The sequence below is a fragment of the Phragmites australis genome, chromosome 4 (genome assembly GCF_958298935.1).
Source record: "Phragmites australis chromosome 4, lpPhrAust1.1, whole genome shotgun sequence".
NCBI classification, from domain to species: domain Eukaryota; kingdom Viridiplantae; phylum Streptophyta; class Magnoliopsida; order Poales; family Poaceae; genus Phragmites; species Phragmites australis.
This window is the reverse complement of record NC_084924.1, coordinates 1749299-1878158: the sequence shown is the minus strand read 5'-3', so window position 1 is coordinate 1878158 and position 128860 is coordinate 1749299. Positions and strand designations below refer to the sequence as shown.

At 43.5% G+C, this 128860-nt stretch overlaps 13 protein-coding genes and 2 pseudogenes across 18 annotated transcripts; 8 read left to right on the top strand and 7 right to left on the bottom strand.

The window, feature by feature from the left end:
* Positions 1 to 3038: 3038 nt before the first annotated feature.
* On the bottom strand, positions 3039 to 5215 carry LOC133915103 (protein GRAVITROPIC IN THE LIGHT 1-like). Its single transcript, XM_062358121.1, has one exon. The coding sequence runs from the start codon at positions 5017 to 5019 to the stop codon at positions 3610 to 3612; it is 1410 nt and encodes a 469-aa protein (XP_062214105.1). The 5' UTR covers positions 5020 to 5215; the 3' UTR covers positions 3039 to 3609.
* Positions 5216 to 11951: 6736 nt separating this feature from the next.
* LOC133915102 (protein DEFECTIVE IN EXINE FORMATION 1-like) lies at positions 11952 to 19777 on the top strand. Its single transcript, XM_062358118.1, has 13 exons — positions 11952 to 12261; positions 13683 to 13793; positions 14160 to 14242; positions 14483 to 14600; positions 14673 to 14884; positions 15119 to 15591; positions 15679 to 15749; positions 16519 to 16775; positions 17327 to 17508; positions 17861 to 18144; positions 18611 to 18728; positions 18909 to 19091; positions 19169 to 19777. The coding sequence occupies exons 1-13, from the start codon at positions 12122 to 12124 to the stop codon at positions 19481 to 19483; spliced, it is 2547 nt and encodes an 848-aa protein (XP_062214102.1). The 5' UTR covers positions 11952 to 12121; the 3' UTR covers positions 19484 to 19777.
* Positions 19778 to 26120: 6343 nt separating this feature from the next.
* Positions 26121 to 29216, bottom strand: LOC133913995 (uncharacterized). Its single transcript, XM_062357165.1, has 2 exons — positions 28878 to 29216; positions 26121 to 26825 (listed from the first exon to the last, which is right to left on the bottom strand). The coding sequence occupies exons 1-2, from the start codon at positions 29214 to 29216 to the stop codon at positions 26121 to 26123; spliced, it is 1044 nt and encodes a 347-aa protein (XP_062213149.1).
* Positions 29217 to 42842: 13626 nt separating this feature from the next.
* On the top strand, positions 42843 to 43540 carry LOC133915101 (uncharacterized). Its single transcript, XM_062358117.1, has one exon. The coding sequence runs from the start codon at positions 42977 to 42979 to the stop codon at positions 43343 to 43345; it is 369 nt and encodes a 122-aa protein (XP_062214101.1). The 5' UTR covers positions 42843 to 42976; the 3' UTR covers positions 43346 to 43540.
* LOC133915100 (GDP-mannose transporter GONST1-like) lies at positions 43296 to 47271 on the bottom strand. 6 transcript variants are annotated; one of them, XM_062358116.1, is made up of 9 exons: positions 46600 to 46844; positions 46311 to 46500; positions 46023 to 46162; positions 45678 to 45807; positions 45425 to 45523; positions 44938 to 45092; positions 44406 to 44522; positions 44234 to 44331; positions 43296 to 44159 (listed from the first exon to the last, which is right to left on the bottom strand). In XM_062358116.1, the coding sequence occupies exons 1-9, from the start codon at positions 46824 to 46826 to the stop codon at positions 44116 to 44118; spliced, it is 1200 nt and encodes a 399-aa protein (XP_062214100.1). In that variant the 5' UTR covers positions 46827 to 46844; the 3' UTR covers positions 43296 to 44115. The 6 variants fall into 6 exon arrangements, with proteins under 6 accessions (XP_062214100.1, XP_062214096.1, XP_062214095.1 ...); XM_062358112.1 differs by adding an exon at positions 46893 to 47271 and having other exon boundaries at positions 43296 to 44331; positions 46311 to 46804; XM_062358111.1 differs by having other exon boundaries at positions 46311 to 46844.
* Positions 47272 to 50852: 3581 nt separating this feature from the next.
* LOC133915098 (zinc finger CCCH domain-containing protein 25-like) lies at positions 50853 to 53529 on the top strand (annotated as a pseudogene).
* Positions 53530 to 54032: 503 nt separating this feature from the next.
* On the bottom strand, positions 54033 to 59817 carry LOC133915096 (anthranilate synthase alpha subunit 1, chloroplastic). Its single transcript, XM_062358108.1, has 11 exons — positions 59451 to 59817; positions 59186 to 59379; positions 58902 to 59091; positions 58254 to 58405; positions 57568 to 57683; positions 57221 to 57467; positions 57066 to 57122; positions 56475 to 56627; positions 55376 to 55456; positions 55067 to 55153; positions 54033 to 54592 (listed from the first exon to the last, which is right to left on the bottom strand). Exons 1-11 carry the CDS (start codon positions 59575 to 59577, stop codon positions 54269 to 54271), a joined length of 1728 nt encoding a protein of 575 aa, XP_062214092.1. The 5' UTR covers positions 59578 to 59817; the 3' UTR covers positions 54033 to 54268.
* Positions 59818 to 66939: 7122 nt separating this feature from the next.
* Positions 66940 to 70189, top strand: LOC133915097 (non-specific phospholipase C1-like). The gene is made up of 3 exons (XM_062358109.1): positions 66940 to 68208; positions 68995 to 69171; positions 69458 to 70189. The coding sequence occupies exons 1-3, from the start codon at positions 67068 to 67070 to the stop codon at positions 69772 to 69774; spliced, it is 1635 nt and encodes a 544-aa protein (XP_062214093.1). The 5' UTR covers positions 66940 to 67067; the 3' UTR covers positions 69775 to 70189.
* Positions 70190 to 77949: 7760 nt separating this feature from the next.
* LOC133914930 (uncharacterized) lies at positions 77950 to 78666 on the top strand (annotated as a pseudogene).
* A 3698-nt stretch (positions 78667 to 82364) lies between these two features.
* Positions 82365 to 84255, bottom strand: LOC133914059 (uncharacterized). Its single transcript, XM_062357219.1, has 2 exons — positions 82910 to 84255; positions 82365 to 82833 (listed from the first exon to the last, which is right to left on the bottom strand). Exon 1 carries the CDS (start codon positions 84183 to 84185, stop codon positions 83181 to 83183), a length of 1005 nt encoding a protein of 334 aa, XP_062213203.1. The 5' UTR covers positions 84186 to 84255; the 3' UTR covers positions 82365 to 82833; positions 82910 to 83180.
* A 3076-nt stretch (positions 84256 to 87331) lies between these two features.
* LOC133915093 (SPX domain-containing protein 4-like) lies at positions 87332 to 89876 on the top strand. Its single transcript, XM_062358104.1, has 3 exons — positions 87332 to 87711; positions 88795 to 88954; positions 89039 to 89876. Exons 1-3 carry the CDS (start codon positions 87391 to 87393, stop codon positions 89566 to 89568), a joined length of 1011 nt encoding a protein of 336 aa, XP_062214088.1. The 5' UTR covers positions 87332 to 87390; the 3' UTR covers positions 89569 to 89876.
* Positions 89877 to 90158: 282 nt separating this feature from the next.
* On the bottom strand, positions 90159 to 93716 carry LOC133915092 (uncharacterized). Its single transcript, XM_062358103.1, has 7 exons — positions 93614 to 93716; positions 93312 to 93583; positions 92284 to 92357; positions 91559 to 91708; positions 91128 to 91413; positions 90723 to 90956; positions 90159 to 90643 (listed from the first exon to the last, which is right to left on the bottom strand). Exons 2-7 carry the CDS (start codon positions 93462 to 93464, stop codon positions 90326 to 90328), a joined length of 1215 nt encoding a protein of 404 aa, XP_062214087.1. The 5' UTR covers positions 93465 to 93583; positions 93614 to 93716; the 3' UTR covers positions 90159 to 90325.
* Positions 93717 to 98530: 4814 nt separating this feature from the next.
* On the top strand, positions 98531 to 106006 carry LOC133915091 (DEAD-box ATP-dependent RNA helicase 3B, chloroplastic-like). Its single transcript, XM_062358101.1, has 10 exons — positions 98531 to 98943; positions 99648 to 99781; positions 99877 to 100288; positions 100953 to 101051; positions 102159 to 102383; positions 102981 to 103358; positions 103657 to 103800; positions 104358 to 104453; positions 104653 to 104993; positions 105510 to 106006. Exons 1-10 carry the CDS (start codon positions 98590 to 98592, stop codon positions 105583 to 105585), a joined length of 2259 nt encoding a protein of 752 aa, XP_062214085.1. The 5' UTR covers positions 98531 to 98589; the 3' UTR covers positions 105586 to 106006.
* A 3916-nt stretch (positions 106007 to 109922) lies between these two features.
* On the top strand, positions 109923 to 110867 carry LOC133915090 (uncharacterized). The gene has a single exon (XM_062358100.1). It carries the CDS (start codon positions 110187 to 110189, stop codon positions 110556 to 110558), a length of 372 nt encoding a protein of 123 aa, XP_062214084.1. The 5' UTR covers positions 109923 to 110186; the 3' UTR covers positions 110559 to 110867.
* Positions 110868 to 118011: 7144 nt separating this feature from the next.
* Positions 118012 to 120067, bottom strand: LOC133913994 (mannan endo-1,4-beta-mannosidase 3-like). The gene is made up of 4 exons (XM_062357164.1): positions 119693 to 120067; positions 119417 to 119611; positions 119167 to 119289; positions 118012 to 118743 (listed from the first exon to the last, which is right to left on the bottom strand). The coding sequence occupies exons 1-4, from the start codon at positions 120035 to 120037 to the stop codon at positions 118012 to 118014; spliced, it is 1395 nt and encodes a 464-aa protein (XP_062213148.1). The 5' UTR covers positions 120038 to 120067.
* Between the last annotated feature and the right edge of the window lie 8793 nt (positions 120068 to 128860).

Here is a 128860-nt window from a genome sequence, read left to right as displayed (position 1 = left end):
GCAACCGAAATCGGGCCTACTGTGTCGAGGTGATTCATCTCTCCAAAGGGTATCGAAGCCTCCTCCGCTCAGATGCCCGTCGGATAGCCTTCGTCCACCGGAGAAGGTCAGCTTGTGTCTTCGCCCGCTACGAACGCTGCAGATTGTAAGTCCGGGCTTCGCTCTTCAGTCGAAGGTCTCCTTCGACTTCGTCAGTATGGGAGGTCGAAGATGCGAGCGCGCCTACACCCTTCGACCAACGTAGCTCTACGATCTTCGCCACTAGCAGATGAACTTCCTGTAACAAAATCACAAAGGCTATCACGCAGCATTTCCAGTAGACTTCGCGGTTCCCTTCGAAGTGGGGGGCGGAAGATCATCCCCAATAGTAGCCTCCTACTGGTAAGGTTTATCTTTGATAGGCCGAGCCTGTAGCCTACGAGATATCTCAACGCCGTTCCCTTCGGCCTGTCGAAGTCTACTGGGGTCAATGCATGCCGTTGATTTTTATTGCTGTGTATAAGGTTTTTTTTATTGATTGACAGACGGCTCCTTGGTAACTGCCGAAAGGTCTCAGTAACTGCCTGCACTTAATGTTCTTGATGTATACCGAAGCATGGTTTTTAGTGCCGATTCAATTTTTGATGCGGGCAATTGTAACCGCCACCGCCTTGCACTATAAATATCACACCGCTGTCAATATTTTTTACCCCGCCTTTGCTGAAGCCGTCGCTCTCGTACGAAGTCGACTAAACTTTCTCGAGCCTTTCGGAGGAAGCCCCCGGTTCTCAACTCTTCGCGCAATCTGCTGTTCGAGTCAATCTCTTTGGACCAGATGGCGCCGAAGCTTCGATCTTCTCGCCCGAAAACTTACTGGATCGGGCAGTCTAAGGTGGACAGCGAAGTGCTGGCTGGCCTTGTGAGGGAAGTTTTAATTAGCGAAGTTTTGAAGGTCCGGCTCCCCGGGCGACAGGAGACACCAGAGCCGACGGATGACGAGGCTGTTATGTTTGTGCATTACTTTCGAGCGGGTCTTCGCCTCCCGTGCGATGAGATGGTCATTAAAGCACTGAAATTGTTCAAAGTCTATCTCCATCAACTGACCCGCAACGCAATAGTGAGGATGGGGCTCTTCGCCTGGGCAGCTCATTCGGAAGGTGTGAAAGCATCCACCAGGGCCTTCGCTGCCACACACCAACTTCATCACCAACCCAAGCCAGCCTTCGCTCGCGGAGTTCAGAGCGAGGCTCACTCTGGGTGCTTGAATTTCGCGTATCGCGCTGGGCTATCTACGCCCGTCGTGGTGTATACGAACAAATGACCTAGTGACTGGACCCAATGGTGGTTCTACCACAAGGTGGACACCGAGGAATATCTCGTATCAAAATGCGAAGAGGTGAAGGGAAACCGCGCACCAGATGTGCGATTGAAGTCATCGCAACAAACGGCTCGTCGATATCCCCATATCCGAAGGCTCACCTTGTCTGGGAACCCAGTTCCAACAATTATTCTTATATGATGGACTAATTTTTAAAATTATTTGCGGACATATGTTATATTGTGAAAAAATAAGTTCATTTGTAATGCTCTATTTATATGTATTTTTATCATTTAATGTGACATTCTTCTTTTAATTCAATTTGAATTCAAACATATACACCCCTTGATTGCATGGTACAATAAAATATTACATAAGACTAAGATAGTATATTGAGATACATTATTTCTAGTCATACTGAATTGATAATACCCTCATAAACTGTAACTACGATGGTACGATACACGTAGCATACGATACATGAATAACTTACGTGAAATACATTAACAGTAACAAACTCAATGATCTGTACTTGTTGAACCACCCTTCCCGTGAGATGTCTTCAAACTCTCCTTCTTTTTCTCTACCTTTAGAGTACCAGCTGACTCTTTGTTTTGAGAGCTACCTCAACACATGCATGTCCAACACAATCTCTTCCATAGCAACCGGGTCCGAATTCAGATCAAATTGAATTAAAAGAAGAATATCATATAAAATAATAAAAATACATATAAATAGAACATTACAAAGGAACCTATTTTTTCAGTATATAACCTATGGCTGCAAATAATTTTGAAAATTAGTCCATCATATAAGAAGAATATTAGTGATTTTTTTCTTCAGATTTTTGTAAATTTATTTAAGATTCTAAAAATTGTTAAAACTTATAAAAGTACCATTTTTTTTTGGAGAATTTAAATTTAAATTTTACACAGCTTTTTGGGTGAATATAATTAAAATGGGTTACATATGGATTATAAAATATGTAAAAAAAAAATTATAGCTGGTAAGGATCTAACCGTCCTATGAGAAGGCAGTAAGGATTTATTCATGCAAATCTTTTCTTCAGAGTATATTTATTTAATTATTTATGTTAGAAAATATAAAAAAAATCACACCAAACTCCAGTACTCTGGTATGTTGATCCTGCGTGCCTTGGGCCAGCCTCCCGTGCTATGAACCGGCTCATATTTACGAGGATATCTGGTTACAGCAATCTTACTAAGATTTCACCTAGAATGCTACTAAATTTTATCATATACTGCTAATAAATATAAAATCTTATACATAATTAAATAAGTATAAAATCTTATATATAATTAACTTCGTATGATTATTCGACACATGTAACATAACCGATACAAGCTTCTGTTTTACCCCCTTTCTCTTTTCCGGCAGTTTTATGGGGATGGGGATCTGTTCTCAAAGACATCCTGACGGAAAAGAAAGACAAAATATGGATTCTCTTGACCTTAACAGCCTAACTGCTCTGCCATGGTCATCATCATGCATTCATGCTTTTGAGGGAGTGTCTAATTTTTCAACCGATTGGCATTTTATTACCTTTCATTTCAACCGATCAACATTTGACGATTCACAAAATTACATTTCAATCGCTTCTCTGAACCATCAGGTCAACATCCAACAACTCACATAGCATTGCAATTTTAAGCTGTTAGTTGTAATTGTAGGTTTTTGAGAGTAACAATTTTTTTAGGCAACTGGAAATTAGCAAAGGTGTTTATGCAGTGAACAAGATACATCTCTCTGTATGTGATGTAAGTTCTAATCTTCATACAAATTAAGCAAAGATGATGATGAGTTTCCATGGCCATAACCTAAAATCTTGACTGTCACCTGGCCCAGCAAGAGAGAAACTGAAGCAGCAGCCCCTTGCAATGCATAACAGACTAGCAAGTAGCAACACATCATAAATGCCTTCGATTATGATGAGAGGTGCTCCTTGATGTCATGCCAACAGAATGGTCCATTGCCCTCCTACCTACACAGTCAAATCTGCATGACTGCATCTGATCAATTTTACTGATCACAACATGAATTAGGAAACGATTATGTTGCTTACCAAACGATGATTATACATTAAATTCCAAGCCCCTTACACATGGATTATGGATTACTTCGGAGAAAGAAGCAATCTAACTAAGCAGCAGTGAAAATCCGAGGAGCTAGTGCAGTACAACTCTCACTGTTCTTCACCAATGAGTTGCTGCTGCTGCTCCAGCTCCAGCTCCAGCTCCAGCATGGCATGTTGGCATCAACCAACAATGGGAGGTGATCCATTCATGCGTCTGTCACGGTCGGCCACCACGCGGCACGAGGTAGACCCGGGCGCGCACCACGGCGCCGTTGCCCAGCCGGAACCCGGGCGCGACCGCGAATCCGACGACCATGCCAGCGCCAGCGCGCGGGGGCGCGCCGGTCACGCTCTCCATGTACTCTGGGTGGAACTCCGCGCCGCGGCCGGCCTCGAAGTGGCTGGGCGGCGGCTCGAGCGCGAACGCCAGCAGGTGCAGCATCCACACGGCCTTGGCCGCGCGCAGGAACTCGCCGTAGAACGGCGTCCGCGGGTGCGCGCCGCCGGTCACCACCCTCCGGTGCTCGCCGTCGCCTAGGATGGCCTCCTCCACGCGGGGAGGCAGGAGGGACGCGAACTTGCTCGCGGCGTAGCGGCCGAGGGCGCAGGTCGGGAGCACGCCCAGGAGCTCGGCGGGCTCCATCCCGCGCATGTCGCGGAACTGCGTGTACCGCTCCCGCCGGAACGCGGCGGGGTCGAGCAGCGAGGAGAGGGAGCCGTCGAGGTAGAAGGACTCATGCTCAAAGCCGCCGAGGAGGGCGCGGGTGACGTGCGCCTCGAGCGCGTGCTTGGCGACCTGCGGGGAGGAGACCGAGATCTTGGTGAGGGACCGGGTGGCCGCCGCGAGGTCCACCCCCGCCGAGCGCATCAGGTGCAGCAGGTGCCCCGCTAATGCCCGCGTCGCCGCGCGGGCCTGCTCGGCGCATGAGGTGAACAGCTCCGCCGTCGGCGCGCCGCCGGAGCCGTTCTGCTTGGACGGGTGGTGGCGCGCGTTGCGGCGGCTGGTGGCGACGGCGAGCTTCTCCTTGAGGCCGTCGACCTCGTCCTGCTTGGCCTGGAGCTGGTGCCGGAAGTCGTCGAGCGCGGCCTCGTAGGGCGCGACGGCCTCGCGGAGCGGGGGCGCGGCAGGGTTGGGGCGGGGGATGTGGCCCGCGGCCGCGGAGCGTCGGAACCGGTCGCGGAGGCGCGCGAGGTGGCGGAGCTCGGCGACGACGGCGGCGTCCGCGGTGCGCATCTTGTCGGGGTCCCAGGGGCAGTGAGCGCCCTGGAGCGCCGCGTACGCGCGCCGCACGCCGGAGACCGCGTCGAACACCTCCGCCATCAGCGCCTCCGCGTCGCGCGCGCGCTCGGCCCCCTTAGCCTCCTCCGCCACCTTCCTCTTCTCCTCCTGCCCCTCCTCCCAGATCTTGAGCTTCTCCTCCTCGTCCTCCTCCTCCACCACCTCCGCTGCAGAGGGGGAACGCCGGCACTTCTCACTGCCCGAGACGGCGTCGGCGAAGGGGTCGTCCTCCTCCGGGTCGCTGCCGCTGGAGTCGCGGAGGGTGTAGCTGCAGGCGAGGCGGTTGGAGAGGCAGGAGGAGGCGACGCGGTGGATGAGGTCGCCGACGGTGACCGACTTGCTCGCCATTTCTTGCTCGTCCTCCCTCCCTCGTGCTGTTTGACTGTGATCAATGTGCTGAGCAGAAAAGATTCCGTGCCAAAATTGGGAGTGTGGGTGGGTCGTCGATTTAAGAGGCCAGCCCCGACAGGGGAGCCAAATTCAGGATACAGATGCCCTGTGGAATGGAGCGTGGCTACACCAAGACAAACACACTGACGTGGGAGCTTCCGCTTATTTAGGGTGTTTGGTTTCATATAGTTACTGGTTGAATTTTATGTGTTGTAATAATATAATTTATTGGATGAATCTATAATAAACTTTTCGATGAATTCTTATAATGTACGGTCCAAACTCTAAACGTATATCTGCTAAGATTTTTTTTTTACCTCTGATTCTCTGAATGTCTGTGAAGCTGATTACTTGATCCTAATGATCTAGTGCAATTAATAGGAAATATCTTCCCATGAGGTTTTAGATTGTCTCCTTAGTTATGTATTCTTTCTGGTCTGTCCACCATCCTATTGCTCTCTCAATCTACTAATCTATTGTCCCCAGTTCCTAGCTTGAACCAGATAATTGGTTATTTTGGTTAAATTGTAACAGGGCAAAGAGAAATATTTTGATTCAAAACAATGACTTATTTGTAGTAAATATATTGACACATGAAATCAATTTATAATGGTGCACACCGCTGTGACTAACTGGTTCACCAAATCAAAAAAAAAAAACAAAATTAAAAACAGCAATAGAGATGTAATCAAAGAACGAAAATAATTAAGAACCATCGCCAATGCCTTTCTGCTGGGTCTCAAAGGACAACAGAAAAACTAAATCTGAAATTGAACAGGTTGGAATAGATGTTTAAAAAATCGCAACATATCTGTGTCGACCTTAGCCCGTTTCTTGATGGAAGAATCACTGGACTCAGACCGGAGCTATATGCTTTTACTCAGTGTCTTTATCATAATGACCATCAACCAAGAGTGGATCTCTTCTGGCCAATGTTCACGAGGCCTGAGGACGTTGGCGAACTCAAATGTGCACATCACATTGTAATAATAAATTCAACCATTCTCTCAGGTCAATATAAACTTACATTACATATTACCAAGCATTAACACATGCAGTATGACGAGACTAAGTACTAAGACTATTCCCAGTGTTTTCCCTTCAAGAACAAAAATCTCTTCGTGAAAGAATTTTCGTTCCCTTTAGCGGTCCAATGATTTTCCTTCACGGTTCCTGTCACAAAGAAATTCTCAAGATCATTACCTTCAGAACGGAATTATCTCATTTCTCTTCGCGATTCCTCTCGAAGGGAATCTGTTGGAGATGATAAAAAATAAAAGAAATGAGAACGGTAAAGAGAATCAAGAAGAGAACGAAATGAAGGAAATATGGTTAAAGATGATCTAACCCTTTGATCCCACGGCGGATGTTCTTGACTATACCTCCTTGAGTCCCCGCTTTACGCATTTAACCTCCAATTGTGCAAGTACACAAGTGTCAAATCATGATTAGATGGAAGGATATCCATATAAGCCTAGAAAACCCAACATATCTGGGATAAATAAAAAGATCTCAATATCCTTGATGGACGTACTCAAAGCAAGACAATCCTGAAATAGTCATGATTATTCAATAGGGGAAAAAACAGTAAAGAGGATTCACTCGGAACTGCAGATACAACAATTTTTAGGCAATGAAGGTACAACAGATCAAAGGAAACTCTGAAGAAGTTCAACAATAGAAGTTGTCTTACATGTTTTCAACTACCCAGAAAAATCAGTATGAAGGCTTCATATGTGACATGCCCTTGTCAGTATGACTTAGAGTTCTCTATCGAATATGTATTATTGTATTATTATTAGTAATTGGAATTCTGTAGTCATCTAATTTAAAGTCTAATAACAGAAATTTCACATTATTTGGGACATTTGGAAAGTCATTTAGTTTGTCATTAGCCCCAGTACACATCACCAATTCAAGAATCAGTTGGACAGTATAAATCAACAGCTAGACGGAGAAAGTGAACATCCTACCATTGTGAGTTCATCTCAGGCATGCATATCAGTGATGACAATGTGAAAGTGTATCTAAATCTTCTGTTAGTGTCTTGGATAATTGATGATAAATGATCAACGAACTAATGAGTTTAATAAAATTATGAGCATGTTTTAGTCTCGTTAAAGATGTTAAACGACATTGGCGTTCCTCAAAAAGAAAAGAGAAGCATCACATGGGTACTCAATAGTTTTAATTGATTTATTTTTTAACTTGAGTATAGATATATCATACTATCAAGAGGAATGTGTTTAGATTATCTTGAAGATATCTCGGTGCTCAAATTATCTTTTTATTCAAAAGATGAGAGACACAAAATCACCCTACAAATATCAGATTTTTCAAAGTTGCTATGTGTACCTGGAAGCTCCGGGTAGCTAGAAACTCTGGGTGGAGCTCCGAGAAAGGGCGTTTGGTTTGCTTTTTTAATCTAACCCAGAAGTTCTGGGCTGGCTCAAAAGTTCTAGGCAATCGAAACCACCAGATTCTTTCCGAGCAGGATCCTCGGTTACTAAGTCTCGAGCTAACCCGGAAGTTCTGAGTTGAACTTGAAAGTTCCAGATTGATACAGAAAAGATACATAACAGTTAGTTTTTGGAGGTTGTGTATAAATACCCCATCACCTCCTCCCTTCATTTGCTACTTAGCAACAACGAAGATAAAAATATTCATTGCCATTAAATAGCTCTCCCACTCCCTTAGACATTAAATCTTGCAAGGTATTGAGAGGGAGGTTGAGTGATTGATTGCTAGTGAGCTCTATTCAAACCTTTGAGCACTCAAGTTCATCGTCAAATCGGTTGATTTCGTGTTCGTTACTCTTAGAGCTTTGAGCTCTGTCGGGAGAAAATCCCTGACAATGATTCTGGGGGTGTATCGGATGACGTGTGCGTGATCTTTGTTCGGGGAGTGCCTACTGAATTTGTTTGTGTATGTGCAACTCAAGAACACCGATGATTATTCAGATTTAGGTCTCTCTTAGAGTAATAACCCTACATCCCGTGTATTTTTTTTTATAGTCTCAGTTGGTTACAAATGATGTTCTAGCCCCTTTTTGAGCCCTCTCCTCTCCTCCCTTTATAGCCCAGAGAGAAAGATCCTTACAAGTGGGTCTATCCAATTGACCCGTCTCTATCTAGATAGTCAACAATAGGCTATCATTACAGAACACGCACGCGCCGCTCCAGCTTTAGAGTGCTGCGAGGCCTGTCTCATCCGTCAGCTCATTCTGTACTTATCAGTCTGGGTCGCCCCGCCTGCTCCATCCCATCATCGGTTGCCCACGCGCGCCTGCCACACCCTTAATGACATCCACGAACCTATCATGTAACAATTAATGCCGCAGGAGGGAACACGGAAGCTCCGCCCTAGTCAACTCGGCCGGTGGGGTGCGGCTGGGAAAGGAAAACTGCATGCGCATTAGCATTAAATGAGAGTGGTTTGATTTAGATACCTGCCCCGCGACCAGTAGGGACTGGTCGCGAGAAATCCAACAGGGGTCGGGAGTGTGGTCGTGCGATGCCGAGTGGTTGTGTGGTGAACCCTGCTTAGAGAAAAAGAACTAGTCCCGCAAAACCGGTTGTTGACGTCCGTCCTGACAGGGGACCCCATATACCTTACACCGATAAGCGTTTGTAAAGGTTTATCATCACTTCTGCAAGAAAAGAGGGCTTTGAATAAGCTCAAGCTTGATCTTCATAGTCGCTTGGTGAGACGTAGGATCATTGGATTCATAGTCTTGTCTTCTTTGTTTTCTATATGTTCCTTATTGTTCTAGTTGATTTTTGGACGATTTGTCCCGATCTACGTGTTTATGAGTTTGTGGCTGCAGGTGAAAGATGGAAAACACTTTAGACTCACTTTGGAATCTATGATAACAACTAGATTCAACTAGAAGTTCCTTGGTGTTAGTTCATTTTCAATTTCATTCTGTCTATCCGGAAAGTTCCAAGCTCTGTAAATTCATTGCAATTTTCTTAATTTTCAAAAACACCTATTCACTCTATCTAGACAACATCTTGTACATTCACAATAAAAATGCTAAGGCAGACACCCTTGGTATTCATCCACAATATCCTTAAAATTGGAACCAACAAATTAATCAATCAGCAATGTGAGCTATGGAATGGAGCGTGGCTAGACGAAGACAAACACAGTGAGCTGGGAGCTTGTGCTTATTTATTTATGTTTGGTTTTATATAAGTAGAATGAGAAAAGCAGTATGATTGTAGTTGTATTTATTGAAAAAAATATTTAGTTGATCGTACCTGTCTGAATAAGTTGACCTTATTTTCTGTTAGTTTGATTGAATCTAAGACATCAGGAGCAGATACAAGAGTTGAGTTTGTGATTAGTTACTCGCAGAAAGATGATTTTGTAATATTGTTAGACTGTAAAGTGAAGTTCAAATCTAGTTTCACTCTCGAGATAGGATGATATTATATATTTATATCCATAAAATTATATATACCCACCAAGTCAAACTATAGGAGATTCGAATATACAAACATACCCTTAACCTCAGCTGCAAGCACCATCATTTCCCTTCAATTTTAAAATATACGATGCCACGCTGGGCTTGAATCCTGGTAAAATTTACGATTTTGCTGCCCATTTCCAATATTTGCCTCGTAGGAGCGGACGTCGCCGACTTGCCGTGCTCCACAACCCTGCGGTCTTGAAGAGGAAGGATAGAGAAGAAGTAGAAGAGGGGCAGGATGGGTATTTCGAAGCTTGACTCACGGTCAAACCCAACGGAAGGAACGGCAGGGGCATAGAAGCTAAGATCGGTGCTACGGAAGGGAAATGCTCGTTTTCAAGTCAATTTGTTAGATATTATCATAAAAGTTATAAAAGTTAAAAAATATTATTAGTGTGAGAATGATATATACGTTCTGAGTTCATATGTTATTCTCATATCTGATAATATTTTCTAATACGAGTGCTTTTATAATAATATCTATCTAATTTTATCTTGTTTTTAATGGTATATCCGGAATATATGACTTTTCCAATGAAGAATAAAGAATTGTTCCTTTTTTATAACTGATTACTTCATTGTGTATACAATGTAAGGACGCTTAATGAGGGAGATTGATTAAGCATCCGTATAAGAGTCTTAGTCTCCAATGATGTTATCTAATCATCATGCTAATCTCCCTGCTCAAACCGTTAATGCGCATGTAGAAACTGTAATTTCTGTTGGGCTTGAGAGTCCGCATTCCGAGAAAGTTCGTTCCCCGTGAAAAAATTAACAATTTTCTACTAGTGTTAGCGAAGTAAATTTTATGAGATTTTTTTACTAAAAGGTCTCTATAAGATTTTTATTTATATCGTCTTTTTCTGATCTAATAGCTCATACGTGTAACTGAGAAAAATAAAGAACACGTAACATATATAAAAATGAGTCTTCCTGTAAAACCGAATCTTACATAATTTACTTCTAACGTCAGGTTATATATGAGCGTTATAAAATCGAATCTTACATAATTTACTTCTAATGTCAGGTCACGTATGAGCGTTATATGAGTGACCGGTGAGGTACTGCATGTTAGCATCGGGTGGCAAATCCTCAAAATTCATTTTTAATTTGAACCTTTAAGACGGCAGCAAAATTAAACGTGTTTGATCAGAGATCTTTTTTTACTTCATTTCCTTGGCGTGATCTCATTTATACCTTGTGAGTTGTTGACCTCGATCTTGTTTATCGTGTCGTTCACGTTTCACTGCTTTCTTTTTTTTACGAATATAGTCCCCCCCCCCCACCCCACAGGTATCATGGTGCAAGTGAACTCAAGCTTGGTATAGTATGAGTCATGACATGTAACATGGGCTGTAGTCTTGTAGCTATGACTTACAATATTTTTAGCATTATGCTAGCTTGGATCACACGGTTAGACATGTGATCTTGTGTGAGAAACACACTTGGTTTGTTCAAAAGCCTAGCTTGGTCCTCAGCAAATTGCGACCGTGCAAACACTGTGATAAATGGCGGAGGCACCAATACGGGCTGCTGTAAACTAGATTTGTGGTATGAAAGCAATCGTGATTTTTCTGGGTAAATTGAAAATTTTATTAGCATTCAGTGATATATAGGAAATTATCTGTATTCTCTAGACTGTCAACTTCATCATACTTCAAATTTAATCTCACTCCCGCCACTGACTGTGATAGTTCATTACCGAAGGCCTACCCTATCATAGGCCTTGTTTGCCTCCATTGCTGTACACTAGGTGAAATTTGGCTTTCGTGAACATTTAATTAGCATCTATGTCGCATTCATCGGCCTGTCTAAATCTGCCCTTTGATCAGGACCGTCGGATCTCCTTTTGCCTCACTCAGCGTGAGGTCAGATGGGCGCAACATTTTACTGTTCATATGTCCCCGAGTGGTAGTACGACACTGTAACCTGTAGCGATTTTACTGTTCATATGTCCCTGAGTGGTAGTACGACACTGTAACCTGTAGCGATTTTACTGTTCGTATGTCGCTGTAGCAGCAGGTCTTACCCGCCCACTTCAATTCAAAGGGCTTACGCTAAAACGAAGTCAGTGTGACTTCATTTGCCGTGAAGTGAGGATTCGAATTCATAATCACCTCGGAATGGGATGTTCTGAGTGACTTCAATTTGCTATGAGCTATTAGATCTGATTTGGACGGATCAATACCACAGTAAAATGTATGAAAACAACTGTAGCCCCACTAACGAATTACTTTTACTCTCTAACTTCAAATGCATTTGGATCCAATCACCCCACCCCGCGTCCACAGCGCCGGATCTAACACGTGGGGCCCGTTCGTTGAGTTCATCGTCTCGGCCCCACTTGCCAGCGACCGCATCGACCCATCGAGTGGAATGACCTGTGACTTTGCAACAAACCCCTCGTCGGTTTTGACATTTCAGGCCCCAACCCCGCTCGCTTCGAGTTGGTTTGGTGCTCGACTGCTCGCTCGCTCCGCCCATTCCCACCCCAGCCGCACGCCGCGCGAGATCCCCTTCCCCGCCCCCACCTCCCCGGGCACTCAGGCGCGGTCTCGGAGCCCTAGGGCTAGGGTTTACCCGCAGATGCGTCGCCTCCTTGCCCTCGCAGCCGCGTGCGCCCTTCTCGTGGCCGGCGCTGGCGCCGCGGATGAGGAGGAGGCGAAGAAGGCCAACAAGTTCCGGCAGCGCGAGGCCAGCGATGACATGCTCGGCTACCCCCACCTGTGAGCACCGCGTGCTTCTCCCTCCCTCCTTCCGCCGTGGTCTACGAGCCGCTCTAGATTTGCAATTGCTGCTGGATCCTTAGGACTGGGAGCGATCGGGTGGATTATTGGTAGTTTCCTGCGGGTTCTCGTGGGGTCGTTGTTTTTTTTAGAAACAAGGCTACCAGCCCGGCTTTATATAGAAAGCCACAATTCTTACAGGAATAGAAGGAAAACGGCAAGGCCAACGGTTGGCAACAGCGACACAGATCAAACGCGTCACTAAGGGAAAACCACCCACAAGCAACCAGACTAACTAAACTAAACAGCAGTATCAAACTGGAACCGATTACAACGACTAAAAACAACCTTAACCTCTCCCTTAATAGCCATGGGGTTAACAAAAAGTACCACAGCTATGCCAAAAGACCAAGCCCTTCCCAAAACTCCCTCCAGACATCAGAGAACTGTTCGTGGGGTCGTTGTGATGTATGAAATTAACAAGCTTGCGGTTGCTGCACTAGTGTACCACTGATATTGGTTTAGTTGTCGAAAATGTCTAGTGATCACCTGTTTGTTTGTTCATTCGAGTATCGCGGTCTCAGTTTCCCAATTTATTTGTAGAATTTGAAAGTTATAAACATCATATGGCACAGTGATATATAGAAAATGGAAGCAAGCAACTGTTGTCTGTTCGAACATTATGGCCAATTTTGAACAGCTTGAAGTTGCTAGTAGCTCTGCTCATATTCCAAAAGAGCTAGCAGTAGCACCCACTGTGCTCCTTAACCCCATCCATCAAACGACCCAGGAATTAGAAGGAAGAGCTGACAAGGTGTTTTTCTTTTTGTGTATGTAAGGCCCACAAGATGGCCGTAGCCTAGTCGAAGCTGATCTTATAAGCAATTCGAAGTAAATGTAGATAAATCTGAGTTCACTCGAGGTTTGTGGATTGATCATAAGTTCATGACTGAACCTGTGACATTGTAGCTCTGTTTATCTCTAACTGCGAATATTTGTTATATTATGTTCTTGTAGAGCTCATACGGTGACATTTGATATTATGCACTTCTCTTTCTTTTATCCAGAGTTTTACTCGCATTTTAATAATTAAAATTTCTGCATAGCATATAGCTATCTGATCAAAAGCCATGTAGTTGTTTAATGCAATGCCTATTACATTTTCTTTTTATCTGTCAAACGAGGTAGAGCTTGGGTTGTTACTTTAACAAGTGAAGTGTTTTTATGCATACAACTAAATTTGAGTAAGTTCACACCTACAAAAGTGAACTTATGATATAGTTTAATTAGGCTTGTTGCTATAATTTCAATACGTTCGTAAGGATATTTGACATGTCTAAGTATTATGAAAATTGAAAACCACACCTGGGCCATCTGTATGAATTGTTTTATGCACTCAATATACATATATTATCTTGTAGAGATGAAGATGCTTTATTGAATACCAAGTGTCCGAAGCATGTGGAGCTGAGATGGCAGACTGAAGTTAGTTCAAGCATTTATGCAACTCCTTTGATTGCTGATATCAACAGGTAAATAATGTTTGGTCTCACTGTTTTTTGCATCACACCGATCTGGTGATCTGTGCCAGAGACCCTGTTCTCTATCCTCTGCTGTTGCTGCGTAAAGCCACCTTAATCATTTTATATCTTGACGTTTCTTTGCTTTTGTGAGGATGAAATGACTGCGCCATGCACTGAAACAACATTCATTTCTCAACAATTTTTCTGTTAATTATTAGTATTATATGCGAAAATAAATAAGCACAGCATTATCATGACCTGGCTATATTAATTCTTCTATTTGATTTTTATCACCTGTCCTGTGAATGTTAATGCCATGTCTTTAATAAGATTTCATTACGGACACACTCTAATGAACCTTTTTCTGTTGTGCAGTGATGGTAAATTGGAAGTAGTGGTGCCATCATTTGTTCATTACTTAGAAGTTCTTGAAGGATCTGATGGAGACAAACTGCCAGGTGTGGGTTCACTACAAATTTACAATTTTGAATGCTAAACTCTTTCTTACAGATTCTGGAAAAAGTTCCATCTGTACTGAATTATTGTCTATGGTATGCTTAGATTCTTTAGCTCCTGAAAAAGTTTTAATCGGGTTTCTCTTATCCATCTAATACTTGCTGTATCGATTTTTTTTTTCTTTTTGAAATTGGTTTGTGTGCTGTTCGTTTTTATATATATTTGTTGTATGTTTGTTGCAGGATGGCCTGCATTTCATCAGTCACATGTTCATTCAAGTCCTCTTCTATATGACATTGACAAGGATGGTGTACGGGAAATAGTCTTGGCTACTTACAATGGTGTAGTGAATTTCTTTAGGTAAGAAGCTGAATATAGAAAAAAAATATGTTTTCCTTTTAAATACAACACTCTTTATTTGTTTTTATGTAGGATATCAGGTTATATGATGATGGACAAGCTCGATGTACCTCGTAGGAAAGTACGTAAGGACTGGTACGTTGGGCTAAATCCTGATCCAGTTGACCGCTCTCATCCAGATGTTCATGACAGTTCAATTGCAAAAGAGGCTGCTTCTAAGGAATCTCCCCCAATAAATCAGGACAAATCAGGCATCGAAGAATCTTCTAATGGAACCCAGTCACGTACGTTACTTTATAATCTAATGCCACATTGTTCATTGCTCTATTGAAACAAATGTCTTCTTTTGTTTTTGCATCTCATGATAAAGCATATCTTCTAGTCATGTACCTCCATAGATTTGTTGGCAGACTTGTTGGATGTCATGATTCTAAAAAGAGAAATGCTTTGAAGAGAAAAGGAATTGCATGCATGCAGTACTAACTATGCTAACTGATGCTGTTAATTTTTCATTGTAGGGAGTGTGCAGGGAGGTGAGCCCCTGAAAAATGTATCTGAGCAACACTCAGTTGAAACGAAACCTAATTCTACCCAAGTACAAGGGAATGTGGAGTTGTTGAACAATATAAACAACACTCATTCTGGGAACATCTCCAGTGTTACTACTGCAGCAGAAAATACATCACATACTCAGAGACGGTTACTCCAAACAGCTGATAAAAGTGATGATCAAACAAGAAGCTCAAAAACTCATGAAAATGATTCGGGGGCAAAAGGAGCAGCCACTGTTGAAAATAATGAGCTTCTAGAGGATGACGCAGATACATCATTTGATTTGTTTCGGGATGCAGAAGATCTGCCTGATGAGTACAATTATGATTATGATGATTATGTTAACGAAACCATGTGGGGAGATGAGGACTGGAAAGAACAAGAACATGAGAAAGCAGAAGATTATGTGAGCATAGATGCTCACATCTTGTCCACCCCAGTGAGTGAATCTTTCGTTTCCTTATGCTTATGTTTTTCTATCCATTCCGTAAATGAACTTGAGTTATTCTCCACATTCTTTCTACAGGTAATTGCAGATATTGACAAAGATGGTGTACAAGAAATGGTGATTGCTGTATCCTACTTCTTTGATCGCGAGTAAGGCTGCTTTCTTTGCTACTAACACATCCTGTAGGTTCCTCATGACTTCTGAATGATGACTTCAAATTATTAAAATTTGGTTTGCTTAGATATTAGAAATGAGGTTTCTAAGTAATCTTGTATTTCTAGAGGTACAAGTTTTGTATTTTTTGGGTCAATTGGGTCGACCCAAAACTCAAAAAAAAAAAAAAAAGAACTAAAGCTTCACTCCCACCCAATTAAGTTAAGGAAAAAATGAGCTAAGTGGTGACCCAGAACTACCCATTGGGTACCCACTTGCATCCTTACGTATTTCTATCAAAGCAAACTTGAATTTGAGCGCCGTTGAAAATAAGAGAAGGAACTTATGTGTTTGTTATATGCTGTGGTGACATGCACCATCTTTGTGTCCCTCACAAACCTTTATTTCTCCATTATCATGTGTAAGTCTCTTCAGATTTAACCTTTGCTTCCCTGACCCTGTTACTTAAGCTTCACCACTAGATTTTATGTTTTCCTTTGCAAAATTGACAGGCACAGATTTTTGGTGAAGTATTGTCATGCTAGTTCTAGTGATGAATAAAAATGTACCAAACTAGGTGTTTATTAGTCTTGCTGTGTTCTATTTGATGCCAATGCTAGGTTTTTGTTTATCTTGCTGTTTTGATTGAAACATGTTTTCTTAACAGAACTTGCTACCACAATCGAATACTTCGTGAATTCTTTTTTGTGACTGACTTTGTTGGTGTGCCTTGTGCACAATTAACTTGCTGGGTTTTGTTGGCAGGTATTACGAGAAATCGGAACGTGCAAAAGAGCTAGGAGGGATTGACATTGAAAAATATGCCGCAAGCAGTATAGTTGTCTTTAACCTTGACACACGGCAAGTTAAATGGACCGCAGAGCTTGATTTGAGCATCGATACTGGAAACTTCCGTGCTCATGTATATTCCTCTCCAACTGTGGTTGATTTAGACGGTGATGGAAATTTGGACATCCTTGTTGGAACTGCCTATGGCTTGTTTTATGTTATCGATCATCATGGTGAGTTTTTAAGCATCGTAATATTATGCTGAGCTTCCCCCCCCACCCATATAGTGTGTACATATTTTGTTCCCGTAGCATGACTTCTCAATTAGAATAATGTGATTTCTCAGTGTAGTTACAAATAATGGGATAATAATCAACTCTGGTGAAGGGTAGGGGGGCACCAGCCACCAAGGCATTGGCCCGTGTTCAATTCCTGGTTGCATCACCACTTCAGAAGAAAAATATGATTTGTTCCCTGGCTGGAAAAAGGGATATGATTTGTTCTCCAGAAAAACTGAAGACAAACTAAACAAAATTGGTAGCATAGGTTGAATCAGGCTTTGTACCATGCTATTTTTTCTTCAAAAACTTTGTACTACAGAAAAAAATCACATTGGTGAACAAAAAAGAAAAAAATAATATCAGTTTGTACCATGCTGTTTTTTCTTCAAAAACTGACTGTAATTCACTGAAATCCTCACTGGAATACAATGAATTCCCACCATCCTTCATACATTTATAAGTAAACATCCATGTGCTCTTCTTATGTTGATTTTGTCATTTAGGTAAGGTTAGGAACAAATTTCCCCTCGAGATGGCTGAGATCCATGCACCAGTCATTGCTGCGGACATCAATGATGATGGGAAAATCGAAATGGTTACTGCTGATGCCCATGGAAACGTAGCAGCATGGACTGCAGAGGGAGAAGAAATCTGGGAAGTGCATCTAAAGAGTCTAATTCCACAGGCAAGTTCCACCCATTTCTTTTGTAAGGTGTTGATGGATTCCTTTGTAAGTTTCCTTGTCTATTTGTATGGCAAGGCTATACATGTGCTGAAGCTGGATTCTAAGTTTAGCTCAGAGCAATACATACATCCATGATCTTGCTTCGATTGTTTAACTTAGTGATCCTACCATTCGGGCTTCATCTTATTCTATCAATATTTTTTGATTGACTGATTGAGAATATTATAGCTTGGTTTTGGTCAAAATGAAAATATTACATACTTTCACCACAACATTTCCTTTGCTATATTTCTTTGTTTCTTGGCTATGATTTTTAAAATGCAATCTGATTATTATTATTATATGATGACAGCGACCTACTGTTGGTGATGTCAATGGAGATGGCCACACTGATGTTGTGGTCCCAACTGTGTCAGGAAACATCTATGTTCTTAGTGGAAAGGATGGCTCAAAAATTCAGCCTTTCCCGTATAGAACACATGGAAGAATCATGAGTCCTGTTCTACTGCTCGACATGAGCAAACCTAGAGGAAATGCACAAGGGCTAACTCTTGCTACTACGTCCTTCGATGGTTATTTGTATTTGATTGAGGGATCAAGTGGCTGTGCGGATGTTGTTGACATTGGAGAGACCTCGTATGACATTTCCTCTTTACTTTGTACAATGTTTAATATCATTTTTTGAGATTTTTTATTGATTTTAACCCTTTTATTCTAATATTTTAATTTTAACCCCTACCAAACTATATTTCTAGGAACTAACACCCTTTGGTCACACCAGTCGTCATGGCGTGACAAATGACTACTATCACGCCACCTATTTGGGTGGCGTGACAGAGTTGTCTTGTCACGCCACCTAGGGTGGCGTGATAGGAAATGTGTTACGTTGTGTTTTCCCTCTGGCGTGAAAATGTTATCTTGTCGTGCCACACACGAAGGCATGACCAAAAGGGTTAGTTCTTGGAAATATAGTCTAGAAGGGGTTAGTATTAAAATATTAGAATAGGAAGGGTCAAAATAAAATAAAAACTCCATTTTTGAGGATTAGGTACTGTACTTACATCGATAAAATGGGCTCACTTTGTTGCACTTTGACTGACAGGTACACCATGGTTTTGGCTGACAATGTGGATGGCGGAGATGACCTTGATCTTATTATTACCACTATGAATGGCAACGTCTTCTGCTTTTCCACTCCATCACCACACCATCCGCTCAAGGTAGGCAATATATTTTTGCAGGGCTTCATTTTGCTTCACATTATATAACTTATGTCGGATAAACCATAGATCTTCAGAATCACATACCCCCTTTAATAATTTTATGCTTTTGATTTTGGATATTTAAACACTGAGATGAGCATTATAGAGTGGTAACTTTTCATTCTAATTTGATGGTAGGAATGGAGATCATCAAACCAAGGAAGGAATAATGCTGCATATCGGTACAACCGTGAAGGTATTTATGTTAAGCATGGTTCCAGGACCTTCCGTGACGAAGAGGGCAAGCATTTCTGGCTAGAATTTGAGATTGTTGACAAGTACAGGGTTCCCTACGGGAATCAAGCTCCTTATAACGTGACGGTATATTCTGTCAGCCTAAAGTCTCACCTGATGAAGAAGCTAAATATTTGTACTAACTTTTCACGGTTCAATTTCAGGTCACTTTACTTGTTCCTGGGAATTATCAAGGAGATAGGCGCATTGTGGTCAGTGAGATGTATCATCAGCCTGGGAAGCAACGGATGAAGCTTCCCACTGTTTCTGTTAGAACAACAGGATCTGTACTCGTGGAGATGGTTGACAAAAACGGGTTTTATTTCTCTGATGAGTTCTCACTTACCTTCCACATGCATTACTATAAGCTGCTGAAATGGCTCGTGCTACTGCCGATGCTCGGGATGTTTGGTGTTCTTGTCATCTTGCGGCCTCAAGAAGGTGCACCATTGCCATCGTTTTCTCGGAATATCGATTAGTGATTCGTGTGGTGAAATATACTGGGAGTTTAATATGCACAGAAACCCCCAACGTGTTACTCCTCAACAGTTAACCAGTTCTGGGGTTATAGTTTTACATTAGAACCATTCAGTTTTGCAGCAGAATTTTGTAGACACTTGGGAGTCATTTTCTAACTGGTGATGATTGGTTCATCTGAGCCTATTTTATCACTATAGTATCGGTTCAACTGAGCTACATGCATTGCACTGGTCACCTGCTGAAATGCTACTCAAGGAAATGAATCAATGATAAACACCAAGAGGTTTGATGGAGGTGCTTTGTTGCCTTTTCCTGTCTTTGAATACTTGATTTCTTTGGCCGTGGAAAGGGCATCCCATGGAAGTGTTATGTTGTCTTTTTCCCCATGGCATCGAGAGCTGGGAGTCGCTCTGGGGTCAACTTCGCCAAGGACGTGGCTGGGCCGGCGCGCGCGGTGGGCGAGAGCTCCGGTTTACTCTATCGATTCCCATCATGTACTCGGGGCGCGCGTCTCCGGCGCCTTGGTGGTGGTCGGTATTTCATTTACCGACCACCAAAAAAAAATCACATTGTTATTTCTCCCTATGGAGATCATTTTATATGATCTTAAAATTTGTGTGACACTTCTACGTTCCTGTACACATGAACTTTTTCTTGGATTTTTGTGCTTGTGAGTCGTCGTCAAATCGGGATCTCTAGTTGAACGGGGTGGGCCTTAAAATAACTAAAAATATCTAGAGCTTTTTAAATGAAAAAAAACTAGAAGAGCTTTATCATAACGCACAAACTTTTATTCTCCTCGCATCATATCCTTGTGCTTTCTCGTTCTAAATTCAACTCGCCGGTAGCCGGGCCGTCGGTCGGAGTGCTTCCGCTCTGTCCTACACCAATGCAGCACGGGCAACGCATGAGTGCAGGGCACAGAACTGAAAGAAAACGTACGCGGAGATTTGCACCCGCGCGAGGTCGGGCGGTAGCGGATCCAGAATTGTAGATAAGAGTGATTTAACTTAACATAATTTAATATGTTAATAGTAAAAATTTAATATGTAACAGAGCTATAGTAAAAATTTAAGGATTGATGTAAATCTTAAGGTGATTCATGACCTATTGTACCACCATGCTAGATACGCCACTGGATCGTGAAACTAGATCGGCTGGAGGGGAGCCTGAGAACAACATGTTTTGCAACGAGAGCTTCGTGTTGGGCAATCCGAAGATGCTGACGCAGGGACGTGGTGGGAAAATCCTGCTTCGGATATGCGGCCGCCGATACGAGCGCCGCTGGATACGTGGGGCTCTCAAACGATGGTATGGTCTCCGACGAACAGAGAGAGCGCGGTTGGGATGCTTGGCGTGGAGTGGAGGGAAGGATAGGCTGTTGTTGGATCGGAGATGGACGGCCCAAGATCCGATAGATATTGGGTCTAAATATCTGTCAACAGTAATCTCGCAAGGCCCTTTAAAATTTTGCATCATGTTAGGGAGACAAGTACTTAAACTAATGTGTCAGGTTAAATTCTCATTCATATTCTATAATCTTTGATAGAATTCAAGTTCGACCCAACTAATGTGGCCACTGCCACTACTATAGTTCTACAGAGCTCAAGGGCAAGTGTGTTCCCTCTGGTGAAAAAACTTCTGACGTAAAACTTCATGCTGAGGCACTTAATTGTTGATGATCACGCTCGTCTTGCTTGTCACGTCGTACGCTCGTACTGCGGGATCCTCGCGGCTACATGGAGGATTCACGCGGGAGGAGGAAGAGCACATAGTCCCCCATGGCCGGCAACGCAAGTGACCAAGTGTTGCTCGGTTGGACCAAACACCACCCCAGTAAATAAATCCCGATTTCACGGCAGAGCATACGTCCTAAAATACCAGCTGAAAAATTCATGGTGACAGGGAGTAGATTGCCGCAGCAGAGTTCAAAATTTCAGGTTCTAATACGATCTGAAGGTGGAGAACTGAAAAGGAGAAGCAACCGACTCGGGTGGTCGGTAAATGAAACACCGACAACCCCGATATCCCTAAAAAATTCCAATTTGACATCCCTACAGATTCAAAAATCACGAAAAAAAAAATCATGTAAACGATGCACGAAGATCCTAAGCACCGTGAAAAGTTTCAGATTCCGAAACGACCTCTAGCGGGAGGAATAAAAAAGAGAGATCTCTGTAGGGGTGCTCGTTAAATGAAATAACGACCACCTGTTGAACTTGGTGCGCCACCTCCCGCCTCCGGGGCGCGCACTCTGAGCACGATGTGCCCTGCCATGAACACAGGAGGGAACTTCCTCAAGTTGGCGACGCCGTCCCAGCACGCGCGCTCCACCGCCCCGAACACGCACCCTCACGGCACGGTAAGCCTGCAGGCCCTGCGCCCTCGATGCACCGGAAGACGGAGGTACCGCTCCGTCGCCGGCGGAGTCGTAGGAAAAGGGCTCTCCAAGCAGCAGTGAAGTGGGGGGCGCGGGCTTGAGAAACTCGTCGTTCATGGTCGGCGGAGGAGAGGCGAAGAACACGTCGTCTTGGGAGTAGGGACCGTGCACCGGCGTTGAGCGCGGCAACAGATCCCAGCGCGTGTGTCTCGTGGTTGGCGAGGACGCGCGCCCGCGACGACGCGACTCGCGAGGCTGGTGGGCATGAGGAGGCCAACGATGAAAGTCCACAGCATACATTGTTCTTGCGCGCCTCCGCCGCCACTGCCTGGCACCATGGTGCGCACACACTTTTTATTTTAGTTATTTATTTGTGTTGAGATTGTGTTAGAGCGTTGAGAATGTGTGAATAGAATGGTGGTGAAATTTGATGTGAGACTATCAACTAGAACTCGAACTTTGATTCTCGTAAAAAAAAAGTCTCTTGATGTGTGTTCTCTGTAGTCGTAGCGTGATCGCTCGGCGTTAGCGTGTGAATTGTAGCTGGCTTTCAGAGCTTTTTCTCCACCTTAATACAATGCATTCGAGGTGTCTCTCCACTTAAATCGAGTTTTTTAGTTGAAAATAATATGAGATAGGTAAAAAAAAAAAATCAATGGATAGATAGGTGAGAGTGATGAAGAATCGATATAGAAATTATTCCGGAGTTGCATTTCCCCTTGTGCAAGCCGTCGTCGGTATTCTGTCTTATGTTGCATGTCATGGTAGTCATGTCGGTCTGATTGATCTATAGTGTAGGGTGCAGCGGTCACTTTGTTACAACATAAACATCTTTACTGAAGTACGAACGTTTGATTGTTTTTTCTTTCTTTTAAGATAGAGGCCTACACCTGTAGCTACAGAGAGGCTAAGAGCGTCTCCGAAGGTAGGCATTAGTTTGGATGAAATCTGGAATCATTTATTCTTACACTGTAATTTCTCGAGGATATGCTGGTTAAAACTAAACCTCAATGTTAATGTCCTTCATAGATCGATTCAAACATTGAGATCTTTTAAAAAGAATCTTAATGTCACTTTTGTCATGGAGATTATCATTTTGATGTGCTAGAGTATTTGGAAGGTTAGGAATAATTGGGTCTTCAATGAAGTTCCTCCAACAACAGAGGAGGTTTGGAGGCTTTTCAAGAAAGAATTCAAGCTAGTTATCCATCGTGCTAAGGCTTGTCGTGTTGACATAATGTTTCAATGGCTTGCTTCTTTAGAATAACTTGTATATGTTTTTTTTGCTTTTTTGTTTTTGGTTTATAGATGTTTCTTATATCTGTTTCTTTCTCTATTTTAATATATAATTAGTAGGAGACGATCCTACTGTTATATTAAAAAAAAAAAGTAGGCATCAGCGCTCGAACCCCATCGCCCACCTGATAGCTGGCCTCAGGAGCCAACCGGGCTCATTTGGTTGTAATTTGCAAGACTAGCTCGTTGCCCGGTGAAGAAAAATCCATGGCAGTGCCCAGGGGGTGGACGGTGAACCAAACACCGACCATCTTGTGATCTCCACTTGCAAGCAGCACAGACGCGTAAAACTCGTAGGAAAATTGGTAAGAATACGGGTCACGTAGCGTTGCATAAACACACAAAATTTCAGGCTCTCAGACCAAATCTAGAGCTAGAAACAAAAAAGAAATTCACGTATAGGGTGGTCGGTAAATGAAACCACGACTACCCGGTCCAACCGGAGATCTCGATTGATGGCGACTAAGAAGTGCAAAAATCCCGGAAAAAATCTTGGATATGGGCCATGGACTGAAGAAGCGTCACGCAAATTTTCAGATCCTAGTATGATCTACAGAGGGAGAAGCAAAAATGAGAAATTTCCGCAGGGGGTGGTCGGTAAATGGAATACCGACCACCGCCGTCCACCTGGCGCGCCACACCACGCCGCTGGACGCGCGCACCGCCGAGCACGGTCTGCCCCAGCACGTCCTCAGGCACGCGGGGCCATCCCCGCACACGCGATCCACCCTTCAGCTGCTCAGCTCCCGCGCCTTCTGACCCGTGCTCAGTGACCGTCGAATCCAAGTGCCCCTACCGTGGCGTGGGGAGGTCGATCCGCGCAGCAACGAAGGGGCAACGAAATGTCGGACGCATGCAGCGGCGTCGCGGGAGTCGTCGACGGGCCGCTGGTGGCCCCGCGCCGCCGTACGCCTGGCGGTTGTACTCCTCCGTGCTGCCGCCGCAGTAGTGCATGTAGGGGCGGCGCCGCAGCTGCGCCTGCCTCTCCGCCGCGGCGGGCTCCGGCCATCCGATCACTTGGGCTGTTAGGATTACCTTATTTAATCTTCCCTTAACTATCCATGGCTGCTGGTTGTCGCCATCATTTCATGTTACGCGCCCATTTCTTGCGTGAGGATGCGCTTGCCTTTGCGGCGATCTGGCCGCCATGCATGTCCGTGCATCCTTCTCTAGTTGATTTGCATTATTGGCTTACGGATTGGATCATCCACCACCTGGCCCCGATTAAATCAAGAAACATCTTAATATAGCTTATACATAGAGTTGTACGGCACTAAATGCCGCAACAAGATTAGATAAAGCTCTTTTTTTTTTGCGGAAATGGCAGGAGCACTGCCGGGATGCTCCTGCCGGGATCCATCAAGATAGAAATAGGAAACCAAGTTTTTTTTCATTTAAAAAGCTCTAGATATTTTTAGTTATTTTAACGCTATTCATCAATCACAGGGGAAGAAATTAGCATGCTACACTGCCAACAGGCAAGACATGTCAAGCTCAGATGTTTATGCAACAATTGCCAAATAACATGATGATACAAGATAGTAACCCATCAAGGGTAGAGAAAAAAACAAGATATTTTCCAACAATTCCTAAACAGATATCTGCTCATGATCAATCATGTATCTCTATTCCGCGTCTTTCATTCTCTGTTTCATACCATGTACTATATCCGTACAAAAATGGAACAACCCATGAACATATGTTTACTCCAGCGCAGGGGCGGATCCAGGGCCCGTGCTGGGGGGCTGCAGCACGGGCCCAGCCCAGGAAACCAGAAGAAGATAGAGAAAATTTTTGAAAAAATTCATCATTTCAGCTCACAAGCTATGAATTTAGTCCAATAGCAAGAGGCCCAGCACCCCCCTTGGCATTAGGCTGGATCCGCCCCTGCTCCAGCGGACACATAGAATGTAGACTAATAAACTCATGAACATGTGTTTACTCAGCAGTGCCAAAACCTGCTTAGATTTCAATTCAGTCTACTCTCCATGAGCATATATTTATCAAGGAATTATTCACGTACTTCAGAAGGCTGAGAAAGTGAGAAATCCCTCTACTCCAACTGCATATAGTGAGATGTGCAACCTGCAAGCGCCTTCATTCTAGACCAACTCTAACAGAAACAAAAGAACAGTTGACCAAGAAATCAAGGTTTTTCAGACTTCTCCAACTTCCTCTTCCTCTGCAACGAAAAGTTGGCCATACCCATCAAATTCTTTCGATTCTCCTACTTCCTGGACCTGTGAAAGAAAACATGCTAAAATGAAATTACCACACTAGCAAAGAGCAAAGACATTATTCGACTCGCAACTGGAATAGAAACATAGAATAGTGTCACAATGCACCACTGGTTTGCACCAAGGAAATCACAAAAATAATCACATCACACAAGCAATCAATATGCACACAGACAGGAAGGTACAAAAATGTCAGTCACTTTCCAAGACAGGTAATAGAGTAGTATATTCTTTTGAGGGGATCAATAATAGAACAAAAATCTGTATTTCTCGTTCCCATTTATAAGTATCAAATTGTAATTGATCAGGGTTTAGCATTGTAGAAAGCGATAGCCAGTCTCCATCCATTTATTAAACCTTTTAATTATTATTGAGGGAACTATAAAGCTTTTGATTGATTAAATGTATTACCAACTAGAACTTCTTCCACCTTTTGAAATATTCCATAACCATTTGCAAGGGAATCAATACTTCGTTTGTTGATATTAGTAAAATATTGGTCGAAGCAAGCACAAGCACGTGATCGGTGTCCTGTTCCATTGGGACATTTACAGGTGCAACACAGCAATATCGTTATATAAACCCGACCAAACTTAACTTAGCATACACTATGATTATGTGCTCTTTGGTATAAAAAAAAGATCCTCAGAAATGGTAACATATGATTGATAGTCATACGTTGCAGATAATAAAAATGATTTTCAGAAGGATCATGTAATATTGCTACCTATTGGAATATCTGGAGTGTCTACTCTTCTCTTCAGAACGATGCTCATTGTTGTCATCATGTTGATTATGGCCTTCATCATCTGTACTTACATCTGCTGTGCCTGTAGCTTCTGTCCTAGTCAAGGCCGCCAATCTTCTTGGAAGAAAAACATTGTAGTAGTACTTAGCCAGATCCGTTGTTTTCTTTGAGCCGAACTGCTTCGAGGCAATCTTCATGAAGTTATCATGTTTATTATGAGGAATCAACTTCTCAGTATCATCCAGTTTCTTCTTGTCTTCTGCAGTCCATAACTTCAGAACCTCCTCACCCATTGCATTGAGCCCACAGTTTTTGAAAGCTATCTCACCCAATTCATACTTGAGCTTCTTTCTGGTCTCTTTTACATGAACTCCTACACAGGCCTCAGATCCAGGATGAGAACATTTACACTTGTCATCCTCTGTTTGCCTAGTCTTCCGTGTCTCCACGATGAATGGCAGCATGACCACAGTGCCCATCTTTTGTAAGGTCTCCTTATCAGTTTTGTAGTCAGCTTTATCTTTCTCAGATGGGGCATTTTCCCACTGGGGGACAGAAGCTTGATATTTGGCATGGTCTATCCCAATACGTTTCCTTGTTGATACAAGAAAACTAGACAAGTGACTCAGCTCACCAGCTATCCTCCCAGAACTCCTTGTGCCTTGTCTCTGAAGCCTTTTCTGTTCCAGGTAGCATGCAGAGGTGAATTAGGCAATGACTTGAGCAAAAATCATGCTTAAAAGATGACAGATGAGAAAAGGAAAATAGTTTTATAACTTGAAAAATATTTAACATGTGGAGAAGTATATATTGCGAATAAGAGGTAACAAAAAAAAAATCAGTAGTGCCCTTGACAGCAAGAACATGAATCGTATTGTATTTCTTGATAGCAAAGATGCGCTATGATTGTTTTAGTTCCATCACAGGTAATTTCACGCACATATTCTTCTTGTATGTCAAGAGACATGGGAATTCAGACCCACTCATGAGACGATCTTTTATGCCAATGTGGCAAACCTAAAGATTGATAATCTATTACTGGATGCAATTTTTTTTATGATTAACACCTAAATGGCGGCATATGCAAGTGCTTGTAAAAATCCTCTGATGTAGCGAACAGCAATAGCACGGGGCTATAACATATTCATGCATGTCAGAATGAATGTGCTGTGTTGACCTGTCAAATTCTAATCATCATGGGGTTTTCCTGTGTCACAATCTACTCTGCTGGACTGACTACAACGGATTTTGCTCGATAATGATTTGGAGCTGACAGAACATATATAATATAATTTGTTACACGTCCACACCCCTTTGTAGTCTTTCTGACGTTCATAGTACATAACCATCAGGAAAAAAGACACAAAATAAATAATCGGGATAAATCGCACATAAGCAATGCCGAGCGGCGAGCGCAAAATCCCTTTGTCAGATAACCAATGAAAACCTGACCAAAGTGAAACCGCAAAATCAACAAAGCCATATCCTAGTTAAGGTAAAATTATGTTCCTCCTACGCAGCCACCACGGATCTTGACCAATTACAATGTTGGCAGTGAGAGTGGCAATAAAATTAACCATGCATCGTTTCCCAGTATATTAACTAGAACCAGTTATTGGGTCTATCATATGGCACCATCAGAAATCTCAACCCGGGAAATAGTGGAAGTGTGAAACAGCATTAATAACAAAAATAATAGCGCGGCAGCAATTTTTGAGGAAAGAATGACAGCGGTTTAACAATATCTTTCTATAACATACTAATCACCACGAACTCCAGTCAGTAAATTTTCATCCCAAATAAGATTCCATCACTGTACGAAAATCTTGACATAAGAGCCATGGCCACGAAGATACCATCATAGTAAGATGGAAATTAATAACACCACAATCCATTCAATCATCATAAATCTCATGCCCAAGAAGCAGCACCAGATCAGGCACTAATAGAACAAATAAGGATGTACAGCAGGAACCACACCAATTCCTACTGTAATAACTACATAATTTTTGGCCAATCTAACTAAGTCTATCTCCAATAGATACTCAAATTTTTTTTCCTCTATAACACTATTACAACATCCCATAATACTATTACAACATTTTCTATTTTTTTCATCTCCAGCAGCTACACTATTTTCTACCAACTTTACATTACTCTCCACCTCCTGTCAGGTCCACCTGTCAGTATCTATAAGCAGTGATAAGGGAATGAGAGAGAGGGCAGCAAATTTGGAGTTCCAAACCTTTAGCGGCATCCAGGCCGCATCCCTGTAGTGGCATTACCGCTCCTGCTGGAGCTCGTTGCCGATCGACATTTCCACACTGTAGCACTGGAAAACGGATACTGTAGCACGTGGAAACAATGCCACGTTGTAATTAGGACAAAGAATCCTAGCACGCAAGAAATGACTAAGCGATTGACACAGACGAACGGATTGCCATCATAAAAGCCACAAATCCCGCACTGAAGAAACAGTTGCTGGAAGCGAGACACGGACAGAGGCAACCGACAATCCGTGTCCTAACCACACTGGAGCATGCAGTGGCGATAAGTAGGAGACACCGCATCTAAGCACCGCGATTATTGATCCACGAAAGAACAACAATAGCTGAGAGCCTAAGAGCGCCAAACCCCGTCATGGACAGCGATCCCCGTCTAAGCAAAGCACATCCCAAGAATTCGAATGGTCCAAGAAAGAACCTCCGTCGCGGCCTTCCAAGAACGCTCACCTTCGCGTACGGCGTGTCGGCGTCGTCCGGCTTGAGCTCGGAGCGTGCATGGCGCACTGCCAAGATCACCGCCCCCAACCGCTCCTCGTCGTCGTCGATGCCGCGGTTGCGCCCCCGCACCGCCCAGAGAGCCCCCGCGGCCGCGCGCCGCGCCCAACTTACCGCACCGGCTCCGGCGCCGGCGCCGTCCACGTCCAGCCCCGCCGTCCTCCGCGTCGCGCGCCTCGACAGCGCCGCCGCGTCCTCCGCGGCCGCAGCGCCGCCCTTGCGCTTCCTAGACCGCCCTGTGCCGCTCGAAGGCGAGCCGGAGCCGCCGGAAGGGAGGTCGGATCCGGCCATCGGGGGCTCCACCTCCGCCGGCGAGGTGTTTGCGGGAATGCTGCGGCGCGGCGCGTCGTGGTTTTGGAGAGGTGCTTTTTGGCGCCCTGGTTGGTGTCCGTTCCCTTTTTGGGCGGGGCTTGAGGGACGGCGTTCCAAAACAGGCAAGGTGAGCATGTGCAGATGTGCTTTGGCAGGGTTTAATAAGAGTTGTGAACATAAAGATTATCTGGCTAGTCAGATATCATATTTGATATTTACTTATATATTAATTTTTTTCATCTATCATATTATTTATATATATACAGATATGTCTTTGACAGATTGTAAGAGGTGTGATTGATCCGTACAACCCATATAATATATATTTATTCATTGATTCTCTCATCTGTCATATTATTTTTTTATCTATCTCTCTAATATGAACCTTAATATAAATGAACGAACTTGATAGTATGTGTACAGGCAAGAGCTAGTAAAATTTTCTCCCCTGCCTTTGACATGATAAGTACCCATGCCTCCTTTTCTTAGGGTTTATGGTTGAAATTAATGATTCTCTCTTTCAGTGATATTATACCATTTGATATGGCATGAGTTAATGTTTTAGATAGATTTTCTATGAATTAATGGGCAGGGTTTTGCAGAATAAATAGGTCTAAGGTGATTAATGGGATGCTTGCATTGTCTATCAATATCACCGTTGGGTTGATTGAATCGTCAAGTACTGTACTTCTAAGAATCAAGAGCGGATGGATAAATCATTGAGATTGCATTGTACGATGAAAAATATTGCCCTGTGCAACGAAAAAGATTGCCTCGTGGAAAGAGCCAGCTGTAGTGCTATTAACTTGTATAAACGAGTCAAATGTTGTAAGGGGTTTGTTTGTCTAAGCTTTAGTTGTTGTAAAAGTTGATTGGTTTTTAGAAAAGCTTATTCTAAATTGTCTATTGATATAGATGAAGAGTGCAATATATGTACTACGGTAGTGATAATCGGTCCAAACATAATTTCTTAGAATAAAAAAAATATTTAGATCAACTTTACGTAAGTCGTCAGTTTGTTTCAATTTTAGCTTGTAAGGCTAAAATCAGCAGAGTTTACCATACACTGTAGGATCTGTAGTACTTGTCTTCAAAATTCTATTATATGATACCGCTAGGATATCAATACTACCTAGGTCCAATGATCATACTATCTAAGGATAGCGAGCAACATTAATAATTGGTGTTCAATATTTTAACTACACCAATAACACTCAACCATAAACCGGCATGACAGTTACAGATAGCATAAAGAAATCATAGGAGAAAACTATATTTAGAATTAAAGAGCTAGAAGAAACTAGATAAGCCCCATACGTTACCCCCATTTTTTGTTGGTGTATTGGACACCAAACGTTACCTGGGTTAATGTCTGTAATTTCTTCCATACAGGATTCATTGTTTTCTTCTAGTTTCTTATAGAGAAATAAAAGGGTGAAACCACTCCCCAATAAAAAAAACTCAAAGTGTCGTTAGGCTTGCTCCAAAAGTTTGAGAATTTAAATTTAAATCCTCCTGCAGGGCTATGTGTTACATCTTTGGTGGCATTGGGGGGAAACCCAATATAATTGTCAAGATTAGATGGTACAACGACTGCTACAAAAGCCTTATTACTGCATTTCTTATGTTGAGTAGACCTGAATAAACACCATATTTTAAGAGTAAATTGTACAAAATTATAAGTATTGTGTCTAGTAACACAAAACTACAAGTATTGTAATCCGATTTTAATTAGATTCACCTAAAAATGATCTTATATTTCTCTAAAAATTCTAAAACTTTTTTGATGTGTTTCATAATACATATGCAACATATTTTAATTGGATTCAAAAAAATCCTATGTAGAATTTAAACTAAAATTCTCCAAGAAAAAAACTATTTTATAACTCCTAACAATCGTTAGGGCCTCAAATAAAATTCTAAAAATATAGAAAAATTTCCTAATATTCTTATCATATGATGGACTAATTTCTAAAAGTATTTACAATTTTATGTTATATAGTGAAAAATTGAGTTCCTTTGTAACTATATAAATGGAGCATATAAATGAAACATTACAAAGGATCTCACTTTTTCACCATATAACCTAGGGATAAAAATAATTTTAGAAATTATTTCATCATATAAGGAAAAATATTAGTGACTTTTCCTATATTTTTTGGGATTTTATTTGAGACCTAAAAATTATTTTGAGTTATACAAGTAGTCTTTTTTACAGAATTTTAGTTTACACTCTACACATGATTTTTGGGTGAATCCAATTAAAATATGTTGCATATGGATTATGGAACACATAAAAAATGTTCTATGATTTTTGAAGAAACGTAAGATCATTTTTTTTGATGAATCTAATTAAAATTAAGTTTGTGTTAAATTAGTGTGTAATACTTATAGTTTTATGTTAGTCATAATATTTTTAGTTTTACGTTACAAATGACATAATACTTGTAATTTTATATAATTCACTCTTTTTTGAATGATATTTAATACCAATCCATTAGTAACTTAATTTTTTTAGAATGGAATAATAATTAAAATCTGTATTGCTACAACTCGCAAAGAACACGTTTGCAAAACATTATCCAAAGGAGAAAGATTATCTATAATTTCTCTCTTAATTTTTTATTTATTTTTTAGTGAAATGAGTCTCATTTTCATAGCTGGTAACGAGGTGTGAGACTAAAGAATTAGAACAAATGATAAAAATAAGTAAATTATTTAAATTTTAGAGATTTTTATTTGATAAGTGAGTAGAGATAAGAGATGATGCAGAAAATAACTCGTATTTTATAGAGTAAGGATAAACGGGCCTGGGTCACCTATCGCGTGGTGCGGGCTACATGGTAGTTTCCGGAGTTTTTTTTAATATTTTTTTAGTTAAAATTTAAATAAATAGATTACGGGAGAAAATATTTACAGAACTAGGCGCCCGCAGCCCTCTAAGAGGGTGGTTAGGGGTCCTAACCGCCCCTCGAGAGGGCGGTAGGCCTACCCGCCCCCTCAGAGGACGGCAAGAGGGGCTAACGGTTAGGCCCTGAGGGGGGCGGTTAGGACCATTTTTTCCTGTAAAATTAATTTTTTTCCCATTTTATCCTCTAAAAATGTATTATTTTTGTAATTAAAGAAATTAAAAAGGAAGGGGTCTAAGAAAATTAAGAAATTAAATTTGGAGTAGGTTATGTAATAACAGGAGAAAAAATCAATAATTAGTAGTTGCAGCATTTTACGTGGGTATGGGGTGGGAACGAGGACAAACATAGTATTGAACACATGGTAAAAACATATCAATACACTGTAACCGCGACGATACGATGAGAAAATAAAGGTGGCATGTACGGTTCGCACTAAGACCTACTTATTAGTGCGCCGATCCTAATCATAACATGCCTTAGGGAAGGAACGTATGTCGGGTTACATTAGGTACTCTCTACTGCGTGCATCTAGGATACTTTCCCTTTCGAAGGGCATCGGGACCTGCCGCCTTAGCACGGTGGGCTCTCTCCCGCTTCCTTTCCCTCTCAGCTTCTCGAGCCTGAGCCACGGTACGATCGTGGGCCGCCTTCCTCATACGCTCTTCTTCCTCCCGCTTGAGGCGAAGCTCCTCTTGCTGTTGTTCGTACTCGCGATGTGCGTAGGCTTCCCTTCTCCACCTCATGTTCATGTCGACCCACAGCTTCTATGAGTTATTTTGCTCATTGTCGAGCCACTGAATAAAATCACAGAGCGGTGGAGGGGACTGAACAAATGGAACAAGATGAGCGGTTAGTAAAAGAGGGTGCGTAATCGAAAGAGATGAGGCGGATATCTGTTACCGTACCGGTCGATAACCAGTTGTTGCATGGCGAGGCTTGTCATACTTGTAGTTGGCACACATGAAGAAGCGCAGTCCATAGGTGTATGAGATATCCTGCGACTCGCGGAGCTTACAAAGGTCACCACAGAAGCACATTGGTGGTTCGAGACCTTCAGGTATGGTAGTCCCCCAATGTTTCTTTGGTGGGCTCGATGGAGCTGAGGAAGACATTGCCCTTGAGAGATATGAGAAACGAGCGATGCTTCACTGTAAGGAGGTTCGGCTATTTATAGTTGGGGGAGGCAGGAGCATTGGATTCGGTCTTGAAGAAAGGAGTGAGGGCATGGGCGTAGCTGCTGGGAGGAGCATCGGATTCCATCTTGAAGAATGGGAAAGTTTTGTCGTTGCCCATGGTCAGAGATTCCACGTTTATTGGTACCCGTGTTGTCATTTACTGATTGGAAAAAGCTGGGTAGTGTTGTCATATCTTGTTTAAAGCCTGCTGCAGGAGGCATGAGTTGTCAAGTCATGGTTAAAGTTTAGTGCTGTGGTCACTTCTTCATTGAACGTGTCTGAATATGAAATGCATTTATGAAATGCTAAGTCGACCATACAAAGTGAACATGTCTTAATACATAGGAGTACATCACGAAGCAAATATGCATATGTTAGTTACATTACATGTAAAATGCTACTCATGCCTCCCTCGTTGCCGTCACCCGTGCGCCCCATCGTGGTCTCGATGCCGCTGGTTAACCCTCACGTGACCCCGGAGTAGGTGAGGGGGTCGGGTGGGCCGACGTTTCTGGTAGGCCTAGTAGGGACCACCGGTGTCGAGGGCTCGTCGTGCGTGGGCTATGTCTGAAGCGGTGCACTGGAAACCTGGGACCGCTGAAGGACGTCGTAGTCAGGTGTGCCCCCGAAGAAGTCCCGGACGATGTCGTATGCGGTGTCGGGGCCAGCCTCATCCTCCTGACTAGGGTAGGAGGACTGTGAAGGCTCAGCAGGCGTCCATGTGTACTGGCTGGAGGGGCCTGTGAACAAATAATCACGTTAGATACGAACAATATGGTTTTGAAAGTAGTAAAAAATGTATCATTGTACCTGCGTGGTACGACGGTGCAGCAGAAGAAGGCCACGCTGACATGTCGTAGTACGTTGCCGGGGGGGTAGGGCGTGGGGCCGCCGAAGACAGACCGGCCTCGTCACCGAAGTAACCTGAGCACAATTCTAACTTATTCTGCCGAAAGTATTAGAAAGTAGGAAGAAGAGTTCCCGGAGTACCTGAATGTGGACGCACAGGGCTCGATCTGCGAGTCTGCGTCGAGACTTGTGCAGACGGACCTAATGAATGTTTAATAACAATAAGTAAAGGATATTGGTCAGTATTATTCAAAAGTATAATTCGTACCATGTTGCTCGGACCCTGCATGACGTGATAGAAGGGGTCGTGTGGGTGCCGACACTGAAGAACGTCGGTGCACGTCAGACGGCCGAGACGACTCGGCGTGTACACCACTCGTCCTGGGAGGCGGCCCTGCTACATCTGTGCTAGATCGACAGGAGGTGAGCTTCAAGGCGCGCGTCGTCTTGTCGAAAACCCGTCTAATGAAGCTCGCAACATCCGACGCACTTAGGTGATGCCCTTGCCGGACGCGTTCCATGGCAGCAGCCGCATCCCTATTTATGTCATAAATGATATCTGTCTGCGGAAACGAACAAAAGTGAACAATTGAAGTATACGGTTATGTTCATTCAATATGGAGTACGGACTTGAAAAAGTTACTTACTGCTAAAGCGGCGTCCTCGTCCCAATGCACCGGGTATGTCTCCGTTGTCGATGCGACGTGGGCCCGGACATCCTCAGGGGTGTACGAGACACGTGTGCGAGTACGTGGCACGTACCACAGTAGGTACTCCCTGAAGTTCCCCTCGGTGTGGGGACGCGCCTCATCAACGATGTCCTATAGCGCTTGGGCCCATGTTGCCACGTAAGGGGCCAAGCGGTCCGCCCAGAGGTTGCCAGCTGGCTGGTCTTTCCGTGTGTACCTGCATTCATACCACGGCAAATGTAAGTGAAACTGAACTAAAGGTTGCTCAAACTGTAACTTTGCAAGTGTACCTGTGGACTTGCAAGGGGACGGTACGGATGGGGACGACCGGGAATGCCTGGTGACGGCCAAACTGCCGCATGACGCGGTGCGGTGAGTACTCTTTGACGTAGATGTCGAAGACAAGGGGCGCCTTGGTGAGCCAGTACTCCTTATCGTGGGTGCACAAGGGTGACAAACCCAACCCTGCCCGTGTATGCACGGACCGAACGCTGTATGGCTCCCATACCACATCATTGGGACGTAGCCTGTCGAACTGGGTACGAAAATGCTCGTACGCGCTGCTGAAAGGACAATGATGTCGCCTAGAGGGGGGTGAATAGGCGTTTTAACAAAAATTCAACCATTTTTACCGTTGGCCTAAACTTGCAGCGGAATATAAACTAACGAGTTTTTCACAAGAGAAAAACCTAAATATGCTAGGCTCAACTAGTGCACAATCACCCTAAATAAGTGTGGAAATTAAAATCCTAAGGTGACAAAAATTACTCAATTCTAGCAAGAGATATGCAATAAAACTTAAATTGAAAAAGGCTGAAAATACTGTTCATATGCCTGGAATTACTGTTCACCCCGGAGTCTCTGGTGTAGTCCGGATACTCCGGTGTGTACAGGTCCGGAAACTCCGGTAAAGTCCGGATTCTCCGGTTTCTGTACAGAACAGAGCCCGAAACTGAATAAAATTAATGAGTAGAGAGTTCTAGCTCAAACTAAGTGATGTCGTGTGTTCCCGGAGATGATTCCAAGTAGATTCACGAAGAACCTACACTCAAATACACACAAACAAGTAGATCGAGCAATATGCACAAAGATTTGAGTAAGAATATAAAAGTAAGGAAACAAGAGAGGAGACGCAAAGAATTGTTTCCCGAAGTTCGGATTCACCACCGTGAATCCTACGTCTCCGTTGAGGAAGCTCCAACGAGCCGGGTCTCTTTCAACCGCTTTCCTCTCCAAGCTCGGTCACACTTGAGCTCGGTTTCCACTAACTTGATCTCTTTCCTTCCGGAGGTGAGATCGACCTTCACAAACTTTCCGCGGCTCACCACAAGCACGGGTGCTCACCGGCGACACCTAGCCGGCTAGGAGGCTTCACCTCCAAGAGTAACAAACGCTTCGAGAACTTCTTGTCAAGAACTCAAGTGCTCAAGAATGGATTTAGCTCACTTGCACTCAATCTTCCAATCTCTCAACCTAACTCTCTTTTTTTCTCAAATCACACACTAGAATGGAGTGGGAGAGGTTCTTTTGGCTCTAAAAATGTGTTCTTTTCGTGCCCTTTGCAGCAGCCCCAAAGAATGGGGTGAGTGGGGTATAAATAGCCCACTCCAAACAACTAGCCGTTACTGTTTTTGACAGAACTGGCCGGAGTATCCGGTGAACACCGGAGTATCCGGCCCTAAATCCAAATACGACGTCAGAACGGTCACAGAATGTGTCAGAACTAGCCGTTACGCTCTTTTCTGGACTTTTACCGGAGTATCCGGCCTACACCGGAGTCTCCGGTCGACACTTAACCCAGAAAACACCCCCGGAGACTTCCCGGAGTCTCCGGCCACTCCAGGTACCGGAGTATCCGGACTTCACCGGAGTCTCCGGCCTTTCCAGGTACCGGAGTATCCGGCCTACACCGGAGTCTCCGGCCACAGCACAGCTGACCTCCGAAAAACGGCGATAACTTTTGATTCCGGAGTCCGATTTCGACGATTTTGGACTCTATGGAAAGCTTATTCAGAGGGCTACACATCCCAACTGAATTCATGACCTAAAACACATAGGATCAAATTAGGAACACTCCAAAACCTATTTTGGACACTTCCGCACTTTCCGCTCCGGACTCTTAACAACAAACTCTCACTTTGGGTTTGGTTGGGAACTCTTGAGCACTGAGACGCGACAATTAGCTCACGTTGCATCCCTCTTAATAGTGCGGTATACCTATACTCAAATTCAAAGATAAAACTCGTTTGAACCACTTTGAGCATTTGAAAACTTTCAAGTACCGCTTCTTTTTCTTTCAAACCTTGAGGGTTGCCAACTTCCATATATTCTTCACTCCATCTCTTCTTGATTCTTCATATGATTGATGTGAATCATCCATAGCTTCACATGGCCTCGCACGGTCCATCGGCGTAAAGCCTTCACTCGCTCTTCACCACCGCCTTGGTCCTTCGGCGCCAAGCCATTTGCTTGCCCTTCACCACGGATGGTCCATCGCAGCCGAGTCTTGCTTGCCCTTCACCGTCTTGCCATATAAAACCATTTTGTATTCGACATCTTCAAAGAATTCACTTTTTCATATATGGAGTCTACTCTTGTTCTTCACTCTTGGCATATATAATTTCAATTCAACTTATGCCTTTTTATGGATCCTAACCCCAACTCACTCTCAAGCACAAAGTACATGGGTTAGTACATAAAACTCTATTAACAAGTCATACCTTTAGTTACTTGATCTCCACAAGTAACTTAGCCTTCAAGCTTATTGCTAATCTTATTGAGCTTCTTCTTCTTCTTATGAGCATCACTAAAAGCTCATTTATCTAGATGCATATTTCTCCTCTATGCATCACATCCGAGCATCACCTAGAGCTCATTCATCTTGATGTACTTTCAATCTTCCTGTTCACCTAGAGTTCATGCATGTCTCTTCTCCATGCATCACCTATTGAACAACCTACTAACAATCTCAACAACATTGTTAGTCCATATGTATTGTCATTAATTACCAAAACCACACATAGGGGCTAGATGCACTTTCAGCTGCGAGGCTGCTCGTGGGCCCAGTGTGGCTGAGTGACAAACATGAATACAAATATTCAGCGACTAACATAGTACGAACGAAACTGTTAATGTAAAATACGTACCCGTCGACGACACCACAGCGAGGCCATTTTGGGCGCGTCCTCGTCCTTCTCGTCGTACCATTCCTCTGGGTACGGGGAGCGATCCACCACCGGCCTGCCTATGGCGAAATGCTCGTATGACCACAGCTGAAGAAAAAGTGGACACCCGGCGAAAGTGGCTAGTGCCTCCTTCTTCGTGCATGCGTCGCAGAGCGCCCGATACATCGTTGCAAGAACAGCGGATGCCCAGCTGAACTGCGGTACGTCCTTCGCATCAGCGTCCGCTATCGACCGGGCGTACGGCACAAGTGTCCTCGTAACCAGGTGACCTTGGCCACTAGTGAACATCACCCATCCAAACAACCAAAGGAGGTAGGCCTCCAAATGTCTGGAGACCGCGTATGCGTTGGCGTGTGGGTGGGTGTATGCCGGCTGCAAAAATGACTGGTGTCAGAAAGGATCATTACGACATACTTTGTTAGTATTCCATAGGTTCCATGTTACCGTACCTGGAACTGTAGGATCCATTTCTTCGTTGGCCCTCGTGCATCGGATAAGAACTCAGGCACGTAGGGGGGTGCGTCCGCCTTTCGCTCCACCGGCCCAAATCACTGATGCATGTCGTTGATCCAGTCATCCTGCATATCGATGACCCCAACAGCCGCTCCCGCGCAAGGAAGGCCTAAGAGGTAGGACACGTCGTGCAGGGTCGGGGTCATCTCTCCGTACGGTAGGTGGAACGTATGTGTCTCCGGCCTCCAACGGTCGACCAGTGCTGCTATCAGCGACCGATCGAAGTAGAAACGACGGGTTGCAACCTCGGGGTTCTCCGTCGATCGGGCCTCGACCAACCGGCAAAGCGGTAGGAGTCTGACCGCTGCCAACCTATAAGTATTGCAGTACATCAATAATATGTAACAACAGCAGTGATATGACAATTTCGTATCAAATTTTGTTAGTACATGTGGGTCCATCGCTCGTCTACCGTCAGCAGCTCTCTGGGGCCTCGTGGGCGAAACACACCTAGCTCCGTCTGGTGCTCGGCGGATAAGAAGCTGCGATGCTTCTTGTTCACGGCAGGGTTCAAAAGCTCCGGGGTCGAAGGGTGAGCCATCTCTGCATTTGAAAGGCATGTACATTAATACATTGATAAATAAATACAACAACAATATACTTTCAATGCAAATTAACTATATACAAAATTAACTATATGCGAAATTAGCACATATTAAAATGGTACAAAACTAGCTGAACACACATGAAACTCACCAAGACAACAGGTGCATCACCGCCTGCAGTTTTGGGACAATATTTGTAAGTGTAACCTATTTCATTGCACTGACTGCATCGCTTGATCCTAGGGCCAGCCTCGGATTCATCCATATCGTTGCGAATCCGACGAGTTTGTCTTCGCCCCGGTGCGTTCTTCATCTTTCCCAAATCAGGCACATATATTCTTGCAGCCCCTGGGTTACTTGTAAAAGTGTCAACAATGCCGTAACCATACAGCTCCTAGTTCCATGTGTTCAATACTTGATCTTTCATGAAATATTGTGACACATATTGCCTCGGAAGCATATGGTGCTCCGCGCACGCAGCTATGACGTGTGTACAAGGTTTGTGGAGTAATTGTGGCTTTTGACAACTACATATGCATGTCCCACTCCTTAGCACACACTCTTGAACATGCCACTCCCGTCTACCCCCCTGCGACCCTTATCCCGACACAGGACACTGAACCTGTGCTCTGCAGTGCCCTCTTGATTTGCGCGATGCATGTGGGCCTTCCTATTTGCCTTCTCCATGTACTCACACAACATCCGGCCGTAAAGCATACGATTGTGCTCCATTACAACCTTAGCAGCTGCATACCGATCAATGAAGTACTTGCAGGTCCCATGCAAAATGTCTTCTACAATTTCAACTAGTGGTAGGGACCTCATTCCTCGCATGACCCAGTTATAAACCTCTGCAAGGTTTGTAGTCATTACTCCATACCTGGCACCACCACTGTCGTACAGCAGAGCTCATTTTTCATTCGGCTCATTGCGTATCCACTGTGAAAAGCTCCTAATAGATGAGCCCGATCTCCTTACAATCTGCGGAGTATCGGTTGGGAGAGGACCGAGAGCTATTGGTTCCTCACCGTTCGGTGCAGCCTCCGCAGTTTGTTTAAGAGTCAGTTCATCAAATCTTGCCCATAATGCGTTGAACTTACGTTGCTGGTTCTGACTGCACAACTTCTTGAAGAGCTTCATTAATTCTTTGTTTTTAAACTGTCTGTAGAAGTTCGCACCCATATGGCGCATGCACCACCTACTTTTGAGATCTGGCCACTGTACTGGTACACCCCGTCACACGCTACCGTGTTACATATCCAGCAAAGCCTGCAACAATCCTGCATGTCTATCATGAATGAGACACACATCTGGTCGGTGAAGAACAATTGCATGCTTCACCCGCTCTAGGAACCAATACCAGCTGTCCCCGTTCTCACTCTCCACGAACGCAAACCCTAGTGGCAGGACTTGGTTGTTACCGTCGACCCCTATTGCAGACAAAATCTGCCATTTGTACTTTCCAGTCAGGAATGTTCCATCTAGGCATATGATGGGTCGGCAATATCTAAATGCTTTGATAGTTGCACCGAATGCAAAGAAAGCACGCTGCAACACTCTTTTTCCGCTGTACTCCACATCAGTAGAGGGGTAATGCTTAATATCATAGTAGCTACCTGGATTTCTTGCACAAATTGTGGCTAATTGACGAGGTAGATTGTGATACAAATCTTCATATGTACCGAACCTCATCTCAATAGCCTTTTGTTTCGCTCTCCATACATTCGCATAGTTTATTGTGTACTGAAACCTTTGCTCAATAGCACGGATTATTGATCGTGGCTCATACCTTAGGTTGTCCACAATCTCTCCGTACATAACATTTGTAATGAAAGCAGAAGACAGGTTCCGGTGGGTGAACTCTATTTCCTCAATGTGACAATTATGTTCCTTAACTATTGAGCATTGCCAGTAGTCTGCCCATTTCCCTCTGAATGCGTGCACCCACCAAGGGCATTGAGGAACCAAGCACTTCACATCATACTCTCTTTTACTTGATTTAACAACCTTGAATTGCCTACGAAGAGACAACGACCAGAATTTTACTTCATCAATAACTGCCTCTTTTGTAGGGTACATAGCACCCTGTGACACCTCATTCTCATGGTACTGCCACGGTGTTTGGTCAGCCTCGCTAACCACCAACTTCGAAAATTCTTGATCCCGCCACTCTGCAGGAACTGGAGCATTAGCCTCCTCATCAGACGAATCCCCATCGGCAAGGCCTTCCTCCAACTCTTCAGCCTCCAAATCCATATCTTCAATGATGATAGGGATGTGCTCCCCTTCATCAGCTACACCCATCAACTGCAGCTCTGGAACATCACCATCCTCCTCCCTAGACCCTACATTAGCCGCCTCTGACTCATCTTCCACTGCCTCACTTGGTCCTGCTACTGCTTCTGCAGAGTTCACCTCATTTTGATCTTTCAAGTACGCCTCAGCTAATAAAACAAGCGGCAGGTCACGTTCACAGCATATATCTACATACTGCCTCCAAGTTGATGTGGCTTCGATGGGAACAAGCTCACCAAAGTATCCCTGACTAGCACGGCTCAGAACAGCTTTCAACTTCAGCTCATATTGCTGCGGATCCAGTTGGAAAAACCGCATGAGCCATTTGCATACACCCACAATAGTCCTCTCATTAGCCTTACTAAGTTTCTTCATGACATGACGAAATCCAGAGAGATCTACCCCGTTGGGACCGTACCTAATTTCACCCTCACCATAATATATCTGAAAAATTAATTTGTCTGCCATCCCTGGAAACACCCGCAAATATAACCCATGTTAAGACAACAAACTATATTTCTGATTATCGGATAAAATGGTTTTTAAATGGTACCCTTTGTTCGTAAATTATTATCAAATGTTGCCTCATACGTCCACAGGTACAAATAATATACTAAAAACTATATACTACAAATAACATACGAAAAATAATGTACTAAAAATAATATACTAAAAATAATATTCTATATTTAACTACTGTCGTACCATTTTCTAACTAAATTTGATAATTTTCTAAACCCTAGGTCATAAATGTCTAAAATCTATGTCATATACTACTACTGAACTAATTAACAAAAATAAAAAAGAAAAAAAATTTACCTGAATTTTTTCTTCAAATCCACAGCCCAAATGCAGTAGGGCTTCGCCGACCTCCCTTCCTCCCCTCTCCTCTCCTCTCTACTTCCCTCTCTTCTCAAATTTCACTTTTTTCCGATGTTTATGAGGTTTTCCCTATTTTTTGGGCTACTTATAGCCGAGAGAGCGCGGGGGGCTGGTGCGGCACGGCGGGGTGGGCGGAGCCCTTACCGCCCCCTGAGAGGGCGGTAAGGAGCTCTACCCGCCCCCTCAGGGGGCAGTAAGCGCGTGGGCCGGGCGGGAAGGCCCCAGCCGCCTTCTGAGAGGGCGGGTAGGCCTACCGCCCTCTTAGGGGACGGTTAGGACCCCTAACCGCCTTCTCAGAGGGATGCGGACGTCTAGTTCTGTAAATATTTTCCCCCATAATCTATTTATTTAAATTTTAACTTAAAAAAATATTAAAAAAAACTCGTAGTTTCCGCCCCCGCCGACAGTGAGAGGGCCGGCCCCGAAACCTCCTCACGCCTGTGGCCCAACCACGTCCACCTCCACCGTTTTTCACGGCCCGATCGTCTCCGCCTCACGGCAACATCTCGCGCGCGCGCGCGGCAGCGGCCGGTGGTACGCTGTGGATAAGCCGCTTGTGGCCGCCTCGCCCTCCCCATCACGAGACCACCCACCACCTGCCTGCCTCTCGCGTCCTCACGAAATTGGAGAAGCTAAGCTGTGACGACGAGCACCATATATTTCTTTCAGTTTGCGAGAACCTTAGCTAGCTACAATGGCGTCACTGGGCTTTGGCAGCACGGTGGCGGCCGTGGCCCCGGCGTCCTCGTCGCCGGGCCGGGGGCGGAGGCCACGGCCCATGGTTGCCCTTCCGGCCGCCACGAGGGGCGGGCAGGCGGCGACCAAGGAGGAGAAGAGCCTCGCCGACTTCATCTTCGGCGCCATCTTCAAGAAGGACCAGCTCGTGGAGACGGACCCGCTCCTCAACAAGGTCGATGGCGCGCCGTCCGCCGGAACCACCGTCTCCTCGCGTGCCAAGGCCCGGGGCGGCACCACGGCCGGCGCCAGGAAGGCCGCTGGTGACGACGACGGAGGCAGCGGCGGCGGGTTCAACTTGGGCGGGCTGTTCGCCAAGAAAGGCTGAACGTGCGTGCATGCGTACATGTGAGGTGTAATTCCTGAAACCCCAAGCTGGATTTGCTTTGGAAAGATTGCGTATATACGTGTCGTGTGAGGTGTGCCTCAAGTGATTTTTCATGTGATAATATGATATACTTCACGCAACATTATTTTGTTCAGCTCAGTATGGCATGGATTGAAAGGAGCTGATCTTGTTTAATTTGCCTATGATCTTACAAAGAAGTGCATGACTTGCCAAATATTTTCTGGTTTTGCTTAGCCGATTTACGGATTTACGAATTGGTTGCCTTATTTCTTCAAAGGAGCTTAGGATTTAGTAGTGTCAGACAAATAAAGATATCTCTCTCGGCAGAGTCAGAAACACTAGCTAGACCCAAGAACCAACATAAGTTTTTCTTGCATAAAGATTGGTGACATTTTGACATGATTCCCTGAAGACTGATTGGTTGAAAACCCAAGTTGGATGCGCAAATCCTTTCTTTATTTTGCTTAGTCGTCCAATTCATTTTCTTGAGGAGAGATATTGTTGGAGTTTCATTGCAGTCTAGTTTTGCAGAGCTCCTTCTGCCTTGAAATAGTTATGGCACAAAACTGAGGGCATGCATACAAATGGCATACCATTATGAGTGGAGAGAGCAAAGCTTGATAACTTCGCATCAAAAACCAAGATAGATGCAATGGGAACAAATGAACTCTGATCATATCTCTGTACAGTTGATAGGCTGACTTGCTGCAGGACCTTTTCATGTTACACCCACACGGGGATAGAGCACACTATGACATTTTTGCCTTCGCAAAGAATATCCCAGCAAAAAGACCTGGTGAGAACGTGTAGAAATGTGTCATGCATACGTTAGGATAACATGGAAGCAGAGATGAAACAAATGCTCACCGAAAACTACGCTGAAAAAGTTTTCCACACTCACGGGGACGTTGAATAGCAAGATACCAGCAACCGAAATCGGTATCTTGTTTAGAGAGCCAACAAGGCTGAAAAGAGAACAACAATGCTAAGAACTTTGTTGGCACCTTGAAGAAGGAATGGGTTAGCAATCTCATCTCACCTGTAAGTTGTTGGACCAGTCTGATGTAAAAACCACACTGATGAGAAGCTGATCGCTAGGCCTAGCAAACCACTAGCTGTTGCAACAACCCAGAACATAGGCTCTCTAATAACTTCACTGCAGATCAAATGAAAAACCATGTATAGCGCTTAGTTCGAAAACATGACACGTTGATTTTCCTTGTTCAGCTCATCTGACTTCATATTCAAGCTGATTACAGAGATTATAGCTTCTTTTGTAAGTGAAATCAGAACACCTTTTTATTAAGAATATCAAAAGAAGTCAAAGCTAAAAGTGGAGTGCAATAAAATGAAGATTCAAAATATATTTGCTTACATAACTTGCATATGTGGTAAATCTTAATGCATAATAATAGATCGCTGAACAAATTTAGAGAGTTAACTACCCTAAAAGGCTCAGGCCTGAAGGAATAGGTAACAGACTACCTAGATCAAGTACTTACACATAATTCACATCATAAACTTTATTTATTGTAAATATGGCTATATAGGAAGTACGATTAAGCCCTTACGCTTGATAAACATATTCCCACTCATTGAAGACAACAATCAAAATGAGTGCGAAGGGAATTGAGATTGCATTGTTAAGTAACACCATAGAAACTTCATTGAGGGAACCGGATTTTGTTGATTGTTTAGCTGTATCCATCAGGCGCCTCAGTGTAAGCTGTTATGAAATGATCATATGTTAGCTCTGTATTTAGAAGGGGGCAGAATAATTAATATGATTGCTTAAAATTGAAAGAATTGAATTAATATGATTGAAGATTCACATTGTTCCGATGATGCCTATAGTTTTTAAGTGCATTATGATATAAATTAATTGATAATATAACTCAATGTAAAAGCTTCAAATGTGTCACATCAATCTTTGAAGTACTTTATTTATGTCTTTGAAAATAAGGCAGGAGCACTGCAGTTCAATTAAGAAGAAGAGAGTAGTTCATTAATAGATTGTAAATAGGCTTACAATAATCTATGAGCACAAAATGAACTAACCGAGTAGCCTGCTGTTAGAAAGCAATTTAAAATTTGCCACGTGTAACCAACTAGATGGAAAGAGATATCTGTAATCCCCCCACATACAGCTGATACAATCTGCAAATAACAACAGAGAGAAGTGCACTGCTCAGGTCAACAAATCATGCTGCTCTGATGGTTTGTTCTTAATACAGACCAATAACCAAGTCATTTCGTCATTAGATAATGTATGGAGGTAAAACAAAGGCGTGCCAAACAGAAATGGACATACCATCAGACACAATGCAGCCCAAACTTTTTTATTCTGACCCTTCTTGAAAATGTATACCTCCCCTATGGCTGTTATAATATTTGTCATATTCTTTAATATCGTCACCATTGCAACATTTATGTACCTCAAACTGAAAAGTGGCATGTGAAGCAAAAAGAAGGCAAGGTCAATGCTACTCCAAGAATATCAACGCTGATAAAGTTCGCTCTAGATTACGAATGCGAGGCTTGGCATATGAAAAAAGGTTGAATACTGTCACATTTTTCCTGACAGGGCTAATCCAGATAAGGGTGATCAATTGATTATCGTATATATATGTAGTGTGATTTGTGAAGCAGGAAATACCTGTACATTCCAGACACAAGCATCCCGATGAAAATAAGATTCACCGGAATCCAGACTTTAATCAACTTCCATGTGAGTTTTTCCGTTGAAATTACACGGAAGAGCTCAAGTGCCAGAAGAATGACCACAGATATAAGGTTCTGAACAATAAAAAGAGTCATGATCAGCTTAATGATTTTGGCTTGCTTATAACATTGCATCGCATATGCATACACATGTTCAGACATTGGACATAAACGAGCTCGTGCTACTAGAAAGGACGAGTAAAAAATGTAACAATCAAATTACCTGATATAACATCAGTGATATGCCGGCACTGAAATTGTAGCTGGAGAGAACAACCTTGTTGAGCAATATCATGCTGCAGGAAGCAATGCAGTAAGAAATCCCCGAGAGTAAAGGCCCAGTTTTATTTCCCCACTTGCTCTGCTGCTGCTGAAGTAAGCTGTCGAAAACATCAGAGGTCTTCCTCGATAATCTGGACAGCACGCAAAGCAATCGGTTCATTTTTCTCTTCCCCCATGAATCTAGCACAAACAAACTGATTACTGAGCGGTGTGTTAAATTAGTAGTATACTTGTTCGAAGCCGCTTTCCTGGCAACATTGGTGGCGACTCTGATGATGGAGGTGTTCTTCTGCTTCAGGTAGCCGTGGATGATCTTGTAGACCGACGCGTCGGCGTTCTTGACGGCGACGGCGGCGACGCTTGTGTTGTTGGGGGACTTGGCCTCCTCGATGTCATCGCACTCGGACCTGAACTCCACTGACATGGTCACCGCACCTGCAACGCCAGAAGAAGCCATCGATCGCCATCAAGAAACCGGTGCAACTCACTCTGCCGAGCTGATTGAATGCGCTGCTGTTGTTACCTGGACGGAGACCTCCGGCGCCGAGCAAGAAGCGCAGCGGCGAAGAGAAATAGAATGCCGGTGGTTTGGAAGGAAGGAGGCGGTGGAGGAAGGGAGGAGGGGACGGTGGACGCTAAAAGGGGGGGAGGAGATGCCTTTCGACGGCATGAAGGGCCTTGGGGAGGACGCAAAGGGGCTGGGAGAGGTGGACGGAGGGCAAGGCGGTGGTGGTGGAGGAGGCGGGGGTCAACGCGGGCGCGGCCTCGGGGCGCGGAGGAGGGGGCCGGCGTCACAGCGTGCGTCGGAAGGGAGGTCGCTCGGCGGGAGGGACGAGGCGGAGGCGCTGGTCAAATCGCCCATGTTCCCGCGTGTGGTGTGGAGGAGGGCTGTTGGAGTCAGACTCAAGTCGCCCTTGTTCCCTACTGCACACGTTTTGGGATTTGAAATGTGCAACGACTTTCCACACTTTCACACTTCACACATTTTTGGATTCAATAATTCTGGGTCAAGCTCTTAAAAAAAATCTGGGTCAAGTATTTTCATGTTTACACATTTTACTATTTACCTCCATCAAAATAGGATAGAGAAGGAAGAAGGGGAATGGAGACTAGGTTGCTTCATAATCCATATACAAATTAGTTTGATGAGTGGGGATGCAGAAATTAGTATGCATATTTTTATTTTTTATGTATTTGCATTATTGATGAGAATTTGATGATTAATAATTAAATTTTATTAAAAAATAGTGAATTGGGTTCTATGGTCTGTAGTTATTTGACTCAGACTTTCAAGTCGAGTCACTACACAAAGAGGCAGAGTCTCTGAGAAGATCCTACGAAGTGACTGTTAGAATGACAGTCTAACTCCTAATACTTAAAAAGGTTTGACGATCTGATCGGCGGAAGGACAACCTGACTGCCATAGCACTCAGGGAACGTCCCGCGGTTTGACCGAGGGGTATCACGATATGACCATCAAAACATATAAAAGTCAAAATTAATTATTGGCTTGGTGGCGATCACCAAAATGTATGAAAGCCAAAATTAGTTGTTGGATTGGCGATGGTATGACTGCCATATGAACTACAATATGACCGCTAGGGACTCAAAAGACATATGAATTCATGTATAATGGCTGCAATTCGAAGTGTAGCATATAAATAGTCCTCAAATAGATGCAAAGAGTATCTCTTGGACATCTAGATTCCATACTTGAACACCTTGATCCTCCTCTCCCTTACATTGCTTAGTTATGCATTTTATTTTGTCAGAGTGGGAGCATTCTAGTGTATTATTTCAAGTATTTAAGTTTTGTGGTACTAGTGGTTCTTCGAGCAAGCGTTATAAACTTGTCACTCTTAAAGGCTGTCAACTCCTACATGGCTTAGAGGTGGTAAAATTAGTGAGCCCTTCAAAAAGCTTGTGAACAAGCCCCTGTTGTGATTGTGAGTGATCTTGTGCACACCTCATCAGAGTAGTTAAGTGTAATTCTAGTGAAATATAAGAATGAGAGTAATACGGCTCATGATTATGTCTATCTCCTTGTGAGAATTAATGATTTGATAGAGGAGCAGTTTGAGGCTTGAACTCATTTCAATATAGATTAAGGGTGATCGGTGAGTCATTGATACCACATAATAAAATTCATTGTCTCCTCATAGGGTATCTCTTAAAGCAAGTTGTATTTATGAAAATTACATTTTTGCTATTCATATTCCTAGAATTGAAATGTTTTATGTTACCTTAGGACTGCAAGGATTGCATTATATCAACTTAGGTGTAGTCAAATTTGGTGTGCTCGGTGATCAATTGATTAAATTCCGCAACTAGAATTGATTGGCTAACAATTAATTTTTAAACCTGTCTATTCACCCCGCTAATCGGTATCTTACATCCTATATCGGTGGCAGTTGTCGATGATTGATAAAGTTGATTATCTGAATATTTGTATAAAGTAATGATACATGCTGGCGTGTATATTGAAGATAGTGACAGACCGTAGATTTTTGTTCTACTTAGTTGTTGCATGAGTTTCTATTTGCAAAGTTATTAGTTTTATGTTTTCGGTTTATTTAAGTCATGTCCATCCCTTACAACACAAAGCTATTCTATTCACACCCTCTATTTTTTAATCACCTTTTTGATCTGTTTAGCTACTGTTTGGTTGGCGACCTGAGTAGAACACGCAAAGTTACTGTTTTTAAAAACTGCATAAAATCTTAATGATTTTGCCACACAACGATGCCTAGAAATGCAGGTTTAGGTGGAGACATGCATCTTCTTGAGTTAGAAAACATTCAACAACGTGCTAGCAGTCACAATTGGCTTGATCCTTGGTTATTGTGAGAGAGCTGCATACATGTAGTGATTCTTTAATTCGTGTGTTTCACTCCATATCTTAGAATATACTGGCCAAGACCTCCGGTATGCATGTAGAATACATCTACATTATTATTATAAAATATGTTATAAGTAGCGTTTTATCAGTATCGGTTGTGCAGAAAACGATACTAAAGATATATCAGTGTCGGTTATTAAACTCCCGCGCGTGAACAATAGTCGAGACGCTAAGAACCGATATTTAAAATTCACTATCAATACCGGTTCATGGCCGATAGTGATTTTTCAGTATCGATTCATATCATAACGGGTACTGATAATAAAGAGACTATCAATACCGGTTCGTGTCACAAACCGGCACTGATAGTTGATGACAACCAATTTTTTAAAATTCATAATTTTTTCATACGATGTCGATGGAGACAACCTTCATATTAAAATTATAGTTTTTAATGGGATCTATAACTTTATAGTTGACAATGTTTTTATTTAAAGTAATTTAGATACCGAAATAATCACAACAAACTTTCAGCAGGAGGAGTCAAAAGAAAAATATCTGGTAGTGCTATTAGCGATGAGAGATATGTGAGATGGTAAGGAATGTATACATGAGGGAGTAGGTTGCTGCTTTGAATCCAACGGAGCGCACATACACGAAAAAACGCGATGACTACGTGTGCGTATGAGGTAGCTCGGGCCTCGATCACTGGTTGATTAAAAAAATGATTTTTTTTAGAATATCGATTTTTGGAATCGACTATAAGTACCAGTTATAATTAAGAACCGGTACTAATAGCATTTCTAATGTTAGTTTCAGAACCGACACTGATAGTCAGTAACTATCAGTACCGAGTAATCAATGTCGGTTCAAAAACCGCTACTGATAACGATTTTGAACCGATACTAATAATATATTATGTGGTATCGCATGTCTATTATCTCTCTCAATGGAGCTCTTTGAGCAGCTGACAATAAGTTGTTTGAGTTAGCTTTAGATCCAAAATTCTCAGAGCCAGATATTTTAGTTTAAAAATTTGTAGAGCGACGGTGCATCAAAAGTAATAAATTATTTTATTTATATTCTAATAAAAATTTAAATTTAAATAATCTTATCTTATCGTATGAATTTAAAATCTAACCTGAAATTAGGAGCTAAAGCTCTGTTAAATTTTAGTAGGTTGATTCCCATTTCCGGGTGGTACTTTACTTCAGTCTCGTGCTGGTGATGATCAAAAAGCTTCCCACAAACAGACATCATCCGGTGTTGGATCAGCAATCAACAGCCGAGATAGAACCCCATAGCTGGTATTCCAACGAGCCGAGAACCCTAATAATCTGGGAAAAAACACACCCCTATCGCTTCATCGGAATTTATATATTTTAACATTAAAAAAACATATTCTATTAATAAATCCTTATAAAAATAATTTTTAAAAATAAATTATTTTCACGATGTCATAATATTTAGCACTTGATTTGAATATCACGGTGCTATCGATTTTTTATTTTAAACTTGAAAAGTCATATTTAGTAGCTACATAGAACGCCAAATATTATGACACAGTAAAAATGTTACATTTTTCGATATTGTTTCTTCATAAACCCTAGTAGAAAAAGTTTTTTAAAAGGGCAAATTCTAGAAATTCCACGCCGCTCCGTTCCCAAATCCCAACCTCTCTATGTCTCGTCCGTCGCTGCTATCCTCATTTGCTCGCGTCGTCTTCGGCGGCGGCGGTGATGAATCCCCTGACGCAGGTGAAGCGGACGCAGGTGATCAACCAGAAGGAGGCGCTCCTGGGCATCGGCGAGGACGCGTCGTGGCACGCCAAGTTCAAGGACTCCGCCTACGTCTTCGTCGGCGGCATCCCCTTCGACCTCACCGAGGGCGACTTCGACCTCACCGAGGGCGACCTCCTCGCCGTCTTCGCGCAGTGAGTCGCAAGGCCTCGCTCCCCCCACTTCATACCTTCTCTCTTCCCCTCCCCTCCCCTCCCCTCCCCTTGGAATGGCTGCAGCAGGGAGATCTGACGAGTACCCTGTCTCCCCTCACCCGCAGGTACGGCGAGGTGGTCGACGTGAACCTCGTGCGCGACAAGGGTATCGGAAAATTCAAGGGCTTCGCGTTCCTCGCCTACGAGGACCAGAGGAGCACGATTCTTGCAGTCGGTTAGCATTCTTGTTTTTTACTTCCATTTTTTTCTCTTTGGTCAGTTCTGTATGTAGTTTCAGTTGATTCTTTGCTCAATTCTTAATCCTTTTTTTTTTGTTGATTGTCGCGTGGTGCAGACAATTTGAATGGAGCTAAGATTCTCGGGAGGATAATAAGGCTTGACCATGTGAGCAAGTACAAGAAGGAGGATGAAGATGAAGAGGATGAGCAGAAGAGGGAGGCCCGTGGAGTCTGCTATGCTTTCCAGAAAGGCGAGTGCAACCGAGGAGCTTCCTGCAGATATTCCCATGATGAGCAGGTCGGTGTGCTGTGTATGCATTGACAAAGCTGTTCTATGATTATTCACTGGTAATGTACAGTAAGCAAAAGTGCAAACCCAACTCCAGTAATATGCTTTAGAAAACACTATTTCAGCTGATGTCAGATCAATTTGGTAGCTAGGTGGGGAGATGAGTATCCTGTAGTTCTGCAACCAATGTTTCATGAAGCTGATCAATGTTTCTGGTAGTTTGCTGGAAACAACATTTGCTTCAAATGTGATAGGCCTTTAAATTAACATGACTTAAACTATACTCTGGATCATTGAATGACCTAATCAGGACGAAAGCATATTTACTTTTTGTGAGATTGCTTTGCTCTGCTGTGGAATTCTATGGCATCTGTGTAACCCCCTCCCCACCCCTTTTCTTGGACAATGAGGGGTGCATTGGAGAGGGGGCCACTATAGGAACTTTTAGAATTTCTTTGGGTTCAAATGCCCCCTATCCAGACAGGCCCTGAAAGATTATTGATCTGTGCTTATTTTTCACAACATGTCTTTTTATGGGTTTTGCAAACATTCATGTTTCTATGTATACAGATACCAATCACTAATGTAGCAACAAGTTAGCTTGTTTTATTGTCATTGCCTGTAAATACTATCCCTTTATGCTTGGTGACCTATTCTGACGTTCATTGGTTATATTTTCAGAGAAATGCAAACACTGGTTGGGGTTCCAAAGAGGATAGCAGCGCACTATAGGAGCATGACAAACATCGTGATCCACCAAAGAGTCACAAAAATTTCCCCTCGGGTATGATGGAGGAAGATGAGGAGCAGCAGAAGAAGAAAAGAGAGGCCCATGGCATGTGCTATGCATTCTAGAAAGGCGAGTGCAACCGTGGAGCTTCCTGCAGATTTTCCCACGACCAGCAGGTAGGTCCAAATTTGCCACCTCTGCATTATTGTAGGATTATTCGCTGGGAATGTACAATAAGTAAACCAATACTTGACTGGCAGTAACGTGTGTGTATAAAACATTCTTTTCAGATTGATTGCTGGTTAAAAAATGAGTATCATGTCAATTTTGCACAATGTTTTTTGCAAGTATACCCAAGTTTCCTTGTCCGAGATGTGCTAGAAACATTTTAGTAAATACAAACATGCACACTTGTGAAAAAATTCTGTTAGTATTGCAACACTATGATTTTTGTGGAGCATTGCACGCACGCATACTCTTCTTTGAATGTGAAAAATAATAGCTAATGTAACATCATGTGATCCCTATAGTTGTGATATTGATCCTCTTATAATTGGCCTTATAGCTAACCTTTCTCTGTAATTATAGAGTAATCATGTTAGCATCCTATTCTGATAGTTGTGAATTATGCTGCCAGAGAAATGCAAACACACAGAGTTCTAGGGATGGTCAATCATCAAGATCAGAGCGGTATAGAGACCGAGATTCTAGGACTAGGGATGATGATAGAAGAGGAGAAGATCATGACAGATACAGGCGTGACAAATCACCTGAGAGATTGAGAGATGGGAGGCAGAGAAGCAATGACAGATATGTTCAAGGAAGAGAAAGATCAGAAAGACGCTAATATGACGTGGAGCATCATGACATAGATCGCAAGCGATCAAAGTACGACAAAGATAGTGAACGTCATGAAAGAAGAGGGTGACAGACCGTGGGATAGATGTTTGTACTTGTACAACATGATAAACTTTGTTGTATCATTGATAATTGATCCTAGATGCCTTCAGTTGGTTACATCTGCGTTGCTTCCTTTTGAAAAGTTCATAAATATGCTAGCCAATCGGCGAGTCTGCATGATATTAATTCAATCCTTTTTGTAATCAGTGGCATCAATGTTATTACACTTATTTGGTGGTTTTTGTTCCAGTTTGGACTCTTTAGAACATTGATGAAGCACCATTTGTCTAGATTGTGCCTAATGCATGGCTGCTGCTGCGCAAGTGTTAGCGGTGATTGATTGTTTTCAAGTTTTATGAAGAGAACAAAGCAACCACTGTTGAAGGCAGGCTTCAGTTCCTCAAGTTTGTGCTCTGGTTGGATGCTTTGTTACAGTGTAGTCTACTAGCATCTGTATGCTTTTCAGGGTTTGCCTGTATTCAATCTGAGCCTATTACAGTGTAGAGTCTACTAGCATCTGTATGCTTTTCAGGGTTTTTGTTGCGTTGTTCTACAGTCTACTAGCATATGATTGTCTTTAACGTTTTTCCTGTAATCACAAACAGTCTGCAAATACAGTTCGCCTCCTGCTACTAAATTTTAATAGCTGAAATTGCCAGCTGCTTTACATTTATTAACTTATTGTAGTAGAGTTATTATTCAAAAAAGAAAAATCCATAACTCAGCCAAGAAATTAAGATTTCTGCTACAGACAGCAATATATAGAATTTAGAAACAAACATGTCTCTACAGAGTACGGAACACGCCTTGATCTGCAGCATCAAACATGTCTCTACAGTACAGAACACATCTTGATGATCGCAAGCGTCGAGGTGAAACTAAATCGTAAAAGTGCATCAAACATATCTCTACAGTACGGAACACACCTTGATCTGCAGCATCAAACGTGTCTCTACAGTACGGAGTAGACTACTCATCTATAAATGTAGATTCGGCAAGATCAATGGCACGAGCAAGGCCGGCAGCCTTGTTCAGGCACTCCTGGTGCTCGTCATCCGGTTTGCTGTCAGCCACTATCCCAGCTCCGGCCTGGAGGTGAGCCACCCACTCCTGGCGTGCGTTTCTGTCTGTGTAGGAGTACATGGTGTCGAACCGAGATCCGGTGGGGAAGATGATAGTACGAAGAGCGAGTGCAATGTCCATGTCACCGCGGAAGGAAATCCCTCCAAAGCCACCACTGTACGGCCCACGCATCTTCGCTTCCATCTGGTCAATCAGCTCCATTGCTCTCACCTGATTGGTTTCAGAAACAGGCATGGGAAATTGAGATCAGGGGAACAGCGTGAGAACAAGAAAGAATGGAGCAAAAAAACAGTAATTGGTCATAGTCATGTGATGGGAAAGACACAGGATCTTGTATCCTGTATGGTTGGAATTTGATTAAATATTTGCTAAACTCATAAATGTACAGTGGATTTATCCCCGGTTTAGTCATATTAGGAAAGGTTCGCACATTTGTTTTCAACTTTTCATGGGAAAGAAGTGGAAATGCTGTCTTTCATTTTAAAAGCGTCTGGCTCAGCTGAGATGTTGGCAGTGGTCTCATTTCCAAACAACATTAAGGTGATACAATCATGTTTCTTTTTTTCTTAGTTGCAGAGAAGAACCAGCCATACAGACTCAAGTGCCAACTATTTGTTTGTATGCCTGCCTACTAGGGATTTCCGATTCGGGAAAAAAAAAAGAGAGAGCGCTTCAACAAGTTACCTTTGGAGCACCACTAACTGTCCCAACAGGCAATGCTGCCCGCAGCGCATCCCAACTGGTAAGATCATCACGTAGCTCCCCGGTAACCTACAAAAGTTCAGAATTAGGCCCATGCGTTGTAAAGAATTACTGATGGCACAATTTATATACTAAGAAGAAATGCTGATTAACATAATTTTTTTTGTATCATTGGACCTACTTACTCCAGAAATGCTTGTATTGTATGATACAGATGGTAAATATTCTAATTAATGATACATCCACGAAAGTGAGATTACTGAAGTTGTCTTATCATAAAAGCAGACTTACCGTTGAGCTGATGTGCATCACATGTGAATATCGTTCAATATTCATAAGTTTCTCCACCTTAACTGAACCAGGTTTGGCCACCTGTAAAGATGGAAAAGTTCACAACAGATCAGACGATAGTCGACAGTGTATTGAAGCACCTAACTATTAACTAATTTTAATTAGACCATAGTGCCGCAGATACATATACAAGTCCACAGGTCATAAGTCTTACTACTTCTGATCCCAAATATAAGTCTCTTTAGGTTTGTCCTAAGTCAAACTTTTTTAGCTTTAACCATCAATAGCTAAAAAATAGATTGACAATATAAGGTTGATGTTACTAGATTCATCATGAAATCACTTTCATAAATATATACTCTTTCTATTTGAAATAATATATTTTTTATAGATATTATTAGTCAAAGTGACATATTCGAGATTGTGTCAATGTCCTAATGGACTTATATTTGGGATCAGAGGAAGTAACTAATTCAAGCCCTTGTTAATGCATCCAGTTGTAAGTGTCCGTTGAGGAAAAAAACTTCAATAGTTGATGTTTTGGACATAGCATGGTCTTTGATCTATAACTTTGACCACTATTTTCAACTAGAATATATTTATAAATCCAATAAATTTATGATATTATAAAGGTATTTTTCAAAACAAATTCACACATATAATATTCATGTTATGAAACTAAATATTTCAAAAGTTATTGATGGTCAAAGCTTTAAAAGTTTGACACCTTGTCCAAAACGTCATGTATTGATGACCGGAGGGAGTAAAAGAGAACTTTGTGAATACTTGATATCCTGTCATTCTGAGGAAAAAAAAGTAACACAATTTTGTTCCCTAGAAGAAACTAGACCGTCCTAGATAAAACATGGCAAAGTAGTTTATATTATCAATGTGTAATGAAATGGGTTCATTTTAGTGGATGAACCAGAATTTATCAGTCTTAATAGATACCAAGTTTTCCTATTAGCAGATTATGGAGGAATTCCAGGAGGAATATTGATGGCACAATGTCACCTCTCTTTAATTGGCAAATTATGAAACATGTTGGAAATAAAGTCCAAGTAACGAAGGAAAAGAAAACAGAGAGTGAAAAGGCAACCTTTCCGACATCATTTCGCCCAAGATCTACTAACATAATATGTTCAGCACACTGCTTTTCATCACTCAAAAGCAGCTGTTCTAAAACCTTGTCCTCTGCTTTCGTTTTCCCTCTTCTTATAGTTCCAGCAAGTGGCCGGTTGACAATTGTCCTCTGGCAAATAAGAAAAATTATCATTATGTTCACTTAGCCGTAATAATTTCTTGAGAAAATTTGTGGCAGAGAGACTAATTCTAGTTCATTAGTCATAGTTTCACAGATTGCCAGCTAATTCACAGATTGCAGTTCATTGTTTCACCTGGGACAGAACTTTGATGTCGTTTTCCCATAGCATACAAGCCAATGCTACTCCAAACCTCATTGGTTCTAATCACATCCTCAGCTACTCAAATTTGGCAGTTTCAGATTCAATGCATGATTCTGACACATCATATCGCAACCATAGTTCTCTGTATCTTTTTTAATTGAAAAAACCCAGAACTATGTCGCTATTACACATAGCCCAGCCTCACTACACATTTCGAACAACTTATAATGACTTTTGGAAGGGGAAAAAACATAACTTGGAGATAAGTCCCTGTTTCAGCATACCTTTTCCACCCGAGTAAGAATTTCGGGACTTGATGCCACGAGAATACAACCTCGTGCCTGAGACGATGTCATAGAAGGAGATAAAACATATTGGTCAGCATATCACAAAATCAACAATAAAAATGCATTCAAAATGTTACAGATATTCAACTCACCTGTAGATAGGCCATATATGGACTAGGATTTACAATGCGTAATGCACGGTACACCTCAAAGGGGTCAGCAAATGTTCGCCTCTCAAAACGCTGGCTTAGGACTACTTGAAAGATGTCACCAGCCAGAATGTGTTCTTTTGCTTGAATGACAGCGTCCTTATAGTCCTCACTTGACATTGATGAATTTTGTAATGCTGAGCCAAAGTGACCAACATTAAGTTTAACAGAACCAGAAGAAAGTGTTGGTCTACACAAACAATCGATCAATCAGTTAAAATAAGAAGCATTGAAAGAAAATAGCACTTATGAAATGGAAAACAGAGAGTCACCCAAGCCTCATAACTCACACATTAAGACAATGTAATCTTGATAACAAAGTTTCTAGCCGATCTGTTCCATCTTCATATGCTTCATCAACAGAACGATAACAGTCCACCCTCACCCAATGAATAACATGTGTTTTCTACAGCAAACGAAATATCAAAAGTTGAAGCCAATGCTTGTAAGTAAAAAGATCTATACTCTGACAGTTTGGCTGAGAAGTACTCATTGTAGGTTCTAAGAAAAAAGTAGAATCACAAAACAATGCTTTTAAATGTTATATACAGTTTCCATATTGTTCATTTTTTACCTATTTAATATTCTTGTCATGACCAAAAGTCACCATTTGTTGGTTGTGGCTAATTCAGAAAGGATGCAAAATTCTGTGATAAGGAAGAGAGTGGTAAACATATAATAACATAATCACCAATCACACTCCATCAATGCAATACCATAGAAAATAAAATCTTTATGAGAACATAAAAACTAATATTAAGTGCCCATGATGGCATAATACCAGTAAATACTAGGGATGATGGAGTGTAGGCATAACTGGTATCCAGTATGCACTCTTATACCAATTTGAGTAGCTTCCTATTGAAAGGAATAAAGTAGCATATATAGTTTGAGTATGTTAACCATATGAATTACATGATGCAGCATTATGTAAATTAACTGAGACATATAAAAGAATGGTGGATCTTATACATACCTTTTCAACATGATCAAATACAATTACGTCATTGTAGAGGCCTAAATGGATGTCAGGAAGGTTCCTATCATCATGTGGTGCCTTAGTAAAAGGAAGCTTCTTTGTTTCAACATAACGCACTGTATCATATGAGAAGAATCCAACCCATCCTCCTACAGAAGAAATTACAATGTTCAATCATAAAAATGTTGTGAGCATAATTGATGTGTAATAAAGAATAATCCCCAAGCGTTCCCTACACAGCAAAAGAAGCATTCACAAGATCATTCCGGCAGCTAGAGAAATAACACCATACAGTTCAGCACCAAACAATATCTCATTTCTGTTGATCTTCCAAAGGATAAGCAGGTCTCCAATAAAAGGGGGACCCAGATAGCCCATCATATGAGATGCGCCACAAACACAGGGACCACATTGCTAGACTTCATGGCAAGTGCCAACCACATAGCAAAATATAGGAGGCAGAATTATTGAAAGGACAGACCCATACCCTGAGTAGAAATGGCATAGTTTCACCCGAAGGCATAAACAATTTAGAAGCAACAAAGGATATTCTAATCTCAAAAGGAAGCCCATAACTCTGAAAAATAACACTATGACAACAATATGATATCAAAATTACAGCTTTATCGTAATACAAAAAGTTACCACAAAATGCATCAGGGAGGCCATCGGTAATCTGCGGGTTCCACTGCTCCATAATGCTCCTGGGGATCTTCATCGGATCAGGCACGAAATGCTCCCTCCTCGACTTCATCTCATGGTCCATCACGGTCACGTGGTTGGCCTTGGCCACGATCTCCATGGCGGGCTGGGCCCCGATCACGCTGTACCTCCCCTGCAAATGACATGTTCGACGAAATGCCCCAAAGGCAACACCTTTTGGGTCAATGATGGAAGCAGAAGGAGAAGGTTGGATGCACGAATCTTACCACATTGTTGCCCTCGGATCCCTGCTCGACGGACTCGAACAGGAAGCTAGGCGCCTCGCGGTCGTCCTCCTTGACGAGGCACCGGTACGCGAGCACCGGCGTCAGGTGATCGGAGAAGATGCATCTCTTGAGCGGCAGCAGGTTGCACCCCTCCGCCGCCGCCTTCTTGAACTCGGACTCTTCCTCCCTCACCGCTGCGCGCACGAGGACACACGCATCAATCAAAACGGCACGAGCCGGAGCAATCAAACACAGAGACACTCACTGACGGCATCAAGCTGGTGGAACGTGGCGGTGGCGCGGCAGGCGAGAACCCCTCCGCGGCAGCGGCGGCGGAGTCTAGGCGCCGGCGCCGGCGCTAGGCGCAGTGACAACGCGAGGCTGGCGGCCATGGGCAGTAGGAAGATAAGTGAACCGAGGAAGCGGTGGGTCGTTCGAGGAATACAGGATCGAACCGAAGCGCGTTTAGATAGCGTGGCGTGGCGCGAGGGCGGCGAGGCGGACGGGGAGCACGCGGGCGCGCGCGGCGGGACACGTCGCGGCAGCGCCGCCCGTTTCGTCGAGCGCCTGGCGGGCGGTGGGGTGATGCGGCCTCGCGTGGGCGACCGTGTGCTCCGCTAAAGAATGGATTGCGTTGCGTTGCCCACGGGTTTTCAAGGGGGTTGGCTTTGTAGCGGTGCTGATTGTGATGGATGAATGGATCGATGATGTATCTGCACGTTTTTCTCTCCATTGGGTGGCGAAAAACAAATTTCAGAGGACAGCCTTCTTCATGGTTAACTCAGTTTGGCGATTTTTTAAATAATATTATTTTATTGAAAAATAAAAAATAATATATAAAATTATATATTGCAGAAATAGATACATGTAGACACACGTAATATCAATTAAGGATTTGTTATCCGATATTTTGAAATAATATTTTGCATATCGATAGGTAACTATTTCTATAAATATTGGATTTTTAATATTATTTTTTTAATAAAATAATATTATTCTAAAAAATAGTTCCAATGCGACTGTAATGAGTTGGATGACCAGCTTTCAATTCTATCTTCCTTGGTGCAATACCCCTTGTTTGGTTTGCATGTACTAGTATTGGGTTATTTTTGTTTGGTTGTCTGGCTTGCCTTAGTGTGATTATCTCATCTTTGTTGTGTTGAGTCTAACTCCCATCACCTTTTTTTTTTCCTTCGACGCGTCGATCGCCACATTGGACTTTCAGCACCAAAAGTGGTCTACCCATAGCAGACCGTCATCGCATAACATATTGTCATGTCATTTCCATACGAACTCAACCGTTATCTCCGGGATCCACCGGTTGACGGTGTGTCCCGCCCACACCACGTCCATGATCCCATCCCTCACCGGGAATCGTCCACCGCCATGTGTGCCGCCACCTCCTCCAAGTAGGGCACACCCTAGTTCATGGTCGTGATCACCACAGTGGTGTTGGCAAGTTTCTTGAGCCGCGCTGCTAGTATCCCTCTGCGGCTCAGCGATGCTAGTCGCGGCAACTGCAACAAAGATTGGTCAAACAGTCCCCACACGCGGAGGAATTGCACGTCCTTCGTGCTCACCACATCGGGGAGTAAGGAGAAGGGGTCAGTGGGCAGAGCGTGGATGTGGATGTGGGGGAGGGGGAGAAGCATTTGCAGCATGTGATTAGGTATAGCAGTCGCGGAGGAGGAGGGGATCGGCGCATTGCTCCTGACGCACCCCTTCTCATTTTTCATCTTCTCTCTCTACCTTGGTGTCGGGTCTAGGAGCGGCGGGGAACAAAAGTGTCCTGATGAGTAGGACAAAGAGAATGCGTTGGGTGCCAGCGGAGCCTCAAAATCAGGCAGTGCGGACAAGCTTGGTGACAATAGGTCCTCCAATCCGGTGCCGACGGACAAGCTCGGTAGCGGCAGGAAGGTGGCAACACAAAGAGAGGTGAGGCGTTTCCTTTTACCTGCATCCGCATGGGCCACTGAGGGCTTGTGCGATCTTGGTCAAACGAGAACCAAAAAAATTGCGTGCCCAATTGACGCGGCTAAGGGGTATCTTTTGTGGGATGGTTCAGGATTATATAATATTCTCTCCGATCATAAATGCATGATATTTTAGATAAGATCTGATAAATCTTTGAAACTTTGACTTTTAATAACTTTTTAAATATTTAGTTTCAAAACATGAAAATTATATGCATTAATTTATCTTGAAAAATACTTCATAATCTCATAAATTTATTGGACTTTATAAATATATTCTAGCAAAAAATAGTGATCATATTCAAAACGTTAAGTATTTGGAAGTATATAGTCATATTCGAAAATAGTGATCAAAGGGAGTATTTGGAAGTATATATATTATCTCATGCCGAGGTGATAGTATTTTTTCTTTATTTCCATCCTTCTTTTCTTTTATTTCTATTCTATCTTTCACGAACGGAATCCTAGCTCCCTCGCAACATCGAAGACCCTGCTTCCAAGGTGCACATGCACCGCTCACGTTCGAGGTCCAGCGGCCGTTACCCACCGTTATCTGTTGCTCTGATGTTGTCTAGCTGACGGCCGCTATCTGTTTTCTCCGCCGCCGTTGACTCCTCCGACGCTAGATGTCGATGTCGTCGGGACGCACCTGGCGCCGCCGCTTGCCTCCGGCCACCACGCCTTGCAATCTCGCCGGCTGGACAAGTGAGGACACTCCCGGGAGGCCCTCATCTTCATGCAAGGTGCAAGCGCTGATGGGTTCATCCCCATTCAAAGTCGTTCGACCCATTTCGTCGAACAAACCGGCGCAACATCTTGACGGAATATTCTTCAAAAGTATATTATATAATCTATTTATGATCATTTCATCCATATTTATCTAACCAAACACATGTATAAGAAGCCATTCGTGAATCATCCTATTCCCTCTTCGCCCTGGTCACCAAAACCGAACACATGGTTGAAGTACCAAGAAATTGAGAAGCAAATTATAAGCTCCCATTTTAAATTTATCGTGACCATTCATATCTCTGTGAGAGTGAAAACGTGAAGAGAAATATAATTAGAACGTAATTTGTTATAAATAATACCAAGAACAAGTGGGCGCTTGAAATTATATAAAGCTTTGAATTTCCAAGGTTGAGTAGTCGGCAGAAAGATTCATTAAAACATGTGAAAATTGAAGTAAAAGGATGTGATTATGATGTTCGAAGAGTTGTTGCTTTTTCGTCATGAAATACACATCCAATTTTTTGTGTAAACATGTGTAAAAGCCTTAATCCCAAAATGCCAGACTAGACTCGGAACTGCCAAATTTTAGCGTTGATGATGCCTTGGTAGAGGAAAACATGATGGGGTCATTTTATGTGTTGCATTTAGTTTGTTATCTTAAAACTGTCAGATTAATCGTTTTTAAATTCCTAGCAACGAGATACTTTATATGGGTTGTGTAATAGCTTAGCGTACATGTACTACATGATGACGCCTTTAGCATAGTGAGCAACCATACAACTCACAAACCACAATTGCACACAGAACATCAAGAAGGGATTTATTTGATCCTATTAATATTAATATGTGTAAACATGGCCTGATCTCTCCATTTTAACATAGCCTCGACATAGGAGTTTTTTTAAATAATAGTATTTTTTGAATATAGGTACATATCGACACGTGAAATACCAGCTAGTTACCTGTTGGCATACGGGTAGTGAGTCTAGGGGCTGGTCAACATTCCGTATACCGACAGTTACTACGTAATATAGACGATATTCGAAGAAAAATTCATAACTCTTTGATAGATCTCGGATGAAGATGATCTTTAATTAAAAATATGGATCTCTACTAGATCTACAACTTTTTTAGTTAAATATTTTTTTCATCTAAGTCCGTTTAATGTCTAAAAGATGGCTACAAGTTCCAGATCTAATTTTTCATATCCGAAATTTATAGCAACTTTTTGGGTATCTAAACGGATTCAATGAAAAATTGTTCAACTAAAAAGTTGTAGATCTCGTTAAGATCCATAATTTTCATATAAAGATCATCTCTATTCGAGATCATATCAAAAAGTAATGATTTTTTAAATATTATCTGCCGGTATGAAAAATGCTGACAGGCCCATCGGCTCACTGATACGTAGGATTTTAGCACGTAGAGTACCGATAGGTATTAGTCGACATATCTATTTTTACAATTTTATGAATTCGACTATTATTTTTGTAATTTCCAAAAAAGTACTATTATTTTTTTAAAAAATCCTCGACATAGCACGATCTTCCTTCATTCTTGAGGGCCCAGCCAACAGGGGCACCCACTACTGCTCTGCGATCTTGGCTGGGCCTCTTTCCAGGACAACATAGGATGGACCATGGCGAAGTGATCATGTGCGCCTAGCCCGACAAAATCGGCCCGTGGGGCACCCAAACAGCTCAGACTTCAGCAACGATAGTCAGGCCCCCAAAGATTGAGAGAGAAAAAAAACATGGCTCATGAAAACGTCATTCTGTTTAGTCGACACAGGTCAAACATCGGAACATAATAGAACGTGTGAGATTGTTTTCTTCTTCCTTCAGCCTAATATATATTGTCTTCTCCATTACGTTGATAGAACTTGCTCTCTTATCTCCAGCGACTTTCCTGTTGCTAGACCTATACTACCTATTACTATACTAACCACTCTATTTTTATCACTTCCAAACCAACCTTGTCCACCGTTACCAGTCGTCCATGGCGTCGGCACCGTCATTATTGTCTCGCAGCACCATTAAGTTACGACCCATTGCTAATCTGACCATCACCTTAACCTTTCTCTAACATTCAGGTTCGTCAGTAAACCCAAAACCCCAAGCTCTAACTTCCTCACCTAAACTCACTGGCGTTGGCGCGCGTTCACACACCGTAGCCTGAAATTTTTTGAGTTTCAGTGGCTGAACTCTAATAAGCGTGGGAAAAAGAAAACGCAGCGAGCTTGAGATTTCAGCGGCAGGAGCTGCAAGACCGAGGCAAAATGATGAACGAATCAAGCACTCTATTAGGACGCAATGTAGAGTAACCACAAGTTTTTCTTTCTCCGTTTCTTAAAGGGGTTAGTTAATCACAAGCTAGCCATACATCGATCGCCTCGTCGCCATGGAAGCACAGCAGTTCAAGGGCTGTTTGGGTTCTCGCCTTCCGCAAACCAAACCAAAATTTGGTCATATAAAAATAAGATTATACTAAAATTTAGCTATGCTAATTAGTATTTGGTTTGATACTAAGTTAAAATTTTGACCGATCAAACATTAGGTGTCCATTTTGAACAAAAAATCTTAAATAATTTTGTTGTAGAAAAATTTTAGCCAGACAATTTTTTGAATGTGACCAAATTTTAGTTTTGATCCAAATATAAACTAAATTTCCAGGACGTGATCATATTTTGACTTAACTTCTTTGGGGCAAGAACAAAACAGCCCCTCTAATTCCAAGTCAAAGACAAACACTCCATCGGCCTGCGAGCAAAAAGTCACGGTAAAGAGCAGCGACATGTGAGATCGATCGCAGCAGCTTGTTCATCAGTTCGTGGCAACGACGAGGCGCATCCATCCAGGGTTCACAGATGCGACGGGCGGTTGAAATGCGACCCCGCACATTCTCAAAATGTATGAAATTTGAGCAAAACTTCAAAAAATTTGAACTAATTCGTGTAGTCAAATCCGATTGGCCAAGACAAAAAAATGCTTGAATTGGACTCTCGAAATACGACTAGTTTTCTCGATAATTTGACCGGTTTTCTCAATATTCGATAGTATTACAATCATAGTAGACATGAAAAAATTAATTACAATATTGTTTCTTAACGTATTCACTTTATGTTTATCAAATAGGGATGATAATTTATCTCGATTGTCTGTTTACTCATGGGTAAATGTCTAAATAGGATAGGGTACAAGTAGCATTTGGTATTTACGGGGTACATAAACAGGTATAGATATGGTTAAGGCATACCTATATTCACGAAACTCTTTTATCCGTGAAACAAGCCTGATAGGTGGGCCAACCCAATCATTCAAATCATGATTCCTTTACCAGCACGTTGCTCCCTCTCTCAAGCTCCCATCACGCTCGACTGCTACCTCCTAGTCCCCTCCCCACCGTTGACAGCTCCCCCCAAAACCTAGTGTTGTGCCACCTCGATCCGCCCTGCGGCACCCTGCTATGCGTCACCCCGTCCCAACCCGCCCGACGCCACCTCGCCCTGTCCCGCCCTTCCATGCGTCACCCGCTTTGCGTCGCCCTGCCCCGCCCCGCCCAGCACCATCCATCCAATCATCCCCGCGGGTATACCCGCAGGCGCCGAGTACCCATGGGTGACGAGTTTGATGTATGTCCTTCATCCGTGGGTATTCACAGGTATTCAAGTTGGAATTTATGGGTTTGAGTATGAGTGAGTACTATGCATACTTGATACACACAATTGCCATCCTTATTGTGAACTTTGCAAAAATCATGAAGAAATGAACCAAATTTTGAATGAAGTGAATCGGATTTTAAAGATCCTCTCTTAAGATATTCTATTTATAAAAAAAATGTATTTGCATGTTAAGTTTTTCTCAACTTGATTGGTCAAGTCATCATTTTCACATGGTCCATTTTAGTATTTTATTTAATCTTCCTCCATATAAAATATGATGCAAACGATATTATTTTTGATTTTTTTTCACAGAAGATTTTAGAATTGTATCTAATATTTTAGAATTTTTTTTTTGAATTTATTAAATTCAAAATTCAAAATTTACTCTATTTAGAAATTCGATGCGGTTCGAATTCGTCAAATTTCGACAGATATTGGTCGCATTTGTGAACCTGGGCGCATCTTGGTTTTGCAGGCGAGCGTTCATCCAATCAAACGCGTGGATTTTTTTTCCTTGCTTTGTCGACCTACAATACAATTCAAAGGCGTTTAGTTAACAATCACTGGTCATGCTAGACCGATCGAACAAGCACGCCCCTATCATCATTCATGATTGGGCAGACAAATGGGGAGCGTCAGTAACTGCGCAAGAATCCGGATCCGGCCTGGCATATGCTTTTTTATGCTGACGAGAAATAAATAACTAATAATTATATATATTTAATATAAATATGATATATTTTAAGAATATATACCCATCATATACACATCCTTAACCTGATATTTTAGTTAGTTCATCATACTCATACACGGAAAAATCATTCCCATATTAAAACGAAATATTCTAAATGTCCAGAGGTTATACTATCCGAGAAGATTATACTTCTGAGGTTCTGAGTAATCTTCTGAGGTTCTGAGTATGTTACGTCTTATGTGCTCTGTTAGTCGGATGGAGCAAAGACAAACTTTTGAGTGGTTTGTACATATTTTTTTATATATTATATTTTATATATAAATCTAAAGGTATTATCAAAATCTATTAAAATTGATGAATTTTTTTTAATTTTTTATATAGTTCACATTGAAGTATCATAAAATAAGTATATAAATATACTCACAGCAAAAATATATATATATTTGGTCATTTGTGTACTAGTAGTATACAAGATCCGAATATCACAATGACTATGGACCCAATGATCCGATGGTCCCACCACTCCGTCTAACACGCAGTGCCAGGCTTGGTCCGCGCTTCAGAGTGAGCACCGTGCTCCCACACCCTATGACGTGTGGTCCCACCGACGCCACCTAAACTGGGCCCACTTGTCTGCTTTATCTAACCACCTCCCCGACCCGCACGGGTAGAATTGGAGGATTAAAAAATAGCCGTCCCCCGCACGCAAAAGCAAGGCAGCTGCTTAAATTTAAAAGAAAAAAAAAACAAGTCCATCGACGAACAGCAAGCACACCCACCCCGCGCCGCCGCCGTCGACGACGAAGACCTAGCTCCGGCGCGATGGCCGACGCCAACGCGGGCAGACGCCGCGGCGACGCGCCCCTCCTCGTGGCGCTCCTCCTGCTGGCGCTGGTCGTCTCCGGCCACTGCCTGGACGCGCACCACCGTGGGCTGAAGCGGCGGCGCCGGAAGCACGAGATCCACTCGCCGATCAAGACGGTGGTGGTGGTGGTGATGGAGAACCGCAGCTTCGACCACATCCTCGGCTGGCTCCGCCGCGCTCGCCCCGACATCGACGGCCTCACCGGCCGCGAGTCCAACCACCTCAACGCCTCCGACCCCTCTTCCCCGGAGATCTTCGTCACCGACGAGGCCGGATACGTCGACTCTGATCCTGGCCACGGCTTCGAGGACATCCGCGAGCAGATCTTTGGCTCCGCCGATACATCCGCCGTGCCGCCCCCCATGTCCGGCTTCGCCCAGAACGCCCGCGGCATGGGCCTCGGCATGCCACAGAACGTTATGAGCGGATTCAAGCCCGATTCCGTCCCCGTGTACACCGCCCTCGCCGACGAGTTCGCCGTGTTCGACCGGTGGTTCGCGTCCGTGCCCACCTCCACGCAGCCCAACCGCCTGTTTGTCCACTCGGCGACCTCCCATGGCCTAACCTTCAACGCCCGCAAGGACCTCATCCATGGCTTCCCGCAAAAGACCATCTTTGACAGCCTCGAGGAGAACGGCTTGTCCTTTGGCATCTACTACCAGAACATCCCGGCCACGCTCTTCTACCAGAGCCTTCGCCGCCTCAAGCACCTCGTCAAGTTCCACCAGTACAGCCTCAAGTTCAAGCTGCACGCCAAGTGGGGGAAGCTGCCCAATTACGCGGTGATTGAGCAGAGGTACTTCGATTGCGAGATGTTTCCCGCCAACGATGACCATCCTTCGCATGATGTGGCAAGGGGGCAGAGGTTCGTCAAAGAGGTGTACGAGACACTGAGGGCCAGTCCACAGTGGAACGAGACGGCCCTGATTATCACATATGATGAGCATGGTGGATTCTATGACCATGTCCCTACTCCGGTTGTCGGAGTGCCCCAGCCTGATGGGATTGTCGGGCCTGATCCATACTACTTCAAGTTCGATCGCCTTGGGGTGCGCGTGCCCACCTTTGTCATCTCGCCATGGATCGAGAAGGGTGCTGGTGAGTACTTCTGGTGTTGATTTCCCAATGTTCATATCTGTAAGCATGAGCTATTGAGAAACACAAGTTCAAGAGAAATTTTAAAAATTGATGTATGGAAGTAGGGATCATTGATTAACTTTAGCTTCAGGTAGGAACGAATTTGTAAGATCAGCTTGTGTTTAATTTTGATAGGAAGATACTGCAAAGATGTTAGTATGATTGAATTGTTATTTCAAAATTTTAAGGACAAATTTCTGTTCATTTAGTGGCTTAGTGCATAGCATTCATCCAGTGTAGGAGCATGCAGAAGTTTTCCTGCTACTAATAGCTTTGATGATCAAATGGGCTTTGCCTTTTAGCTTCTAGGCTTAATATATGTATGGAAAGTAGTGCTGCAAAGAATTTATTAGTTATATGAATAATAAATTTATGGATTTCTACATCAACTTACTTGTGCTATGGTGCAAACATCTTATATGCCTGGTAAAGTGTAAAGTAGCAATCTATATGGACAGTTTGTCAATAAGTAGCAATTTGACAACCTTTCTCATCAAGAGGTCAGAACTGGCTGTTATGTTATTCTGATGTCATCTCTGTGTCCTGTTTATCCTTAGATTAATGTTAACAAAACTAGGAACTTGAACCATTTGCTCAACATTTTCACCTAGAAATTATACTTCTGACTTCTGTATATTGGAAGGGAATAGTGAGTTGTGCCAGTACGTTTGCAACCACAGAACTATATACTCATGTTCTGTTTTATTTATCTTGCAGTACTAACGACCTTATTTTTCATTTGTGCAGTGATCCATGAACCAAATGGTCCACAGGACACCTCACAATATGAGCATTCGTCTATTCCTGCAACAGTAAAGAAGCTATTTAATTTACATTCTAACTTTCTGACAAAGAGGGACGCATGGGCTGGGACCTTTGAGAACTACTTCAAAATCCGGAAGACACCAAGAACTGATTGTCCAGGTATGTAGTTATGGTAGTTCAGTACATATGTTATGCCAATGGCATGTACAGTTATGACATACATCCTGTTTTTGTTGACATTATACCTGCTATCAGCAATAAAGTTTCACAAAAGAAAATAGAATAAAATAGAAGTTTAGTTACACCATAACATATTCTGGTCTTGGAGTTCACTTATCAACATGGAGATGTGGACAGCTATACTGCACGACTAATTATACTGGGAACCTAATTGGATATATTATTGATACATTCTCTCTCTCTCTCTCTCCTTTTCCCCAAACAGAGAAACTTCCAGAGGTCACAAAGTCACTGCGTCCATTTGGCCCTAAGGAAGATTCATCCCTCTCAGAGTTTCAAGTGGAGTTGATCCAACTTGCTTCTCAGCTCAATGGTGACCATGTACTCAACACCTACCCAGATATTGGCAGGACCATGACCGTAGGGGAAGCAAACCGCTATGCAGAGGATGCTGTCGCCAGATTCCTGGAAGCTGGTAGGGTTGCTCTAAGAGCTGGTGCAAATGAATCTGCTTTGGTGACTATGAGGCCTGCTCTCACCAGCAGAGCCTCAATGTCCTCTGGTTTTTCATCTGAGCTCTAATAGACTGTTCCAGAATCCGTCCACAAATTCTGCATCATTGTTTGCTCTACCTCAGCTGTCGATCAATCAGAACTCTTTCATAACGCGCTTAGGAAGCATGTGTTTGTTGGTGTAGTGCAAGTATGATAGCATTGTGTGATGGATAGATCTTACACATGGTTTTGTACATAGACATCATGATACTTGATATCTCAGGCTTACTCTTCAGCCGACTGTGGAGCGAACACTGAGATAGCAGCTCGAAGTATCATCCAGAATATCTGATATATGTCAAAAATCCCCTTCTGGACAATATGTAGTGGGGATTTCTAAAGCATTGCTGTGGAATTGTATCTATTCAGATGCACTGTACCTGCTTGTTAAGCAGTTGAACTGCACTTATGAGTAATGTATGATATGTACGATTGGTCTGAAACCATGCCCTTTTTGGTTTTTGCTCGTCTTGATTCTCTAGAACATGGCAACAGCAGGACTTGAATCCCGTCTGTGGTCAAATGAAATGTGAACTGCCGCCTGAATATGTTGACATGAATGCTATATCGTTTATTAAAGAGCGCCTTCCTTGGGAATCCTTATATTTGATTGATCTGTATTTTCTATTTACAAATCTGCAGTTTGTTTCATTGATTTGACGAATCTTGTTGATTCGTTTTAGTTTGTCCGACAAGATGGCCCAGAATCTCAAGCATGTCTTCTGGCCCAGCCTAATCTCACATCAGCCCATCAGATAAAGCCTCAGTTATTCCGTCGTCCTTTTGGGCGACACAAAATAAGAAAGAGCCTAATCTGATCACGTCAGCCCATCTTGTTGCTCTTGATCTATGTTTCTCTCTACGAGAACACCAATCTATACCGATGGAACGTTACATCTCTTCCATTCAGGGAAAACAAATTCTTCCATGCAGAAAACTAACTAGGAGGAGCTTAGGTCCAACGCCTCCGGCGCCGACGATCGACGTTCTCCAACCATGTCTGTCGACACGGTGCCGCACGTCGTGGAGGACTTCTTCGGCGTCGTCTGGCTCCTGAGCGACGGCTCCGTCGTCGTCATGCCGGCACAGCCATTCCAGGACGTCCCCGGCGTTGAATGGAAGGACGTCGTCTACGACGCCACGCGCGGCCTCAAGGTTCACTTTTACAGGCCGTCAGTGGCCACATCCACCGCCGGCAAAGGGCGGTAAGGTCCCGGTGCTCTGGCCGTGCAGCCCGTGCTGTGCCTGTGCGCTAGAAGACACAAGCGTTCCACTGTTTCCAGGCCTCGCCACACCTGTAGCTGCTGGTCCTGGGCGGCCGGCATCAGAAGCTAGCCTTGAAGGGAGCTGATGGCCTGAAACAAATCTTCTTTTAGAGTTTAGCCTCCAACAAATCTGTCTACCGTATGCACACACGGATTTCAATTTTTTTTTACAATTTTTTTCATTCACAGGCGAAAAGACCGGAATTTGTAAAATTTCACCGAAATTTTGGTTATTTTTTTCCTCTACTACGTGGGTCCCACATGTCAGTAAAAAAATTCTAAAATTAGATATTTCGTTCATTTCTGAAATTTTAAAATTAGGTTATGACTAGCTCCGACTAGATTCAAGAAAGATTTTGACTAGATCCGACGATCCTCGACACAATTTTGACAAACTCCAACTAGGTAATGAAAACATATTGCAATATATGTACCTGACGGTAGCATGAGATACAAATGCCCCTATGATGTCGAAGCAGTAGACGATGACGAAGATAAAGTAGTCAAAGTAGATCGTGATGATGCAGAGTAAGCAGATTGTGAGCAATGGCACCAAAATTTCGTCATCTTTCGGTGCAGGATCTCAAGAGCGATGGGTTTCGGAGACCTACTCTCCCATTCGTTGGTGCATACCGGCGTAGCAAGATGGAGTAGACAACGTGCGATGGCGCAACAGAGAAAAATTAGCAAAACCTTAATTGCGTCTATACTTTGTGGCAGCGGCTGGCAAATATATATAGAGGGAAAATCACGCGGTTGAGACGCGTCATGATCAGACTCTTAACCGACACGATTTTATATATATTTATCTATTTGCTCACGTAATAAAAAGAATAAAACTGCAAAAGGAAGATGCACCTGCGCACCCGCGCCATTCGCCCCATCCCGGGGAGGCAAGGCAAACACACGCGTGTATTCTTCTAGTCCTCTCATCTACACATGCTAAGTGGGTGGAGAAGAGAATCACTTTTAAGTTAGTATCTCTCCACCTCCACTAGTAAGGTGGGACTAAAAGATACACATGCATCAACGTGGTTGGGCCTTTGAGATTTATTTGGAATTACACAAATATAACAAGCTAAGCCAATATATTCTAACAATCTCTCATCAGATCTCAAAGTTATACGGAGATTTATCTTTTTCTCAATACTGTTTTACATACCAGTGTTTCAATGGAGACCTATTAGGGTTGAACATCCACCTAGAACATTAAGTTTCACTCATTCGCAACTTGGACAATAGACTAATTTTTTTAATTACAAATTTTATACAAATAAGTTTCACTTAAAGTCCTAACTAATACTTGGCTGCTAGTAGGCTACCTCTCAGGTGGAACATATAAGTCGTACTTCATTATCTCTTTATGAGTTTATTAGAAATCACACAATTCTCATAAATTACGACCAATAGTTAGGCTTATATTGTTGTGTTCTTTCAAGAATATTTTGTAGGATAGCATCTTCGTTAATTAAAGCCAACATAACACATTAAGGCAATAGACAACATGCCTTACAGATTTCGAAAGTATTGCATCATCACTCGATAGTGTGGTACTCTCCTTCAGTTAATCAATAGTTTGTTCTTCCCAGATCCTAATTCACGGGATCTTCGATCACATAAATTAGGTTACCACTATGGTATAACTCACATGGGTCTCATACTCATCTCCTTCGATACATTATCAATCACATTATGTGATAGTCCCTTTGTAAATTGATCTGCTAGGTTTTTAACCGTTTGGATATATTCCAACGCTATCATTCCGAAGTTTCTCAGTTTTCTTACGGATTTCAATATTCTCTTTACATATTTTAAGAATTTTTATGTTGCCCTTAGAACTGTTCACTTTGACAATAATCGTTTGATTATCATAGTTTATAAGGATAGCCGGTATCGATTTTTCAACCACGGGTAAATCGATCAATAGTTCATGCAGTCATTCTACGTTAACACTGTGAGTTCTGCTTCCATGGTTGACTTCGTCAATATAGTATATTTGCAAGACCTCCATGAAATAGCAGTATCTCCAAGAGTAAATGCATATCCACTTGTGACATTGATCTCATCAATATTGGATATCCAATTTGAATTACTATAACCATCCAGTACTGATGGGTACCCAATATAGTGAAGTTCATAATTTATAGTACCTAGCAAGTAGTGCATGACTCGCTCAAGCGCATTCCAATGATCATCACCCGGGTTAGAAGTAAACCGACTCAATTTGCTCATAGTAAATGAGATATCAAGTCTTGTAGTACTAGATAGATACACGAGTGATCCGATTATCTGGGAGTATTTCAGTTGATCCCTAGCAATCTTTTATTCTTATATTTGTATTCACCCTTGCTTGTGCTTTCAGAGGACGATCCAGACTTCACTGAAGCAGACAGTGAGGATGACGAGTAGGTCTTGGTCGCGTCCACACTCGAGTTGTTTGTGGAATGACGTGTTGTTCATGATGTCCCTACTGCACACTCTGATGTCGTGGACTATATTGTTCGTGCACTTCTGTGTAGTGCTATATATTTTATTAGCCTAGTGAAGTTATTTCACCACTCCTTTTGGCAAAAAATTTCAAACATTTTGGTGGAATTTCAAACTTGCAGTGTAAAAGCTGAGCAAGGATAGGTTTCCAGATTCCATTAACAAATTCAAGCCAAATGTATGTAAAAGTCAAAACCACCAGAAACCTAACACAATAACTGTACTTAGCGCATTACGACCAAGGGGGAAAAAGCAACAGCAGCAGCACAGATGTAAACATGTGTGCAACATTCTACCAAGAACTCCAGACCTAACTAACCACAAGACGCAAACGGCTCTCGGCTTAGGTGGCAAAACTCCCTAGCGTTACCATGACAACTCGGGTTTGAGGCCGTGGTGGGGCGTGGGTGGCAATGACCCACCCACCCATGTATGAATTTTGAGCGTACACGGGTGTTGCACCGGGGGGGGGGGGGCGTGCATGTGTTGTATGTATGTAATTTCTAAAAAAAAGCTAACCACAAGACAACAGACTGCAGGGGCGATGAAAAGATTGTTAACATTTACCAGTAAATAGGAATAAAATATCAGATATAAATTATCCATGCTTTCCATGAGATATTATGATTCCATGCATGCATTCCAGTTTAGACTTTTGACTCGGTCACATATAGCTGTACCTAACAACTATAGTGCTATATTTTCATGAAAATTAAACAACTGGATGGCATTACCCCTAGCTAACTTTAAGTAATGCTAATGCTTGAACAAAGATGCCAACATAGTTTATTATTAGCTCTTACCAAGAGAAAAGAAGTGATTTGCTTAATGTATGGTAGCTAGGTGAACTACTTCAAATTATAAAGTTTTTTTTCTCAGAAACATCATATCAATGCATCATGTAAGCATCTAAGAGCCCAAAAGTAATGCTACCTTTGACGATACAATATTTCAAAATGAAGAAAACAATGGACTAATTTAGCAAGTATGTTAGCTATAAATATGAGTTAACCCTTGCTTTCACAAGTTCAAGTTACTGACAAAGATTCATAAAAAAACTTGACAATATCCATTTCAACACATCGATATCGGTAAAAATGAAATTCCCTATTGATGTGTCACTTCTGTTAGCACAATAAAATGGTATATATTGTAACCCTACATACAAAAGGGTAAAGAAGAAAGACATTTTTGGAAGCTAGGTTAGTGTAGCACTTGTGTGTAAAGGAAAGATCATGAGTTTCTCGATCCCATTCCTGTTTTTTTTTTTGGAGGCCATTCTTGTGTAATCAGAATGTAAAGGCATTAAAAATGCTTAACAAAATATTGAAACACACTGTCAACCAAAGACAAATAGCAGCATAGTTTATTCTTTCATTAGCAGCCGATACTCCTCATACAGACTTCAAGATTTTACATTAATACAAATGACACAGCAAGATCAATGTTGAAATTTATGTTAAACAGTTTTACATTTCAGTTTGGAATTCTGATTTTTTTTGGTACTGTCATATAGCAGCTGGTTTTTGCTTTTTTCCTCAAAAAATTATGGATCATCAACAAACATTGGCTGGGTCACAAATGGCCAGCATATCACTATATCAGTATTTCCAAAAAAAGCTTTCAACACTATGCCATTGAAGAAAACACAACTTGATATCCCTTCTGGTGTAGTTTCTGCTCCTAGATACTCCAACAACTCCTTGGTTGTGGTCATATACTGCATTGGAATGGATCCTCAACAAACATTGGCTGGGACACAGATGGTCGGCATTGTTGGTAATATGCCCTAGAGGCGATCGAGTTTGCGGATTGGATCTGCTAATGGGCTTTAATGTTGATTAAAGGACTATTAGGGTTTAGAGTCATAATGGGCTTTAATGTTGATTAAAGGCCCATTAGCGTGCTCTATATAAGAATAGGCAGGGGCCAAGGCGTATGGTGTTCTTTAGAAACCCTAGCCGCCTCCTATTCCCGAACTCCCTTCGAAACCCTAGCCGGGCGCGCGGTGCTAGCACACCGGCGCACGGCGATTCTATCCTTGTACGTGTGGATACCGTGGAGGCGCTGCTAATATTGCGGTGCTGATCTGCTCGGGAGTACTCGGGACGTACCCGCGAGTACTCGGAAGGTGCTCGGGACGTGCTCGGGACGAGGTTGACGATCGACTACTTGACGCGCACGACGTTGGATTGGTCTGCTCCAACTCTTCTTCCGCTGCACTGCTCGTCAAGTGGTAACGATTCATGATCCCCTACTCGCATGGCTTCCTGGTTGAATGCGGTAGAGAAAATTTATTTTGTGCTAGCGTAGCCTACCCGCAACCCTTCAGGCATATCACTATATCAGCATTTCGAAAAAAAAATTCAACACTACGCCATTGAAGAAAACACACCTTGATATCCCTTCTGGTGTAGTTTCTGCTCCTAGCTGCTCCAACAGCTCCCTGGCTGTGGTCACATACTGCAATGGAATGGAGGCTGTCAGTGCTTAGCACACAGTTCATTCGATATGAAAATTTTGATACCAAAAATTTATACTGGATAAAATAGAATGAGGCTACATCTATTTCATATCTTCCTTTTAAAGAAAGTTATAGAATAGTATCTACTTCAGACCATCAACATAAACAAAGTGCCATGGAAATCTAACTGCGTAAGAAATTCGTATCAAATGCTTATATACATGGACAGGCTTAGCCTGATACCTATGTCTTTGTTGTTTTAGAGAATATAATAGCAATTCAAGACAATCTCAGTTAAGAAAACATACCAAAAAAATAGATCGTACCTCTATGGGATCATTCATTTAAACCATCCATGGGAGACGGATGAAAGAGTGCCAAATATCTTTGAATCCAGAGTCAAATTAAGACAAAATGGTAGATAGGAACATAGAGGAAACCTAGATCCATGAAGTTTGTAGGTGCAGGCCGGTGAGGTGGGGGAAGGTCGTCACCGCGTCACAGGTTGAGAGGCAGACGCCATGAACTAGAGTCTGGAGCACTTACAGCTGCGCAGACAGTGGGACAGAGAGGGCAACGAGCTTCCTCGGATCCAGTCGCCGCCTTCCCCATCCTCCCTGTGTCGAAGTGTCGAGTGAGGGCGGCCCTGAAGTACCTTCCCTTCTCTTCAAGCACAAGCACCAGCAGTTAAAGCTCTTAATTATAGAAGTAGGAATAAAATTGCACAAATTAAATTGTGCTAGGACAACAAGAATCCATCGAAATCTCTAATAAGATATTTCTAACAATCCAGTTTCCACCCTACCATACCTTGCCCTAACATTGCTAGCAATCTTGTTGCACCCTCTGCTCATGTGTTCTCACATTCCAAGAACACGAGTCCTAGCAATACAAGTTCGTCTAAAATTCCAAACAAAACAGATAGGGGGAGTTCGGTTTGTTGTACCTAGTCCCGAGGCAGATCGACGAAGAGGAGTGTGCCCACTGTGGGGACCTCAGAGGTTGCTCTGCATCCTGCTTGGGAGGGCTTGGCGGTCGGCGTTGTGGAGCTCGGTGAGCTGCAGTACTCGGCTCCAACCAGCCCCCTCCCATGCCGAAGGCGCAACTGGCGGCGGATTCGTCGGATCTGAAAGAGCGGAGTCCACCGTGATGACTATCCATGGCGGCTCCCAATCACAGCATCGTCGCATCCTCCGCCTCCTTGCCACCTCCATGGTAGGGGTCGCATTGGACGCATCCGCCACCTACCCCTTACTGTGGCGACGGAGGTAGTTGGAGCGAGCAAGGGCCTGAACAGTAGGCACCCCATGCCAGCGGATTCCTTGCTAAGGCGGCATCGACCCTGCCACCGTCTCACCCCATGCCGCCGCCGCCCTGTTGGTCCTCACGATGGTGGAGGAGGTAGTTGTGGTGGCGGCGGATCTAGATCCAGGGTGGGGTGAAGTGTGGTATGGAGGCGCGGTGCGGCGCGAGGGTGAAGAGGAGGAGGCGGATCTGAGGATTTGGAGATGATGTGTGGTGTGGGGATGAGGGTGCAGGACCGGAGACGACAGAGAGGGAGGCAGCCGATCGAGATCGGCGGAGGGAGGCGAAGGGGTCGAGAGCGCTGGAGGGAGGAGGAGCCGAGGGCAGCGACGGTGGAGGCAAGAAGCGAGTATCAGCAGGCGGGTAGAAACGGGGTCTGCGCGTGTAGGGGCGATCTCAGAGGCCAAACGCAGGCGTTCTCACTTGAATCCTCGGCATGCCCGCGCGTGGACGGATGGGGTCACCGTCCATGCATGCTGTTGGATGAAAATTGTGCAATGGATTCAATGCTATTAAATTGATTTGGGTAGATAATTGTTATGTGAGAAATATTTTTTAAAAAACTCGTGTTTTATAGTATAGAATCGAAAGTTCCACGTCGATCCGGACAACTCGGCGCACGGTGCAATCGAAACAAGTACGTGCGTAGGCACCTCGTGTTGGGATAATCCACAAAGGGGAGATGGGTTCTCTGATGGCTGGCTGGGATTCGCCTGTTCTCGGTGATGAGAACAGAGGTACGTATGGTCTACTCCGCTTGCTCTTGTTTTGTCTATCAGAGATCATTTTCGCGCGCATATACCCGGCGCGCGGCGCCTAGGTAGCCGCAAACGATCCATTACACGCTGCTGGCGATGTGGTTTCGTGATGCACGAAGATGCATGTAGTCATCTCATCTAGTGTACCTATACAATTGTGTGTGTAGTTCCGGCGCGGAGGAACCGGTCGCTGACCAAGGAGGAGGTGGAGGCGTTCTGGAAGCAGCACCGGCAGTCGGAGGGAGGCGGCGAAGTCACGTCTCCCCTAGGCTCCCCCGCCACGGTACGTACTCCCTTCCTGCCTGCGTGCTTCTTGGCCTGCGATGCGCATAAGCCTTCAAGAGCTCTGATGGCGACGGTTGGTTACAGGAGAGCCCGTTCGGTAGCTTGGAGAAGAGGTCTCCGGCGTCTCCTCTGGCCCGCGGCATGAGGACATTGACGCCGGCTCCCCGCGTGGAGGGCTTCCCCGGCGGCGGCGACGACGGCGGCGCCGGGGAAAGCCCCAGCAAGAGCCGCGACTGGTGGACGAGGAGCAGCTGGGCCACCTGAACGAGCCGCCGCAGGAAGAGGCGTCCGGCAGGGTGCAGAGCTACACGCCGCAGTTCCACGTCGCCCGGCCGATCGCCACCGGCAATGCCTGAATTGCGTACACATGCAGATCGAATAGCCACGCGCGCGACACTTTGTCGTCCTTGACATGTGCAAGCCAAGTCGATTACCTCATCTCTGTGGCTGTGGACGTAGCTAGTTTAGGCTTTGATGCATGCATCTCTGTGGTCTCTACCGCCAAGGCTCATTCTTTGTATAGTACGTATAAATAGTACTGGGCATTCTGCCCTATGTATTTATGTACCGTATACGTACGTAATATAGCAGGTGTGGCGAGCTAGCGAGAGGTGTATGTAAAAATCTTTTGCCCTTTTGCAAGCTGTTGCATATGGGTGTGCCTTTATTGTACAGAAGATTTCAGGTGGCGTGGAAGAAACAATGGTGCTAGCAAACTAATTCTCTTGTCAAGTACTCCATCTTGCTGTTAGGTGGAAAGAATCATCCTTTTGAGAAAGATTTGAGAGATCTGAGGAGGATTAGGGAAGAACACGCACGGACGCGGATAATGGGGGATCCGTCACTTCACTGTGGTTCTATTACACATTAGGCCCTGCAAGAGCTCCTAATATCACGTAGCACCACACAAACCGAAACACGCGCCAACAGTATATTGTTTTGTATCGTACTACAACTGTGAGAGCACATAGCAAGAGCTAGAGAGAACTACCCATGCCTCATGTTTTGTCTTCTTTCCGGCTGGATGAGGAACGGATACGTCAACCATGGGTGCCTCATCGACCATTCGCCACACCTCACCTGAACGCAAAATTTTCACATGCTCTTGCTCACAATTGCAATATCTTCTCTGCGTTAAGATTCATATTAAAAATATAGATGAAAAAATCGATGTATATTAGCAGAAAGGGATGGAGCTTTAAGATAAGCTATGTATACATATATACATGCGGAATTATATTCCGTACATACCACTATGTAACCGTGCAGTACAAGAGGTGGCATGCATCTACAGTACCAGCTTATACTAGTGCAGCTCAAACCTAAACTACAACACAAGTTACTAAGACTATCATACATGTTCCCATCTGACAGCTGCTATACACGGGCGTACGGAAGGGAGAGGTACGTACATATATGCACGCGCAGGAGCAGCAGCAGCAGCAGCAGCAGGCCGGTCGACCGCCCACACGTGCACATGCATGCGTTTAGGCGTTGCCGGTGACGATCCGGGCGACGTGGATCTGATCGGCGCACGAGTAGGTCTGCGCCCTGCCGATCATCATCACCTCCCGCGGCGGCTCGTTCAGGAACGCCCAGCTGCTCCTCGTCCACCTACGTGCGTTCGCGCGCGAGTGGCACGACGAAATCACGCAAGAACCAGTCCACGTATGCCGAAAGAAAATAAAAATGAGAGAGAGAGAGAGAGAGAGAGAGAGAGAGAGAGAGAGAGAGAGAGAGAGAATCCGGTGGAGGTATAGGCACGTACGTACCAGTCGCGGCTCATGCTGGGGCTATTGGCGGCGTTCTCGGGGAGGAGGCCATCCACGCGCGTCGCCGGCGACGACGGCTCGCTACGGGGAGACAAGTGCTGGCCACCGTAAGACGAGCAGTACAGGTCAGTCCTTATGCCGGCGCGAGCCAGCGGAGGCGGGGACCACATCCCCTGATCCTGTCGCCGGACGGCGAGAGGGATCTCCTGCTGTGTAACATAATATATATACTGGTCACGTGTAGCCATGCAAATAAGCTCAAAAGCAGCAAGCAGCTGCGCGCATGCAGCACGTACCTCGCGGGGAGAGGACGGGAGCGGCGCCGAGGTCACGTCGCCGACGCGGGGGGAGGCGAGCGGCGAGCCTGCCTCGCCGTTCTCCGGCCTCCCGCGCTGCCTCCAGAACGCCTCGACCTCCTCCTTGGTCAGCGACCGGTTCCTCATCGAACGAGCTACGTACATGCATGCGACGACGTGCATACATAGATCGTACGTACGTGAGAGTAAAGATATGGCGTGGCAGAGGCAACAACTAAGACTACTGCCATGCTTGTCTCGGAAAAACGAAAGATATAGTTGATCAAATACAGACTCTGATCGATCGAGCATGTACCACCTTTCTTGTCACCCAGCACAGTTGAGTTCCATCCAGACATCAGAGAACCCATCTCCGTCCCCGGTCTGTCCTATGGCTGCGAACAGCTCTTTCTTTCTTTCTTCCCGTGAAGAAATGGGCGAGATGGAATGATCGATGGTGATAACTCTCAGCTGGCCATTTTATAGATGAACTATAACTGTCGGGGAATGGATTGCGTAAAAACAGTTTTCACTGGAAAAAAGATATATGCTTCCTTAAAAAAATTAGACTAATATGTAAAAAAATACTCGACACCTTAGACATGACATGGTTTCCAACCTGTATACTTGATGTTTTCTACCAGGAAAAAATATTTTTTAAACAAATCGACATATATTATAGGCGAAATAGCTAAATTCGTCCCTCATCTTTCGCTCGAAGCTCAAATTCGTCCCTCAACTTTTAAAGCGGCCAATGTAGTCCCTCAACTTTCGTTTTGAGTTCAATTTTGTCCCTGGTCCGAGGTGGCAGTCCACCTGGCGTGCTGGCCTGTGCCTGCTCAGCTGAGGAACGTTAGGGTTGTGATGTTGCATTTTGCACACATATGAAAGGACAATATTGCCCCTCAATGACACAGGCACCTGTTAGGAGTCACCAAGCCCGTTTCTCCGCTCACACACCCACACGCCTTCCACTTCCCGTTTCTTCGCTCGGCTCTGTTGTCGCACAGCCGCTAGCACCGGATCCGCTCCCATGGCGAGAGGATCCATGGGCGCCGGATCCAGGTGAGGGAGGGGAAGAGGAACGGCAGGTCGTGAGGAATCAGCTTTGAATGGTTTGGAGGTGGAGGTAAGGGGTCAAGTTGATGTAGGGTTTGGGAACCAACTTTTGCCCGAATTTAGCAAATGAGAGATTGGTTGTTGTCGAAATTGGTTCCTTTTTTTGAGTAATTTGTTGAATTCTTCTTGGTTTTGATTGATTTTCACAGCTGGATCAATTGCTTGAAGAACACAGGGAGGGCATGGTCGTGAGGACAGGGCTGAGGTGCCGCCATGGACTCTACCCGGTGCTAGCTTGCAGCTGGTCTGATACGGATGTAGGCCGGAGGTTCTTGGCATGCTCCCAGGTCGAGGAGCCATGCGACTTCAAGTACTGGATTGACCAAAAATTTGATGGCAGAGCTAAAAGAGTGATTGAGGAACTTGTGTTTATGAATCAAAGCCTGACGGAGCTGTATGTGCATTCAGCTAGGCAGTGGGATGAACTTTTTGTGTCCAGACAGAAGGCAAGGGAAACAATATGTGAATTGAGTGAAACAATTAGAGAACAACGAAGTTGCATTGTCATTTTGTTGTGTTTTACTGCTGTAATAGCTGGTGGCCTGTGGCTGGTGTTGTAATGACTTGTTCTCCAGAATTTTGTTAATGCTACAAGTTGGCCTGTGGCTGGTGTTGTAGATTTTAGGTTGATGTCAAGGAAAAGTGTAATGACTTGTTCTTCAGAATCTTGTTAATGCTATGACTTGTTCTCCAGAAAGGACTTATTGTCCAGAATATTGTTTCAGGCAAGGGAAACATGCTTGTGCTGAATATGACTTCTTCTCCAGAAATGACATGTTCCAATGTTCTCCAGATCTCCAGAAATGAACACATATTTGGCATAACATACACACAACAAGGTCCCCACATTTATCAAAACATAAGCACTAGATGTTCACACAAGCTCATAGGTTCAACATAAAAGTGACAGATCTAAGCAGAACATACACACACACAAGCTCATAGGTTCAACATAAAAGTGACAGGTCTCATATTTGGCATAACAGAAGCACTAGATGTTCAAACAAGCTCCTAGGTTCAACATAAAAGTTACAGATCACTCTTGGAGAGGTACTACACGATGCTCTTCTCTGAAGGCACTAGTTGATTTCCAGATTTTTTTCTGAGAGGTCCTGCTTTGTCCTAATGCTGTTCCACGTCCACTAGAAGTAGATTGGATATTTGCGCTCGCGCGGCCGCCTGTTATATTGATGGTTGCCTTTGCAGTTGAGCCAAGCCGACCAGCAGCACTTGTCTCAATGATAACAGAGGCACTCCCACCAGCGACTGCCTTTGCGGATGCTTGTGCAGTGGACTTAGACCTTCCGAAAGACACCAATCTCCTCTTATGGCCGGACTGGAAAAATTTTTAAATTACTGCAGTGTAGTGGAATAATGCAACGATATTGGATTGGTAAGTAAAATTTATTGACCTGAATGAAGGATGAACCAGTTCGCTCACTGTAGTACAATCCAAAGCCCTCAGGCATTTTGCTATTACTTGATTTAGTATTGGAAGTTGCTGCTGGTCTTTTTCCTCTAGATTGCTTGGATTGTGCAGGTTCAATAGCTAGTGGCGTGGTATTTGCCTGACTTCGAGCAACCAATGCTTGTGAACTTTTTTCCTGTGGAGAAGATGCACCATGGGATGCCGATTGTGATGCCGATTGTTCCACCTGCTACACAACAAAAGTTAGTGTTCTATCAAGATAAGAAAACAATTACAGCAATAATAAAAATGAAAAAGAAACTGAAACACATAAACACCATTGAGCATGTCCTTGAGTTGTGACCCTTGCTATTGCAACGTCTACATTTGTTATTACTTCCAATCTTAGATGACTTAGTGCTCGATTTCTTTTGTTCTGAAGGATCCTTCCTTCTATTTTTCTTTGGTCGACCTGGCATCTTCTTCACTCTTGGAGGTAAAGGTCTAGGATTTGGAGACACAGGCCATGCTGACTCGTGCTCAACTGGTTTCAGAACATGCTGATATGTCTTTTTGTATTGCTCAATAGAGAAACACATATCTATGTAGCTGTTTGGCTCTTCTGACATCTTGAACAGGGCAGCACAAGCATGTTGACAAGGAATACCAGAAACTTGCCAATATCTGCAGGAGCATGTCTTCATTTTCAGATCAACTGTGAACCTCCATTTTTTCTCCCTTATTTCAAAACCAGCATCACCATTCCATAAGACATGACAAAATTGGGTAGCATGCCTTATCTTTCTAACCTTTCTTAGAATGTTGGGACATATAGCCATTATCCACCTCTCACTATTGCTCCTATTCTCTTGGATCCTTCTGGTCACCTGGATCCTTATATCTTCTAGCATGGTTATGATAGGTTTGAACCTTGCTTCTATAATCCAGCTATTGAATGATTCACTCATATTGTTATCAATTGATTCACAATTGGATCCAAGCCTGAACCAAGCTCTGCACCAATGGATAGGATCTGTTTTGTTCAAATCCTCCCATCCTACAGGGGTTATGCTAGCTAACTTGTTCTTGTAGTGATTAAACAACATCACATTTGATGCCCTTGCAATTTTCCAAAATCTCTTTTGGTACTCCTGTAGCCTATGTCTTTTCCTCCAGTTGGCATAAATATGTCGTGCACACATCCTATGCTCGGCCATTGGAAATAGCTGGTTAACTACAGATAGTAGGCCCTTCAACAATGAATTAAATGTTAGGAACATCTTAAAATGAAGTACATCTTAATGCACTATTGTGATTCAAAATTACCTTTTGTTGATCTGTTAGGAACACCCACCCTTCACCACCATATGGGATATTTATATCCTTCTGAAGGTGTCCAAGAAGCCATGCCCATGAATTTGCATTCTCATATTCCACAACTGCCCATGCTATGGGGTAAATTTGATTATTTGCATCCCTTCCAATAGCTGACAGTAGCTCTCCTTTCATAAGACCCTTCAGGAAGCAACCATCAAGCCCAATCACTCTCCTGCATCCTTCTAAGAATCCCCTTAGACACGCATCCAAGCAAATATAAATTCTTTGAAACACATGATCCTCTTCTTCTGGATCAAGAGCAACATGCACACTGCTACCTGGATTACTTCGCTGCAACTCAAGAGCATAGTCAAACAACCTTGAGTACTCCCCACTCTGAGAATCCAATACCTTCTTGATAACCTTTGCTTTTGCTCTCTTAACCATTGTGATCGACACATCCACACCCATCTCTTCTTGTACTGTCTCCTTCAATGTTCTAGCCTTCCATGTTGGATTAGCCTTGATAGTACTCTCATACTTATCACATAGTCTATTTGTCGACAACCTTTTATTATTCAAGTCCGGGCAACATGCATGATTTGGATTATATGTTACAATTTGAAACCAATCACTCCTCGAGTTGTATGAAGCATGCAAAACCCAGGGACAACCTTTCCATCTGCAAACAGCCCTGAGCCTCTTTTTGTCATTCTTGACAAACCTGATATTAACCTTCATCTTCAATGCATACCTTTCTATTGCATCCTTCAACTGATCCCTGCCTCTAAGGCACATGTCCACGGCAAAGTGGGGAACCTCGGCCCGACTATCAAAGATTGGAAACCGACACTTCCTTCTCTTGGCACCACCATCACTGTCATCATCATACGATGCCTCCTCATCTGAATCAAAGTATGCAAGGCCATCTCCATTTTCATTACCTTGAGTCATGGTGTTTGGATCCAATGCAATTGGGGTGTCCAATGGAACATCTCCTCTCCTCTTCATTTTTGACATGAATTCTTTGTAATTACTTTTAATCTCCCTTGCTTCATCATCCTCGTCAGTCGTAAAGCCTGTCCTATCACAATCACTATCTGATTCTACATTATCACCACTCGGAAGAGCAAGTGGAGCACCATCTTATTCATTCTGACCACGCAAGAGACCAACTGCAGCATCTAAATCCATGATGTTATCATCTCGAAACAAGTCAAACACGTCTTCATCTCCATATTGTGTCTCTGTTTCATTAGTGCCACCCATGTCCACATCAATTAGTTCAGTGTATATGTCCACGGCGCCGACAGATCCTACCGCATCAACCATATCCAAACATGACTTGTCATCTACAAGCAACCTCATTCCACTATTCAATACAGCACCGGATGGCAACCAATACATCCTAACAGAAGTCTTAAAGGTTGTGTGGTCCATAAGATGGGCTTCTAGCTCTGGGATTGAAATTTTCAGCTTGTCTATGTGTGATACTCCCTCATCCCCATTAAAGTATTGCACTTTTGACCCATCAAGAACAAATTGCCCATTGAAATAAAACTTGACAGCCAATACCTCACAATCTCCCATCCTTTTTAAGCCCTACACGAACCACCCTATGGTCAAATCAAAGCAAAAACACCACAAAAAATCAATCAACAGGTAAAAGCCCCATCCAATTACCTTGTCCTGGTGTCTCACGGTGAGTCCAGCTCCTCCCGCCGCCATGGTTGTCGAACCTCCGCAATGTCGCCTTCCAGCAACTCCCTTCTCGCTCTTCTTCGGTCGCCCAATCTCCAAGATCAGCCACGCACCTCTACAACGCCGCCTTCCAGCAGCTCCTTTCCCCACCCCACGAACCCTACGGAAGGGGTGCAGCCGCCATGGCCAAGAAAACACGAACGAGAACCGGTTGCTTGCAGCCCGTGGAGAAAGAAAGAATGAGGGCAAAAGAGGTACTTCTCAGTAGATGACTTAGCCAAAAACGTTCCTCAGCTGAGCAGGCACAGGCCAGCACGCCAGGTGGACTGCCACCTCGGACCAGGGACAAAATTGAACTCAAAACGAAAGTTGAGGGACTACATTGGCCGCTTTAAAAGTTGAGGGACGAATTTGAGCTTCGAGCGAAAGATGAGGGACGAATTTGGCTATTTCGCCTATATTATATTTCTAAACTAAATATGTTATTGATAGCCAAACTTTCAAAATTTTGATCACGTAAGTATGTGTTACCGGAGGAGTAATTGTGGCCAAACCTCAATTCCTCATGCGAACTTTCCAGGCTCCATTGGAGTTCAAATACTCTCTCTCTCTCTCTCTCTCTCTCTCTCTCTCTCTCTCTCTCTCTCTGACATGAACAAGCACACAACTATCTCTATCTGTCGATTCGACACACGCGTCACTACCCATTGTAGCCAAGCACACAGCTATCTGTCGATTCGACACACGCGTCACTACGCATTGTAGCTACTGCATGCATGTCAGTGCCCATGCGGCTTGGATCGTCATCCATCCCCCAAATGCGCTGCTACCCTGCGCCGCAGTTCGTCCTTATCAGAAAGTTCATCTCCTTGTACGCATACGGCCATCCGGGAACCGGCCCGGCAAGAATCCCGGCCCCTTTCCGGAGCAGGCCGAAGCACGGGATCGATTTCACGCGGCGCATTGGATAATTATGCCCGAACGGCCTAACTCGGCATGCGTTCCCGACGGGCCCGGCCCATTTTCTTGTGCTGGTTCGGCCTTGTTTCACTAGCTTATTTTCTGTTTCTTTTCCCTTTTTTTTCAATCCACCTGTTCTTCAGAAGCCTGAAAACAACTAGATTTCGAGCGATAAAGAACGGTTGCCATCGACAGAGGTTATGGTTAGTGGTTTCGGGATTTAAAGAGTCATTTATAGTTAGTGGTTTCAGAATAATCTCTTATAAATTCGTCTTTTTAGATAGCACCTATAGGATTTGCTTCCCCAAAGTGACCTAAAACCCAATCATCCACGGCCGGCCCCACCCAACAGTGACCCAGCACCAATCATCCCTTCCTCCACCACCCCCTCTTCTTCCATCGCCCCTCGCTTTCCTCCCACACATAGCGACCCACCTGGAGAGAGAGAGAGAGAGAGAGAGAGAGAGAGAGAGAGGGAGAGGGAGAGGGAGAGAGAGTCGTCGGGGCATGAAGTTCGGGAAGGATTTCCGGAACCACCTGGAGGAGACGCTGCCGGCGTGGAGGGACAAGTACCTCGCGTACAAGGCCCTCAAGAAGCTCATCAAGAACCTGCCGCCCCCCGGAGTCGACGCCCCGCCTCCTCCCCTTCCTCCTCCTCCTCCTCCTCCGCCCGCCGCCGCCGGCGCCGAGGGGGAGGGAGGTGGACATGGAGTCGGGCATGGGAACATCGCCCTGGGGATCTGGTTCGCCAGGATCCTCGACATGGAGCTCCACAAGCTCAACGAGTTCTACATGGAGAGGGAGGAGTGGTACGTCATCCGGCTCCAGGTGCGCCCTTCCGTGCGACCGTGCCCTTGGTCATATCCCTGCGGTTCTTGTTGATGCGTGTGTTCGTGATCCATTGTCAGTAGAGAGTAAAAGTTTAGGTTGTGTGATCCATTATGTCTGCGAATTGACGCCGAAGTGATTCATGGTCCCCAGTTGATTTCTTGATTTCGACCAGTGCAGTCGGTTTGTACGAATGATCAAATCAGGAGTACAAGTTCTGGTATATGTGATCTCTGTAGTTCAGTATGGCTTGGGGAATGTTGAATTGAACTAAGGATAAGGAGGATTGCGATGAAGTGTTAGAGTATGATGCCTCCATCCTTGCCTGTGGTTCAGTTTGGAGTGAATGGCCAGTTGATGATTAACTGTGGGTGACGAAATGGGGTTAGTCTGACTGTAATTGTTACTTTGGTAGCTACATCCTACATGTCTTTATTCATTTTGGACGAAATAGCTAATCTGTACCTTTCCCCTATGGCGGAAGCTTCCTGTTGTTCATTACCGTATGCGCTTATCCACCATATAAGGGATAAAATCCGTGACTCTAAATTTAATTTTGCGGTTTAGTGTACCTGTATACAATGTCATAAAATATCAACTTTGCACAAGGTGAAATCAACCTAGGCGTATTGGCTCAAGCCAATACACAAAAATAAGCAGCAAAATTTTCGCAATTTCGCAAGTATGCTACTGGAAAATGTTCTTTATTTTCTCTATGATGAGAGCTATATTGCTACTATCTTGTTTCTTAGCTAAGATTGCATTGATGATGGATGTTGAGGGTGGCAGTTCTCTGTTTATATCAAAAATAAAAAAATAAAAAAAAATTCATATGATGGACTATTTCATGTTCTCTGTTCTATGAAGAGAAGATGCAGCAAAAATGCTAACGATTTTAGGTTTGTTGGTTGTGAGGTAGACTTTCCTGAGTAGCGCAATTATTGCATTCTGGTATCATATAATCTGCTAGGCACTTGGGTTTTCCTGATTGTCCCCCTCCTTATGTGTTAATTTTCTTGTCTTTAGCACTTCCTTTAATTGGAGCTGCCATTCTAATGCATCGTGACCAATTACTTTTCAAAGGTGCTCAAGGAGAGGATTGATCGCGTCAAAGCCAAAAAGAATGATGCTTTTACATCTAAGAGCGAATTTACTGAAGAGATGTTAGAGATACGTAAAGATTTTGTGATCATACACGGAGAGATGATTCTTCTGCAAACCTACAGCTCCCTAAATTTTGCTGGTGCGCACATCAAACCAAGCTGGCCGATCTTCAGTATTCTAGCGATGTTTGGAATCCAATGTGCATTGTACTTTGTGCATGCAGGACTAGTGAAGATACTGAAGAAGTATGACAAGAGAACAGGCGGTTTGCTCAGCCTACCTTTTACTCAACGTGCTCGTCACCAGCCATTTTTCACAACTGAACCTTTAACAAGGCTTGTTCGAGAATGCGAGGCTAATCTTGAACTACTTTTCCCGGTCGAAGCAGAAGTACTTGAGCCTGGTTCCTCTGCAAAGCTGGAACAGCATGATGATGTGGCTAGACGTGATCCAACTTCATCTTGCGATGTGGAAACCTCAGATGTGTACCGAGGCACACTCGCAGCAATTAAAGCGATGCAGGGCCTTCGGAGAGCCAGCTCTACTTACAACCCCCTGTCTCTATCTAGGTTCTTCCATGGCGAGGATGGCGAAGCTTGTTCTGGTGCCATCACTTCTGAGAGTTCGCTGTCAGATTCCTCAACAGGCTCCCAGATTCAAGATGCCGGAAAGGATGATAATGAGGTGCAATCAAGGGAGCAGAATGCTGCTCAAAGGGAGCATAATGCAGAAGGCGAGCCACGCGATGAATAATCCGTCTTCTCACGCACCGTTCAATAACCGTTCACAAGGGTAAATGGATTATCTGGATGTCTAGCCGTCTTTGAAGTGTCACGCGAGGATTTCCTAATAGACTTATTTTTTGGCATCAGAACCTCAGAGGCATGAAATGTTTATCTTACCATGTTTTTGTTGTGTTGGCAGCATGTCATAAGGGTTTATTATAGGAGCCATTTGAGTTTTGAAGCTGTAGGCAGAAAGCATTGACAAGTCATAGCTGACTCCGGAGAAATCTTATACAATTTTCCCTTGGTTTCTCGAATTTTTTTGTTGACACTTTACAGTGCTTGCTTCCTAATCAGGTGTTCCGCGACAAAGCATGTGCGTCAAAATGGTATCGTGATCTAATCATATCTTTCACGCAGATACCCAGCACAAAGAAAGCGTCAACTAGTTGGAGTGATTATTTACTTGGTACACAGAAGAAACTACGTTAGAAAGGACAGTTAATGGGAAAATGTACAATCAGAAATGCAGAGTATTTGTATTCGTGTATACACTTCATTTGTCACTTCAGTTCACCATGAGCTCACAGCATTGTACACAGTTAGTAAAGAGCCGGGTGAGAGGAGAGGCCGTGGGGCAGCTGCTGCTGACATGAATAAGCCCCTTCAATGGGGAAAAGATCAGAACAAGTAATACACACATTTTTACAATGTTATCTATGACCAAATGAAAATCACGATTTTCCCCAATTGCAACCCTGCAAATAGCACATCATCAATCTTGATCATTGTTTTCTTACATTGGTGATTGCAGGAACCTTGGCTGGGTAGTTAGAAAAATCCACATCGAGTAATTCTGTGAGGTCGTAGAGTCCTCCAGGAGGGTCGACTTTGTCCTTGATTGGGGTGGTCATCGTTTCTTCCTTATCTGCCTGGTTGGATGATACGCTTGATGTCACCGGACTATTTGAAGCCACCACGGTGATGCCACCCAACTCTACACCCTGTCCACTTGGCACAGCGCTCCCTGAAGGAAATTTTGTTCGTGTGTTGTCTCCCTCATTGTGATTGTAGAGCACATATTCGTTATAGGTAGGAGCAAACTGCATGAGAATGGGGTAGATTAGACTAGATAGGCAAACTACAATGCTATAGGGTATGGGTACGCAAGATCTTGCTTACCTGGTGAACAGTGTCATGGTAGAAATCATTAAATTTCAAAGCATGGAGAAGGCTTCCTCTGAAACCACCGGAAGGGCGGGCATTGGCACCTGCATACTCCTTGTAAGGGAAGGCAAATAGGTGCCCAATGGCTGCTATGAGCATCTCAACACACAATACAAAGTTCTGGAGATCAGCAGCCTTTTCAGCATTCTTGATAAACCGAGATTTTGCAGCAAGGAAAACCAGGACACCCTGCAAGAAAGAACTTCAAATTATTGAACCGAGAATACTTCTGATGACACAAGAATTCCTTGGCAAGACCACATTGCAAACAGGAAACACAGTTTCAGATATAAGCGAGTCAATAGGTGGCTCCCTATTATACTTGGAAGAGGGGAAAATATCAATTGGTGTTGTGTTTACCTGCCAATATGTGAGAAACACGACTGATTTGATAATGATGAATTTAGGGACAGGATTGTATGGCCGAAGTAGATCTCTGCATGCCGCATAGAACAATGCAAGAGCATATAACGCCATTGAGTATGAGATTGTATATATGATGGTTATGTACAGATAGGATTGGTTGACACTGAAGTCGCCGTCTTCATATTTCCCTTTAGCATAAAGGATGAAGGTAATAACAACCAAAATAGGCTTAAGAATCACAAACTGCAAGCAGCCTTGTTTGCATCTTCGTATGAAACGTCTGTTCAAGAACACGAGATTTTTCAATCAGCACTTGCGTAATCATGACGTATAGGTCTAAAAAAAAGTGTTACTGTGCAATGGCACATGAAAGTATAAAAACTGATATGACCATTACTTAATATGCACCAAGGTCAGTTACGCACCCATCTAGAGGAATAGCTGGAAAACAGCAAGTCATCAGAAACCATGATGGTTTCAGGGTTCGGCCACTCAAACTTACCACCACAGCACCGGGACCTCCCACCCATGCCAAACATAGTGAAAGGAAATTGTAGATGACCCAAGCATCATAGCTGAAACATGATAAGATAGGAAATTTCAGAATAAGCTGGTTATGCAATTGTTAGTTCAAGTGCTTCTGCAACTGCAGTGAAAAAGCCAATAGTATATGAGAAATTTCACACAACACATGAGAAATAACAGCTTAACTCTGCTGCACTACGATACTCGGACTGACATGTTAAAGTACTTAAGAAGCACCAACAAGAAGAAAAGAGAAAGAAAGACACATAATAACTTTCAACATTCTCATACCAAGTTAGTAACAGGAGTTCCTAATGCCACATGACATTTTATAACCATGCATGAATGAAAGCAGTACTGCACAGAATAAAGATGCCATACCATATGAATGTATATGATAACAAAAAAAAAAATGTTTGTCTCTATTGGCTATTAGCGAAAAACCAACAAAAAGTTTATGCTAGTTCTCGTTTGTGCTAATTGCCTACAAACGGGCATTTTGAATCCATGAAAATATAAGATTACATGTCCCAACAGTTAGCAAAAGCAGAAATCATGATCTCACATTGAACTAGACGATTCAAATGAATGGAGAAAAGAGGTTAGACGTGAAAGTAGGACTTACATCTCTCGAATAGAATTAAAATATATTGCACTGTCGGGGAAGATAAGGGAAAGAAATGACATCACTGAATATACCTGCAAAATAACATGTCTTCAGGGTTAATATGCTGAAATGATGACATACAAAAGCAATTATAGCCAAAATCTATTGGACACAAGGGATGAAACGTAGATCAATAGTGGATGAAGTGCAAGTGAGGTATTTCTACATAGAATATCAATCTGTTGATGAGTAGCCGAATTGTGCAAAACAGTTTAAATCATGGCCATTTGCCCTTTTCTCCAAAAATGTAGGTGTTGATATCACATTTGCTGGAATTTAACCAAATAGTACATAAATTCACATGATAACACTCTTATAGCTGCAGCATACTGACTTAGATAAACCCAATCACTTGGGTGAACTATGAACTCATTATCAACATCGAAACCCATTTCCACCTAACGAAACCTCAAAAACCATAAACAATTCGCTTAGAAAATCATGGAAGCACCTACTTCCTATCAGAACTCTGTGTGTTCGATGAATTAACTGGCGTACTAAGGACAAACTACATCAAAGAAAAGGAACTCAACCTCAATGCCCATCAGAACCTCGTTGAATTCATTTGCAAATTTGGAGAAAACCCCGTAAATGGAGCTCTATAGCAAGCATTCAAACCAGAACCACAGAGCACTAGCAAATTCATCAGGGCCTTCAATTCCAATCACAGCCTCACTGCCACAGAAAATTGGCTTCAAAACACACCTTGGACCCCGACCAAAACCTAAAAGCGCCAACTGAAAAAACACAATCGCAGAGCGATGCAAGGTCCTGCAAGGCGCATCACGAGTCAGGACCTTCATCCAGAGCCACTGCGTATACCCACTTGCAAATCCACCTCAATCGGCTCGTATTCCAGCTCTTAACCACGACATGCCCCTCAAATTCACCTAAATAAACCTCCAAATTCGCTGACTTTGCGACAGATCTGGCGCGAGGGAGCTGAGCAGAGGGGTTAGGTACACGAGCCGAACAGATAGCATTACCGGGACCATGAAGATGATGCGGACGATGAATCGCTGGTAGATGGGCTCGGCGTAGTGGAGGAGGTGGCGGTAGATGTGCACGAGCGCGACCACCGTGGCCGCCGTGGCGCACACCAGCGCCGCCGCCGTGTACGCTGCCGACGTCCACTCCATCGGGCCCGAGGCCGTCGGCCACCAGCCCACCCGGACCCACCACGGCGGCGCAGAGGCGAAGGCGAAGCCCTTGATTGGCCGCGCGCTGTAGTTGGGTTGGGTGCGAGGGTGGTTGGGTTTTTTTTTTTGAGGTAAAGGGTGGTTGGGTTGGGGAAGAGGAGGAGGGGTTAACAGTCAGCGAGACGAAACGAGACGAGGAGGCGTTAATAGCATCGGTTTTCGCGTTGGATTTTTCTTAATCTTTTTGCCCAGTGGACAGTGGTTCGATTTGATTTTTCCGGAGATTTGAAGCGGACCGGTGTTCGAGGAGGACTGCCGTAGGGGCCAAGCTTCAAATTTCTTTTCCCCTTCTCTGGACCCGAGGATTTCACGGAGATTCCGTAAGAAGCGACGCGATCTCGCTGTAATTTGCACGAATATTTTTACAGAATCTTCCGCGGCAGGTAAGGCCATCTTTAATCGAATCTTTTCGTGGTTTCTATTTTCTTCGTAAAAGTTACTCGTTTTCTTTATCGCTCAAACACTTTCCTTTTAAAGTTCTCATGATAAAGTGATTCACCCCTTAATTTTATTCACTTTAGAATTCTCTCTTCTTTCTTTTTACAAATCTCTTTAAATAAAAGTTGTTAGAGATATAATAAAAATAAAGAAAATGAAAAGGAGGAGAAGAATAAAAAAGAGAATGAAATAAAGGAAATATGGTTGAGTATGGTCTAAGGGCGTGTTGTGATTCACATCATCTCTTTTTTTTTAAAAAAAAACCCTTAATACAACACGTAGACGAATGCACACTCATATAACGCATATTGAAAACTGTAAATTTGCAACTTAGAGATTTATTATGTCATCACAAGCTTCTCGCTAGGGATGGCAACAGGATTGGACCGGAGTGTCCCTTGTCCCCGCCCTAACCTCGAAAAGCGTATGGGGACAAAAACTCATCCCATCCCTAGCCCCGTCAGATTCCGAAAACAGCACACGGCGAGCGGCGAGCAACATCCCGGCAAGCGATGGACTCAGGGCCCAATGGACCCTTGCGAGTAAAACTCTATCACCGCCTCCACCCCCCGCCTCGACCTGGACTTAAGTCCCGCCCCATGAGCCCTACAGGGAAAACTCATCCTATCCTTGCCCTATTCGGGACGGATCCCCGTTTTGATGAGAAAATTTATCATCCTTACTTCTCGTTATTGATAGATACATCGTCTACCACTAAATGCTCATTCAGATACCTCAAACCCCGTTGGGATCCCGACCCGTTCCCTGGTTGTTTGGATACCTCACAGGTCAAAAAAAAATCGGCTCTTTCCACCTCTATTCCCATCCACCCATTGGGAGAGAAAAAAACGCCTCATGACTCGTGAATTTCCTTCCCGTCGCGCTCTCACTTGCTCTCTTCGATCTCGCGATACATTGTCGAAGACCGCCTCCACCATGCCATCGGCGCCTACTCTGCAACTATGTGTGCCACGCCATCGGTACCTCCGCCACAACCACGTGTGGGTCGCCACCAGTGGTGTTTGCCTTCACACGCTCCCTCACCATGGTGGCTACTCATGGCCTCGTCTCTCTGGTGACTGTCTCCCCGCTCCGGTGACGCATCTCCACTTCGTCGCGCCATATCTCAGTGTGGAGGCTTCCGATGTGACCCCTTCTTCTTGTAGGGTTTAAGCATACTGCTCATATGTATCTAGAGGAAGGAGATGAAAAGCAATTTGTGTGTCTTTTCCAGATCTACCAGTTTGTGAGGGTCCGTATGCATATCCTACCTAGGCATCCTTGCCGCTAGCTTCATCTTCAATTGTAGCATCTAATTCGGTGTGGCCGTATGCTCCACCAAGATGAAATTTTGATTCAATGTGATGCTATAGGTGGTGGAGAAGAGATAGAGATGATACATACATTTGATTCAGGTTTGCATGTTAGAAGCTAGCTACCAGATGCACTTTTTTTAAAAAAAATCACAATTTTATTCTTGGGTTTGTTGAATTTTATAATTTAGAACGGAGGAAAATTTCATCCTCTTGCGTCCCCTTCCAATTCATAAATGCAAAACTTTATTTTTCTAGGTTTTACTAGGGATTCATGATGACCATCCCAAATCCGGGGATAAACTCCTGTGGATTTTTTTCTTGAGCGCCCAAACAAGCTCAAAAAGAAAATCTAGACTTAGTGACATACACCAGAGTAAATATGAGATTTAATTTATGGTAGTTAAATAATACAATCTCCTCTCACTGACCACCCAGGGCAAACTTGGTTATCTGAATTCACGCAATCGGATGAGCACCTCACCTGGACAAAGTCACGTCAACATCGTATAATTGCTATTGTAGTCTGGAATTCGATACAGCGGTTAGCCTTAGCAGCTGGTTGGCTGCTCCTTTTTTTTTTTGGAAAGGTAGCAGCATCAGCATGTTTATTTAGGCAAACCAGATTAGCGCGGTCTGGATGATGGTGTTGTTTTGTGGCGCCGTTACAATTGCATGCAGCTCCAACCATACCATGATGAATAGAATGTCTTTTCTCCTTGCCTTTGGACTTTTTTTTTCTCACTAAATCCTTGCCTACCGAGTTATGGTGGACCATGAGAAATTCATGAGTTATCAAAAGTTCGTAAATTCAACCCAGGATTCCTGTTCTTGGGATTGATTTTTCCAACATGATTGTTGCATATTTGCACATTCCATTTTTTAAATCTGTTAACTAGAGTGAAGAAATGCATCAAGTGTTCACGATGATCCAATAGAGATGTATGGTTTCTGAAAATAAATATATTAACGCCGCTAGAAATTATTGGATAATAATGGAATGTGTCTACATTTTCTGTGTTGTTTTAACAATAATTGCCTTGTCACTTTGACTGCTTCAGAAGTGTTCAAGAGGGTGCCTGGATGGGGCTATTTGACAGGATCTATCTGTGCTGAAAGATTCAGAGCGCTGAGGCTCTTGAAACTTTTTGGTTCAGGATTTCACTATTTCAGAAGTTTAGTTGTCCCTTGTGTTGCTAGCACTTTGTTGCATTTTGAGTCGTTTCATGCTTGTTTTCGGCTAGCCGAAGTGATATTTTTGTTTGGTGGCACTATGTTGTTATTGGGGGATTGTTTTCTCCTAAATCTTAAAGAAAATGCTTTGACACTTGTCGAGCGTAAATTCCTGATAGTGATTTCGACGTGTATCGGACGGCGAGTGCGTGATTTTTTGTTCGAAGAGTGTTTACTGAATTTGTTTGTGTACGTGCAACTCAAGAACACAAAAAATTATCCAGATTCAGGTCTCTCTCAGAGTAATATCCCCATATACTGTGTATTTTTTTTCTTGTGGCCTAAGTTGGTTACATATGCCAAGTCTTGTTCTTCTCGGACCGAATCCTCTTACAAGCCTGTTACTTCTCACTTTATATCTGAGAGAGATGCCTTACATATGAGTCAAGATATAGACCCAGATATAACTAGAGCTTCCTATTAAACATGGCCAAATGGGCCATTCGTGCCGACTCGGCACGGCCCGGCTACGGCACGGCCCAAACGGCCCATCTACAGTAACGGGTCGTGCCGTGCCAGCCCGTGTGCCTTCCCTTCGGCCCACGGCACGGCCCGTCGGTGACCGTGCTGTGCCGGGCCGGCCCGGGCACGATTTCGGCCCGACGGCCCGGTCGGCCCGATGGGCCGAAATAGATAAAAAAATGAAAAAATACATAAAAAATATATAGAAAATAGATAAAAATATAAAAATAGATAAAAAAATATTTAAAAATAGCTAAAAAATTAAAAATATAAATAAAAAAATAGAAAATAGTGCCGGGCCGGACCGTGCCGGCCCGAGCTAGGCCGTGCCCGTGCCGGCCCGACTTGACCGGGCCGTGCCGTGCCGGCCCGTCGTGCCGCACGCTCGGCCCAGGCACGGCCCGTCGGTAATCGGGCTGTGCCGTGCCTGGGCCGTGCCTACAGTGCCGTGCCTCGAGCCGGCCCAGTAGGCACGACCCATTTGGACGTCTTTACTTCCTATCTAGGCCCATCATTACTAAGAATAGACATATTCCATTTGCTCTTCGATGCTACGGGGCATGTCCCATCGCTCCACCGCATGCGTCATCTCGATCGCCTGAACTGCCCTGTCCCGTCCCCACGCGGCGCCTGCGCACCTGCAAAAGACCTCCTGGCATGCTTGTCAGACCGTCCCGTAGCATTTAATGCTACGAGATGGGACATAGTAGCTCTATGTCGACCACGCATTGGATGACCAGAAAGAGGATTTGGGAAAGGGAAATACTCAAGTGAAAAAATATTTATTGTGATTAGATTGTTTAGACACTTACTTGCCCCGCGACTAGAGGAGACTGGTCGCGAGGTTTGCTCATGTGACGAGGGACTAGTCATGGAGCTTGGTCGGAGAGCCTAGTTACATGGTCGCTGGCTAGTCGCGCGGAGTGACCACAGTTTCGGACAAACGTGGCATACAATACCTGCTGATATCTTACCGACGTGGGTCCGCCCGCGAGGGGACTCCACTATTCTTTACACCGACAACACTTTTGATTACGGGTTAACTTGGAGAGATTTTAAAGTGTGGTATCAAATTTTATGAATTCTTGTGTTTATGACCTCTTTGTACCAAGAGGTCTGAATAAAAGCTATGGTGTCGTAATTTTATGAAAAAGAATTATATTTATTATGTATATATATGAGCATATAATGTGTGGAATATAGTTGTTTTTAATACTTTATGTGCTGAATATGGTGTATAGTACCGTATTTAGTATTAAGATATTGAAATCACGTTTTCGGTAAACGAGATGCTGAATATATATGCTAAATTTGTAAATATGATAATATGTTATCTATTTTTATAATTTAGATACGTATATTATCTATATTTTGATTTTGACCGATCTGATTTTTTTTAAGGAAACGGTAGAAATATGATGAGAGGCAGCAAAGCGCAGTAGTTGGTGTGACCGTGTGAAGGAGGCTGCTCCTCGTCGCCCCACTCCGGCGAGCCCAAAACCCCTCTCAAACCCTCCCTCCAATCCACCCCCGCCTTATAAAGCCCTCCCCCTCCCACCACCTCTCCGCGCCATCCGTTCCATTTCTTATCCCCTTGCCTCCTCCCCCTCCTCTTCTCGATGGCGTCCCTCACAGTCCCCGCTCTGGCCCTCTCCAACCCTACCTCGGGCTCCGCCTCGGCTGCGTTTCCGCGCGCTGCGGCCTTCCGTTGCTGGGCGCTCCGGCGGCGCGGGTGGGTGGCGGCGGCCGTGGCCTCGCCCAACTCCGTGCTCAGCGAGCACGCCTTCAAGCGGCTCCAGCTCGGGAGCGACGACGAGGAGGGAGTGTATGGGAGCGACGGTGAGGAGGGGGTCGCGGCGGGGGCGGGGTTGGAGGGGGATGAGGAGGAGCTCGCCATTGCCAGGCTCGGCCTGCCCGACGAGCTCGTCGCCACGCTCGAGAAGCGGGGAATTACACACCTCTTCCCCATCCAGGTGACGCCAATTGCGCTCTGTTCTGACTTTTGGATGGCTTAATTGTGCTCGATGTGAGTTTCAGGTTTCGCTGGTGTAAGGAGACAGGGAGGGGGAAGTAGGATTTTGGGGTTGAGTGAATGGTTTCGAAATTCGTGGGCTTGTTTTGATACAAATTAGTTACGGGATAGTTGGAGCATGCCTATTTTTGGTGGGGAAGTGAGACACTAGTCTATGGCGAATTACGTTGCTTGAAGCTGAACTGGGAATCTAGAGAGTAACTTTTCTCCTTTTTGCAAGGCATAGCTGGTTCAGTAATTATCATAATCATACGCTCCTTAATACCAAATTAGAGTGCTGATTGCCACTCGTATTGAGATTTGTCAATGCTCAGTGTCTCGTAATTTTTCTGCAAGTTAAAGTTGCCCTGTTCTTACCATACTACTAAGCTCGGTTTGGTTGTGGAATGGGGACAGTTAATCAGTTGTACCGTTTCCTTTCTTTTTAGTTGCTAAGAGGTAGTAGCATATTTCATATCCTACTTTTAGTCACGGGCAGTTAGGATAACATATTCTCCATGTCATAACATGTAAGAAATATTATTCAAATAGCCAGATAAGTTTATTTTCCTTTGAATCGTGTGCTGTGTCACATGTTTCAACTTATCTCGCCTAGAAGGTGCTTTTTTTGCTTGGTCTTTTGCTAACTCGCTTTCTATCTTCCAGAGGGCTGTATTGATTCCAGCTCTTGAGGGCCGTGACCTGATTGCTAGAGCAAAGACTGGAACTGGAAAGACACTAGCCTTTGGTATACCCATGATCAAGCGATTAATTGAGGAGGATGCTGGGCAGAGTTTGAGGTATCCATTCATCCTGCTATGCATTTTGCATTATGCTGCATTAGAGTCGGTTGATAATTAACAGTCACATCGACTATTTTTTCCCCTTTTGGCAGGCGAGGTCGTACTCCTCGGGTTTTGGTTCTAGCACCTACTAGGGAGTTAGCCAAACAAGTTGAGAAGGAAATAAAGGAATCAGCACCCAAGCTCGGTACAGTTTGTGTTTATGGTGGTGTCTCATATAATCTCCAGCAGAATGCACTCTCACGTGGTGTTGATGTTGTTGTTGGAACACCGGGTCGTATAATTGATTTGATAAACGGCGGAAGCCTTCAGCTGGGAGAAGTTCAGTATTTAGTCCTTGATGAGGCTGACCAAATGCTAGCAGTGGGGTTTGAGGAAGATGTGGAAACAATATTACAACAGCTTCCTGCAGAGAGGCAAAGCATGCTTTTCTCTGCGACGATGCCTAGTTGGGTTAAGAAATTGTCTAGGCGGTACTTGAACAATCCTTTGACAATTGACTTGGTAAGGCCTTCACATTCCTTTTCTTTTCCTGTTGTTTTTCTTTTGGTGTGCTCGCGCGTGTTGGACGTTGTGGGGGTCCCTTATACACTCTGTATTTTTGTTATACACTCAAAACAACAATAGGCCGACAACAGTGTCATCTAGTATAAGAGCATTCTTACATGTGATTGCATAAAGAATTTTAAGTTACAAGTTCAAATGTGTTAATTGTGATGATCATGGTGCATGCTATTTAATACATACAATGGCCAGAACACTTGGCCCGTTGGCTGTGCTATCCATGAAAGTGTTTCTGTTCTGCCATATATCAGCCCAAAACGTTGGGCTTTTATCTTGAAAGTTAAAACTCTCCAAAGGAGTATCCAATGGATATTACTGTTAATATGTATTTGTTTCTGCAACGTTGGCCAGTAGTATTTTATTGCACTTAGGTAACAGCAATAATTTATGCGTTGCTCTGATTTTGGAATCTGGACATTTTTAGTGCTGTGCCTTGAGACACATGAGATGTTAAGACTGGTCTTGTGCTTATTATCTGCACTTGCACTTGAAGACCCCTGTTGGTTCTTTGTGGGATACAATTGTGGCATATTATTACTGTTAGAGTTTATTTTTCTTTTTTATGTCCTAATTAGTAATTGGATCTCTTCATGTGTTTAACTAGGTCGGCGATAAAGATGAAAAACTTGCTGAAGGAATCAAACTCTATGCTATCCCACTCACAGCGACATCAAAGCGCACCATTCTCAGTGATCTTATTACGGTATATGTTAATGCAGTTCGTGGAAGTTTTAGCTGGTTTTCTTCCCCTCTTCTCTTTTTTTTCGACTCAGCTTTGTTCTATGCCCTAGGATAAAAGAAAATGGTCCAGGCAGCTAGGACATGCATGATTTTTTTGAATTAAGTCATTAACATAAACATAAACACTTAAATATAAACATTTGTTATGTGCCTTATTAATTTTCTATAAATATCATTTTTTTACTTTCCTTGAATGCGTTGGTTATTGCATTCAATTAAGTTGGATTGAACCTGAAGTTTTCTTGGAGTTCCAGATATTGACAGTCTCAATTTAACAGTTACAACTATTCATGCCTTTTCGCAACTGGGTTCAAATTGCATATGATTTGTGTTTCTGAGACTGGGACTGGAGCTTTTAGTATTCTCAAAAAGGATTTGCAGTGTTAGATTTCTTAGAGTTTCTGATGCTAGAAAATTAGAATTTTGATGTCTGGTTACTTGGTTAGGGAGAGATTTATGGTATAATGGCACCGTCAGTGAGTAGTTAATTAGTTATCTTGGTGACTGATTAATTGGCTATCATGCTGCTGTTGTTCCAACTAGGTGGTTCTGAAGACTGCTGTCTAGTATCAACCTTCTATTTTGCATAGTGTATCCAGTAACCAGTTATAAGTATGGTAATATTACAAAATGAGATTGAGGGACTACATGGAATGTTCTTTAACTTGGGGGGACATTCACTTCAGAACAGGGTGATTTTTGACGGTTCCTTAAATATTTGCCTTTTTAGATGACTACTGAAATGAATTAGTGTTTGTATTTAGTTTCATCATCTAGGTTTTGTGATGGTTTGTCCTGGATCCTGGGATTCAGAAACTAATAAGGTCATGAAATCTGTCACAATTTATACAGCTGTGGTTGTGTATCATTGCGCTTATATATGTTTGATAGTTTTTTACCTCGGTCCTTTTGATAATACAATTTCATCCATACATCGTCCATGGCTCTTGAATATTTTACTGGGGCCAATCTGTTTTGCTGAGCCTTGGTCGATTTCCCATATTTATGCCACGAGATGAGTTTATTTTGTTTAATTAGTGCAATGCTTTTTAAAATATTTTGTTTTCAGGTATATGCAAAGGGTGGGAAAACGATTGTTTTCACTCGGACAAAGCGGGATGCGGATGAGGTTTCATTGGCATTGACGAGCAGTATTGCTTCTGAGGCACTTCATGGGGATATTTCACAACATCAGCGTGAAAGGACACTAAATGGTTTTCGTCAAGGGAAATTTACTGTTCTCGTGGCAACCGATGTTGCTGCTCGTGGTCTTGATATACCAAATGTTGATTTGGTGGGTTTACAAATCCTCTTCACTTCATCTGATTCTAGATACTGTAATTCTGTAAAACATCCTTCCTCATACGTGTTAACTCTTTATATTGGAGCTGTGATAGTTGGCTGTTGAGAAACTTCAAATTTGCATCATATAACTATGCCTGACAACTTTGCCTACCAAATTATTAGTATGCGTTCCTCTACAAAAGGATAATCAGCAAGAATCTGATTTAAAACTCTCTTAATATTTACAGTGCTAAAAAAAACAAGGTATTAGATCGTCAAATAGTTCGAGAACTTAGTTCCCCCCCCCCCCGACTATTCAGGAGCTTAGCAATTAAGGGGTTCATCTTACTATTACACAAATTCAAGTGTTGTTCTGAACTTAAGTTTGGCATGCCTTTGCGTCTTATGTCACTGCGTCATATAACTTTCTGGTCCATTTCATTTGTAACGTCCCCGTCTGATCTCTTGGGTTAATCTTGCGATTTTACATGATACTGTTTCTTATCACTTTCTTTTAACTTATTAAGTGTATTTCAGCATTATGCCACGTAAGTTGAACTGTAAGCATATACCGATCAATTAATAAGAGGCTTTCATTTTAATGCAGATCATCCATTACGAATTGCCAAATGATCCAGAGACTTTTGTTCATCGTTCTGGACGCACTGGACGGGCTGGAAAAGCAGGAACTGCAATCTTGATGTTCACAAGCAACCAGAAAAGGACAGTTAGATCACTCGAGCGTGATGTTGGATGCAAGTTTGAGTTTATAAGCCCTCCGTCAATGGAAGAAGTGCTGGAGTCATCTGCGGAGCATGTCATTGCTACTTTGCGAGGTGTGCACCCAGAGTCGATTCAATATTTTCTTGGACCAGCTGAGAGATTTACAGAAGAGTTAGGGCCTCATGCTCTTGCTTCCGCATTGGCACATCTGAGTGGGTTTTCTCAGCCACCTTCTTCACGTTCTCTGATCAGTCATGAGCAGGTAAGAAATGACACGAGGAGATTGCACATATGCATGGTTATTCTATGTTCTACCATTTAAATGTTTCCCGCAATTAATTAGGCATACCTTACATGCTTGTCAATACCAAATTTATAGTGTGCATTATAGAACTGTGCCATTAGTATTCTTATTACCTCTATTACAATAGATTTGTCAAAAGAAAGGCGTCAAACTTTAATCTAGATAAACTCCCTTTGCTTTTATTGTGTATTTACCTCTTCTATACTTCTCTAAGCAAGATAACTCAAATGTTTTCTTTAACTCTATGAAAATGCAGGGGTCGGTGACATTGCAATTAACTAGAGATCCAGGGTATGGAAGAGGCTTCTTTTCTCCTAGATCTGTTACTGGTTTTCTATCTGATATTTCTACAGCAGCTGCTGATGAAGTTGGCAAAATATACATAACAGCAGATGAAAACGTGAGTTTTTACTTGAGTATGTTAATGATTTTGCTTCTGTCCATTTGGTCCATGAGCATACGTTCTGAAGATGGTGGCCAATACTACTTCCCTAACATGCATATCTTCTCTTATAATGTGCATGGATCTAGTAACTTGCATTGCACTATAGAAATTGGTGAATGACTCCCATGTCATGCGTGCATGCATACACTATTTCCTGTGTTTCTTTTCCCCTTTGATTTTGCTTTTGCTCTTTATTTCTGCAAAGCGGCACAATCTTGGTGTCCGTAAATGATACCACAAATATTTGTGGCGTAGTAAATAGCATAATGTAGCTCTATTTGCTAATAGGCATGCTTCTTGGGGCTGTTGATAACATAATTCATACGGATTGTCTTTGGGTATTGGATCTGGGGTAATTAATTGTACAGATATTTTGTATCATTTTGTTCCTGAAAGAAAAATAAAGTTGTATGTTAACAGTTGAAACAACATTGTAGGATACAACCTTTTAGTTATCTCCTTTGCCCTGATGAATTTTCACCGTCTTTTCTACACATTGCTGATTGTATCAGGTCCAAGGAGTGGTCTTTGATTTACCTGAGGAGATTGCAAAGGATTTGCTTAGTATGGAACTGCCCCCAGGAAACACCATAACCAAAGTAACAAAGGTATTATTTGCAGATCAATCTTCTCGAGTAAGCTATGACAATTGGTGTGATGAAACATAACCAGAATTAAAAGATTACACTATTTTCTTACGTTTACTGCATTGTCTCTTCATTGTGACTTTGTGAGGTCTTGTTTTGGATGCGATTTTGGTTCTCTATGAGCTTGTGTGATGACTGTTTTGTTATGTCCTGCTTTCAGCTGCCTGCATTGCAAGATGATGGTCCTGCTACTGATAGCTATGGTCGCTTTTCAAACGACCGAGGCTCCAGGAACAGACGGTCCAGGGGTGGCGGCGCAAGAAGCCGGGGTGGTTGGGACTCTGACGGTGAAGACCGATTTCGCCGTGGTGGCAGGATCTTCAGATCTGACAATGATAGTTGGTCAGATGATGACTGGTCAGGTGGTGGGAGAAGATCAAACCGTTCCTCATCCTTTGGTGGCCGCTCATCATCTTACGGTAGCCGTGGCTCGTCATCTTACGGTAGCCGTGGCTCACCATCCTTTGGTGGCCGCTCATCATCCTTTGGGGGTAGGGAGAGGTAAGCTGTACGAGATCTCTGCAATAACCTAGCAAAGCTGCTATTCTAGATGCACGCTATCCAGGTATTAGTTTGAGTGACATGATTTTTCTTTCATGAAGTGGATGCACAATCTGGACGCACACTCATGAATCTCCTCCACAGTCCACACACAATGTTCGTTACATTAGTAGGTGAACGATGAGAATAGGAAACCAACTGATCTCTGAGAACAGTTCCTTTCAGAATATACAGCATCCCTTGTCATTAGCTCTTTCCCCCCCTCTAGAACACATTTACTTCTATCCAGTAACCATTAGTATATATGAAAACCTAATGTTCTATAGTTAGTGCAGACCAGTGAAATAGTTTGTTAGCTTGCTAGCTCTTGCTACATCACATTCGTACCTCGCCGAATCATGATTAGAAGTTACTTGTACATCTTTTTCAGAACAAAAAAGAATTAATTACCACACTACATATTCGTACATGATGATCCTTCTCTTTCTAATGCTAATGAGTTTCCACCACTTGCAGTAACAGAAGCTTCAGCGGTGCTTGCTTCAACTGTGGCGAATCAGGGCACCGAGCATCAGACTGCCCAAACAAGTAGATGCTAGAAATGACATTCCTCCCTGCCGCATGGCATCGCTCCTTCCGGGCCTGATCGGCTTCCAAGGAGAGGCTGGACAATTGAACACATGCCTAGCAAATATCCAAGCCCAGCCAAATACAGCCAATCCATATATGCCTGACGCTTATGCCTGACACGGCCCTTGTGCTTCCTACAGTTTTGTGTGGTGACTTCGTCGCGAAGATTTTGGCACGCTGACTACCAAGGAGCTGCTTCAGTTTATTCATGTAACACAGGTCTACAGGGATATGTTGTAATTTTTGGTACCGCTTGTTGAAGATCTCAATAGAATGTTAACACCACGCGAACCATTCGTGTACAGTTGTTACGGCTACACCATTGGACTGACGATGTTGTCAGAAGTGTGCACGCAAATTAGAGTTACTGTTGTGCTCTCAAATGTCATCATCTTGGTAAAATATCAGAGTTTGCTGTGGAAAGGTTAAACCGGTTGTTCCGGCAGTTAGTATTTCTTGACCTGCGCGACATGAAATTTGCAAAGGTACGGGTTTGGTCGATGCAGCGTAGCGTACGGCTGGAGAAGTAATCCATGGTTCAATCCAGCATTTCAACTTAGTTGGTGATGGTTGGTCAGTAAGGCAAAACCACCATCATGAATCGAGTTCGCACGATATCGTGTTGCCTGGTACGATCTATCATCGATGTGTTGCTTACCGCAGCGTGATGCGTGCAAATCGATACGCATGTGTGTTGGCCGGTGTGGACGCGGTCGCAGTTCTCAGAAGGGAGGTCGATGGGGTGGGTGGCCATAATACCGAACTATAGTTAGCCAAAGGCTTATGACTTTGGCGTCAGGTCAAAATTGATGTTCAACCTACACAAAATAACTGATCAGATTTGGCATTCTGCCATGGCAAACATGCGGCTGACCCGAGTACCTGACCATGTAAACAGCCGCTGTTTCCTTATGACCAGTACACGTATACTCCTCTGTGCCTGCGTCCGCATCTGTGGATAATCTGAACCAGATCGTCGGTCATTCTCATTTCAGAATCCGGGTGCATTTGCACAAGGAACGGTCCATCCAGTTAAGACGAACAGGAGGAGGACAAGTTTCACGGCACAAAATGATAGCCGCGAGCCGTGACTCGTGAGCCCGCATGTATATTGGTACATGGTACACACACGCACGCACTACGTGCCGTCTCTGTCGCACCACTCCCTGGCCGTGCGCATCCTCCCTGCAGGCGGCCGGCATCGCATTCCATCTCTCCTCCTCCTGCTCCTCACGGATTGTTCATGCAGCCAGAGATGCCCCGTATAAAATCCATACTACAAATTGATTGCTGCCATGGTATGAGAGCAAAAGATCAGGAGGCGAAGAGATCATGCAGGTGCCTTGAGCGGATTAGCCAAACAGTGACGTGTTAAACTGAACATACGGTAATTTATACTAGTACAGAAAGTCACTGTTCTTGAACAGACGGATGCAACATCATGCACACTGATGCCAGAACACAGGACCAAATTCTCCAGAAACATGACAAGTCTGTGAACTGTTACTCTGATGTTGATACATGCATGATGATGGGGATTTTTTTTTCCAAACTCCACCACACGTATTTGTGGTACAGGTAGGCAAAGAGTGAGACGAAAGCTATTAGCAGCAGGTACCAACTTAATGAGTACATTAGGTTAATTACGTGGGATTAAATTAAGTACCAAAGTAGGAGGCTGAAGGCCTGGTAGCCCGTGGCAAATCTCTAAGGATGGAGGGAGCTGATCAGAGGCTCGAACCCTATCTCACATGCACTGTTAAAAAGTCTTTAATGAAGGCTTTGAGAATGGGGCCTGGTGTTAAAAAAGTATTACAGTAGGAGTATTTAACTATACACTACAATGTGTTGTCGCCGAGATGGTTCCTATTTTTTACCATGTGTCTCCTGTACACGTTCTTCGTCATCTTCTACTCTTTGGACCATCTGTCATGTCCAGAATAGTATACAACAACAGGATCAATACTCAGTCATCTCTAACAACAGAGATAGCTGCTATTTCTTATTTCTCTCAATATATTTTAAAAAAATTCTAATTCTTTATATCTCACAATATTCAGAGCTATATCTTATTTTATCTTCTTAAAAACTAGCTCTATAAAATTTCTCTTTATATCAATTTTATCTTCACCTACATACTTTTTTTCTCTATATATTATAATAATAAAAACTAACTACTATCTATAACCAGTGTAGCTGTCCTAGTAGTTAATCTATGACAACACAAGTACATTTGATTCTGGTGCCCCGTTTTGACAATCTTTATTTAATTATTCAGGTTTCCGGGAACGAGCAGGTTCCAACGGGGCCCTGAGAAAAATGATTTGATTAACTACTTGTCACGGGTCATGTCATAATCATGGGTGAATGACGACGGGATTTGTTTAGACGGTAGACGCCATGCGGCTGCCATTTGGAGATGGATCAATCGATACACTTGGCCAATTAACGGGCTTGTTTTGACTTCTGGACAGCATCGTTGATCCCTGTGCCTGCATGATCTCTGGGCGGACAGCAACCGTAAATTTTCAGTTTTCACCGCAGTCCGCAGAAAATCGTTAGCTACTATACGCGTCCAAGGAAGAAAACTCACATGGACATATAGTACCATGATTTTTCTTTTCACGCCAGTGCTGAGGCGTTGCTGCAAGTTTAACGCAACATCAGATCTGGTGCTACTTTACACATAAAGGAGGATGCAACGGGAAACAAATTATATAAGATTCGGTCTTATAAATAGATCTATGTCTCTGTGTGATATATGTTTTATATCACACCTGTGCGTACGCACGCGAGTCGTTAGATCTAAAATGTATGACATATACAGAGGTCTTACAGAGGTTCTTTGCCTAGAAGTCTTTTGTCTAGAGATCTTACATAATTTATTTCCGGTACAGAATGGAAAGACAACCCACTATCTTGCACAAACAGTATGAGATTGTAGCTTATTATGATACAAATATACAAGGCACACGTCCATTTTTTGTCACTAGCCAGAGCTGCCGCCGGCCGCCAAGTCATTTGACTCCCCATCATGGACTAATCATTCAGCGTATCCATATAATTCTAAATCAAGAAAACTAATGGCTGCTGCTGCGATGCGATAAGATGCCAAGACGCCGTGCACGCGAACACACGGTCGCCATCCATACAAGCGATCAGCTCGGCTTGATTAATAAGCATAGCAGCTCGTAATTACAGGAACACCTCTCGTTACTTAGCCATGCACGTCGTGGTTGTGCGCGTGTGCTCTGAAAGTCTCACCGGCGGGCTGCACACGTCTCGGGCGTCAATGGCGGCGAGGTGAGACGGCCACTCGTGTATCTTTCGCCACCCGTACCGCCGGCGCGAGCGCGACGACTTTTTGGTGTTGAGCGAGAGCCGCCCGTGTTACGCGGGCGAGAGAGAAGAGAACCTTGCCATCCAAGCGCCCGTCCAGGAACTAACTGTTGGGCGCGGGCGGCATCCATGCGTCAAAGCCAGATTCCGATGAGGGAGCATCTCACTATCTCAGGTTCAGCACAAAATCTCGCACTGATTTGTAAAAAGGCCATTCAGATTGTCAGGCGTGCATGGGGAGATGGTGAGGCAAGCGCAGCGCAGGACATTCATGTCATTTCATGTGAGAGGGTCAAACCCTGTCCCATCCAACGGTTCTTTCACGTCCCGTACGGTTTACACACAAAAACGACAGGATGGGAAGTTAAACAAAAAGAGTCAGACCACATACATGGCTGATGGACCCACCGAAACGTGGTACTTCTGCCTGTTGTTACTTCAGGTCTTGAAATGAGTTCCACACATACGCTCAGATAAATTATGTTGGTAACAGGTCTTATCAGTTTAATCTATAGATTCAGATTGAAAAAAAATTATTTATTTGGAGTTCTAATAGTAATATGTTCTTTTTTTTTTAGCATACAGATATGTTAGTATCATTCATCGTGAAGGGTTTATCATATTAATTTTCTTAGTATTATTTTTCATTCGTAATACATGATTATTAGAGAAATACATACTTCTTTACCATATATAAAAATATTATATATTATTTATTTGGTGATTTACAAGTCATAACTATAATTATTTCTCTTGATAGAGCTAAAATTTTCTACGTGTACCAAATATAAACCAACAGCAATCAAATGATGACGTCATTTACCAATCAATCAAAAAATACACTATTATACATGTAAAACTCAAACCACCTCAAAAAACCACCTAAAACCGCTTAAAAGACCATAGAAATAGCCCGAGTTGGAAGCAGAACATGAAACCATAAAGCCGCCCCCCCCCCCCCCTCCCACTCCAACCATCTCCCCTTCCCCCCTTCCTCTTCTCGCGCAGCCCGACGCCTCCGCCTCCTCGCCGCCGCGCCACCCCTATTAATTCTCCTCCTTCCCCACCCCCACACTAAGATCGCAACGCAGTCTGCTCCTCCTCGTGCCCGCGTGCTTCCTCTCCAGCCAGTGACAACCCGCGACGTGCGCTGCGCTTCTTCAGTTCTTCTGCATAGGGAGATTCAAGACAGGGGAGCAGCTAAGAAAGAACTAGTGTGACGCCATGTCCGTGCAAGTGGCGACGGCGCCGGGTTTGAGGACGGCGTCCTCGGCGGGTGTGGCGCCGTGGCCGTACGCGGAGTACATGGCGCGGTGGGAGCGGCGTCAGCTCTTCCTTCGGAGCTATCACTTCTCACGCGACGCCGACGTCTCGCGCTCGCCGCGCGCGCGCGCGCGCCGCGTCGTCTGGGCGGGGCTGCGCCGCCTGCGCCGCGCCGCGGCCACGGGGCTCCGCCGCCTCCGCGCGCGCCTGCGCCTCTGCTTCGGCTGGGCCACGCGCCGCCGGTCCCGCAGGGCGGGCAGCAACCTCCGCTACGGCCACCTCTCCGCCGCCGGGAAGTCCCAGACGGCGACCGCGTCCGTGTGCTTCTGGTAGTGCTCGCCGGAGCAGAGCAGAGCAGGATCAAGCTTCAAATGCCAACGCGGCAGCATCCGTTGCTTCCTTGGGTTGGCATCTGAAAGGAGCGAAGCTTACTTAGACACGAATTAGCTGGTGTGCGTATGCTAACACTTCTGTTCCATGGAGATGGAGTGCTTGCTTACTAGTATTGCCTAATTAGAGACGATAAAGTGGGTTAATTAAGGGGATTAAGGATGTTCTTTTTTATTTCTTTTTGCCTTTTCGATTGTGATCTAGTACACTCTACTACTCCTCTCTCTACGAATGAATCGTGTGTTTTGCTAAGTAGTTTCTGTGTGTTGCTCTGTTTCTTGATGTATCTGTTCTTCTCTTATATTTGTACATAAAATTTCAGTGTCAATGAAGGTGTTTTGATGGTTATACTTGTGCCTCATGTATGAGGCATGTGGATACCACTGCAAAATCACACCTTTTTATCCTCAAAATGTGGTTTTTTTTTGAAGCAGCTGGGATGAGACCCGCTATCTTCAATCATGCAAACAAGATGAGGAGAATGATGTCTCTTTGCAGGGACCAAGAAAGAGTCCAGGGTCACTGGTCTAAAGCAGTTAGTTTAGAAGCAGGTGAGTTGAGCCACGTTTCGTGTTCCAGCTTTATTTCAAGTGTGCGTCGCGGTCAAAAGACAGCAGCAGCAAGAGGCACAGCAAGAAGGAAGGATGAGCAGGGAGGAAAGAAGAAGGATTTGCCAATTGCCAGCGCAGCTTCTTTCGCCACTCCTTTCCCTGTGCCCTTTCGTGACAGATTGGGAACTCATCTGGTCTCCAACGTGCAAAAGTTTTGGGCTTCAATACCGACCAGTCCTTGTACATGGGCACAACATGCTGATGAAAAAAATAAGAAAAGAAAGGACGCTTAAAAGGAAATTAGCTCGTCCGTTCTAGTGTTCCAGACCGTCAATGTGAATTTCGTCAACTGGGAATATTGTGGATATATATATGTATTTGCAGCCACTTGTCAACTGAGAAATTAAGAGAAAGCAGGACATCTTGTCTGCTAACTGATCCGATCCCCTGCACATATAACCTCATTCGTCTGTGTAATGGTTATCTTCAGTACAGGTCTGAAAATTGTCCAGTGCTATTGTTAAATCTACTTTATCACTTACACAGTGGTACGGTATTGTACCAGAAATGGAGTAATTCAAGAACTAATGCAGCAATTGGTAGGAGTATATATACGTGGCCCACAACCACCAACATCATAGACTAGTACCAAGTCTTAAATCAGTGCTTTTAATTTAACTGTGCATCAGGTATAGTAGTACTTGCTTATGTTACTACTCCATGGTCAGTGGGTTCAGTTTTAGTCATGATCGATTAATCGCCATGGTTGTGCTGGTACCTGTTGAAAATTGCTTCAACAAATCCGTCCAAAACTTTTTAAGAAAAATTGCAAAGCCTCAAATTAAAAACCAGATGCTGGATTAAACAAGTTGGATTGGGGCTCTATTAAAACAGTAGCCGTCGCAGTAGCGTCCCCTCAATGCTATCACTGATGCATATAGTGCTGCTTTGTGGTTGTATAAGCAATGATGTTATGAGTTGAGCTTGACTAATGGTCCTGCGTGTGCTATTTCTTTTGCATGATTCCCCCGTCTTTGTGGTCTGCTTGATGTGATATCCGCATGATGTGATTGCTTGATTCTGAAATTCGGCACCAGGATCCGAAAGAATGATTGAGCTATTCGGTGTCTGACGTTTTCTTCTGCTGTGATGAATTGTTATTACGTTTCAAATTGTGAAAAAATAGCTATAAGTGACTGAACTGCCGCTTTGGAAGCGCTCAGCTCAGCTGAGCAACCTGGTTGCTAAAGTGCTCAGGTTTGGAGAACCAAACAGAGACACATTTCGAATCCGAAATCTGGGAAAGAAAAGGCGTCCGGTTTGAAATGATTAGTGCTACGATGCTTCACTTTTGTGAGCGCAAATTAACAAAGTCTGCTTGCAGCTAACTTTAGGGTGAGCTACTGCTTTACAGGTTCTGATTAAAGATACCAATGCTTCTACTACTCTGTAGGCGGTAGAAGCAGTAGCTCCGCAAGAAATAAGAAAGTTGTAGACGGAGGGAGGGGATGTGTGAAGTGACATAGCCGGGGCCGCGTTGGTGGAAGACAGAAATGTAACAGCCATCTGCTCATTTTCATTTCCCTCTTTCTATTGTCTCGTCTTCTGAACTTCCATGGCTGGAAGTAACTGCTTTGTTCTATTTGCAGAATCCAACTTGAATGAGTGAAAAGTAAAGCCACACGTTGCTGGTGAAACCTTCTGCGGTAAGTCAAGCAAAAGAAGGAAAAAGAACTACATCTGCATGTATGTCTGCTTCTACAGAGAGTTGATACAACACCATTGATCGAGCATATAGTCCAAAATATAAGATGAAACTGAAAATGAATCGAGATACTACAAGAATGCTTAGTGTCGACGCTGCCTCACTAGGAGGTGGCCAAGTGGTTCTCTGAAATCTGGCAATGGTACTTGCCCACCCGTCAGCTAGTACTACGTGCTTAGAGAGTAGTAATAGTATAAAGAAACCGCGTAGTTAAGCTAGCCCATCGGCTGCTGCGGTTCCGTCCTCTCGGGTCTCGACCTTTCGTGGTGGCTGCCGGCGCATGGCTCACATTTACTGCGGTTCACACTTCACAGCAGCGGCAAGCAATGCAGAGATCCCAACAGCTGCTGCGATATGCGTTGTTAATTTACTCGTGGATTTCAGGGACCAAATTACTTGAGGATTTTTATAGTACACATAAATGAGTGTATACCGTCTATTTTTTTCATCCGATGATTTAGATTGGTCCAATGATACTCTATCATCCATCAGTATCATGGGTATCATTAAAGAGTATCATAGGTATCATAAGGGTAAGATTGGAAAAAAAAACTACGATAAACTTGTAAATTATATGTTTAATTAGGGAAGGTCAAAATGTTAGTTTATTCTTCGGATAAGTTTTCACTTATTCTGTTCATTTCATTTATTAGGGTTTCCACCCTCCGCCAGTCGGTCGATGATGGGTGGCAAGGTCCAAAGTCCGGTCAGTCAATGACGTAATTACCCATAAGGGTATCAAGATAATTACAATAATACCTACTAAAATGGACGGTTGGATCACAACAATGATACTCTCCATCATCTAGTATCATGGTATACTGTAAAGGTTCTCAATTACTTCTTCATTACTACTTCTTCCATTTTATAATATTTGTCCACGCTTATCATTGTGTACAAACTAAAAAATACCGAAATCGAGTGAAAAAATATACTGAGATAACCATACTACCTCTAATCAATGTAAGTATAAGAGCAAATAACTCATCAGTATTAGAGTAAATATATACATGTATTTAAAGATATAGCAGTAAAATAGATCATAAAATATCTTTAATTATCGTAATAGATAAATAATTTGAGATAGATACTTTAAAATCGTAGCCAAATATTATGAAACGAATAAAGTACTCGCAAAGAGAGTGTCATTATGGGCAGCGCAGTAGATAGCACCAGTTGGAGCACCACTGTGCGATTCAGCAGTGCATGCTGCGGCAAAGACGTGTGGCCCTGCCGCCCTGCCCTGACCAGCAGCTGACCTCGGCTCAACTTGCGTTGCTGATATGCCGAACTGCCGCAATCCGGAAGGACTGGCACAGCGGCTGAGCCGTGGGCCGTTTGAGGCCTGCCGTTACGTATCAGCGAACCGCGCGGCCCAGGGCGAAGCACGACGCCAAGGCCCAATTCCGCAGGGTGGCTGCGCGCCTAGGCAGAGGCTCGCGCGGACACGGCCGGCCTGCCGTTTCTGGGGCGCGCGGTGTCGGCTCAGGTGGGCTGCCCGACTCGGCGCAGAGCCCCACCCGCACCTTACAACATGCGGGCATTTCTTAAAGCAAATGACTATAAGATTCACTCAAACACCATTCCCAGTATGCTTGAGATCTTCACCTACTAACTTGATGACTTTTTAATATTTGAGATCTTTATTTCTTATATGCTATGACATAAGTAGTTAGAATAGGATAAAACATCACTTTATCAAATATTGCTAATAATTTTATCAAAGTGAGCAAACATGGCATTCAAAGTTTCTCTGATGCCTTGCACAAATATTTAATATTCTTGGTTGTACGTGCTTTGACGTCTGATTTTAATCTGATTAGTACCTTCATTAAAGACACTCAAAGTAATCCAGATCTTCTGGGCAGTATGAAGGTGCTAAACTCTATCAAACTCATTCCGACTCAGACTCTTTAACAAAATATTTCTGATCTTACTGTTGGTCTCATACTGTTCGATTTGAATATGAGTCATGCAAGCAACAGGAATCTCATAGTTGGAATCAACTACATCCCATATTACACTTCCTTAACTGAGAAGATAAGCCTTCATACGTACCTTTCAGTATGAAAAATCACGGCCATCAAATAGCGTAATCTTTTTATTTCTCTTCATGTTGTTTATGGATCACAAAACCGGTTAAGGTTAACAAATAATCAAACTGCCTATGATATAATGGTAGGACCGATAACGTCGACTAGAGGGAGGTAAATAGACGCATCAACAAATGTCTTACGAAATCGATAACATTCTCCTATTTGGATCACCCAACGCACCTCAAAACTCAAGCGGAAGTAAAAATAGAGATAAATTTTAACAAGAGAAAATTGAGAAAGCGGAAATAAAAATAGAGATAAATTTTAACAAGAGAAAATTAAGGCAACACGACTCTATGGATGGTATATGAACCATAGGTTTCATTTAAGATCAATCCATGTGTCTTAGCACTCGAAAGATCACAACTTGCAAACAAACAAGAAAAGATGAACATTGAGTAACAAAACTCCCCAAATTGATTGTCTAAAGGCAAGAAAATTCAAGACCACATCACATAAGTATGTGTATGTGAATTTTATGTCTCTAGCAACAAGAAAAATTACCCCACAAGATTCTAAATTTCAGTCCAAAAACCAAAACAAAAATCAAACCCAGAAACAAAAAAACTTGCAAACTTGCAAGGGAACAAATAGAAGGAAAATAGAAGAAGGTGAGCACAATAACATAAAGAAAAATAAACTCTATTGCAGCAGAGATCAATCCTATTTTAAGCATATTACAAAGATTTTTTCTCACAAAGCTCTCACCTAATACATAGGCTCATCACACCTCTTCCTCTACTTAAAACTCTAGCTCTAAGCTCTCAAATGTGTGGCACAAGGAGGTTTAAGTGGTTGGTTTAAACTCTCTCGTAGTCATACCCCTCTATTTATAGGTCTAGGAAATTTGACTTCTAAGTTTTCTAGTTTTTTCTCAAAATACCCCTCTATTATAGTATACTTCTACCTACCATCAAGGGTATTTTGGTTCATTGTGTTCCCCATTAATTAGACGGCTGTGACGCCTTCACGACTTAGCTTCGTCTCAATGCAAGTTTCGCGATGGTGCCACGTACTCCTCCAGTCATCCCACGGTTTTGAGACCAAACCGCGAAATCGCCTGCACGCTTCTCAAAGCGTGACTTGTCGCCTTACTTACACATTAAGCAAGTGCTTCGATGTCGACGCGTGTACTCCATCACGCGATCCTGATCACCGACAAGTCTCTCACTCTACCGACCCCTCGGGCCGCCGTATCACTTGCACCGGCATCCCCTTCGCTCGACTTTATCAACACGTTGTCTTCATCCGCCTTTTATGTTTTGCTTGACCTCCACGTGTTCAGCTAAAATCACTCTTGACTCCGCCCGGTCTGCTTACTCGTCCAGCACTAAGCACTCCGTTTAGCCCCCGATCATCCCGCCGTCGACCGCTAAGTTGCATCCATCACCTGTACATCATGAGACAAGCAAACACATATCTCTAACTTTAATTCCAGTTAGTCCATAATCAATTTACTCAAATAAAATCCCAAATCTCATGCAAAACCGATGATCATCAAGCCAAATAAATACCAATATCAATCACTCATCACAGGTAAGCTAAGACACGTTTCAACTTAGTTTCTTAGCAATCAATGTAAACAAGTATGAGCCTGATCAGTAAATAAGCCACAAATTGTTGAATACATAGATTCTTTGAACGCTCTGACTTTATCTTCTGATATATGATTTCCTGGTGCTGGTGCATTTGGATTTAACAGCAATGAAGCATAGCAAGTTATTTGTATAGGCTTAACCTATGAACAAATTTAGAAATAAATTTAGAGACCATAATAGGCAAGAAAAAAAACACAATGTTAATTAGTTAAGAAAAATAAATATCAAGATAGTGTCTCATTGGTCGTTTGCCAAAAAAATTAAGAGACACAGAATCAAATGAACTGAACTCCTTGATCATGCCACCTTTCCAAACATGTATCCTTGGCAAACTACTTGGAAAATATTGCATAGGTGGCACATATTTTTTTATATCGTAATAATTAAACTTCTACATGCATTTGTGTCACAATTGTATTCTTTTAAGGATTAGAAATAATCAAATGGTATAAGCCCTGATGTTTAGATGTTGGAAGGGATCAAAAACACATTAAGCTGTACACTATCAAAAGTTATGACACGGTATAACAAACCAAAGAAGTAGCACTTTCTTCTAATATACAAAGGTATAAGACATTTCATCAGACAACCTTGCTAGAGCCATGTATGCGTATAAGGATGTAGGAGCGACACATCTAAAATACAGGTACCTATTTATCATGCATCTAAAATACAATACCATCAAGATCTTTTGGTGATTTATCATGCATCTGAAATAATACATCTCATTCTTTGTTATGTCATACAGGTATTTGGTAGGAACACACACAATCAAGGATGGCTAATATAGTGTATTTCTCTACAACTAATTTAGAGCCATATTGTTATCATTGTAACAAATGAAAAACTGGATTGTATGTGACTCTCTATTTTCAATAAACGTATGTGTTATCATATAAACATCTATTTAAGATATTAGTCATCTTCACATATTTGTGTTTTTTGTTTATTGCAATTTTTTTTACCATAGTGGTGCGTCCTTCGTAAAGCATTATATGGTTTAGATCATGTGTGCTATACACGTGCACGCTTACTAGTATGATAAATAAGTGACACTTTGACTAGTAATTTTTATAGAAATATGATATTTAAAATAAAGATAAATAAATATTGTGAAATTACCGCTCATGATGAACCTAGTAATATCTACCTTACATTGTCAATCTCAATAATTCTTTATATATTGGTGATCAAATTTTAAAAAGTTTCACCAAGAACCTAGAACAACATACATTTTGAATAGGAGGGAGCATGGTAGTACAAAATATACTCTAATTACCCATCTCTAGTCCCTGACTTCTACACTAGGTACACACCTAAGTTTTACATCTACAGCATGACCTTGTGAAGGAAGGCACTGATTTTTTTTTTTAAATTTCCTACTGTCTATACACTACTAAAAAAAAATGAAGAAACTGATCTGAACAAAGAGATGAAACGAACCAAGAGTACATGGAACTGTGGTGTATCACTAGTACTAGTCCTGCTCCAGCTGCCTACGTGTGCCTTCCGATGTGGACGTGCGCTCCTCAACCGGCGAAGCGCCTCGACGTCCTGCCCGTTGAGCTCCGCCAGCTGCCGGGAGTGTCTGCTGATGATGCTCGCCTCCCGGCGGTCCTCGGGGAGTATGATCTCGTACCCGTCCCTGAGCGTGTCCATGCCGTCGTCGAGCAGCTGCCAGAACGCGCCGCCGACGAGCGGCCCGCCGTCGACGGCCGAGGCGTAGATGGAGTCGAGCACCATGCCCAGGAAGTAGTTCCGCTGCGTCCGGTTCGCGACGCCCTCCCACAGGAACTTGCCGTACTCGGTGACGACCAGCGGCTTCCCGAGGTACAGCTCCGTGTCCCGGACGTGCGACCGAGTCCAGTTCCTGAAGAAGGCCGTCTGCTCGTCGGCGTCGGAGCCCCAGAGCCAGACGTCCGGGTAGAGGTGGATGGTGGCGAAGTCGACGCCCGCCGCGCGGTGCGTCTCGATGTAGTTGGTGCCGTAGTAGATGCCCCAGGGGTTGAGTTCCTTGCTCTCGTGTGCGCCGTCGCCGTAGAAGCCCTCCAGCCCCGCCGTCACCAGGTGCTTGCCGTCGATGCTCTTCACGTACGGAGCCATCTCCTCCACCCATGCCTGCAGGGTGAAAATCAAATCGGAAACGAAACTTCATCTTAAAAAGAGAATAGGAAATTTCTACAAGCTCTTGCGTAGGCATATCTTATTCAAAATCGATCATTTGCATTAAGATTCATATTAAAAATATAGATAAAAAATTATAAAATATATAAAAAAATTAATAGATAGATAAATATTAACTGAAAGAAATAAACATGAGATATGCCAATGCGCTCACAAGGATATGTAAAATTGTATTTAGAAAAACCGAAAAAATGTGGCTCGTAACAGCCAGAATTCAGCCGGTCCTTTGTTTCTTGGGACGGTTTGGGCTTGTTGACACGATGCATGTGAGACTGGCTAGTACGATCGATGCTGAATAATTCAGCGTGGAACATGATCTAGGTGATAATGGATGGGTGGAGGCAGGAGGAGGGTGACCTGCACCATGGCGCCGGTAGGGTCGGCGTCGCATCGCGGCTCGTTCATGAGCTCCCAGCCGAAGATGGTAGGGTCATCCTTGTACGCCACCCCGGTCAGGGTGTTCACCCTCGTCAGCACCGTCTGCATGGCAACAGCAACAAGAGAGTCTTGTCTGTTGGAGATGGAGCTAGCTAGCGGAGAGACAAAAGCGGACATGTGTGCATAGAGAGAGTGAGAGACTAGTCGGAAATTGCGTGGCGACGTATACCATGACGTGGTTCTTGTAGTAGTCTTTGACGACCGTACTGGTGAAGAAGTCGTCGGCGGTGGCGAGGTGGTTGCCAGCCTCCCTCGCCCAGCGGACGTACTGCCGCTTGCCGCCGAAGTCCTCGAAGTTGTTGGTCAGGCAGAGGAGGAGGTAGATGCCGTGCCGCCTCGCTCCGGCGATCACAAAGTCCAGCCCCTGCAAAAAACAATTTGCTGTTGCCTTTGTATTGGTTTGCACGGAAGCGTCGAGGCACGGGTCGAGCGCGCGGTCGGTCACCTGGAACATGGCCTCGTCGTAGACGCCCGGCGACGACTGCAGCGGGCTGTCGCCGCCGTCGCTGAACGCCCAGGTCCGCGCGAGGTTGAGCCCGTGCGCGGACGCCTGCCGGAACGCCGCCACCACCTTGCCCCTCCGCGACGGGTCCGACGCCATCAGCATGAGCCAGTACGCGTTGAACCCGCTGAAGTAGATGGTGCCGCTGCCGTCCACCACGAACCGTGTCCCGTCCACGCCCACGACGCGGCCTCCGCCGACCGTCTCGTCGGCCTGCACGGCGAAGCCGGCCATCAGGAGTAGGAGGAGGCGGAGGTCGATCGCGAGAGCCGGCCGTGGCCTCACCATTGCCTCTTCCTCTGCAGTGAAGCCTACATGCACTGGGCGGTGGCTAGCTTTCTGATCACGCGCGGAGCTGGTGGCTCGGCCTGAGACAGCCTGGCCAGGATGGAGCACTCAGTGGCTTGGCAAGCCGAGTGGCGCGCGGGAGGGCGGCGCAAGGCTGATGTGACGCGTGGATGTCTTCTTGTTGCTGTTCGGCGCTTCGGTTTTTGACACCTAAAACCAAAATCAACCACCATGCACCAAATATCATGTAAATAGGAACCGACTGATCCGCAAACATTGGAAAACTGACAATTTTGATGGTTCGGTATCGATTTGATTTGGTTCTTCGGTTTTGATGTATTTTCGCCAAGGCTTATCGAATAGCAGGCCCATTTCGTGTCAGCAGACGTCAGCGTAGCTAGTTTGCAGATTAATAGCACTGTGTATGTATGTTTCTGTGAGCGCTGCTGCACAATCACACACCTCACAAAAGAGGGAAAAAACTGCACAATCACAGTGGTTCGGATGGGAAGAATTATGACAAATCAATTCATCCACAAATGTAGTATACTTATGTGTCTTCAGTGCTTTGCAGTCAATATCATTAACCTATTTCTGTGCACACCGACATTACACATCATCGAGCAATCATGTATGTGCTAGTAATGGTAAAATGTAACTCCCTGTGTCTTTATATACATATGACATATCTCGACCGTACATCTCTCCTCTAATATTTATCAATTCATTAATTATTTTACCAATCTTATTATTATTTTTTAACTATTCTTTCAGTATGAATCTCAACGTAAATGAACAGTTCTGATAAACTACACGTCCGCATGACTGTGGAACGTAGTGTGGATCTACTGGTAGCGCGAGCTGCTACTGTGATGCCAAATTGCACTTCCAACTTGATCGACAAAGAGAAGCCAAAAATTGGACACCAGAACATCATATATTATGTTGCTTCAGACGTGGTAGCATCTCATGGAGTCCGGTGCTAGTGCTACCTGAATTATTAAGCATACAATAATTCTGACAAGGAGCTTTCGTAGCTAGCCACTCTATGATTCTTTTACCTGGATGCGCCTGAACAATTTCATCCGATAAATATTCAAGGGTCAGTCAATACGCAATCACCTATGAGGCCATGACGATGATACCACCAAGTAATACTGAAAATGACTGTGATGTCACTGACCAACTGTAATTTTATTCCCCTACACGACGTCGGTAAAAGAGCACAACGAGCAGGCGGCACGGTGGAATGCGGTAAGCAGTAACATCGGACGGTAACAAGTGTTCCAGCATTGTTAACCTTTTTTGAGCTTTTTTTTCAGGGTGCCACTTACTATCTTGCTTTAACTTTCTGAAAGAGGAAGAATATATACTAGTAGAGCTAGAAGCCACTTGTCGGGACCCCGGACCCGGGTTCCCCTGTGCCTCCTATATCAGTCCCTGGATCAAGTAGCTGATACGCACAGAATTCAACAGAATGATATCAAATACATACTTCAAATACAATTAAGTAAAATAAATACCTGAAAAGAGAAAAGATGGTCTGGTGGACAAGAATCCACAGCAGACCAGCCAGGCAGAAGAGCCTACAGCGCAGCGGAGCGAAACGACGATGCAACCCAATACCACAGGCAACTCGGGTGCGGACACGACCTTAGACTTCTTCTCTTCGACTTCATCTGGGTTGAGGTTGATCTCCAACTCAACAATCTGAAAGCAACAAGACTGAGTACGGAAGGTACTCAACAAGTCCTATACTACTTCAAAGGGGTTGATAGATGCATAATGAATATTTCAAGGATAAGGCTTTACGGAATAAATTTAGCGTAAAGCAATTTATGTAGGTATTCAGTTGTATCATCAATGATTAACTTTAAAACCGTTTTAATAGTTCAAAACCAGTAACAAGTTTTATCTGGGAGTTTTTGGTCCTAGGAGGGGCTATACCTCACTCCTCAGTCCCTTTTTACCACATCTGGTGCACACCTAGTACCACACAACCTCTGGCGATATCGAGCCAGGAAACATCACCATACGGATATCTAGTCCACCCACTCACTCATCAAGACACACGCACCCTGAGTCTAGTCAACGCGATTGCTGCTTTCGCATGTCCATAACCGTGGACACGGCTATTCGAATAGTTTTACACTCTGCAGAGGTTGTACATCTTTACCCACGCGATATGCTCAGCCTCCCACTGTTGCATGCAGGGGAGCGAATCATACCGAGACCCTCCATAACACCTTTCCTGCCGGGCTTTTCCACGAGACATGCCCAAGTACCAGAGCTGCATGCTTCCGAAGGCCAGCATCCCTTTTTAAGCCTTGGCCGGTACTAGAAACCTCCAAGCATGCGGGGCAGGATAGTACTTGCCTGCTCGTTGCTCTCAGCCTCCTGGTATGATGTCCGACCCAGTCCAGTGAAAGGAAAGTCAAGTTCTGCCCATACAGGACGCATGGTTGTACGTAGTGGCTAGGCTAGACGGGCCGCAATGACTCGGTCCTTAAGCGGCCGGGGTGGGCATCTTCCAGCACGGGTATTCCCACAATACCACATGCCCCTAAGAGCATCCCTTCCCACAGAGGACTACTCTACCTACCCCGCCAAAACAGTTTTCACCCATTTTTACACATCACCTTCCATGTCCCACACGACATCAAGGATTTCACCACAATCACGGAATTCACAACCATCAAGGAATCATGGTATATGAGTTATCCTTGATAACAGTAAATCTTGTCTCCGAAGAGAAGTGTTTTAAAAGCAATATTTCCGAGGAGACGTATTTTAAAAGCGACATCTCCGAGGAGATGTATTCAATCCTAAGCATGCTATATATCTAGGCGTCGTCCATCATTAATATATTTAACAACAGGTATTCCTAGGGTGATATGTATTCTGGATGATGACATGTATGGCATGGCAGTGTTGATAGGGTTAACTACTACAAGTAGTTTGAAAGAAAATGCAATATATAGCACATGCGATAATAAATCCAATTTTAGTTGATCATATATATTATTTGAAAACATAGGTTCAATATGATCAATGAAATAGGACTTGCCTTCTTAAAGGGTTAATTCACGATTGGTCTTGTCTCTTGAGTTTCTTGGGGTTCTTCTTCATCGTTGGACCTTGCCTTCAGTTCCTTCCTCGCGTTCTTGCTTTGAACCTTGACTTCGACTCTACGCATATTAACGACAAAAAGCGCACAACGACTAAGCAATAGAACACCGGAACAAAACCAAGAAATGCCAAAACGGAAGAAAAACAACGGAGAAAACGACGAAAGTTAAACCCAGCGGAAAACGATCGGCAACTCTAATCAACACAAAGCTAGTACACAGAGAATAATGGGACAATCTAGCGAAGTTAGGCTAAGCTATTAACCTAGTTGTTTTATCAACTTAAGAGAAAACCTGAACAAATCACGATTAACTAGGTGAATGTTTATTAGAGCAACTGCCGAAAGACGACAGCTAGAGAGTCTACGCGTAGGTGAGTGCACGTGTACATGCATGAATATATGTGTAATACTCATGTCTATATGTATGTGAGCATGTATACATATATATACATAAGTATAACTCTAGACGATTATCTGTGCTTAAGTGTCGAGATTAAACACTCTAATTTATAGCACTAAAACATGGTCGTTTAGCAACTAACCTTAATTACTTAGTGTTGTTTAATTGCCACACTAATTAAGTTATACTCTAATGCTATCATAAAAGCATACAAGCAATTAATTAATTAGGTTAATCTATCCTTTGAATCTAAATAATTAATTATCAAAAGGTTATTCAATTAATTAATTACCAATGTTAAATTATTCTATCACATTCTAATGACTATTATTTATTTATTTAACAGCTACACGAGTTAATTCATTACCTTAATTGAACTAAGATTAAATCTATAAACTATCACATGGAATATCACATGAAGTATCAATTTATTCTTAAACACTTAATTGAAACAACATTTAATTATTCTTATTAAGAAATAGAATTAACCTACTTAAGCTAGGTTATCACATGCGACAACATTATGATTACAACCTAAATATAATTATGAGATTATCTAACTCGACTTTATTTACTAAAGGAGAAAATCTAAATCTAGATTAAGCGTTGCGACACGAAATAATTATTGAATGAGAAATTAAATGAACTCCAAAAATTACAATATTTTGCATGGAGGTAGATTAGGATTTTAGAGGAATATCGGCGAAAGAATCGCCGAAATCGGAGTTGAAACGGAGGAATTACGGACAACGGAAGATTTGCCGGAAAGGATAATTCCAGGAAATTAAAAAGAAGCACTGTTCTGTGGACTTGGTCTACGGGATTGGTGAACCGTGGTCGGCTCTGAGGGTGGTTCACGGTGCACCTGAGGCTAATGGACTCGGTCTATGGATTTGGTAGACCGGAGGGCTTGCAGTGGATAGTCCACCACGGACCGTGGCCGATGGACACGCCGGCCTATGGGCCCACACGGCAGAGGGGCTAAAGGATAAGGTCGGCTGGGCCTTCGGGTTGTGTGGTGGCTCACAGAGAGAGGCGGAGGGAGGGGTGGAGACCGGCGGTGGAGAGAGAGAGGGAAGGGAGGAGAGGCGCCGGCGGGGGTTCTCGGCCGGGGAAGCGGCAGAGTGATGGCACGCGTCGGTGCAGATGGTGGCGCCAGAGAGGGAGGAGGAGCCGGAGCTTGGGGAGGGAGAGAGGAAGGGGTGACCGGCCGCGGGCGAGTGGCGGCACGGGGGACGCCAGCGGCGGCTTGGCGAGCACGGGAGGCGCGGGTCGGCGCAGTGTGCGAGCGGCACGGCGCGGCGACGCAGGGGGGCTGCGGCGCGTCGGCGGCAACAAGCTATGGCGCGCACGGACGGCGCATCCAGTGGGCTAGGCGACGCGCGCGTGAGTGGTGGCGTGGTGACGCAGAGGGAGAGCGAACGAAAGGGAGGCGGGCTCATTGTGACGAACGGCGATGGCGCGTGGGTGGCACGGCACGGCTGGGTTGGTGCGGCTTGCTGGAGTCGAGGTGGGCCACGGCGGCTCGGTGTGAGCGGCTTGACGCTGTGGCGGGCTCGGTTCAGCGGGGCGGCGCACGGGCTGGACGTGGCCGAGCGGCCGAGACGGCGCGGTGGAGGCTCAGCGGAGGAGAGCACCGCACGATACGGCGGCGACTGGAGTACGGTCGAGTGGCTGGCGCGCGCAAGATAGTGGCCGTGACGGTGCAGGGGTGCTGCGGCCCAAGGCGCAGAGGGCTGGAGCGGCTTGGCGTCGTGGCAGCTCTCGGGATGGCGTGCACATGCGGGAGACAGAGTGATGATGCGGTGCTGCTGCTGCTGAAGAGAGGAGCAGAGAGGGGAGCTGCCGCTGCGGTGCTGTGCTCGCGTGTATGTATGCATGTATGTGGGTTTGTATGGTGTGGAGGCTTGCAGATGAAGGCAAGGGAGGAGGAGAAGAATTCGGTTTTGGGCTCCCCGTGGAAAGATCAGAGAGAGAGGAGGATGGGCAGGAGAGAGCAGGGCATGGGGATGGGCTTGAGAAGAACATAGAGAGAGGGAAAGATCTGAGAGAGGGAGAGATGGTGAGAGATATTTGTGTATTTGAATTGCAAAAGATGTATTTGAATTTGTAAATGAAATGGGTGATAATTCAAATAGATGTATTTGAATTGTATTTGTATTTGCAAGGATTCAAATTGAATAACTTGAATTGGTAATAGGATTTGGAAATATTCAAATTGAGATTGAGTGATTCAATTTGAATGCAATCGAATCGAAATGGATTGGTGATGATTCAAAAATGAGTTTAAATTGAAAATGGATTTGAGATATATAGGATTAAACTCAATTAGGAGTATTTGAATCTGAGTTTGGCATTAATTCAAATAAGGGTATTTGAATTAGGAGAAAGATTCATACTTGAAGCTTCGGGATTTGAGAAATGTTTGAATTCAGGGGAATTGAATTCAATGGATTTCGAAAGAATTGGAATCAAGATTAGGATTCGAACTTTAGAGACATTCAAATTTGAGTTGACCAAAGCTACTTAGGGATAATTCAATGGAATAATTGAATTATAAATTTTAGCTGGATTGGAAGCTCGATTTTCTCGGTTAGATTTAGATTAGAAATTTACCGAAAGAAACTAGAATAGATTCGAATTGAGAAGCATTCAATTCGAATCGCTACGCAAGGAACCATAAGAACCAACAAACCAAAATGTATATGATCAATTTAATGCAACGATTAATTTAGAAATTAAATTGGTGCTTTCTGGAATACTTAGCCCAAAATAATATATTTGAATATATACATACGAGTATATATACATTAAATATATATATCCTCGATTTTATACTGGTTTAATAATTAGAAAAAGTTTTAATTTAGAGCGAATTTTGCTATATTTTTATATGCTAAAATTCAGGGTGTTACACCACTCTCTCCGGCCACGAAAACATGACGTTTTGAACATACTCCTAATCAAAATTTTACTTTTTAAAGATATATTATAAATATAAAAATCATATATATAGGTTTATCTTAAAATACACTTTTATAATATTATCAATTAGTTAGACTTTATTCATATGGTCAAAACGACGTTTTAGACGTTGTCGTCAAGAAATGGAGGGAGTACTCGTTAACCATCTTGTTATAGACTTATAGTTGCTCAGTCGATAAAGTAGGTTAAATCAACAACCTTACTCCACACGGATTCAACGATGCGGCAACAAAAGTCTAAAGCCGATGGAAAGTTATAAAAAATTAACTTAAAATATGTCTTGGTTTATTTATAATGAGATGTTGATATTGATATTTATTTATTTGATAATCTTCAGTTTTTATGAGCTTTAATATAATTTGAATTGATTTGAGATTTTATTTGAGTATATTGATTATGGATTAACTGGAATTAAAATTAAAGATATATGTTTGTTTGTCTCATAGTGTGATGAGTGATTGATATTGATATTTATTTGGTTTTATAATCTTCGGTTTTGCATGAGCTTTGATGTGATTTGAATTGATTTAGGATTTCATTTGAACGTATTGATTATAGGCTAATTGGAATTGGAGTTGGAGATATGTGTTTACTTGTCTCATAGTATGCAGATGATGTATGTAACTTAGCGGTCGACGACGGGATGATTGGTCAAGTGGAGTGCTTGGTGCCGAACGATTAAAGAAGTTGAGCGGAGTCAAGAGTGATTCTAGCTGAACATGGGAGGTCAAGTAAAGTATAGAAGATAGATGGAGATGTCGTGTTGATAAAGTCAAACGAAGGGATGTCGGGACAAATGATAAGGCGGCCCGATGGATCGTGAGAGAGAGAGAGATTTGCCGATAATCAAGATCGCAAGACGAAATACACACGTCAACATCAAACCGCTTGTTTAAGGTGTAAGCAAGTGAGGAGTCACACTTTGAGAAACGTATTAAGTTTTCGCGGTTTGATCTCAAAACTGTAAGAGAATTAGAAGAGTACGTGATATCATCACAAGCTTATTCACCGTTTGGTCATCGATTCTAAAAAAATTTATTATGACATATATTCACCCACTTTAATCATCTACCTCATTCCTACCGTTACAGTGGCCGTACGGTCTGAATCTCATCGCTTTCGGCCTGCCGTCTGCAATTTTTACTATTATTATTTTGGAAAGAAGCCTGAAAAGTGCCCAAGATATAGGTAAAGAAGACACGCTCGATGTGAGCTTTCTACAGCATACAGCACCTTGAAGAATTAATCTTTCTCAAAGATTGCATGCAGTGTATATCTGCAGCTCCATCCAAGCATTTCTAGTTTTATGCCTCGAATAAGGATCTGGAAGCTTTGTGATTCGAGTCGGTTTCACGATTCAAAAGCGTGGCAGTAATGAAAATTTGAGAAGAAACTGAAGTCGCAAAAACTAAAGGTGGCGAGCGGAGACAGAGATATCTATCTACCTCGCTGTAACTGGAAGTCTGTACTCAATAGTCGTTACGCTTCTTCAGAATTGCTCTGAAGATTTCTTCACACATCTGGATGCCATTTGTCCAGGGCAAAAATCCTTCCTATACCTCTTGAGCTCCTCTCCTCCCCTTCGGTGTCTCGCCAGCGGCAACGAGGGACGAGGAGCCCTTCTAATAGATGTATTATTTTTTATAGTGTTTAGCGTCAATAAAAATTCCTAGTACCAGCTCCGGATCAGACGCATCTTAGGCTGTCGCTGAGGTATGCTTTTTTCCCCTCTGTATTTGTGCTGAGATTATTAGGTTTGCTTGTTTGTTTGCGAATAAGAAGGTTTTAAGTTACCATCTACTGTGGATTCAAAGATAATGGCATTAGATGTTTTCTTTCTTAATCATATCTGGTAGTGCAGCTGTTGATATAACTCTATAGCTTCAGATGTGTCTCGGCTTTGAATTTAATATGCTGGATCTCGTGGTGATTCCAACATTTGGGGTTGTTCGACGGATCTAATTGTAGGATCAACTCCGACTTCGATATTCTACCTTACTCTGGTACAGTGGAGCGATGCCATAGGCGGTGGCTGAGATCAGGGTGAAAAAGATAAGTAGAGGACCTAGATGTAGTTAGTATATAATTTGCTTGTTTTCTAAGATTCGGGTTTGTACTGCTTACAGTTTTGATATAATCCCCTTTCATTTTTGAAAAAAATATATTACATATATGATGCAACCACAGTGCCTTTTGCAACATTTGCCATGGTGACTCACGGATCATATCCTCTTGTACACAGGTTTGACACAGCAGCGTGTCGTCAGAGATATCCTAATCTCTATCTCTTCTTTTTTAAGAAGATTTT

Coding starts and splice junctions, on each gene's coding strand:
- LOC133914059 (XM_062357219.1), bottom strand. CDS start 84,185: ATGTTCCTAACATTTAATTCATTGTTGAAGGGCCTACTATCTGTAGTT.
- LOC133913994 (XM_062357164.1), bottom strand. CDS start 120,037: ATGGTGAGGCCACGGCCGGCTCTCGCGATCGACCTCCGCCTCCTCCTA. Junction 119,612..119,692: donor ACGACGAGGCCATGTTCCAG/GTGACCGACCGC, acceptor TGTTTTTTGCAG/GGGCTGGACTTTGTGATCGC. Junction 118,744..119,166: donor CTACCGGCGCCATGGTGCAG/GTCACCCTCCTC, acceptor TTCACCCTGCAG/GCATGGGTGGAGGAGATGGC.
- LOC133915097 (XM_062358109.1), top strand. CDS start 67,068: ATGGCCGACGCCAACGCGGGCAGACGCCGCGGCGACGCGCCCCTCCTC. Junction 68,209..68,994: donor ATGGATCGAGAAGGGTGCTG/GTGAGTACTTCT, acceptor TCATTTGTGCAG/TGATCCATGAACCAAATGGT. Junction 69,172..69,457: donor ACCAAGAACTGATTGTCCAG/GTATGTAGTTAT, acceptor TTCCCCAAACAG/AGAAACTTCCAGAGGTCACA.
- LOC133915091 (XM_062358101.1), top strand. CDS start 98,590: ATGGCGTCCCTCACAGTCCCCGCTCTGGCCCTCTCCAACCCTACCTCG. Junction 99,782..99,876: donor GATGCTGGGCAGAGTTTGAG/GTATCCATTCAT, acceptor CCCTTTTGGCAG/GCGAGGTCGTACTCCTCGGG. Junction 102,384..102,980: donor ATATACCAAATGTTGATTTG/GTGGGTTTACAA, acceptor ATTTTAATGCAG/ATCATCCATTACGAATTGCC.
- LOC133915102 (XM_062358118.1), top strand. CDS start 12,122: ATGCGTCGCCTCCTTGCCCTCGCAGCCGCGTGCGCCCTTCTCGTGGCC. Junction 14,885..15,118: donor TTCTAATGGAACCCAGTCAC/GTACGTTACTTT, acceptor TTTTCATTGTAG/GGAGTGTGCAGGGAGGTGAG. Junction 15,750..16,518: donor TCCTACTTCTTTGATCGCGA/GTAAGGCTGCTT, acceptor TTTTGTTGGCAG/GTATTACGAGAAATCGGAAC.
- LOC133915100 (XM_062358110.1), bottom strand. CDS start 46,826: ATGGCTTCTTCTGGCGTTGCAGGTGCGGTGACCATGTCAGTGGAGTTC. Junction 46,163..46,310: donor TATCACTGATGTTATATCAG/GTAATTTGATTG, acceptor TTTATTGTTCAG/AACCTTATATCTGTGGTCAT. Junction 45,524..45,677: donor GGGCTGCATTGTGTCTGATG/GTATGTCCATTT, acceptor TGTTATTTGCAG/ATTGTATCAGCTGTATGTGG.
- LOC133915092 (XM_062358103.1), bottom strand. CDS start 93,464: ATGGAGTGGACGTCGGCAGCGTACACGGCGGCGGCGCTGGTGTGCGCC. Junction 90,957..91,127: donor TGTTTCTCACATATTGGCAG/GTAAACACAACA, acceptor TCTTTCTTGCAG/GGTGTCCTGGTTTTCCTTGC. Junction 90,644..90,722: donor ACCATGACACTGTTCACCAG/GTAAGCAAGATC, acceptor ATTCTCATGCAG/TTTGCTCCTACCTATAACGA.
- LOC133913995 (XM_062357165.1), bottom strand. CDS start 29,216: ATGGCCGGATCCGACCTCCCTTCCGGCGGCTCCGGCTCGCCTTCGAGC. Junction 26,826..28,877: donor CCGACACGCCGTACGCGAAG/GTGAGCGTTCTT, acceptor TACCTGGAACAG/AAAAGGCTTCAGAGACAAGG.
- LOC133915090 (XM_062358100.1), top strand. CDS start 110,187: ATGTCCGTGCAAGTGGCGACGGCGCCGGGTTTGAGGACGGCGTCCTCG.
- LOC133915101 (XM_062358117.1), top strand. CDS start 42,977: ATGGCGTCACTGGGCTTTGGCAGCACGGTGGCGGCCGTGGCCCCGGCG.
- LOC133915103 (XM_062358121.1), bottom strand. CDS start 5,019: ATGGCGAGCAAGTCGGTCACCGTCGGCGACCTCATCCACCGCGTCGCC.
- LOC133915093 (XM_062358104.1), top strand. CDS start 87,391: ATGAAGTTCGGGAAGGATTTCCGGAACCACCTGGAGGAGACGCTGCCG. Junction 87,712..88,794: donor GGTACGTCATCCGGCTCCAG/GTGCGCCCTTCC, acceptor TACTTTTCAAAG/GTGCTCAAGGAGAGGATTGA. Junction 88,955..89,038: donor CAGCTCCCTAAATTTTGCTG/GTGCGCACATCA, acceptor TTGTGCATGCAG/GACTAGTGAAGATACTGAAG.
- LOC133915096 (XM_062358108.1), bottom strand. CDS start 59,577: ATGGCCGCCAGCCTCGCGTTGTCACTGCGCCTAGCGCCGGCGCCGGCG. Junction 55,154..55,375: donor TGATGCACATCAGCTCAACG/GTAAGTCTGCTT, acceptor GAACTTTTGTAG/GTTACCGGGGAGCTACGTGA. Junction 54,593..55,066: donor CAGTTAGTGGTGCTCCAAAG/GTAACTTGTTGA, acceptor GAAACCAATCAG/GTGAGAGCAATGGAGCTGAT.